The sequence below is a fragment of the Barbus barbus genome, assembly GCF_936440315.1.
Source record: "Barbus barbus genome assembly, chromosome: 13".
Lineage (NCBI taxonomy): Eukaryota > Metazoa > Chordata > Actinopteri > Cypriniformes > Cyprinidae > Barbus > Barbus barbus.
In genome coordinates, this window is record NC_136741.1 from 21,619,384 (window position 1) to 21,749,999 (window position 130,616).

Here is a 130,616-nt window from a genome sequence, read left to right on the forward strand (position 1 = left end):
TGTCCTCAGCTGTATGCTACAGGATATGGTGCCGGTGGTCGACTGGGAATAGGAGGCACAGAGTCCGTCTCCACTCCGACCCTGCTGGAGTCAATCCAGCATGTTTTCATCCGGAAGGTGGCTGTGAACTCTGGCGGCAAGCACTGCTTGGCTCTCTCCTCTGAAGGAGAATTGTACTCCTGGGGAGAGGCTGAAGATGGAAAACTGGGACATGGAAACAGAAGGTCTGCCCCATACTGTGGTTACTACTGTTGTCCTTTCACATTTGGTTCATCTCATGTAGTGACCTGCTAGATACTTAACTTTCAATATTTAACAGTTTCCCATTTTCACAGTGAAGACAAATGCTTACAGAAAAGTACATTTTGGACGTGTTACCATCATATTCTTTAGTGTCTTTGAGTACCATGGAAATTCTGAATACTGTACTATGGGATATGTCAGAATACCATCATATTACTGCATGATACCATGACTGGATCATACCCCACTGTACTTCATGTAGTTACTTAAAGAAGCAAAAGTCATTACCCACTCCAATGTGTGCTAGACTATCACTGATTCGGTTTAGCAGCTTATACTAAGAGGTACAGTATGTGTGACTGGTAGTGCTGTCTTTTTCCCAGCCCATGTGACCGTCCACGCGTGATTGAGTCTCTCAGAGGGGTGGAAGTGGTGGACATTGCGGCCGGTGGGGCCCATAGCGCCTGCATTACAGCCAGTGGAGAGCTGTACACGTGGGGCAAAGGTCGTTATGGTCGCCTGGGTCATGGAGACAGTGAGGACCAGCTTAAACCAAAACTGGTGCGTTCGTTACGTGTTATGCATATTTATCTGGCACGAAAACAAAAAGACTGCAAATAGAAAATAACACATTTACGTTATAGTTTTAGAAAAATAACTATTTTTCTAAAACAAAACCATTATACATGACATTGTTTTAATGAAATGTGCATTACTAAATATTGGGGGTGTCTCCTCAAACCACCACCAGTGCAGCCACAGTACAAAGGTACCAGTATAAATCAGCCCGTGTAACATACTAATACTTTAATAATTGACTAAAGAAATAGTTCTTTATTTATAAAAAAAATAAACAAATCTTTCCTGTGAAATTCAGTAATTTTGTAAAAGTAGTAATACCATTATAATCTTCCCTGCAGAAAAAACTAAACAAACAAAAAAAACAGGAGAACCCCTCCCAAAACACAATAGAAAATGTAATGGATTTAAGGGTTATAATGGTAATTGTATTGGTTTTAATGTAAACTATAATGGTGTCTACTGGTATTTGATGCATTCTACTGGTGGGCTGTAATCTAGCAGATGGCAACCAATAGAACAACAGTAATTCCTATTGGAATAATGCCCAAAACAAAAAGGAATTTTGTAATGGTTTTTATGGAAACTGTAAGAATTTCTGTGGTGGTTTCTATTTAGTTTTTAATTTTTTTTCAGCAGGGTAACGATACTCGTACTGTGCTGCACATTATTGACAATACTGAGCTGAAGCTTGACTTTGCAAATTTAAAATCGCAAATGAAATCGCAATATTTGTCAAAAATATCGCACAGCCCTAGTGCGCAGCGCGAGCAGGACAAACAGCAATAATGCTAATGACTGAGACTGTCATATACACAACATTATAATGAGAACACTATTGTAATAATACAATACAATAATAATGTGAATTTTTAGAGTTTAGTTTCCGTATTTCTGCACGTTGTTGCGTGAAGAACGCGTCCAAAAATGGAGTTCGTTCAGAGCCGTGCAGACACGTTCATGTATTCGGGGAATTTTGTGCAGATTGTATAAATAACGAAGCATGTTCTCTATGATATAAATGATAAGTTAAGTCCCATTGCTTATAAACCTATCAAATGCATCATTCTACTGGTCATCTTCAGCGCGCACAGCTCAAAACAGAAATGCAGAACATTACTATGTCATTTACATAACGTTATAATGAGAGCACTTTGTTATAATGTGAATTCTTAGGTTTTCGCTGACGCTTAATGTTAACTATCTTTTAATCAAAACACAAAACATTATTTACCCTGTTTGTATCTGCGAGGCATCCGTTAAACATTTTCCCTGTGTGTTAACGTCAGTAATTATGGAATGTCTGACTTAACTCTTGGTAATGTATTTTGCCCCCGCCCCCAAACATATGATTCGACTATCAGTCGACAATCGACAAGATTCGAAAATTCCAATTCGACTATGAATATCCTTAGTCGAGGACAACCCTAACATAAAGACATCATTATCACATGGCACAGCTGATTGGTTCTCTCAACATTCAAATATTTTGCAGTGTTTGCTGTAGCAGTAGCAACGCACTTCAGAAACCCTCCACCTTCCCCAGCTCCACCTGTATAGATCTGCTACAGGGTGATCATCTATGCTATGGGGGTTATTCATGTTATATGTGGAGCAGTAATATTCCTTACATGCTCACAGCAGCATGTTGTTGGATATATTGGCAGTAGCAAGTCTCGGTACTTGCTCTGCCGCAGCAGCGTAGCAGATCTATTCCGCCAAGACCAAATACATTAACATTGTCATGTATATTACCATTCAAATCACTCCAGAGAGCTGTCATGACAGAAATATTTTTATTAAGCAATTCATTGAATATGGTGTGCGAACAACAACAATAATAATAATAATAATAATAATAACTTAATTATATTGTAATTATTTTAATATGATAAATAGTCTTTTACTAGTATTATAGACCAGAAAATCAAAGTGGGCACACCATAGCTCCAGAAATAGAAAAATATTTATGTTCTCACCACAGGTGATTTTTCGAGCTTAGGCGCTCTTCATAAGACTCTTCATTTTCTGGTTCATATTCTTGTGTGGTGGAGCACCCACATTGAACTTTTTGCCTATTGGATGTGCGCTCTTAGACTGTTTCTTTTATTAATATTATAATAAATAACTGTAAACTAACCAAACAAACTCATTTTCTGAAATTAGTGATAGTTGATTTTTTTTTTTCTTACTGCTGGTAAGTTTGGTTTAGTTTGTAGCATCTCTACTCTCTAACACTGTATATTCTGTGAATTTCCTGTGCTTGTTTATAGGTGGAGGCACTGCAGGGTCACCGGGTGATAGACGTTGCATGTGGCAGTGGGGATGCCCAGACCCTGTGTCTGACTGATGATGACATGGTGTGGTCATGGGGGGATGGAGACTATGGCAAACTGGGCCGAGGAGGAAGTGATGGATGTAAAGTGCCAATGAAGGTAGGACTGCTGGTGTAGTTACTTAAGTATCAAAGGCTTTCTGGTTAGTGATTCCTGAATGAATCTTCATTTCTTATTCTTATTCTCTCTTTCTCTGCTTAGATTGACTCATTAACTGGATTGGGTGTTGTGAAAGTGGAATGTGGCTCTCAGTTCTCTGTGGCTCTCACCAAGTCTGGAGCAGTTTACACATGGTAATCAATCCCACAATTCTGTGGTATGTAAACCGATGTTTTATTTAGTGAGAACACACAGAGATTTTACTTTTGTGTTTATTTTAGGGGGAAAGGCGACTACCACAGACTGGGACATGGCTCGGATGATCATGTTCGCAGACCCCGGCAGGTCCAGGGTTTGCAAGGCAAGAAGGTCATAGCCATAGCAACTGGTTCTCTTCACTGTGTATGCTGCACAGAGGATGGTAGGCCATCATGTAGCATATTTATATAAAATAGATTTCAGGTTTTCTCTTGTCTGGCATAGTCTGTATACCTGTTTGTATTTGCTAAAGACATTAATTTAAACACACAGGTGAAGTGTACACATGGGGTGACAATGATGAGGGTCAGCTTGGTGACGGGACCACCAATGCTATTCAGCGGCCCAGGCTGGTGGCGGCACTGCAGGGCAAGAAGATCAACCGTGTGGCTTGTGGCTCAGCACACACACTTGCCTGGTCCACTAGTAAACCTACCAATGCTGGAAAACTGCCTGCTCAGGTACTGTACCTCCAAATATAGATAAATCACATAGGACTACAAAAAAAAGTATAAAAAAAATAAATATTTAAGTTAATCTTTTTAAGTGTATTAAATATAGCATGTCTGTAGGTTCCTATGGAGTACAACCACCTGCAGGAGATCGCCATCATAGGCCTGAGGAACCGATTACTGCTCCTGCACCACATCTCTGAGCTCTTCTGCCCCTGTATCCCAATGTTTGACCTAGAAGGACGACTGGGTGAAACTGGACATGGCGTCGCCGTTGGCTTTGACACGCTGCGTGGAATCCTTATTTCGCAGGGCAAGGTAAGAACATTTTTGTGGATGGTACTTGAATGATTTTTTTTTTTTTTTACAAATTACAAGTCCTATTTGTATTTATTTAATATTTGTTTTCAATATCTCTAGGAGGCAGCATTCCGTAAAGTGGTTCAAGCCACTATGGTTAGAGACAGGCAGCATGGGCCGGTGGTGGAGTTAAACAGGATACAGGTACACTTGTTTAAACTGCACATGTAGTTTGAAATTTGCTACCAACTCTATCCTAATTTGGCCTCAAATAGAACTCGCAGTCAGGGTCCAAATGTAGTATTTTCCATAAACAAATGTATTTATTTTTTGCATGTTTGAAATATGTTGGCAAACTGATTTTTATTTCAGTATATTGAATAGTAACCCGTTGTTGTTGTTGTTGTTGTTATTATTATTATTATTATTATTATTATGTTTTATGTTTTGAAAAAAATACAAGAGTCAGACAGTTATTCTTTGTTGCAATTTTAAACCATGTATTTATGCTTCAGTTTTGAAAAACTATGACCAAAATGTATGTTATTTATCCACCAAAGTAAGTTTTTGCTTGCATTTCCCATTTGGTTTGAGAGTTCATTAGGGTGGTAAACCGAATCCAAAATGAACAATTACTATTAATGGACAAAAATAGCTAGCGGATCCTCTGTAAAACTTTCTCCCTTTCCCTAATCACCGTAATTATTGTTGCATTTCCTGCTCCTTCCTGTCAGCACGGACACGCAAGTACTATGTACACCATATGATTATTATCATCCGTTTAATTATTGTTCGAATTTTGAGGGCGTTAGCAGCGCTAAATCTTAATATTTTAAGAGATTTGGTCATTAAACATCATATAAATTTGTGATTTGTTTTTGGATCTGCTCATCATGAGGTTCTTCATGAGATTTACACCCAAATATGTTTATTCATGGACCAGTGGCCCTCTAATAGGGCCTCTAGAGCCTGGCACTGATCTGGCAAGTCTCACAGCCAGAAAGCATAACAATGGATTTTATACATCAGAGCAGAAATGCTGTATATGGAGAAGCCTGTAATAACTTATCCTCATTCTCTCGACCAGGTCAAGCGTTCCCGCAGTAAAGGAGGACTGGCAGGGCCGGATGGCACCAAGTCAGTATTTGGGCAGATGTGTGCTAAGATGAGCTCTTTCAGCCCTGACAGTCTGCTGCTGCCACACCGGGTCTGGAAGGTCAAGTTTGTGGGTGAGTTTATATATAGAGAGGGATGAAAGATGGGAAAAGGCCCTTGGATCGTATCTTTAACATGTTTCTTACCCTTTGTGTGTGTTTTTAGGTGAGTCAGTTGATGACTGTGGTGGTGGATACAGTGAATCTATCGCAGAAATGTGTGAGGAACTACAGAACGGTCTCACTCCTCTCCTCATCGTCACTCCTAACGGCCGAGACGAGTCTGGAGCAAATAGGGATTGCTTCCTGCTCAACCCAGCTGCCAAGTCCCCTCTGCACATCAGCATGTTCCGCTTCCTAGGTACCTTCTGCTTGTGTTTCCCACACTGAAAATGCTTTCAAGGCTTGATGAAACAGTCTAAAATTTTACAGCTGTAGTACTTCCCTCTATTAGATCTGTTGATCTGCCATGCTCTCTTCTTTTATTTGTGTATAGGAGTACTCCTGGGCATAGCAATCCGTACAGGAAGTCCTCTAAGTCTCTACCTGGCTGAACCTGTGTGGAAACAGCTGGCAGGCATGAACCTGACCATTGCAGATCTCAGTGAGGTAGTACCGTGTGTGTGTGTGTGAAACCAAGGTTTTTATCGCAAACTAAAACTTTCACAAAACTAAAACTTAAATGTTAAAGAAAAATGTTCAAAAATAAAAACATGTTTTTTTTGCTGCTGTTTAGGTTTTGTTTTCAATTAACACTTCAGGGGGTATTTCAGAAAGCATTATTCATGATGACACATGGTACTACGTACCTGGGCTTAACTTTCATTGCAAAAATGTACATTGTTACAGTAAATAGTTATATAATAATTACAATACAAATGTGACATCATTTTTTTATTATTATTATTTCAATCAGTCTTTATTTAATTTTCTGTGTTTAGAATTATTTGTTTTGATTTGATTTATTTATTTTGTCTTAGTGTGTGTGTGTGTGTGTGTGTCTCTCTAGGTTATTTGATTTGGCTGATTTGATTTGATTGATTCACAAAACCAAAATGATTGATTAAAAAAAAACACAAAAAATCAAACCAAAACAACAAATCTATGACAAACCAAAAATCAAAACAAACAAAAATTCTAAAACCAAAACGAAACACAAAAAATAGCGAAAAAACAAACAAAACCATTTAAAAAAAAAAAATAGATTGATTGAACTAAAAGACAGACTGATTTATATATTTAGTGACAGAACGAACTTCCAGCCACATTTTACAACTGATAACCATGAGTAATAAGGTTTAGATTAATCAACCAAGAGTTATCCCTGCTTTCTGGAATACCCCCCAGCATTACATTGATTACATGACATGGTAAGTCTGTCTGTAGTTGGAGCTTATGGTAAGCCCTTTTGAATTTATGTAAAAGAAAGAAATGAGAGTACATGCATTCTATACATTTGTCTTTAATGTCGGTCAGCTGACATGGATGACAGCCATAAACCTACCGCCTCTAATGCATATGTACAGTAAGCAGCTTTCTCTAAATCTATGTGGTATGTTTGTGCTACAGTAAGTTGTTCAGATATCATTTTCAATTTTTTAAAAAAAATTTTCTTCTTTGAGATGTGCTGTTTAAGATGCACAGTAAAGTGTGTTGGTGAGTGTGTGCACATGCACGTGTGATGTGTAAAAATGAATGTGAGTGTATGCGTCTCCTGCATTCACGCTGAGATCATGTGTTGCTGAGACGTCTGCAGTGATGGCGTTTCTCAGCGCAGGACGTCCCTTGCTCACAGAGCAGCTGTTGTTTGTTGCTTTTGCCTGGAGATATTAGAAAGGTTAAAGAGAAAGATTACACGGACCTTGATGCACTCAAAAACACCCACACATTCTTTTCATTCCTTTTCTATAGTCATTTGCGCAGGTTTAGACTATCTTCAGTCATTTTTGTTGAATGAATCTAGGTCATGGAGAAAGTCTCCTCCACAGAATATACTCCTGCTTGATCACTCAGATCATCCAACTGCAATTTGAAGATTTACTGGTACCTGATTCTGGAAGTGGCAACCTTTTATTTAAATATGCTCAAGTCATTCAAAATACTAGTGATACTTACTTATTTATATTTTGTGTTTGATTTATTTATGTTTTTGAATGAAGCCTTGTATGATCACCAATGCTGTTTATTTTATAAAAAAAATTTTTTTAAAAAAATTGTGAAATGCTACTACAATTTAAAATAATATTTTAAAATGTAATTTTATTCCTGTGATGGCAAAGCTGAATTTTTTTTTTTTTAGCAGCCACTGCTCTAGTCTTCAGTGTCACATGATAATTCAGAAATCATTCTAAAATGATGTGGTGCTCATGAAACATTTATTGTCTGAGCCAATAGCCTCGTTGCAGCGTGTCAACATACAGCGCCGTTGTGCTTCGGGTGTCACGAGTTCGAGTCCCAGCTCGCAGACCTTTCTCGATCCCGTCAATCCTCTCTCTCTCTCTCTCTCTCTCTCTCCCACTTTGCTTCATGTCAACTTTGATATGTCCTATCAAAATGAAAGGCAAAAAAATAAATCTTTAAAAAATGTTGGCGTTATCAATACTGAAAGTTGTGGTGCTTAATATTTTGTGGAGTTTTGCACTTTAGGATTTTTTTGGTTAAAGATGAAAAGAACAGCATTTATTTGAAATATAAATATTTTGAAACATCATGAATTTCTTTAATGTTGCTGTTGATCAATTCAGTGCTTACTAGTTGAGAAAAAGAAAAAATCTCATTCCAAACTTTTGAACAATGGTGCATATATAGTATATTTATTTCAAGTTTTACTTGCTTGCTTTTCACAGTATTTTACATCTGACCTCACAATTTTTCTTTTGTGTGTGTGTTAGGTGGACAAGGACTTTATTCCCAGTCTGATGTATATCAGAGATAATGAGGCGTCTGCAGAGGAGTTTGAAGCTATGCCTCTGCCCTTCACTGTGGCCAGTGCCTGTGGACAGGAAGTCCAGCTCAGCTCCAAACATTCCCATATCAGCCTAGAGAACCGCAGCGAATATGTGCGGCTAGCAATAAATTACAGGTGTGAATAATATGCTGAAAAAATGTTACAAACCAATTTTCTGGAATTAGAAGTGTTGATGAATAAAATGGATATGTTGTTGTTTTGTTTCTCCAGGCTGCATGAGTTCGATGAGCAGGTGTCTGCAGTAAGGGAAGGTATGGCACGTGTGGTACCGGTGCCTCTGCTCTCTCTCTTTACTGGCTATGAGCTGGAGACCATGGTCAGTGCATCTTCAACATACAAACATAGACTGAGCAAATTTCATCATGAATTCTTATTTGACTACATATCACTTGTTTGTGTTTAGGTGTGTGGCAGTCCGGACATCCCCCTGCACCTGCTCAAATCAGTGGCCACATATAAGGGGGTGGAACCAACTGCTCCTCTTATCCAGTGGTTCTGGGATGTGATGGAGTCTTTCTCCAACACGGAACGCTCGCTCTTCCTCAGGTTCGTCTGGGGTCGCACACGCCTCCCCAGGACCATCGCAGACTTCCGTGGACGAGACTTTGTGGTGCAGGTAACTAGTAGCTCTCAAAAGTGTGTGCAAAAGCTATTCAAAAATGAATATCTACTTAAACGCATGTATACGTGTATATACAGGTCCTTTTCAAAAAATTAGCATATTGTGATAAAGTTCATTATTTTCTGTAATGTACTGATAAACTTTAGACTTTCATATATTTTAGATTCATTACAACACAACTGAAGTAGTTCAAGCCTTTTATTGTTTTAATATTGATGATTTTGGCATACAGCTCATGAAAACCCAAAATTCCTATCTCAAAAAATTAGCATATTTCATCCGACCAATAAAAGAAAAGTGTTTTTAATACAAAAAAAGTCAACCTTCAAATAATTATGTTCAGTTATGCACTCAATACTTGGTCGGGAATCCTTTTGCAGAAATGACTGCTTCAATGCGGCGTGGCATGGAGGCAATCAGCCTGTGGCACTGCTGAGGTGTTATGGAGGCCCAGGATGCTTCGATAGCGGCCTTAAGCTCATCCAGAGTGTTGGGTCTTGCGTCTCTCAACTTTCTCTTCACAATATCCCACAGATTCTCTATGGGGTTCAGGTCAGGAGAGTTGGCAGGCCAATTGAGCACAGTAATACCATGGTCAGTAAACCATTTACCAGTGGTTTTAGCACTGTGAGCAGGTGCCAGGTCGTGCTGAAAAATGAAATCTTCATCTCCATAAAGCTTTTCAGCAGATGGAAGCATGAAGTGCTCCAAAATCTCCTGATAGCTAGCTGCATTGACCCTGCCCTTGATAAAACACAGTGGACCAACACCAGCATCACTGACTGTGGGTACTTGACACTGGACTTCAGGCATTTTGGCATTTCCCTCTCCCCAGTCTTCCTCCAGACTCTGGCACCTTGATTTCCGAATGACATGCAAAATTTGCTTTCATCCGAAAAAAGTACTTTGGACCACTGAGCAACAGTCCAGTGCTGCTTCTCTGTAGCCCAGGTCAGGCGCTTCTGCCGCTGTTTCTGGTTCAAAAGTGGCTTGACCTGGGGAATGCGGCACCTGTAGCCCATTTCCTGCACACGCCTGTACACGGTGGCTCTGGATGTTTCTACTCCAGACTCAGTCCACTGCTTCCGCAGGTCCCCCAAGGTCTGGAATCGGTCCTTCTCCACAATCTTCCTCAGGGTCCGTTCACCTCTTCTCGTTGTGCTGCGTTTTCTGCCACACTTTTTCCTTCCCACAGACTTCCCACTGAGGTGCCTTGATACAGCACTCTGGGAACAGCCTATTCGTTCAGAAATTTCTTTCTGTGTCTTACCCTCTTGCTTGAGGGTGTCAATGATGGCCTTCTGGACAGCAGTCAGGTCGGCAGTCTTACCCATGATTGCGGTTTTGAGTAATGAACCAGGCTGGGAGTTTTTAAAAGCCTCAGGAATCTTTTGCAGGTGTTTAGAGTTAATTAGTTGATTCAGATGATTAGGTTAATAGCTCGTTTAGAGAACCTTTTCATGATATGCACATTTTTTGAGATAGGAATTTTGGGTTTTCATGAGCTGTATGCCAAAATCATCAATATTAAAACAATAAAAGGCTTGAACTACTTCAGTTGTGTTGTAATGAATCTAAAATATATGAAAGTCTAATGTTTATCAGTACATTACAGAAAATAATGAACTTTATCACAATATGCTAATTTTTTGAAAAGGACCTGTATACTACCATTCTCACCAAGGCTGCATTTATTTTTATCAAATAATGATAATGTTGCAAATTATTATACGAATTTAAAAATAACTTCTATTTTAAAAGTTTAAAATATAATTTGTGTGATGGCAAAGCTGAATTTTCAGTAGTTATTACTCCAGTCTTCAGTGTGACATGATCCTTCAAAAATCATTCTAATATGCTGATTTGTAGATCAAGAAACATTTCATGTTATTATCAGAAATGATAATGATAACAGTTTCTGCAAAAAGTATTGAGTGAAAATTTTAAAAGAACAGCATTTTTTGTTTATTTTTATTTTCTAAATTGCATAATTGCTTTGAGCAATTCTACTTTATCATAATTCTGACTTTCTCATAATTGTCTGAATTACACAATATAAAATCAGAATAGCAATATATAAAGTCTTGAGAAAAAAAGATCAGAATTGTGAGATGTCACTTACCTTTAAAAAAAAAACTGAATTGCAAAATGTAAACTCAGAATTCAGAGGAAAAATGTCAGAATTATGAGATGTAAACTCAAAATTCTAAGAAAAAAGTCAATTTCGAGTTTGCAAAAATATAAACTCTCAAATCTGAGAAAAAAAAAAGAATTTACAATTTCATATTTATATCTTACAATTTTGAGAAACAGGCCGAAATGTGAGATAAAAAGGTGCAATTATCTTTTTTTTATTCCATGGCTTCAAGCTTCTCTCTCTGTGTGTGTGAATATTAGATAAATGATTTATACAAATAAATATTAGTTCTCATTTTTAGAGTATTTGTCCTATTTGACTAGGTGCTGGACAAATACAACCCCCCGGACCACTTCCTCCCAGAGTCCTACACCTGCTTCTTCCTGCTCAAGCTGCCTCGCTACTCCTGCAAACTAGTCTTGGAGGAGAAACTAAAATACGCCATTCACTTCTGCAAGTCCATTGACACAGATGACTATGCACGAATTGCTTTGAGTGGTGAGCCGGCAGCAGATGACAGCAGCGATGACTCTGACAATGAGGATGCGGACTCCTTTGCTTCCGACTCCACGCAGGATTACCTGACAGGCCACTGAACTCTTAACCCCTGGTTAAACTCCATCTCACAAACACACACACACACACAGACATAGTGTAGGAAGCCTTGAAAATAAGCTGACAAAAAGAAGTTTAAATAAAAACTGAACCGAAGGTGTCTGTTTAAACCTCACTTATTAATATGTGCATAGACACAAATACAACTAAATGAAGAGAAAAAAAAGTGTATATCATTGTGCAATTAGCTTTAAAGCACTATTAAGCTGGTGAAAAGCAAGATAGATTTTTTTTTTTTTTTTTTTTTTTTACTTTGTTGTGAAGAGAACCAGGAAGACGGGAGAAACTACACAACTTTGTTAAACATTGTGTTCACGTTTTATTACAGAGGCAGACCGCTTAGCCTAGCACTGTGGTAGACGACTCCTGACAGACTTGTGATCGATTTTGTGTTAAATGGGTAGTATTATGAACTGTAGCTTTGCCTCTTTGTTTGAAAACAGCAGTGTTTCTTTAAGAACCTTTTTAACTTTGAGCAGCACATTTTGTTTTCTCATGTAGTCAGTGGAAGCCTGGTCAGGGGTTGTTTTTAGGTCGTCGGTCACTGTATTCTCTCCTCCTACTATATGTGTCTGCACTGTTCTTCTAATGGAATGTATATAAATTGTGCCATGTGTTTGAGAGGTCTCATTCCCATGTTATAAATAAATGTTAATTTCTGTTAATAAATTTAAACCAAATTTCTCTTGTAAGTTTTATTTTCTTGTTTTGAAACCTGTTTTCCTAAATTTCTTTTGAATTTATATAATTATACATTTTTGCGTCTTTATAGAGTATATATTACTTGTTTGAATTGGGGATAAATTCAATATAAATTTATAAAAAGGAAATACTAGCAGGTAACCGTATAGTTGCCAATATATCGGTCAAAATATTGATTGATATATCTTAAATGCATAGATGGATAGATATTTTTATTTCTATTTATTTTATTTTTTATAAATTACATCATTATAATTGATAATCTTTTTTTTTTTTTTTTTTTTTTTGCAAACTGTATGTTAGCTTTTGGTGTTTTATTCCCAATGGCAAACTGTAAATATCACATTTTAAGCAATAACATGTAGTTTTGATTATGCCTGATATTTAATATGATAGCCTATATTATATAAAAATCCATATTCACTATCTGGTAGAAAAGTGGTAACAGTTTATTCTAAAATTCATATTTGTTTGAAAATGTAAGCTCTGAAATTACTTCTAGTATCAATACTGAAAATAATGGTTCTACTAATAATATTGAAATCAAATGCATTCTAAAAGTGCATATATATAATTTGAAATACCCAAATATGTAGTCGGTTTGGCATTGTTTCAGGTTAAAATGGTTTAGGTTCATCTACTTTGGTTTTAGTCTTGTGTGGAATTTCCAGACCCTTTAAGACACATTCCTCTCAAACCTAAACGGTTTAATAAAATCCTCATAATGATCTGCACGACTCGCGTTGGCTTATGTGGTAGAGAGTGAGCACTTCCACTCCCTTACAGCTCTCACATGCAGCCAGACGATAGTCAAGTGATATTTCTATGTGAACCGGCTGAGCCATAGAGCCCTGGGTGTATTGCTTTTGCTTCACAGGCTTTGTTGTTAATGGGCTACACTAGTAAACTCAAGGGTCAAGGGTCCCATCATAACCAGTCTCCTCTGTCTACTTAAAAGTGTGACGTAGGCTGTGGAGATAAAAGGTATTAGGGGTGCATGAGAGGAAAGAGGAGGGGAAAGTTTTTTTTATGATGGCTTAGAAAGCAGGAGCATTCTTCACCGTCTTAATGCTTTTTTTCTTTCTTTCATAAGCAGAAATCACAGAGCGCATTATGCTGGAATGGGTCAGGTGCTCTACTCATGTCGGGTTGGCTCCAGGCAGGCAGAAGAAATGAACCAGCTGTAAAACTGTACTTCTTTAAGAATGCAACAGCAAGGTCTGACTTTACTGTACATTCATAAATGGTTCAAACAGCCTGAGAAGGCTTCATTAAACTTAAACTTTTGTGCTTGTGATGAAAAATACTACCCGAATGCTCAGGTTGTCCACTCCTCTGCAATGGCTGTGCAAAGTTGCTGGATATTGGCAAGAACTGGAACACGCTGTCGTATACGCCGATCCAGAGCATCCCAAACATGCTCAATGGGTGACATATCCGGTGAGTATGCTGGCCATGCAAGAACTGGGATGTTTTCAGCTTCCAGGAATTGTGTACAGATTCTTGCAACATGGGGCCGTGCATTATCATGCTGCAACATGAGGTGATGGTCGTGAATGAATGGAACAACAATGGGCCTGAGGATCTCGTCACAGTATCTCTGTGCATTCAAAATGCCATCAGTGAAATGCACCTGTGTTCGTTGTCCATAACATATGCCTGCTCATACCATAACCCCACCGCCACCATGGGCCACTCGATCCACAACGTTGACATCAGCGTTCACCCACACGACGCCATACATGCTGTCTGCTGTCTGCCATCTGCCCTGTACAGTGAAAACCGGGATTCATCCGTGAAGAGAACATCTCTCCAAAGTGCCAGACGCCATCGAATGTGAGCATTTGCCCACTTAAGTCGGATACGATGACGACTGCAGGCAGGTCGAGACCCCGATGAGGATGACGAGCATGCAGATGAGCTTCCCTGAGACTGTTTCTGACAGTTTGTGCAGAAATTCTTTGGTTATGCAAACCGATTGTTGCAGCAGCTGGCCGGGTGGCTGGTCTCAGACGATCTTGGAGGTGAAGATGCTGGATGTGGAGGTCCTGGGCTGGTGTGGTTACATGTGGTCTGCGGTTGTGAGGCCAGCTGGATGTACTGCCAAATTCTCTGAAACGCCTTTAGAGACGGCTTATGGTAGAGAAAGGAACATTCAATTCACGGGCAACAGCTCTGGTGGACATTCCTGCAGTCAGCTTGCCAATTGCACGCTCCCTCAAAACTTGCGACATCTGTGGCATTGTGCTGTGTGATAAAACTGCACATTTTAAAGTGGCCTTTTATTGTGGCCAGCCTAAGGTACACCTGTGCAATAATCATGCTGTCTAATCAGCATCTTGATATGCCACACCTGTGAGGTGGATGGATTATCGCGACAAAGAAGTGCTCACTAACACAGTTTTAGACAGATTTGTGAACAATATTTGAGAGAAATAGGCCTTTTGTACATAGAAGAAGTCTTAGATCTTTGAGTTCAGTTCATGAAATATGGGGGCAAAAACAAAAGTGTTGCGTTTATAATTTTGTTCAGTGTGTATATATATATACACACACACACACACACACACACACACACACACACACATACAATACAATACACACGAGACAATATTTTTCAGTAGTGGACCCCACTGTATATTTGGTTATGAAATACGGCTTTAATCTTAAAAATTTAGGAGTTCCTGTACCCTTCTTGCTTTTCCTGTCGATTGAGGAAATGAAATGTTATGTAAGAAGAGTTGAATTCATTCAGTTGGGTTGTATAAGCAGGCATCACTGTAGTAGGATATGTGTGTGGTCAGTGTGGACTTTTTTGCGATTAGGAGATCTCAGACAACCGGTATCCTTTGATGGCTGGATCCATTGGATGTTTTATAGGATCTCAATAGCCACATACTGGATAACACACACTTATCTTTACCTCTTTTTGTCTCTTTCCTCGTTATTATCTGAAGACTCTGTTTGACCTTGCAAGGTCCAATTATGCACTTCAGTGGGTTTCACGGTCTCTCCCATTTCTGATGTACACCAGTATAAATGGGTTCCCACAGGATCACTCTGAGCCGATACTACATCACATCAAGGCTTTTTTCTTTGAGGAATGTGCAGGAAATGCTTAGGAAATATAAATTAATCCAAACAGCTGTCTGATTGAAGGAGTTGTCTGTCTTGATTATTCTCAAATCAATTCCTTCTTATCAGTATCGTTCCATCATCAGTGCATGTTAAAATGAGTAAGAAGTTCCCCATTTGCCATAATGACAGCAGCACTTGAGCATGATCTCTACATGTTTAAAACTTTTATCCAGCATGATCCAGCTTGTGTATAAATTCTGTGTTGTTATATTGTCCATAACCCTCAGATACGAGTATAGAGGAGTGAAGACATCAGACTGTGTGGACTGGACCAAAATCCAGAATCTACTAGAAGTCACATGAAAGTCTCTCTCACTCATTCCTCTTCCCCACAGCGATCAAAAGTGCTTTTTCCAACCCATGTGATACACCACATCACTTCCATGATCACTCAGCTCTCTCCTGCTTTCCATCTGGCTGCTTAATGACACTTTCACATGCATTCTATTCTGAAATGTGATTCACAATGAAAAGAAAGTGGGTAAGTTTAGGTCCAATGCAGATCTATGCGTGTTAAAAGTTGCCCACCCAGAATCAGCTTGAATAATTCATGTCTTTATTAGTTCCTTTTAAAAAAAAATAGGATGATGTTATATGATCTCTGACATTGAATTTCGTGGTTAATTTGACACCTGACCTCTGACTTCGACCCCTGCCAATAATCTGCTTGCTATGTCTCCTCATTAGTGCTGACACCTGTTTTTTTTAATGATGCTTGTGAAGACTTCAAATTCTGTCGTCGCAGATTGTAGAAAATGTGGAAATACTAGTTGGTAATGCTGGTAAATAATAATAAAAAAAAACGATTGCTCATTAAAGCTCATTTTGTATTTCAAGGGACTGATTCTTTTGTGTGTCAACTTTGCCTCAGATGTTTCTCTTAAATTGTGTTTGGCAAAATAACAGCAGGGGCAAATAAGTCAACTGATAAAACACAGTGAATTAATGGAGCTAAAATATTAATGTTAAGAGCACTGCATTCCAGAGCAAAGTTTGTGATTATTGATAAAGATTTTCAAATCAACTCTTCAAAGCAATTTCTTCGAGAATTTTAGAGAAGATATACAAAAGAGTCTCTTTAATTGCTCCAATCGTTTTGTTTTGTTTGACTGCTCTTTGTAAAAGCAGGCCTTGGTCAGTAAGACGGATGCAAAGTAGGGCAGTGAGATTCCTTCAGCTCTTGTAAGAAGGAGAAGCTTTGTAATAACGTCATACATAGTAATTTGCTAGTGAGTAATACTTGAGTGTGTGTGCAAGAAATAATAATTTCTTCATTGTGTGTATTGTTTTGGTCTGAAAAGGGGTGGGTGTCTTTAGGCATTTGGGGGAAGTTGGGCATGCCTTAAACATTACCAGTGTTATTGAATGTCCACTTCCACAAGGTAGGCCTATCAGAGGGTCTGAGAGAAGAGGAAAGAGGGAGGGCTGTTAATTCACTCTCTTCTGTCTGTGTGCAGAGTTTGCTGTGGGTCACTCCCTCCATCTCCTAGAAGTCGTCTACAACTTCCATTTAAGACTAAGCATCTTCCTCCTCCTCCTCCTGAGCTCATGACAACCTGCAGCCTGCGTGCAGCACTCGTGAGCCAGACAAACCCGTTCGGACCCAGTGGATTTTTTTTTTGACTTTGTTTTAATGTTATAATATCATTATCATCATCATCATCGTCATCATCATCTTGCCCACTTCACCGTTTCATTCTCTAAATTGGCAGGTAAGGAGTTTAGTTTTTTTTTTAAAAAAGGTAGAAGTAAAATTTAAATATTCCCCTAAATTTTTTAATACAATTTTTTAAAATTCAGACAGAGGAAAAAAGGGACGAAAAAGGGATCTTCTTGGTTACTTACTAAACTGCAACAGTGACGTGAAGTCAATTATAATTTGCATATACAGTACATTTGAACTAGTTGACTTTGAATGCAATTTGAATATTGAATATAATTTCGGACCATGTCTATTCAATATTATCTTTTATGTAAATGTTGGATGCATTTTGCCTGTTATATTCACAAAAACAAAAAAATCTCAGAAATGTTTTATTTGAGATGGTCTCATTTTCACATACAGTATTTGTACTAAATGCATTTTTCAATGGATTAATTTTTCTTCCCACACTGGGAGAGAGGAAAGGGGGGGGGCAAAGAGGAATGTACAGTAATGTCTGGAGAATGTGTGACAGGTTTGTGTGTTAAGATTCTTTATGGAATAATATTTCTCTGATTCAGTTTTATGTACACACACACACACGTATATGTGTGTTATGGCCTCTCTCTCTCTCTCTCTCTCTCTCTCTCTCTCTCTCTCTCTGTTTTTTGTTGTTTTTTTCCTCACTCCTGTGGTTTTTAAGGGCTACAAACAATAGGTGGTGGTCTCAAGGACATAAGGGCTCTCTTTTTTTTTTAAAATATATAATCAATTCAAAAGAAAGAATATATGCAGAAATAGCCCTAAAATCTCATAGGCTGTCAGTGGAGTGATGTCATACTCTGTTATGTGAAAATAAGTTTCTTTCTATTATGAGGCAGTCTGCTAGTAAAATGGGATGTTTTTTTTTTGTCCTGCCCTGATTTTTTTTTTTCTTAATTTCCACTAGGAGGAGCTGTTTAATAAAACCTCAATAGAATGAGTAAATCTATTACTATTGCTCAGTCTTAGGGTTAGGGATTTCAATTATGAATAGAAAATTTAATTCATTGAATTAGTAAGCTTATTTTATTGTTTTTAATTCTGTATGTTTAATGGCATAATATTTAGCACCTTTAACTATTTTTAGTTTATAATGGCTTAACATATCTATGTAACACCACTGATCTCTCTATATTCCTGTATTTTAGATTTAGGGTAGGGCAGTGCTGTTTTAGTATTAGTTATGAAGTATTAAATTTAATTATAGCTTTAATTTTATTTTTTCACTTTTCATTTAGTAATTTCATGTGTTTTTATCTTTTATTAGTTTCTGTTTATTTATTTATTTAGACCTTATTTATTTTAATTTAAGTACTTAGAGTACTTCTACTTAAAGGTATTGTATTTCTTTTGTCAATGCAACATTTCTAATTTTTAGAATGTTTTAAGTCTAATATTTATATTTTATTTTAACTCGATTTCACTTAATGATTTCTTAAATAATAAATTAGATTTATTAAACAATAACAACATTGGAGTAGAGGTGCAGTAAAGCAGTTCATATGTAAATAAATGCAACTCTAAAAATTGTGGTCGTTAACCAATTTCCACAGTGTATACACACACACACACACACACACACACACATGCAAACACTCTTGTATTACGATTAAAGTTAGACTCTTTCTACAGCTGTGAGTTCATAGAGGTCTATGTGTGAAGATGTAGGTCTCTGTTTGAAGGAGGGTGTGTAGAAAAGTAATGCCAGGGTCAAAAGAGTGAAGTAAGTTCTTAATTAGGATGCTTCTGTGTGACTCTGACTGGAACCTTACAGTCTAGCTGTCAATCACTGATTGAGAGGTTAACTCTTTAAGTGCCTGTTTTTCCTTAAGTGCCTAAGACTTTGAAATAGCAAAAGGATTGTGGCTATAATATGTGACCATATACTTTAAGAAGGCTTACAGTAGTGTTTGTGGCATTAATACTTATTATTCCATATATCTAAAGTGTCTTGGTAATTATAATGAGTCTTGATGGGAAAAATACGAGGAAATAAAATACGATGGAAATAAATATTCCCCTGCATATGATGCTATATGCATGGAAGCACTAGAGGGGGCAGGTGCATCCTTATGGAATAAAATCATACGCAATGCAGTTCTGTATGTGTAATTATTTCTGTCTATACATCATTGTTCTGTACATGGCTTACAGAAGTCATTTTAAACTGGAAATGTAAGTCTCGAAAGAACTCATCTGATGCTAGTTACCATAAATATGAAACCTATGCTGCATTAAAAGATCATTTGACCTCAGTGTTCCCCTTCTCCTCCAGTTGCAGTCCAGTGTGCCTGAGTGAAGATGTACCTGGAGAATAAGAGCAATATTGAGGTGGAGATGTCTCAAACCGGAGGCCAGGGTCACTCCAGCAGGGTAGGCTGCAGAAAGTCTGACACTGTGGCTGGGAACTTTGATGAGCTTCATCTGCTGGAGGGATTCTCTGGGAAGAGAGAGACACAGAAATTGCTACAGGCTGCAGCCATGCCCTCGGGACACTGCATAATCTACACTGACGTTCATCAAAATGATAGGTAGGACAGTCAAATAGTTAATCAAGAATCAATTCTGTTAAAGGGGTGGTTGATTGCGATTTGACTTTTTTAACATTAGTGTAATGTTGCTGTTTGAGCATAAACAATATCTGCAAAGTTGCAGCGCTGAAATTTCAATGCAAACGGAGATATCGTCTTTTAAAATTCTGTCTGTTTAATGCCTACAAAAATGACTCGTAGGGACTACAACAAGCTACTTCCCGGGTTCGTTACGTCACGAACCCAGATAAACCCCGCCCCTGGGAACATGCAGCAAAGGGGGCGAGGCCATGTTGTGCTGCTTTAGAGAAGAGGAAGAGAAGACTACGGGTGCAAGTAAAAATCTATTCGAATCGCAATTCTGTCTTCTAACGATTCTAATGGATTCACAAGTTTCAAAACCAATGTTCTAAACTAAAGCAGCGGTTCTTAATCCTGTTTCTCTTGTTGCCCTGCTCTGCCCACTCTCTGCATCTCTCTCTCTCTCTCTCTCATTCAGATCATCAGATCAGCTCAAACAATGAACTGTTCCATTTGTACACTTATTTTCACATAGCTATGAGAAGCGTTATACTGTAGATGGACGCGCGTGCGGTTGCCGTACTGTATTAAAGCTTTAATCAAGATAAAACCGTATATTAAAAGCTAACAGAGGCAGTAGCATTTACAAATAACAGTGCAGCTAAAAGTATGAGACAACAACAAACAAAAAACATACCATTAAGAGCCGTGCTTGCACTGGTTCTGCACGATCCTCTTCACTAATATTCTCTGGGTCTCAATCGGGCTCAAATTGATAAGCAATATAGACAACGCCATTATTTACAATACAACCAGAGCACATGCCCCTGAGGTGAGGGGCGGGACGTTTAGACGCGCACTAGAGGCGGTTTAGCCTATTTTTTTTTTAAACGAAGCATTAACACGTGTTAGACTGCACCCCATAAACACAATCAAGTCTAGGAAGAAAAAAAAATGAATGCACCATATGTCAAAAAATTTGGACAAACAGGTTGTCCTGCCCCAAACACATTCAACCAGACTTTTGAGCACAAACAAACAGAACAATAGTTTTGATAGTGCCACAGTGTTTACATTCTTCTGGGAGATCAGACTATGAATGACTTGCTTATATTTGTCTCTGCACATTAAACTGTGGTAAGAGAAAGTATTTTAACAAAGTAACACGCATCACCTTTGATATGTTCAGAAGAAACACATGCTAGGAAAGGAATCTTAATACAAAATGTGCTTCCATTGTACTTCCACTATTATTGCTGACATTCAGCAGAACACATTTGGCAGATCAGGTCTCAAGAACCCCTAGTGAGAGCTTTTCTGTGTGAAACAGCTGCTAATCGACTCTAAAGAGGATTGGTGCTCACGTGTGGAGTCACATTACTGTAGTAATATGTCAAATATGTGTCTTTGTGATAGAAAAAATGTGTGTGTGAGATGGTATGACGATGGGGGTCTTAATCTCAAGCTTGTGGTTGTGACACTTTTCGGATTAGACAGTACAGTTTCAGATCAGCCATCACATGATTAATTGTTAGTCATGCATGAGATGTGGTCTGCTTCTGCTCTCATGACTGCTCTTCCCTGCAGGAATTCTTTAATGATAACCACTCTCAATGAAACCAGCTGATCACATCACATGTATTATTTTACAAAATATGCATTTCAATAGTTGTTTGTTTATCTTTCTGTCATATGGGAAATATGCCATAAATTATTTCACACATTATTATTATTTAAAAGGTTGGTCTCAGTAAAATTGTCAGTCTCTTATGCTCACCAAGACTGCACTTATTTGATCAAAAGTACTTTAAAAACACATATAGATATATAATGTGTGTGTGTGTATACGCACACACACATACATATATATATATATATATATATATATATATATATATATATATATAGACACACATATTTGTAAAACTAAATGTTTTTACTGTCACTTTTGTGCCATTTAATGCATCCTTGCTTAATAAAAGTATAATTTTTTTTTTTGAAATTTCTGTTTGACTTCACAGTATGAGATTATTAAAAATGGAGCAATTTTCTTTACATTGTCCATGAAATTAAATTGAGTATGTCAGGTAGCGTTCAATTAGACTGGTATACTAGGCCGGATCTAAGAGGATGGTAGGTGTCCCACTGGGTTATGTACTCCCCCCTCTTTGGTTTCATTCTCATCTGGACCTCACACACTTTGATTCAGGCACAATAAGAGAAGGCTTTGCTTCATTTATAAATCCTACATTCGGTGAGCCAACATTTCAAATCTCCTCTCTGTTGTGTAACTGCAGGGAGAGGGATTAAAGGCCTTGAAATATCCTGTCTAATCTCCCTTTTGCCCAAATTTAACACAGGATATATCCTGGAGACCATGGCTATTATGTCTTGTCTGGAGCCCACAGACACGCACACACGCACACACACACCCACCCCATCCCAGCTGTTTGCACTGAGCAGAGGTATCGGTAGGGGTGGGTGAGTTGTTTGAGTCCTCTGTAATGCTAAGCAGCTGAGGTTTGGAATTTGCCCAATGATGTGTTAGAATTGGACTAGGGTTGACTCTATAGTCTGGCCTGTGCTGAGAAGTATTGATCTATTCTGGCATTCTACAAAAGGCTCTCCATAACTCATACACAAACTCCGAGCCAATTGAAGGGATAAGAGGGACTTTACCCATTTAAACTGTCATTAATTATGACAAAAAGAGAATTTTTCACAATTATTAGATTACTGAAGAGGCTCCAGTAATTAGCCCACAGAGTTCTCAGGATTTCCATCTGTTCTATTCACACAGGCCGAAAAATATCAACACTGCTGGTGTCTCTGTCTGAGCAAGAACCCATCCTTTCTCTTCCCCCTCTTCTTCTGGAGACTTCTGTTGACTTTCATTGTTGTTGTTGTTGTTGTTATTGAGTATATGAGATGTGAAATGTTTGCTTTATGACTACAGTAAATAAAGTTGTCCTTGTCTGGGGAAGTTTAGAGGATAAAGTGTGATTACTCAATGCAGTGGCCCTTTTCAATTATATTTAAATATATTGATGAGGTACTACAGTATGCATTTAGTACCATATTAATATATTTACATACCTTTTAGGATGCTTACATTGCAAAGCCATTGAAATAATTATTATTGATGCATACCAGGGTTTCCCAAATGGGGCTTCACAAGGAAACTGCAGCTAATATTGAAATAAATGAAATGTAATATTAAAGTAACCCAATTGGCTGCAGAGTTAATTGAAATAAAACTGAAATCACAATATATTTTATAAATATATATTTAAGATCATGTAAGATTTAGTTTTCATATGAGATGAAATGTCATCAGTTCAAATCTCATTCACAATATATTACAAAATTATTTCAATATAATGTTTTGACCATCATGCAGGCCTACCTACTAAAAAAGATTTGATATTTTATATCTTTATTTGCATGCCATGTGACAATTAACCAGCATCAGAGGACAGGCAAATGTGTTCTTAAATTATTGAAATAATATCTTAAATTCTCAGGCGGTATTTCAAATAAATATTTTTCATCTGAGGGGTTCGGCTGACAAAATAGTTTGGGAACCCTTGTTTTATAGAATACATTTTATTATGGAAGGAACAATAAAAGATGTAAATTAACTTCTTTAGTTTTAGTTGACATTTTGTTTTGGTCATTTTTTAACGGAGAAAATCCACAAAAAAAGTTTGACCCCCTGCTGTACTGCCATGGAGCCCCTGTTGAAAACCCCTGATCCAGGCCCAAGAGAAATGCAACTTCTAAATGAAGACACTATGGACACATACACTCACTGGCAACTTACGCACTGGTACACCTGTTCAATTGCTTGGTAACACAAATTGCTAATCAGCCAATCACATGGCAGCAACTCAATGCATTTAGGCATTTAGATGTGGTGAAGACGACTTGCTGAAGTTCAAACCGAGCATCAGAATGGGGAAGAAAGGGGATTTAAGTGACTTTGAACGTGGAATGGTTGTTGGTGCCAGATGGGCTGGTCTGAGTGTTTCAAAAACTGCTGATCTACTGTGACATTCAGATGGTAGAGTCAGAATTTGGCGTAAAGAACATGAAAGTATGGATCCATCCTGCCTTGTCTGAACGGTTCAGGCTGGTGGTGGTGGTGTAATGGTGTGGGGGATATTTTCTTGGCACACTTTGGGCCCTTTAGTACCAACTGAGCATCGTTTAAACGCCACAGCCTACCTGAATATTGTTGCTGACCATGTCCATCCCTTTATGACTACAGTGTACCCATCTTCTGATGGCTACTTCCTGCAGGATAATGCACCATGTCACAAAGCTCAAATCATCTCAGACTGGTTTCTTGTACATGACAATGAGTTCACTTTACTCAGATGGCCTCCACAGTCACCAGTTCTCAATCCAATAGAGCACCTTTGGGATGTTGTGGAACGGGAGATTTGCATCATGGATGTGCAGCCAACAAATCTGCAGCAACTGTGTGATGCTATCATGTCAATATGGACCAAAATCTCAGAGGAATGTTTCCAACACCTTGTTGAATCTATGCCACGAAGAATTAAGGCAGTTCTGAAGGCAAAAGGAGGTCCAACCCGGTACTAGCAAGGTGTACCTATAAAGTGGCCAGTGAGTGTAAATGTGGCACATGCCACTAAAAACAACTGATTTCCCGTGTCAGGATTTCAGTTTTATATGTACATCATAGTCCTGATTTCTTTGAATGATATTCTAAACTTGGATATCTGTTATATGACATGTTGAAAGATAAATATTTTAAGATCACGAGATTGCGGCATTGACTTTTGTTGGGGATTCATGCATTACATGAGCCTTTCACTGGCACAAAATAAAGTCACAAAGCAATTGTTTTATTTTTTTAATTGTGTCACTGTGTTTTATAGCATCGAAACCAAGGCCAGAAAATTATTCTAGTATTCAAGGCCTGAATAAGTCAAGTCAAGTCAAGTTGAGCTTTATTGTCATTCCGCTACATGTGGGGACATACAGTGGAACGAAATGTCGTGTCTCGCAGGACCACGGTGCTACATAAATACAGACATACAACAATGAAGTAAAAAACACTATAAACCTATACACAACTAACCTACTGACAGATTTAACTATAAGTATACTATATATAAGTATTTACCCTATACAAACTAAAAGAATAAAGGATAAAAAAATACAACTATACGAATGCTTCACATAAATATTACCCTATACAAACGAAAAAATAGAAGATAAAAAATACAAACTATACGAATGCTTCACAAATACTGTACATGTGCAAAGAGAGACATTTGAGTCAGCAGCTGGTTGGGGAACAGTGCAGGATGATTTGTAGTGCATGAGCATGTAAACATACATATATTGCGGAGTCTTTTGTGAGATTGTGCACACGCAGCAGTGTGTGTAAGTGTCCATAGTGCACATAGTGTAAAGTGTAAGTGTCCATAGTGTAAAGTGTCCATAGTGCACATACTGTAAAGTGTCCATAGTGTAAAGTGTCCATAGTGCACATAGAGGAGAGTGTGTTACTACAGGTGGTTTGTACAGGCCCACTCACCTGTGTGTAGCACACTTTGAATTGCACAAAAAATAAAAATAAAATAAATAAAAAAAATTAAAGTTCCATACAGTTTTTCTTTGGTGTGGTAAGGTTTGGGGTGGGGGGTGGTCCATGTTTCAGGAGGTAGGGGTTTGCATGGGGTTTCAGAGGGGGGCGGGTGTTTTGAGTTCAGGGCTCTCACAGCCTGGGGGAAAAAGCTGTTGAGCAGTCTGGCGGAAGCAGGATGCTGTTGTCCTTAAACCTGTCATAACCATATAACTTTCATGCCTCTGTAAATCTGCAAACCACCTGATGCCCATCCACCCTGACAAGTTACGAGGTGTCAGTTAAATCATCAAGACAACTGCAGGAGGACACAATGGACCAGAAGGATGACTTATGTAATTGTCGTTAAACTTTTGGACGTGTAACTTGCTGTTTGAAAATCTACATTTATTTTATGATCATGTAGCTTAGACCGTGTTAGACACACTAGACCAGGATGTTTCATAGTGGTGTAAAAGTCATGACGTATTGTCAAGTATGGTGACCCATACTCGAAATTGGTGCTCTGCCTTTAACCCATCCAAGTGCACACACACAGCAGTGAGTAGTGAACAAATCCACACACACACACACACACACACCGTGAACACACACCCGGAGCAGTGGGCAGCCATGCTGCGGCGCCCGGGGAGCAGTTGGGGGTTCGGTAGTTTGTCCAAGGGCACCTCAGTCGTGGTATTGAGGGTGGAGAGAGCGCTGGACGTTCACTCCCCCCACCTACAATTCCTGCCGGCCGGGGGCTCGAACTCGCAACCTTTCGATTACGAGTCCGACTCTCTAACCATTAGGCCACGACTTCCCCACAATATAACTAACAAGTAAATATAACTAAACCGAGACCAAAAGGAAGAATGACTTTCAATTCTGCTCAAAGACTTTTAGTTCCATTTTATTTCAGCTGGCAGTTTTTATAGAAGAGTCATTAAAAATGGATGCCAAGAATTGATTTCTAAATGTGGCTGAGATGTTATTTTTGCTCGGATTTAATAAGTTTTCTTCTTGTTCCCAGGCACAACTTCAGCATGGTAAACCTCCTCAAAGGTAAATCCGGCCAAGCCAACCACACAGAACGGTCACCCCTTCTTAAGTTCCCCCAAAATGACAGGTGAGCCTATTGGTTTCACAATGTTTCATATTTGATGTTCTGTTGTTCAATTGTTCAAAGGTCTGTTTTTCTTGATTTTGTTTTATTTGACATCAAAATGGATTTATTTATTCGTTCTGTATGTATTATGTATTTAGATATATTTATTTACCAATAACGATAAAATCCAACGTTACTCCTGCTTTATAATAACCCTTTTCAAAAATCATCTGCGAGTAAATCAGAGCTTGATATACAAATCAAAGTTTAATGGCATTACTGGCAATTTAATTAATCGTCTGTTAAGCATAATAGAATATCATTTTCGTTTGCAAGTTGTTGCTAGTGTTAACCACTCGTTTCTTTCAAAGTTGCAGGACCTGTTGACTTGGCTTTAGTCAAGAAAGCTTCTGCAGAACAGCTGTAGGAATATTACCTGGGGTCTGTAATTACCGACCTCATTCTCATTCAGTAATGAGAAAAAGTGGCTTTGTGACCTTCATTTCCAGCAATTACATTATATATTACCGGGTTGAAGGCAAACAGAGTTCCTCACATAATGCATGGCATTTTGATATCTTGAAGTGGTCTTGACCTCTATGTACTTCTTAATTAAACCAAACACTGCCTGCAGTACAGTATCTGAACTTTCAGTTGTCAGACTCTATAATAATCGGGAATGATTCCAACACATTGAATATAATACTAAACTGGAGCACATTCAAGTTCGCTCAACCAGTGAGGAATATGTTCTGACTAGGCATGTTATTTGCACAAGAATCCCAAATTTTCCATACAAAATGTTTGCATTTTTGTATAAAAATCAATCATTTTATGTGGGGAACCAACTATAATACTATAGTTCTTAGTTTGTCAATGTTTTTGAGGAATGAGTTATTTTCTTTAATGCATTTCCTGATTTCCCCAGAATGAGTCCTTGATTCACCCTTGTATTCCTACCAGAACTCTAAAGCCAGTGATTTCATGTAACAAGAAGAGTTATAGTCATAAGGATTACACCTGTATTAATTTTGTTTGGAGGATATTATGTCCTCTTCAATGCTGAAAATTCCTATTTTCATGAAGCTTTATTTTATCAGGTACATCAAGAAAAATGTGTATGTAGTGCTCAAGAATGCTTAAAATTACTAAAAATAAGACAAAACATATTAAAATATAAAACAAAAATTTAAAATAACAAAAAATTAAGATATTTATTATTTTGATTCAACTCACTCAGTATCTGAAGAAGCCTCATTTTAAAAGTCTAATATCATATCTGGAAAAGTCTAAAAATCCATAAGCATTTTTATAATGAATATACATTTTGGAAGTTATGCCCGATTCTAAAATATTTTATTTTATAATTTTTAGCAAAAATAATTAAATTGAATTCTATAACATAAATTTTTATTAAGGTACCATATTGATGTATTTACATACTTTGTCATGATTGCAGATGTACAGTATACAGTATGACATAGTCATATATGTGACATTACATTTTAATAATAAAAAAACAGTTAAATTTTAGCTTCATGTATTTGAAGTCAAATTTAAATTGTGTTTTGTTTATCAGTTTTTCACAAATTAGTTTTATATCAAACAATTGCTGGGCTTCCTGCAGTACCACTGCAGACACTATTGAAGACCCCCAGTTATCATGACAGCCCTCTGAGATCAAGGGTCCTACATGGAGTAAACTGTTGTCATAGTGCTAATATGGCTGGTTGCTATCTGCTGCCCTCAGTAATACATTTTTCATTCTCTCTGTAAGGCAGTGAGCTGAATGCTAATGCTGCTAGCGATTATATTGTGCTCTCAGTCAAAATAATGTATCTTGCTGCCTGTAATCAACACAAAAGCCTCTAGTTATGTCTAGGCACTTAGGTGTATCCTCTCTTAGCATGAATTTGTCAAAGAACTGTGTAGCATAACAGGCTTTTAACACCTTTCGTTGGTTTTAATCTCTGTTGTGTGGCTGCAATTAGCATTTAGATGACTGATCGCTTCGTAGCTGCAGAAGTGATGTTTTACTTTGGATGATAGTAAAAGTTAGCCCAGAGGGATTGTATTTTCATAACTAAATTTAAAGGTGAAGTGTTTTGGTTCCATGAGTCTAGTGGCAACAAATGGGACTGCAAAAATAATGATTATTGTAAACAGGTTTCCCAGGTCAAGCTAATAATTTTTTTACCACTAAACAGATAGTCCCGCCCCACACTCACGCCATTGGTTAAGTCAGAAGTCAATCTCTTGGACTGCTTTTGTAAGCACCACAGTGTCTAACCCACTGTTTTTACACTGTTTTGTGCAGTATAACATACATGACACTGCATGAGCCCAGCCTGGGGTCTGGAGAGGAATCATGGGAGGCCAGCTCTGCTGAATTGGAGAGGAGGTGCAGGCTGGGCAGTGAGGTGACCAGTCTCTCCCACATCACATCCATGGAGAAATGTGAACATTACTTCAAACTGTCATCCCCCATCAGGTACGGCATACATACACTACCGTTCAAACTTTGTGGTAAGCAAGATGTTTTATTTTTTTTTGGAGAAAAAAACTAAACAAAACCTTTATTCAGCAAGGATGCATTAAATTGATTAAAATTAACATAAAAATACATTTCTGATGTTAAAAAATACTTCTACTTCAAATAAACACTGTTCTACTGAACATATTATTTTTAAAAATTCCCTGAAAATTCACCCACCCAAAAAAATTAAGCAGCAACGTTTTCAACATTGAGCAGCAATAGAGTAGAGTAGTGGCTGATGAAAATTTTGCTTCACTATCACATATATGTAAAAAACATTTTTTTTAAATATATTAAAATAAAAACTTTTTGACTGTATTTTTGATCAAACAATTGCAGATTTGGTTAACACAGATCACTTCTATATATAAATACATACATACATAATACTCTTACCGACCCCAAACCCTTAAATTTAGAAATTTGAAATGGTGAAAATTGTGGAAAGCTCAAAATTCTGGGACAATAATTGTATTTCTGACATAACAAGTGCCTACATTTGTTTTTATAGGTATTGCTTAAGGACAGCAAAACTCATCACCATCTTCATCATTGTTGTTCTGTGTTCAGTAAGTTTTCTAGTCATATAGAATAATATCCATATGTGATTGTTTTACTTACAAAAGCTCAATTAATTTATTTGTCTTTATTTGAATCATCAGCTGTTTTTCAGCATGTATCCTGACAGGGAAAGCCCCTGGAGGATGCTGGCAGTCTCATCCACCGAGAGCTTCTGTATCCTCCCCATTTGTGTACTTTAGAGAATCTGCATTGTTTGGGTTTGCATTGACTAGATAAATAAGAATCATTAATGCACAAGTCAAATATTGTGATAATGCATGCCACTGCGCTAACTCCTCAGACCCTGCAGGGATTTTATGTTTGGTTCGGAGACTGCACTGAAGGGCTGCGCTAATTCATTTCCGTTTCTGTGACAATCTCACCATCTGCTATTTACAGCGGCCTGTGTCATGGTAACAGTCTTGCCTATGACTTCGTGCATAACAACAGATTTGCCTGATACTTGCAGCAATCTGCGGGTCCTTCTGAGCTGGAGAGATGAATGTGAAGAGTGAACAATGCACTGAAGTGCTTCAAAGTACCTTCTGCTGGTGGGAGGGGATTGCCTGTCCAAAATGAAACTATGGCCAGCTGACATCTGTTTGCAAAACTTTTCCAAAATGCTCAGGTTAAAGCTTGATGGATATTTTGTGTTGTGTTTTCATTTGTAATGTGTTTCCTAGTTCGTGGACATTTTTCTTAACCTAACTGACCGCTGTAGCTATGAATCTTACTGATTTTCGTGACAACTCCCTGCTGAAGCTGCAGGTTGGGGGGCCGTTTTTGGGAGGGATGGAGGCAGTACAAGAGGCCCAGGAGTATATTCTGATCCAGGTGGAGCAGACTGAAGAGGCGGGGTCTCGCCGGAGAAGAACCCAGCAGGTTAGAGTTGTTTCAACCAGAGCTGATCCTCCCTATACGCAGAATACGCAAGCTGTGTAGGGCCCCCGAAACACCAGGGAGGCCCCCTTACTCTCAAAGATGTTTTAATTTTTAGTTTCGTTGTTGAATTTGGCCAGCGGTTATGAAAACATGAATCATTTCTTTTAAAGTGGTGCGCTGTCACCCTCTCTACGTAAAACTCAGTCAAATCATGTAACGTGGAAGAGATGCTGTTTATAGAGCACTTTCCGTGAGTGCGATTCGAGACAGAGTGAAAAATGGACAAATGCGTTTCATGCACTCTTTCAACAGCCATTAGGCCTACTCTGGTCTTCAGCATCACACAGTCCTTCAGAAATTATTTTAATATGCTGATTTGGTGCTCAAGAAACATTTCTTATTATTGTAATTTCTTATCATATCAGAAAATTCTCTCGTTTCTTGTTGATAACAGGTGTGCTACTTAATATTTTTTGATGAGTAGAAAGTACATAAGCTCTTAAAAAAAAAACTTACTGACCACAAACTTTTGATGGTACGATATTATTTACAATATAATATAATATAAAGATAAAATAAGTCTTTAAATGCCTTATAGTTTGATATTTTGTATATGATATAAAGGAATTTATTTTAAGGAGTCCATAAGAAAGAGACTGGGCAAAAATGGCCTGCATGGCAGAGTTCCAGAGTTCAGTTTTGCCAGAAAACATCTTGATGATTGTAGTAGTGAGTGGGCGGGGCCGAGAGCCGTGGGAGCGGAACGAGGCCGGTGGAGTGAATGATAATGAGTGGTCCACTCACCGGTCTCGAGTCCCACGGAGGAGCTCCGGAAGGATAAAAGGAGGAGGGACGACAGTGGAAGAGGAGAGAGGACCAGGCCTGGACTTTATTTTGTGTTTTGTGTGCGGCAGTCGTCCGTGAGGGGCTGCCGCTTTACTTTTGTGTTTGGTTATTTTTGTTATTAAATCTTTAAATGTTTGCCGGTTCCCGCCTCCTTCTTCCCGACCTACGAACTTTGTTACAATGATCCCCAAGACTTTTGGGAAAATACTCTGTGGACTGACGAGACAAAAGCTGAACTTTTTGGAAGGTGTGTGTCCCATTACATCTGCCGTAAAAGTAACAGCATTTCAGAAAAAGAACATCATACCAACAGTAAAATATGGTGGTGGTAGTGTGATGGTCTGGGGCTGTTTTGCTGCTTCAGGACCTGGAAGACTTGCTGTGATAAATGGAACCATGAATTCAGCTGTCTACCAAAAAATCCTGAAGGACAATGTCCGGTCATCTGTTCGTGACCTCAAGCTGAAGCGAACTTGGGTTCTGCAGCAGGACAATGATCCAAAACACACCAACAAATCCACCTCTGAATGGCTGAAGAAAAACAAAATTAAGACTTTGGAGTGGCCTAGTCAAAGTCCTGACCTGAATCCTATTGAGATGCTGTGGCATGACCTTAAAAAGACGGTTCATGCTCGAAAACCCTCCAATGTGGCTGAAATACAACAATTCTGCCAAGATGAGTGGGCTAAAATTCCTCCACAGCGCTGTAACAGACTCATTGCATGTTATCGCAAACGCTTGATTGCAGTTGTTGCTGCTAAGGGTGGCCCAACCAGTTATTAGGTTTAGGGGGCAAGCACTTTTACACACAGGGCATGTTGTGTTTACTTGTGTTATCTTTGATTAATATTTAAATTTGTTTGATGATCTGAAACATTAAAGTGTGACAAACATGCAAAAAAACAAAAAATCAGGAAGGGGGCCAACACTTTTTCACACCACTGTGTATATATATATATATATATATATATATATATATACATGTAAAATTAAAATGAGAAGCTTAAAAGAGATTATTCTATACATTCCGAATATAAATTCTAGTATTTTTCTAACAGGTGCTTTATAACTGGACTATACCATTGCATTCCCAACGAAGTGACCAAATTCTGAGAACAAGGACATTTGAAATGGTTAGCAGGTATGATCAAACAATGGCATTTCATGTTATTTAATGTGCATTATTGCATTATCTGTTGTTCCACATTTTAAATAGTAGAATAATATTGTCATACTACTGTCATCAGATTCTTAAATTGTGTTAATAGTTCAGTAAATGTGATCATGTGATAATGTGGGTTTTTCAGTAGTTCCTGTCACAGTGTTTGCTTTATGTCTCCAGTCCATCTCTCTAATCTGTCTGTTTTTCTTGCCCTCCAGCGCTCCAATTCTGATCAGTGTGCAGGCCTTTCTGTTAGACAATCAGGTGGTTCCTCTGTCCATGACTCACCAGTCACTCTATGTAACTGTGGAAACACAGGTGCTTATCGCCGGATTGATCCTGGCAGGAGTCTATGTGCTCATCATCTTTGAGGTAAAATATGAGGTGTCGGTGTGAAGACATTATTTTCACACCACACGGTAATCCATTCAGTCTTTCATGACTCATCCCATATTTCATCCCCATAAACAAGATCATCTCAGCTGTTTTGCCACATTGACACTGTAGCTTCGTCTGAGATTTGCATGCACACATCTGTAGTCTTTTGGAACTCCTTTTGGAAGAGTAGATGCCGTGCTGGTTATGTTATTCATAAACTATCTAAAGTTGTGCTTGTAGATCCAGCACTACACTGAGATGTCCTTGAGAGTAGCTATTCATAAACTCGTGTTTTTTATTTATTTATTTGTACCTGTACCGCTGTTGAGCACTAGAGGTCACTAGGCTCTACTAATGCTAACAGGAAGAGCTTTCTGCTGGCCCACACTGACTGCGATTCCACACCAGTATGTCCGATTTTTTGAATACCTGAAGCCAATTTATGAATCAAAATGATTTAGAGTGCTTGAATTTTATTGCAAGGCTAAATTGTATTAGTGCAAATGTGCAAATGAAAACACACAATGCTTTAAGCCTCTGAAACATTGTAAAATAAATATTTTGAGGTAAATTCAAGAAGAATATTGTGACCATATGAACTCCTGTACAAAATGTTGGATGTCCCTTGCTTCCACTGAAACTCAAAAAATGCCTACTTCAAATCCTGCTGAATAAAATGGATCGGTCAGAGTTCATGCAGCTTGAGTGCTGCTGTCATTCAAATCAATGAGGGAAATACTAAGACATTCTGAAATTCATGTGAATTTTTCAATTAAACTGTTCACTCAAACGTGATCACATCATTTGATATAAAAATGTAGATGATAAAAGAATGCAAAATAAGTGCATTTTCACTAGTGGTCTCTTTTGGACTATAAAATCATACTTTTGGTCTTGTTTGCTTATGACACCAATTCACCTTAAAAATTATTAATTTCTGATTGTGTATATATACACACACACACACACACACACACACACACACACACACACACACACACACACATATATATATATATATATATATATATATATATATATATATATATACACTGTATTTAATTATTTTTTTTGTGCACTGTCATACTCTGTTAGTCTGAACAACTCTTAGAGCCTTACAGCAAAACACTCCTCCACATTTTAACTTCCTCTTCTCCCTGTAGTGCACTCTTTTTAGAGCGGCGCTTTAGTGTGGCTCCAGGGGGACATGAGGGCAGAGGGGACCTTCCTTCCTAATTACATTTATTTCTTCAGGAGGGACAGCATGCTGCGTGTTGAAAAGTTTAATTAGACCTTTGTGAGAATGCTAATGGAGACTTTGGGGGCCCATGTTTCCACTTTTACCGTTAATACTAATGCTTCATAACTATAGCTACACTGTCATCAAGGAGCTGAGAAAATAAAAAATTATGTTTTTAAAAGTGAACTAATGAACTAATTTTATGTTGATTGGGTGAGTCATCGTAATTTTATTTATTGTGCTTTTAAAATCGGTTTACCTCTGTGATCATCTTCTTATGAGAAATTTCCCCACACCCCTTACCAGTTAGAACACATCCAGTATTTGAGAAATGCTTACAGGTGAAGTTCATCAGACATTGTTGAAGACTGCATTATATAATATATAATTTTTTTCTGGCCATTTGAACTCGACTTTAATTAAGAGAAAATAGTACAACTTCAGTCAAATAGGCCTATGTATGTGAACTAGTTCCCAGGCTTTTTAGAAATCATCAAAAAAGTGCTAGAAAAACACAGTAGCTTTGCTGTCCAGCTGAGTGCAGTCTGTTTATTTTTAATGATGAATATCTCACATATAACACAGCATGTAATTTTAGTAGAAGTAACATAATACCTAAACAACACTTGCTCATACAGTCAATCTTAGTCTAAATGTGTCTCCAACTTTTTGATCTTGATTTTTAATGCTGGGAAATACAGCCACCATTACTCAGTCCAATAATAATTAAAATATTGCTGCTTCTCATGAATTGATCTAAACGGCAAATAATGTAGCCAAGTATATGTGTGTGCGTGGCCAGACTGTGCCTTCATAATCAGCTTTTAATAGACTGCTGAATCAGATGATATACTACAGCACTAGACATTAAAGTTCAAAAGTCCTAAACCACTAGTCAAAAAATAAAAATTTCAAAATTGATTTTACAAATTACATTATCAGCATAGCAATTTTAGTGGGGAAAAAAGTTATGTCTTATGTCTTGACAGCAGCACCAGAGATTTTGTATAAAACCTAATGATCATATTATTGAGCATAATGTGCGATCTTCAAAAGAGTCTTGTCATTCAGTGGAAGCAAGAATACCTGTCATCATAATACATTTTTTACACAGTAGTTCACACAGCTGGTTTAGTTAGTGACCAAAGTGCAGAATCGTAAACATTTCTTCATTTTATGTTGTTTTAAAATCCAAATTCTAAAACTTTATTTCCAAGTTAAAATAGACTTGATTAGCATTACAGATTCCACAGAAGTTTGTTTTTCTCAGACATTTGGACTCCATTGTAAGCATTTGTTGTATTGACCTGGGCCTGATCTTCCTATCTGCATTACACAGCAGCTTCGTGATAATCCTGCGAACTGATCTAGAATCAGCACTCTGAAAACTACTTTGATTAAAAGGGCTCAGATGGTGAGTTTCATCAGCAGCTCTGATCGCTAAAACGCATATGCCCCGAGAGAGGGCAAAACCTAAAATCTGAGATATATAACAGTATGATGTGCTTATAAATATTAATATGCCTTAAAAGATTCATGAATAATATATTTTCACAATCTAATTGCAGATATCTTGTAAACATTTTAATAATGGCTGATAGATTATTCTTAAATTAGACTAGAGTTGCAGTTTCTCATTTACTGGGGGGCTTTGAGTATAAAACTAACATTACATCTCACACAGGCACATTCTGACATTTCATTTAGCCATCAACTGTTTTTTACCCTATAATTGAGAGTAATTGGTTTAAACCACAAAACAGAGACACATTAGTCTCAGAGGATACTTTCTTATGCAAAGCAGCACAATGTATATCCATGTTGCTGATTAATTCTGCTCAGAAAGCAGTGTTCAACAATTTATCTTAATGACCTGTTTTAGACTTACAATCACAACATTGCACCAAGTGTTCCTCCCCCTCAGGGAAGTTGTTGGACTGACACAGATTACTTGCTCCTTCGAGACTTGGATTCATTAGCTGTTAGCCTGCATGTTATGTACTCATTGCCCTTCTTTGGCTCTTCTATCTGATTACACGCTGTTGTAATGACTGCTCCATCTTGGCACATGACACAGAAAGAGGTGCATCAGACAACGTTTGATTCAGGTGTTCCAGTCAAGTGCTCTCACCAGGAAAACAGATGCTGAAGATGTTGATTTCCGACAGTGCACTTTAAGGCTGCGCTTTTAGTCCAGAGGCTGATTGAAGAGCAGAAAACCAAAGATGTTGTCGACTGACGCATATATCCTTGTGAATCTGTATTTGTCATTTGATTATAAGAGTGCATAAAAGGGTCAGAATGAATTTAATGTAAGAAATTAGGTGAAACAAACATAAATGAAGTGTGGGGAAGAGGGTTAATTGGCATTTTGAATGAGCAGATTTGTTTAGTTTTCCAAAGTCTGTTACACAACCTTATATTTGACATATTTAATAGTGTATGCTAAGGAAAGCATCGCTATTACTTTTGCTGATGCAAAGGGTTTGGGATTTGAACACACCCCTAATCCCAAGTATTACAATTTTGTGCTATTGGTGAGAATGATGCCTCGTATCAGAATCAGAAACAGAATTAGCTTTATTGCCAGGTATGTTTGCACATACGAGGAATTTTGTTTTAGTGACAGTAGCTCCACAGTACGACAGAATGACAGCAACAGGACAGGACACAGATATGGACAGAAATGGACAATGTGCCAAATAGCACAAACACAATATACAAAATAGAAAATTTATCATGCAGCTTGTTGAGATGAGTTGTGATATTACTTTTCTAAGCAATCAGACTTATGATTTTTTGCTTGGCAGGTGACAAAATGGTGAGAAAACCACACTAGCTTTCAATGTAAGAAGGACCATAACATAATAAAGACATGCGGGCAATAAGCATCAACTTATAAATCCTGGCAACAGCATAGCAACATGCCAAAAACACTCAGAACATCTTAGTGACCCCATAGCACAAATCTAGTTTGCGTTACATTGTGCCCATTAATATATGACCAGGTTTAAAATAAAATTTCCAAAATATATAGTATTCCAATTATGAGTAAAAATGTTGCATCTGTGTTTGCAGATTGTTCATCGCACTCTGGCTGCAATGTTAGGATCCCTGGCTGCTCTGGCAGCACTGGCTTTCATTGGAGATGTAAGTTTTAGAGAATGTTATTTATTCTATTCTGATGAAGATAGCTTACATTGTGTCAAGAGTTGGACTCTGGGACTTTATTAATGTTGAGAACTGCAGTGATGGTCTTTAGATTTATTAGCTTAAGAGCAAAGCAACATTCTGTCATGTGCCAAAGTCTGTATAAATAATAAATCAGAATATTGCTTCAGAATACTGAGTTCACGAGCTTCAGAATATTATATATCTATGATAAAAGACACAGACATTTACACAATTAACTAACCGGGCTATTTCACATAAATGGGATATCAGTGGTAATTGCACTGATTTACCCTAATGAGCTAAAATCTTGCTTTCTCATTGTGGCTCTATGTATTAGTTATTGTATTCCAGAAATTGGAGATAAGTACGTTATTTGAGCGTGAGTACAATTACTCAGTGCACTTCTGTCTGTTTGATAGATGGAGTGTCCTTTAAAAAAACCCCATAGCTCTGTAGTCTCAAATGTCTTTTTTTTTTAACTAAAAACTTTCAACTTGGTTGGTTGGTAAATACCCCAGTAAACAGAATACAGTATGTAGGCCTAAATGGTATAGTAATTTATGCAATTATTTCAACAATTCAGAAATCCCAGTTAAGACTAGGATGTGAAAATGTTCTTTTGTATCTGAGGAAGCAGATGATGACTATTTCATCCCACTGTCTTTTTACTGTAGAGGCCGAGTCTGAAGACTGTTGTAGAATGGATTGACTATGAAACACTTGCATTGCTGTTTGGAATGGTAAGCATAATTCTAACAGGTCTAGAAGCTCTCCAGCAGATGTTTTTACTCAGTCAACGTGAGTAGCAGGGTTCCAGAGAAATATATTAAATATAAACTCACAGCAGGGCTTTTTCAAATGAAAAAAGTAAAAAAGGTAAAGCTCATTTATTAGTGGTGCTTGCTATTTTTGCATTATTACTGTTATTCATAAAAAACAGTGCTCTGTTTGTGCCATGAACATATATCTCAGATCGTGTGATTTGTTAAAAAGATGTGTGCAGTTACATTTAGATGAAACTGGACTTGTAACTTTGTGATAAAATGGGCAAAAACTACCACACATGGAATTACCCAAGCCAAATCTAGCATCCGCCATTGTTTTCTTCAGATAAAATCTAGTTATTTAACTCTTTCAGACAGCATTAAACCTTGTGTAATGAGATGCTTTAACCTGCCTGTTGGAGAAAGTTGCCCTGCTAAGTGCTTGGCAGTCTGACAAAGCCCCTAATCCAACCCTTAACCCCAACCCATATCAGTCTCTCAGGCTGGTCAGCCTGCCAGGCACTTAGTGGGGCACCTTTCTTTAATGTGCTGTTAACCTAGTGCTTCTTTTAGAAATAATTCTTCAGGGAATTATTTGCGTTGCACTTACTCTGCAGCAGCACACTCGGTTGAAATGCTTGTTAGGTGTGGTTGATGGTCTGCATATGTCATTAGTCCATATTTTACATGTTAATGCAACACAGTGTGTCCAAAAAATATGAATACACATTAAAAACACACAGCCTCTCTAATATTACTGCTGAAGTGCCACCCTTTTCAAGATCTCTGTTTGTTCAGTGTCTGTCTCCATGGAAACAAATACATTCAATCAGCCCTCATCCAGAAGACTACATGTAGGAGTATTTGAGGAAAAGCATAAAAGAAAATCAGAGACTGATGATAGAAATGAATCACAGCATCTGTCAATTTTAAAGACTGACTATGAAAGAGACTGAGAGCCATTTTACATTAGAAATATTTGCTTTAATAAACTCAGAAATATTGATGTTTCACTTTATTGATTTTCTATATTTCGAAGATGTCAGTTTCTGTATCTCAGGGCAAAAAAATAAATAAAAAATCAGCGAAGCATATATGTGGCATGAAATTGAGTTAGAGACCGTGTGGTATTTGAGACATAATGTGATTTTATAACGACACGTGGCAGTAAGCACTAAAAATAGAAACCATGAAATGTTCAAGTCTTATAACCCTTCCTGTTTACTTTCAGATGATACTGGTTGCAATATTCTCTGAGACCGGTTTCTTTGATTACTGTGCAGTGAAGGTGAGTTTTCTCAATCATTATATTGCATATGCTTGTTTGTGATTTGTTTAGCAGAGGTCTGCTTAAGTCTTGGTTTCTGAGAGAGTTATTTCGTTATATTCTCTCTAAAATTAGTCCACTCAATCTATCCCACCCACCTTAACATATAATATTATATCCATTTATACCTTACATACTATACAAATAACTACTAATAATTAGTCAGCAACAACAAGGTAGCGTGTGAACGGCTGCTATTGATTCAGTCTGATATGCTTTCATTTTATATTATTGATGTCCTTATTTTTGATTCAGTCAATGTAATCCCCTCATGCTACTTTTCCCAGTAAGCTTTTGGGCAAAGGAACAGAGCTATTATGATAGCTGCCCTGAAAATCCCTATCATTCACTCTCACGCAAAATGATGAGAACCCCACAAATGTTTTATATATGATGCTTATGGGGAAATATCAAGCCCCAATAGAGATGTGAAAAGGAATCAGATGGAACAAATCTTTGTGAAATGATGCAAATGTTTATAAATCGTGAAGAAAATGGGTTAGATTTAATGAAAGCCTAAAAATAAATCTTAGGATGAGCTTAATTGGATAAATATCCCATTCCTTATTTTCAGGGATTCTGTGGACTGTTGTAAAAGACCTGTTGGAATATTATAGATGTGCTCTGGACATTATGAGGGCACGTGCTTATGTCCTCTCATCCCATTCATGAATATTAAGAGAGCTCTGGATGAGGACATGTTCCACAAATTAAAATATTGCCATAGAAACAACCCTTTGGATTGAACACCATCTCAAGACAGCATAAAGCATTTTCCCTTGAAATAAAAAATCAAGCTTACTCTATCCGTGTGAGTAGTCTTGTGTGGTTAAGGCCCGTTCATATGAAGAACAATAACTATAACGATAACAATATTTTGTGTCCCCACCAATGCACAGTAATGTTCTGTTTATTATAAATGTGCTCTGCAGTTGTGTCGTCTGTCACTTTAAAGGTGACATATCACGATAATCTGACCTTTTCTGTGTTTAAGTGCTATAATCGGGTCCCCGGTGCATCTACCAACCTAGAAAATTTGAAAAAGCACGAGCCCTTTATTAATAATATTACCGCCCCTTAATTTGCACGTTTCCACCCACAGCTAACGCCATGTCGAAAGTTCGAGCAAAGCATGCTAATTGTTCTGTCTTTGGCTGCAATGACGAGCACAAAACACTATTTAGAGTGCCAGCCTCAAAGGAGACAAGAGAGCAGTGGATTTATGGATTTATTTACTGTACTGTACTGTTACTATTACGCTGCTGCCACACAGATCTAATATAAACATGCAATTTATTTCCGGCTGTTTGCCTTCACAGACATAACCAACAGTTTTTGTAACTCGTGTGTTCTGAATGTAAACGTTTGTGTATTTGACAGTTTAAGTGCAATAAGACATGAAAGAGAACTTAGTTTAGTACTCACGTGCTGTGTGACAGATGCGTTCTGTGCATGTGCCTCGGATGTGTGTGCTCAGAAAACCATTTATCAGAAGTTTAAACTAATATGGTTTAAAATGCACGATTCCAGCGCGATAGACATAATCAAAACCAAACATATGATTTTTGCAGAGTATCAGAGGAACAAGCTGTAAAGGCACAGCCCTATTCTGGAAAAGGGCGTGGGGAGCAGAAGCTCATTTGCATTAAAAGAGACATGCACGAAAACAGCGTGTTTCTGCTTCCACTCAAAAAGGCATTTTCAAAATTATATAATAAATGATCTGTGGGGTATTTTGAGCTGAAACTTCACAGACACATTCTGGGCAAACATGAGAACCGGTTGTACTTCACCTCGTTCTGAGCGGGATTCGAACCATGGTCTCCGGCACGGGAGGCGGGCGCTCTAACAAGGAGGCTCAAGGCCACGCCCCCTAGCGTCAGTTGTTAGAGTGCCTCTTTTTGAGATCAGGGGAGTGAGGTTTACACGCACCAGCACTTATTGGCCTATGTCTGTTACACTCACCCCCCCTAAGCCTCACTCCTGTCTGGGTCATGGCACCAAATGTAACCGGATCTACTTCGCCTCGCGACGAGCGGGATTTGAACCGCGGTCTCCGGCGTGGGAGGCGGGCGCTCTAACAAGGAGGCTCAAGGCTACGCCCCCTAGCGTCAGTCGCTAGAACACCTCTTTTTTTAGATCAGGGGAGTGAGGTTTACACGCACCAGCACTTATTGGCCTACGTCTGTTACACATATTGTAAAAAAGGGCATAATAGGTCATAATAGGTTATATGTTCAAGAGGATGAATTCTGATCAGCTGTCAAGTGTCAATGTTTTCAACATTCATCGGCTTGAAGAAAAAATGCTATCGTTCCTTTGTGCCATTCACAGTTATGATATAGAATCCCGTATTGTTTTTTTTTATCATTAGCATTATAGTTATCATGATTGGTGTTTACTCTTTGTTTATTTGTCAGTTAGCATCTTTTTTAGTCAGGAAGCAGTGACATAATGGGTGGGTTACAACACCCATGCATTACCACTTGATTAGAATGATTCCAGACAGCCTGATAATGTCTCCATAGCGACAGGCTCTTAAAGTGGAGGTCTTTTTTTTATTATTCTTTTCTTTTCAGGCATGAACATTCTTTTAGTGCTAAACCCTGAATGAGTAAAAACACTATATATCCGTGTCAGTTTTTAGACTGAATTCCTCATTAAAGTTCACTTTTGAACATTGTGTTCTGAGACCCTCTCAGAGGACTGCTCTTGATTCTCTGTCTTTGAGGCACTGTTAAATCTCTCCCTCCATTCCACTGGAGAATGTTTTGAACACATGATTTTGTTCATAAACAAAGGCAAGCGATTTTTGGGTTTAATTTATTTTTGACCCAGTTAGTTTTCATTAATGTGAAGTTACGAGAAAAATCTAACTTTGTAAACCAATAATGAAGTATTCCCAACAGTGTTCTGTATGTCTTCACACAGGCGTATCAGTTATCGCGAGGAAGAGTGTGGCCCATGATTATCATTCTGTGCCTAATTGCAGCCGTTCTGTCAGCCTTTCTTGATAATGTAACAACCATGATGCTCTTCACCCCTGTTACAATCAGGTAATCTCTTTTGACTACTTTTTTTAACCCTGTTTAGTAATACAAGTTTATGTGACAAGTAATCACACTGGAATAAACATTAAAATACTATGTTCTGAGGTTGAAGCCACAATATTTATACAATCTACATGTGAGACTCCTCAGAAAACCTCCAGAATGCCTTTCCCCATAGATATTCATGGTAAGTGCTTTGCAGTAAAACTTGACTTTCTTTTATTTTTATGAACTGACGGACAAATCTATTTCTTTGGTAAGTGACAGCATGCCACAGATGCTATCAATAGAGCTTAACTTGCATTGAACTTCATGAACATTTCTTTAATAGGTCTTTGTAAAGAAGTTTGTTCAGCTGAACAACTACAACAACAACAAAAAAATTATTAAAGAAATTAAAAAAAATTTTTTTCAAAAAGCCTCTGGACTCTGGACAAGAATTTCTCTGTCAGTCTGTGCTTAGATTTATATGAGGATCCATGAACGTCCCACCTCATTGCTCTTTTCAGCTCCATTTGAGCTCATTTTCTTCCATCTTTTCACCGTTGCACGTTGTCTCTCAGTGTGATTCATTGGTGCCTGTGCGCACATTATATTTGTGTTCTCAAGTCTTTTATATGTTTTGTATCCTGATGTACAGAATCATTTATATATAATTTATTTAGCAATATTTAGGACACCCTGTTCTTTCAAAGGACATGTGCTATGAAGCAATTAGGCAACATGTAATATACTGTTTCATGTCTCATCCCTGCAAAAAAAAAAAAAAAAAACCCTTAAGGCCAGCAAAGCATATATCTTTTTTTTTTTTTTTCGCAAGGATACTTTTATTTGTATTTTCATTCTTCTGCAAAATTCATCTGTCAAATTCTTATCATCTTAAGTAGACATTAAAAAAATCTCTTGTGTAGTAGGATAAAATAAATCTATATTTCACACAGCCATTAAAATATTAGGCGCTGCCTCAGCGTTTTCATGACACTGCTGGTGAGAAATGACTCCTTTTTTTGATTATGCATCACCAATTGCATCTTCAAACACCTTCGGGGCTTCCAGGTTCAGAGACACAGTACACACACACACACACACACACACACACACACACACACACACACTCGTTAAAGAACAAATTTGAGAATTTAGAGAGTTCAGCTTTTCATTAACAGGCAATGTGCTTGTACAAGAGTTTTTTTAATGTCAATTTAGCAGGAAAACTGATTTGCTTGAAATTCAGTGTTAATAACTAAAGTTGAGCACAAACCTGGATTTTTTTTGCATCTTTGCTTAAAGTTTTGCTGCTGAAGAATCATGTCCTCCCCTCACCATATTTTATGGTAAAACATATGAGTCTGTCTAAAACTTCAGGATATTGTGGTGGTTGCCATGTTGTTGTAATGTGGTTGTTAGCCCTAGTGAAAAACAAGTAAACTAAAATGTATCTGAAATGCATTTATTTCATGCTAAGTATACTACAAATGCATTTACATATTTATGTACTTAATAAAATTACACCGCAACTGTTCTTTTAGTTTGCTAAACTGATATACTTAAAGTCTGCAAAATTGGAACAATTAATTTTGAACTTAATGCACTTTTTATTGTGCGGAAGTAGTTCTGAAGTCCAACTAAAGATACACTGATGTATATTTGATTGTGCTAAAGTGGAACTATTGCAAGAATACTTCAGGTACACTTTAAATATCTTGCATTTAAAGACCAATACATTATATATTATTCAATATACTGTATATTAATATATTATTCAAAGATCATGCAATCCACATCAATAGTGACATTAAAACACATTTTAGGCTTAATATTAAAAATAAATGTGCATTGTGCTCAAGTAGTACTCCAAATAAAGTTGATTATAACTTTTATAGTCTATCAGTAAGTCTCGAGTGATATGTAATTAAATATGTTAATAGATTTTAACTATACTTAGTTTGAAATAAATGTATTTTTACTAGAGGGAAGGTGTTCTGTGTGTATTTTTTGCATGTTTTCTGTTCTACCAGACAAAAAATCATGAAAGTATGATGGATTAGAACGATAATAGCACACCTTTTCTCAAAAAATGACTAGTGAGCATTTAACTTTCTTGGAGACCACTCAATGTAACATGTTTGCATTGCATTGATGTTCCAGGAGCATTAGTCCTAATCAGGTTTTGTGATGTCTTCTGTACATTAGGTTATGTGAAGTGCTCAATCTGGACCCCAGGCATGTCCTGATTGCCGAAGTCATCTTCACCAACATCGGAGGAGCTGCTACTGCTGTTGGAGATCCACCCAATGTCATCATCGTATCCAACCAGGATCTGCGTAAAAAAGTATGTAATTAATTCCCACTGTTCTTATTTGATGCTGGGTTATTCACGGGTGAAAGGATATTGTGCTGCTGTCATGTGCCTGTTGAAAATGTCTTGGGGAACTTGTTGGACAAATTATACATGACTGCACAAGTAAACAAAACCACACAGACACAAGCATGTGGCCGAGCATTTTTCTGGCATAGAATGATAGCCTTGTGCCAAAACACGCTGTCACTATCAACTCAAGGCTAAAACACCATGGCATCCTGTCTTACACCTCAGACTATTAATTATGCAGGAATACTTCTTGCCAGCTTTAGTTACACTCTGCCAAATTCTCTCTCTTTGTCTCTCTCTCGCTCTCTTTCTCTTAGCAGAGTTGAAATCTTTTAACTTCAGGAAAAAAAATAAACTGCAAACCTGTTACAGTCATTGTGTACAAACCCTGAGACCAACAATTTTCAACTAATTGTATGTAAGATGTTTGGCTGCAATAGACTTGTTACTCACAGTGTCTCCCCTGTTTCACATACTTTGTGAAAACGGCATGCAAGGTATTCACACATTGCACATAAATTAAATCGGACTAATTCAACATCATTTAGGCAGTTTTCTTTATCATATAACCATTTGAGTGTAAATATCTAACTATTTTTAGTAAATTAGATATTTAAAAAATTCTATAGGTTACACTTTATTTTAAGGTGTCCTTGTTCCATTGTAATTATACATTTAAGTACTGAGTAATATTAATTAACTACATGTACTTAATATATGGTTAGGATTAGGGTTTGGCTTAAGGTTACTGGCATGTAATTATGAATAATTTATTGTTAGGGTTATTGTAATAGTAAGTACATGCAATATGTGTAACAAGGACACCTTAAAATAAAGTTTTACCATTCAATATATTTAATATATAATGCAAATTCATCTTTACCTTTGTTTATTTTGGGCTTTCTCTTGTTTGGCAAATTAATCACACTTAAAATGCAAGTGTAGGAAGGCAGAGAGAGAGAGATAGTTTGTAACCATAAAAGCGAACAAAAATCTGCATTTCTTACAGACTGGGGTGTCGTTTTTCTGGAATCCAAAAAACTCCCACACTGGCGAGCTAACTTTTTTCAGATGCAAGTAGAATGTCTTTCTTTCATCTGTTTTCTCAGACATGTTTGTAGTAGTAGTAACTACACACGGTGTTGTTGTCTTTTTTCCCCACTCTGTGATGAGTGGCTACTAGTGTTGGGTTACAATACTGCCACCTACTATGTTGGAGTGTCAACCAGTTACTGACGCTGGATTATTTATTAGATTATGTATGTGCACTATTAACATGTCATCAGTATTTCATTTTTAAATGGTTATCATCGATATCAATATACTGTGACACCCCTACTTAAGTATGCACTGTGAAACAGGTCTTATTGTGTGTTACTTTATGCTGTTGAAGGTACAACGAAGCAATGCCTGTGGATGCAAGTGATTACAAAATATAAGGTCTGCAACATTGGCATGTACTTTCCTAACATAATCACAGAACAGTATAACAAAGACGTTCTTTTTTCGTGTGTACAACATCAGAGTCTATGAGCAAATTCTTTCTAACTCGCAGGAAAACACAATTTAATGTTTCACCCTGCCAATTGGACAAGGTCATGGGCAGGCTGAATAATCTCCAGGTTTATGATGTGACCTCAAAGCAAAGTCTTGTGTGGTTCTGTCTTCATTGAGGCTTGTGTAATATTGGTTTGATTGAAAAGGTGAGGGAACATTTTGTGATTTATTATTTACTTTAATGGAGGAGACGGAACAGTGTGATCCAGGTTTGTACTTGTGATTACAATGTTCATGTTCACATTCAGACAGAGATCAATGCATGACCAGTGTTTGGGAAGGTTACATTGGAAATGTAATAGGTCACAGATTACAAGTTACCCCACTTAAAATGTAATAAGTATTGTAACTTTTCAGTTACTTTATTAAAGTAATGTAACTGATTACATTTGATTACTCTTTGATTACTTTTCTAAATTTCTAATGTTTTCAACTGTTAATCATTTTCAAGCATGTTAACCAGGCAGGGTTAACCTTACAGTAGTGCTCAACACTGATTACTGTCAGACTTTTAAAATCTTTCATCACTGAAATTACGATTATAATATTTTAATTTTAAAGGAGACATTGGATGAAAAATATCTTCATTTGCATATAAATGTGTCTTAGCAGTTTGTGGGCACAACCACCATACAATGATAGAAATTCACTCCTTTTTTAATCCCCCAAAAACCTAAACAGTCTCAATTATCAAGCCATTTTGATTTTGGAGTGAATAACCAGCGCTCGCTCCACCCTCAATACCACGACTGAGGTGAGACCCTTGAGCAAGGCACCAAACCCCCAACTGCTCCCCGGGCGCCGCAGCAATATGGTTGCCCATGGTGTTCACGGTGTGTGTGTTCACTACTGTGTGTGTGTGCACTTGGATGGGTTAAGTGCAGAGCACAAATTCCGAGTATAGGTCTCCATACTTGGCCACACGTCATTTCACTTCACTTTCACTAAATTTGTTTATGCCCTGCTGTGCAAATCATTTTACTCCAGACTGTTTCTGAATGAGGGACAATTCAAGGCAGGTTTTAAAAAAAAGTTAAAACTCAATGATGTATCACTTCCACAGAAGAGAGGGGCGGGGTGAGCAGTGCTCATTAGCATGTAAAGAGATATGCACCGAAACAAGTCACTGTGAACAGAGCTGTTTTTGACAAGGTAAAAAGGGTGTTGTTTTACACGACCACTGAGACCATTTCAAGAAGACCCTAATGAATCATACCACCTTGTGGAAAATGGGCATCCGATGTCCCCTTTGAAGCACAGCCACCACAAAATCAGACTTACTTTAAAATCATGCTGAGGTTTAATACAGATTTGAAATCATAACAAGAAATAATTTATAGCTATGATACTGTTTTTGAAATCAAATCTTTGCATAGCTATGACAGGAAACACTGGATCTAACAATGCCTTAGAAAAAAAGAGTTAATCTTAAAAAATAAAGCATATACATAAACCCATATAGGAAATATAAGAGTTATTGGATAAGCATGTTATAAACTTCTGAAACATTTGTGTTTCATACTTTAGAGCAGTCACTGCAATTTATGAAAGAAATCAATTAAGTCTATGTGGGAGTGTGTGTGAAAATCAGATGTAACCCCCTTTGTAATCCTTAACATTTTCATAAGTAACTGTAATTTAATTACACATTTTTTCTCAGTATCTGTAACTGATTACAGTTACTTTTATTTTATAATTAAATTACGTAATTCCATTACATGTAACTAGTTACTCCCCAATACTGTGCATGACCTCATCGGTGGTATGGCTAAATTCACGGTATATGTCTTTGGAGTTTATTCTCTCTGTTTGTTTGACAGTATTTGAGTGTCCGCCAGTTTGTCTTTTTGTAGTCGTGTTTGTTATTTTATAGCTCTTATTTAGGGTTATGGATATGAATGCAGTTTGAACGGCTAACCCTTTGAGTGCACTTTTTAACCCAACTCAAGTATACGTTGCGTTCTCAACATTGCCGCAAGCTGGCATTAGCATAATCTGTCTGCCTCTACAGCTAGTTTTCTTTCTTAAATCAGAGGAGGGGCAGTTTGAAGAGAATGTTGCTGAGCAAGTTAGATCTCATAAGTATGTTTACCTGAATAATAACTAATCAGATTCAATAGCAAAGACATTTGAAGCTAGCTCTATCATCCCATGAGATTTGTTATTGTCTCCATAGCGTAAGAACACACATTTAATATGTTCAACAGGACTGCTTGCAATGCTTTAGCTGAGCATTTGCATAAAGAATACTTCTGGCCTAAATCGTGCAGCTTGTTGAGGTGTGCTAATACCTAATGATTTACAATACAACAGACAATGAAAAATCCCTTAGATGTGCATTGAAATTGCATTGGCACTAGACTGAGAAAATGGAACATTATACAGACTTGCTCTACATCTGAATATGCGTACTTCCATACTATATAGGCAGTGATGGGTAGATTACTTTCAAATTGTAGTCCATTACTGATTACAGATTACATGATGAAAACTGTAGTTAGTAATGCTATCTACTGTAGGTTACTCATTTTAGATAATATAATGTGACTACTTTTTAGATTACATTTGATCTAACTTGTTTTAAACTTACCATTAAACATACCATATTGGTATAAAAAGAGAAGAGAAAGAAAATAATATTTTGTATTTAAACACCGTAAAATGCATTAAACATTACGTTACACCATGGTTTCCCAAACTGGGCTTAATGCAATAACTGCAGTGGGTTTGTGAGTTGATAAAAAAGCTAAAATAAAAATAATTTAAACACTTGGACACTAAAAGTAGAAATATTCTATTTGTTTACCTGCATGTCATTGTGTACATTAACCAATATCAGAGAACTGTTTGGGAATCCCTGCATTTCATGAACGAACATTAATAAAAATGAAAACAACAAAGACATTACACAAATATTTTTGTCCAGACTTTCAGAATCAACAGTTACTGAAGGCCATTGGATATGATGATGACATAACATCACCAGTGTTTAGTAGCTTGCATAATTATTTGTTTCATGTATGGTCTAATTGCTTAAGAGGTGCAGTTTTTCCCTCAAATTCAGAAGCATAGTGTGCACATTTATATACATGCCATTTCTGAATATAGTCAGAGCTAAATGGTATGAAACACAGTAGAATTTTTAGAAAGGAAAAATTAAGAGAGAAAAAAGAAGAATTAGGGAGAACCAGTAAATTATGAATAATTTATGATGGCAAGTTCTTCTTCCATAAAAGCATGTATGCTAGTGTACGTGTTGGTGTATATGGTCAAAGTGTGTGTCAGTAAGTATGCGTAAGTGTCCAGCTAAAGCCCTGAATGAGACACAGAGGACGAGATAGAGCTCTTTCATCTCCAGCTCCGGATGCTGATTAAAGATGCTCTCTTTGGAGCCACTCTACCCTGCAGCTCTTCTGTCACACACTACCACAGACACAATGACTAAGACAAAAAACCCTATGTGTGTGTGTGTGAGTATCAGTGCAAAAAAGAAAGGGAGCGGAAAAAGGTTGGCTATAGAAGTATAAGAGATCCATCTTTTTCTGACAGTCTATTTAACAGGCTACACGCCAAAAGAACAACTATGTGCCTAAAAACCTCAATCTATAAGAGCCATAAATTTTGATGTCATATAAACATCTTGTCAGCGATTTCCAACAAATCACACTTTCTGACAGAGATGGATGAATTAGTGTGTGAAGCACATTAAATAAGCTGTTTTAATCAAGTGCCGCTTTACGTTTTAAGTGTGTTTTAAAGAGAGAATTTCAAGGGTGACTTGAAGGGTCATGCAGAGGTAAAGAGAGGAGTTTTGTAATACGCATTATTTTTTATGCTTTTATTAGGTGGGAATATAGGTCCTTTGGGTGGCCTGAACACTGTTTAGATCAGAAGTCATCATAGCAAAAGATTAACAGTTAGTTAGGGCTCATTTTCACCTGAATCAAACATTTCACAAGGGTCGACACAATATTTTACTTTTAAATTAGCACATAAATTCTGTCAATGAAATGTTGTCAAAATTATTTTTGTCAGAATTATTGTGAAAAACTAGTTAGAAAACACATTTTGGAGACTCCGATTTCTGAGGTCTAACTCCATTGAAAAGTTTTCCGCTGTCTGGGGATAATTTCTTGGATATTTAGACAAACTAGCTGCCCAACCAACGTCTTAATGTTTCCTGTGTGGGTTGAGTTGTACATTACCCCCGTGCATTCCTGATGATTGACTGTTTTGCAGCTCTTTAGTTACTGAACCTGTATTTATTTAGGTCTGAGGTATTGCACATAGGTGTATTTTTATTCCTTATTTTTATTTAAATTTTTTTGTTTTTATTTATGTATTTTATATATTTATTTATTTATTTTTGATTTTTTTTCTTTGTGAGTGCATGTGAAGTTTGAGACAGTGTTGTTTGTTTGTTCTGTGTTGTACTCTGGAAAATCCTTTTTAAAAAAAAAGAAAACGCATTTTGGAAAGGAGACCTTAGAACTTTCAAACTGTAATTAAAAAAATTATAATTCAATCTTTTCATATTTTATGGCTTTTTAGCCATGTCAAACTGCAGCTGCCTTGGCATTTCAGTGTTGTCTTCTGATATTTCATAGTTTAATAATATTAAATTATTTGGGGAATTAGTAAGCAGTAAGCTGGCCATTTTCAATTGTCTTGCACTCTTTACATTTCACAAAGATTTGTAGAAATCTGGTAAATGAAAGATACAAAATTCATGATACACCAAAATTACATTCATTTAATTAGTAAAAGGTATGAAAGGGAAAGGGATTTTATTAGTAAAAAAAATTATGAAAACCACCTGATATTTCACAAACTTGAAAAAAAAGTTTCACTTTGTCATTAACAGATCTAGTGCAAAAAAATTGATGGAAAGTGGACTTAGAACATTTATTATTGTATGTAATAGTTAAAGAACAGTGTATTCACTGTCAATTCATGTTTGTTAATAAACTAATGTTATTTGGTAACACTTTAGTATAGGGACCAATTCTCACTATTAACAAGTTGCTTATTAGCATGCCTATTATAACATATAACATAATGCCTATTATAACATAATTAACATATTGGCTGTTTATTAGTACTTACAGAGCATGACCATAATCCCACCCAGTACCTAAATTTAACAAATACCTAACTATTAATAAGCAGAAAATTAGGAGTTTGAGGCAAAAGTTTTAGTTATGTTAATTTACACTTTATTAAATTTCTGTAGCCTATTTTGAAAATGTAGTTAATATTTGTACCGTTAATGATTTATCTTATCCACCCGTGACCCAAATAATCAGAATCCATTTATTTATTACCCGACCCACCCAACCCGCAGATATAACTGCCATCCGCGCATCACTACTGTACACAAAGCAGAACGCTGCTTTATCAGACATTACATGCAAGATTAAATGAAAATGACATCCAAAATTTTCTGAAGACAGTCTGTTTCTTTCAGAAATACAGTGATATGAAAACACTGGAGTGTCTATTTACACTTAGTGCAAATAGCCCGCCTTGTTGGCAGAGGCTATTTACACTAACTCCGCCCAGCAACATGTGATTGGGATAGTCAAGATTATAAAAAACTGCTATGAATCATCAGCTCCAATGGTGCAGATGGTAAAATGCATGTTGTGGTCTTTTTGACGCGATCGACCCGGGTTCGAATCCGCCTTTTGCCGAACTTTTTTTTTTCTCCCTTTTCAAATCTCGTATCACAGCGTAAAGACATTTATTTTCAATAAAAATTAAGGAAATAACCAAAATGTTGAAAATAAAGTATCTGGTAGGGTTAGGGTAGGTGTAGGGTATAATTTACACTCAATACGTTAGTATTGCATGCTGTTTTATTATGCAATACAATACTGAAGTGCAGATAATTGCCACTACTGAAACAAGTAGTATCAATAGGAAATCCTGCTATTTTAACATAGTGTAAATAGAATCTATAGCTATTTGCACTTAGTGTGAATAGCATATCGTTAAAAAATACTGCTATTTTCACTTAGTGCAAATAGCCGCTGCCTAAAAACACCAGCACCGGGTTTCGGTTTTGAAACGTGCAGTGCTCAACCAAGCGTTCTCCCCACCCGCCAACCATTCGAATTTCCGTAGGCGGGATTTATTTTATTTTAATGATATTCTAATGGACCGCTTTGTGATATCACAAATACAGGAAAACAACGCTGTAGTCCAAACGAGCCATTCGTTGTAGTTCTTGAAAAGGGAATTTTTTTATAAACTAAATATCCTTTGGAGTGGACTTTGTAACTTTGTAGATCTTTTTATGCCCAAACATACACACTTCACACTGACTAAAGTTCAAAAAGTGAAAAAGCATAATAGGATCCCTTTAACTAATGTTAACTAACTGAACCTTATAGTAAAGTCTAACTGTATTCTTTGTAAAAAAAAAAAAAAAAGGGTCATTAAACCCATTAAAACGCATCGACGAGCGCGACTTAAATATTTAATGAGAAGTTCGATATAGTTGACATCACAGTTTTTAATTTAGTTATTCCTCACACTCTTCCATCTGCGACAGAAAGGTGCCTGGTATAAATTGTTGTTTCTTCAGCTGGCTTTCAGAGCTGAAATTGCTGTGGGGTTTGAGTTAATTTGTGGCTCAGTAGAAACATCGGCCTTGCCTGTCAAACCGGCTGTTGCACAGGATAATGCAGCAGTAATCATGCTCAAGTTATATTTTCCACATCAAGATCACTTCCTGCTGGGCTACAATTGACAGTGGGAAGTTTCTGAAAAACCCAATATCCATAAACTTGCATTTCTGACAGGCCTAAATCTCTGGAGGGTGGAACCCATCAAACGTACTGAAGCCCCCCTGCTCTAAATTTACTTCTTTATAAACAATTTTTGCTCAGTGTTAAAATGCTGTTCAGTGATAAATATGCTCCTGTAGCAGATACACAGAGGAGTGTGTGAAGTGCTGGACAGATTCATCCATTCTGTTCCGCAGGGAGAGATTGCATCTGCTGTAATTATTGACATGGATGCAGTGGTTTGTGTTATCTCTGTGTTACACGGGCCAGATTTGTTTATATTTGAGAGGGCTTCTGTTTGTGTTGACAACATGCAGATGATGAATGGAGATACAACTTCATGTGCAAAAAATGACACACACTCACATATGCAGTTCAATACTTGCTCATTTGTTGATCGCTGTGTGCATTGATTTGGTACCTATTTAGCTGGGTCTTAAAGTTAGTCACATAAAATACCACTTTTATAGCATTACTATGAGATTCCCTGTATTATGAAACACTTTTCTGCTTTACGTATGTCTATGCGTGTGTCTGAGGACTCGGGTTCCTGATGCAATAGAGGTAGGAGTCGATGAAACTCTGGGCTCTCTGTGAATGACTGATCCATAACTATTTTTAAACTGGCTCAAACAGAGAAATTTAAATATTTCCATTTTAGACAGAAATGGTGATAACTTTGACAGAATTGCCTGTACATCCCTTTATGAAAAGTAATTCTCCCTGATCCTAACTGATAATTCTGTTCTTTCTGCTTCAGTTGTTTGCTCTTTTCTCCTCGTACAATCATGCAGTCTATTTTTTTGTATTCATGTATGTAATTTTTTGTTTCTTTTATTGTACAGTTTGCCTTTTAAATAAAATAATAATAATAAAAAAACATTGTTCACAAAAAAACAAAAAAAGCTGGTTCAAACAGATGCTTTTACGGTGTGTGTGCGCATATAAGGTGGTGTAATAGTTTACTGATCATTTGTATAAGCCTAAAAGTTCTTTAGGCGATTTTTCTAAAAATATAAATGTATTTCTGTACCTGACATTGATATTAGAGTATTGAGGTATCACATCCATTTTATTGTATTTTATTTTATTTTTAAATTTTAACACCAAAAATATTGCTTGCAGACTTTAAACTAGCTTGAAACATTCTGGGTATACTGTTGCTTTCTGCTCTATATGTAAATGAGTATTTGCATTTTTGTGTGACTCATGTCTGTTTGCTTGTTTAAAGCCGAGGATTTAATTTGAGTCTAGTGAAGCCACCACCTTCTCCTGCAGTCACTTAATCCGTTTATTAAGCTCCAATCATCCTCAAGATCTTTAGAGCCTCTGGATTCTGAATGGAAACTCTGACATACAAATAGATGGATGACATGGCGCCATACAGCTTAATAATAAGCACTGTGTTTTACTAATCCACAACTTCAAAAGATTTTATACACTACTTTGATTTACAAAAAGCAAATAATGTAATCTCTAAATTGGTTTTGAAAGAAGTCTTTTATGCTCACCAAGGCTGCATTTATTTAAAGAAATATATTGTAAAATATTATTGCAATTTAAAATAATTGTTTTCTATTTTAGTATATTTTAAAATAAAATGTATTCCTGTCATGGCAAAGCAGAATATTCAAGCAATTTTACTCCAGTATTCAATATCAAAATGTGTGCTATCACCTTTTTTTCATAAACAAAAGTCACAATTTGAATGACCAAATTCTCACTTTTTTATTAGGTTTTTCATAGTTTTATCAAATGATTGTTAGAGAGAGAATAAGTGGTAGATGGTAGAAAATTGTCAGAATAATTTATGATTTTATTAATTTCCCTGACTTATACAGGCCTAGAAATCACAATTTTTAAAACCTTCAAAGTTACCAGGTTTTCCATGATCGTGCGAACCCTGTCCATCCCAGATTTCTCCGGCAGCAGTCAGTCATGACGGAACATCTTGTACTTGTGGCCTCTTTGTTTATTTGTTTGTGTTTCTCTGTTTGTTTGGGGTGTGTGAGTCGAAATGGGCCCCCCTTCGGTCTCGACAGGATCACTACAGCAGGGATGTTGCCATTTGGTCAGTCAAGCATCCATCTGTGGAGCTCTCTGTAGATCAGACATTTGAGCCTGGGTGGAAGAAGTGTTTCAGGGTCGCTGAGGAGACATCTCATGTACCCTGTGCTCTCTTTGGCATCTGCTGGGCCGTCAGTCACACTCCCAGAAATCTCAGCTGCCAATCAATGCTTCTCCAGGCCCCAGGCAGGCTTTGGCGGACTCTGGTTTGACAGTGGCCCCTGACTGCTCACTAATCAGCTAGCGCCAACAGTGAAGGTCTTTTTGCATAGCGATTTCTCATTCCCTCTTCTCATTGCTTTTTGAAGTTACTTTCTTGGCTGATAAAAGTGGGACAGTGGCAACAGAAATGGAGTAAGGGGAGATCTTATTTACACCCTATGTCTAAGTCATTATCACAACATGCCTGCCTTCAGGACAAAACAAGAGAATCTACAAAGGAAAATCCCCAAACACTGCCTATTGTATGCAGCTGCATTACTGACAAAGTAATGAGGACTTATGCATCTACTCTGTATGATAGGGCATACAGCTCAACAGCGCAGGAAATCTGTGAGGAATAAAGCAGAGGACCGCTTTAATGAAATGTTATCGACAGATCCCCACTGACCCAGCTTGCCCCAATGAGTCCGTATAAGGCTATCTCTTATTTTCAGTAGGTTCAGATATTCAACTGAAGCTCTTGGCTTTTAGATGCACTGCACTATTCCTAAATTATTTTTAAATCAAATGATCCCAAAAAGCTTGTGATAGAATATGTTCAGTTAAGAAAGGCTGGTTCATTTTAAAGTAATATTAATATTTTATTTTCCTGAATCTTTCAATATATCAGTCTTTACTTGAACCTTAAAGTGATAGTTCACCCAAAAATGAAATGATTTTTTTCCCCTTGTCTTGCAGTGGTCCTTTCATTTGTCTTTTCAGTGTATTTCTCTCTTTCTAATGAGGTTAAATAATAATAACGATAAATGTTATTTCCGTTAAAACCCCATTACAATACTTACTTATAAATGGATGTGTGTTCTTCTGAATGACTCTCTCTCTCTCTCTCTCTCTCTCTCTCTCTCTCTCTCTCTCTCTCTCTCCCTCTCTCTCTCTCTCTCTCTTTTTCCTGATCTCCTGTAGAGGTCACTGTGTACCCGTCTTCACATCTCTTTGTCTCCATTCACATTTGTCTCATGTTGGCATCTGAGATTGGACATGTTGTTTGTTTTTGTTGTTGTTAGCTTACTCACATCTTAATGTTTTATTTTTCCAAATAATACAAGACTATGTTTATCCTTTCAATCGTGGTTTTGATTTATGGGTGGAGGATTTAGTACCTTGAGCTGCTTTAGGCAGGTTATACTGCCAAAAACCAGCATCATTTTGTTCTCCCCATTTTTACCAGTCCTTTGTTTCGTTTCTAAGAAGTACCTCTAAGTCCTGGATTTTTGCCAAGCCTGAGCAATGCGGGGAGCTGAACTACAACAGGGATGCAATTATCTTGTATCTTGCCGGTTCCTTTACAAAATAGATGTACACATTGTCACATTTTTATACTCCTTTTTCATTCTCAGGGTCCATTTCTGTATAGGTACAAAAATAAAGTCTTGGCTACAATAAAATATTTTTGCCATTATTATTGCCAAAGAAAAAAAGCACAGTTTATTTAACACCTCTTGACCTTTTGTTAAAATAATATTGGTGCTAAGTTGTCACAATGGTAGCCTGCCATAAAATAGCATGTTATAGACTTCACACTAAGCACAATTTAAACATTAAAGCAATTTGTGAAATGTAGAATTCTTTGTAGAATGTCTTTGTACTACTTATGTAAACATATGTCACCATGTAAACAAGCAAAGATACCTCATGGGTTATACACCAGCGAGATATTGGAAGATAAATTGTTGGATTAGATTTCAGGCCACACAGATCTATTTTACACATCTTTATCAGTGGTGCCATTTGAAAATGTGATGCCATCTGGTTCTGATGAGAGATGGGGTGGGCTGCACAGGCAAGAAAATATCATCTAAAGCTAGATGTTCAGCCGAGGGGGCTGTGTGCTCTTGATATGAATGAAAATTAATAAATAGTCAAGAGCATTTTAAGAGGATTTGTGCCACATGCAGGTGCTCATTTAAATCTTATATAAGTGTTTAAATACATCAAGATGCAAGCATTAAAATGCTGAATATGATTCTGTTGATGAAATGTAATCAAGGCCTCCATCCACATTACATAGAGAGCCAGTAAAGTGGATGTGATCTGTACTTAGTGCTTAGAATAGATTTCATGAAATACCGCAGCAAATTAATTGCACAATTTTTAAAAGAGTGAAAATTAACCCGCCCTCTTCTTCCTCTAGGGGATTGACTTTGCGGCCTTTACGGGTTACATGTTCCTGGGAATCTGTCTGGTGCTGCTGACCTCATTTCCTTTTTTGAGAATGCTGTACTGGAATAAGAAACTTTACAACAAGGAATCCAGCGAAATCGTGGGTGAGTATTCATTTATTCTGCTCTGTTCCTAGGCACCAGGTTTCCCAAAATCACACGGAACTACCCTCAAGTGTATGCAGAGCCACTCTGCTTTCCTTACTTTTTGATTCAAGCTCTTTTGTTCTGACATGTGCAATGAAAAATTAATTCATAATCGAATTGACCTAGATCTTAAAGAATGAGCATTCATTTCTAAAAACCATAAAGTGGTTGAGGGCACGCTTGACCTTCCCTTGTTGACAGCAGTTCTTCCTATATGAGTATGTGAATGAGTGTCATCCACCGTTCTATGCTATTTACACCAAATCTCATATCCTACCCAAAGCTCCTTACATTTAGCCTTTGAGCCCCAGTGACTGGGATAGGCACATCCTACCCTTTCATGAATGATTAGAACTTCAGCAATACATACATTTTTCATCCGCCCCTGCTAAATATGATTGATATTCAAACTATATTCATTAAGATGGGAATTAATTTTTGAAGCTATATAGTTTAGCTACTCTTTTTAAGGCATCATTTTGGTTCTGTTTACTTTCTGCATCGATCTCTTAGGATCTCCTCCCTTCTGCATGGATCCCTGTTCATTTTCTCTATATATTTCCGTGTCCTCTCTCTTCCACTAATTTCTCCCTCAATTCTTTCTGTCTCAAAAACATAGTATCACATTTTATACTTATTTTCATGACACTTTATAACAGTACACGTTTTCTGTAAAAACATCAGAAAATAGTTTAATGTAATTATTGCATTTAAGAACACTGAAAATTATATATATAAAAAGAATAAAAAGGAGTTAAATAAATCTTTTCTAATTATTTAAAATGCTTCTTAAAGAGAATTAATTAAAAATGTATGTTAAACAACATAATCATGGAAAAATGATGCAGATGTGTCCGCTAATGACAGGTTAGCTTGGAATAGCAAGGTTATTAATTGACAGAAAAAGGCTGAAACCGTCCTCTGGTGTGACATCTTTGTCCTGTGGTGTGACAGTACAGGTGTCACACCGGAGGACATTTTCTGTCACATCATAGGACGGTTTCAGCCTTTTTCTGTCAATTAATAACCTTATTATACCAAGCTAACCTGTCATTAGCGGTTTGCAAGACACATCTGCATAATTTTCCATGATTATGTTGTTTAACATACATTTTTAATTAAAAAACATAATTTAGAGGTGTCACACCAAAGGACAACAAAACGTAACACTTTTGTAGTAGTTCCCATGTGCACATGTCATGGGTTTGACAGGGGGCTTCAGTAGCACGATCATGAATGGGGTCTTTCAACTAATTAAAGTTTTCTCTGGAATTGACCGATTTAAAATCAGGATATGGTGCCACAACAGAGGACATGGTTTTCAGAGACAAAATGTATTAAGTTCCTACATTTTCAGAAATATATAGATGGAAAAAAATTATTGCCATTTACTAAACTAGACACTTGTACAATTATGCCGGGTGTATTTATTAACATTTTTATGCTTTTTCTTTTTAATTTATAAAAGTTGTAATTTACCGAACCATGCTTGGGACAGTCACACCATAGGACAATTTTGACATTTGACTCAAAAATAAAATAAAAATCGAATAACACTGCAGATTTTTAAACAACAGTTCCATGTAGGACGAAGAAATGTTTAACGATTTACATCATTTTAAATAACAACAATATTAATTATATTCATTTTTATCCTGTGGGACAGTGAAAATGCCATGTCACGTCAATAACCCATATATATATATATATATATATATATATATATATATATATATATATATATACATACATACAAACATAGTCATGGCCAAAAATATTGGCACCCTTGGTAAATATGATCAAACAAGGCTGTGAAAATTAATCTGCATTGTTAATCTTAATAAAATGTTATGAAACTGCCTGGAATAACGTGTGTCTATATATAATCCTAATGCACGGTGAGAAGGAGAAGGAGAGTTTGAGCGGCCAAAGACTCTCCAAGGACCACAGCTGGAGAATTGCAGAAAATAGTTGAGTTGATCTCGGGATCAGAAAACCTTAAAAAGAAATGGTCAAACAGCACCTACATCACCACATGTTGTTTGGCAGGGTTTCAAGAAAAATTATCTTAGCTCATCCAAAAACAAACTCCAGCATATTCAGTTGTCAAACACGACTGGAACTTCAAATGGGACTGGCTTCTATGGTCAGATGAAACAAAAAAAATAGCTTTTTAGTAGGAAACACTCAAGATGGGTTTGGTGAACACAGGATAAAAAGTACCCCATGTGTACAATGAAATACACTGCTGGATTTTTGATGTTGTGTGCCTATATTTCTGCTGGAGGTCCTGGACATCTTGTTTAGACGCATGGCATCATGGATTCTATCAAATACCAACAGATAAAAAAATCAACAAGTGACTGGCTCTGTTAGAAATCTTATAATGGGCCATGTTTGGATCTTCCAACCGGACAAAAATCCAAACACAAACCTCAAAAACAACACAAAATGGGTCACTGAGCACAAACCAAGCTTCTGCTATGGCCATTCCAGTCCTCTGACATGAACCCTGTAGAAAATGAATGAGGTGAACTGAAGAGGAGAAGCACCAACATGGAGCTGTGAATCTAAAGGGTCTGGAATGATTCTGGATGAAGGAATGGTCTCTGATCTCTTATCAGGTGTTCTCTAACCTCATCAGGCATTATAGGAGAAAATTTAGAGCTGTTAATCTGGAAAATGGAGGTTTCAAAAAGTATTGAATAAAAGGGTGCCGTTAATTGTGGCCAATGTGTATTTGAGAAAAACATTTATTTCAAAATGATATTTCACCCCATTTTAAATTATTGTTATCCAATGAAAGGTTATTTTTAAAATAAAAGATCAAAAGGATTAACAATGCAGATTAATTTTCACAGCCTTCTTTGATCATAATTACCAAGGGTGCCGATATTTTTGGCCATGACTGTATATTCTGTCTCAAAAACCTTGTATGTTTTTATTTGTATACACACACACATATACAGTGCCCTCCATAAGTATTGGAACAGTAAAGACAAAATTGCTCTGTTTGCTGTGGAGTCAAGACATTTGCAAATATGATTAAAAGTTGAATATGAGACAAAACTACAGAATGTCACATTCTATTATTAGCCATTTCAACACATATGTTTTACCAAATAAAAGAACAGCACTTTTAGAGTTCATCCCACTCATTGATGTGAGCATAAGTATTGGGACAGCTGAACATAAGGCAGATATAAAAGATTAAAAGCTATTATTTAGTTGCAGATCCCTTGCACACAATCACAGCAGTGAGTCTGTGACCCATAGACATCACCAGACTCTTGGTCTCATCCTTTGAAATGCTTTTCCCAGCCTTTAATGCAGCCAATTCCAATTGTTGTTTGATTTGGGAAGTTTCTGCCTTTACTCTCCTCTCCAGCTGGTGAAATTCATGTTCGGTTGGATTTTAATCTGGAGATTGACTTGGGAAATCTAAGACTTTCCATTTCTTTGCCCTTATAAGTTCCTTGACTGAATTGGCAGGGTGTTTTGGGTCATTGTCCTGATGCAATATGAAGTGCTTCCCAATGAATCTGGTGGCATTTTCTTGAATATTTTCTTGGCAAGATGGTTTTGTACCCTTCCAAATTCATTCTGCTACTGTCATCATACATTAAGTCATCAGTAAAGTTGAGAGGGCCTGTTGAAAGTTGAAATGGGTGATGTGTCAAAGAGTTGCATATTTATGACATTTTGAAGGAACATTTAGCCCAAGTGTGAAGCTAATACAGCTAGAAAGGCAGTTAAAGCCATCATAGACAGACAGATCAATACCACTCTCACCTAGGGAGTCATCGCTTCATCACCGCCTCCACTGAGAGCTCCTCCACATGCTCTGTTCTTTCCCTATTCTTTCACTCCACTGAGAGCTCAGGCATGCTCTGTTCTTTCCCTCTTCTTTCGCAGGCAGGATTTATATACTTTCTCATCATTTCTCCCATTATTGCTAGCCACTAAAATTAATGGACAAACAAATTTCCTCATCTTCACAGACTTCACACTGACAAAATTCTGTCTCACTCCCAATTCTGTCTCAAGTCATTCCAAAACCTGTATGAGTTTCTCTCTTTCTTTCTTTCTTTCTTTCTTAGTAAGTAAATTAATATTTAAATGTAGTGATAGCCTTTTTTTTCCTGAATTACACTCCCTTTTTGAGTGAATTATTCATTTATTACAATCACATTTTAATATATACATTTCAATTGCTTGGTTTGATCATTTTTAACCTCAATCAAATGTTTTTTTACGGTGGCCGAGAGAGCTCAACGCGCTGCAAATAGTAAAACACCTGCAAATTAACATAACTTCATCAATTTGACAACATACGCGCTGCACACGCACACAACACAAACAAATAAAGAAACAAGCTGCAAATACTCACAACTCAACCAAACAAAGAAACGCGCTGCAAATACAGTTCTTTATTTGTTTGTGTTGTGAGCATTTGCACCACCTGCTGTCAAATTGATGATGTTTTCTTGATTTGCTGGTGGTTTTTCTATTTGCATGTGTTTTCTGAAGTTGCAGCGCGTTGAGCTCTCTCGGCCACCGTAGTGTTTGGTCTTTTTATTCCATTATTTTTGTGTAAATAAATAGGCAAAATAATCAGACGAGTCTTCTTCCTCCAGTTGTCAACTTCTCTCTACAGATGGCCATTAGCCTCTTGAGCAGCTGCTCCCTCTGCTCCACAGAGACCAACTCCTCACATCTCCTGTACACCTCCACACCTGAGCTCTCCTTCACACACCTGACAGTATGACAATAGCTCCTTTATAATAAACCACTCATTTTAGTCATTCACAGGCTGAAATCAGGCTCTGGGGTTCCCAGAGAGGTTTTCACCATACCCATAAATAAGAATAAGAGGAAAACACAAAGCCTTTTTCTAACACCAAGTTGTGTTCTTTTTTGAAAGTTCTAAGAGTCACACAGTGGTTGATCATCCGGTTGACTTGTTAATATGTCAAATAGATAAACTAGTGGTTTTTCTCCCCATTCTTGTTTTTGATTGACTGTAAAAATGTAAATGTAAATTTGTAAATAAAACAAAGATTATTGGAGTTCATTTTCCAAAAATAAATACAAAATTAATTAAATGAATAATAAATTAATTATTAAATACAATTCCAGACTTACTACTTCAAAATGTCATTTTTTTATTCAGTGTGTTACTTGCCATTTCTTTGTAATTATTTGTGAAATTTACAAGGAATTTCTGAGTGAAAATTATTTTTCTTTATTTTTCTTTTGGCAAAGTACTACTGCTCTAGGTTGCGTGAATGGATGCTGCACAACTTAATTACATATATGAATGATTTTTTTTGTGCCTGTCATTTTAAAGATACAACAAGATGAGAGACAAACAAGAAGACATGAGGGCACACTTTATATGTTCTCACACACCATTGGCCTTTGCCCACTGTGAGGATTGTTTTCCCTTTGAGATATCATCCGCATGGGGACTAGCACCATCCAGAATGCCAATCTTCCCCTCCGTTTGGTGTTTATTGGGCTTTCGGGTGGCTAACACAATGAGAGAGTGCTAGTCAGTGTTGAGCTGATGCAAAGTCTTAGAACTCTGCTCTGTAAGGAACAGGAACTTAAATGATCGGCGCATGCTGCGTCTGGAACGAAAGACCTCCACAAGGCCTGATGGTGACCACTCAATGCCAGTCCAATTTCTAATTCTGTAAAGCCTTAAGTCCCCACAGAGCCTCACTTTTTCAAAAAATCAAACCTGCTGTGCGGCTGATACAGTTTTCCAGGCCCTCGGCATGATGCATTACTGTGTCGATTGGGATCAGCATGTTTTTTCTATGTCAATTAGCTTCTGGGAAGCTTTCCTAGAAGCCTCCCCATCATGCTGAAGGACTAGTGCAAAACCTTGCCTCTCCTATCTCTTGCTTTCTTCCCTTCTCAATATTTTTTATTTCCTTACCTTTTCCATTTATTTAGTAATTACCTAGCTTGTGCTTCATCTATCCATCCATCCATCTGTTATTTTTTATTTATCTGTCTATTTTATTTATTTCTTTTTTTGCCTACTTTATATGACTGCTAATTTATTGCACATTTTGAAACAATTGTTTGGAAATCTGTCACTAAATTTACACTTGGTATGAGTCTGTGTTACTACATAATTACATAATTACAATCATGGTGTGATAGCACTGTTTTATATACTTAATTTACAGTTAATTAAGGGTCAGCTATGAGACATATAAAGGTATTGAAGTCAAACTTAAGTCTTACATATTTGGGGCTTTTTTGATCAAATCAAACCTTTATTTTAACTGTTATCACTCCATTGAAAATTGTATTTGTTATTGTTTTTTGGTCTGATTTGGTCACAGAATTAAAAAAAAACTATTGAGATTGGCCTGTCTGCGTTCTATGTCTACTAAATTAAGTTATACAATTAATGGGCATTCGTAGTGACTACAGACATTTCAAAGATGTTTGAGGTCAAATTTCAAAGATTTAGACTAAAAATATTCTGAATAAATGAACGAACAAAAGTGTTACAATTACTTTATTATTATTTTTTCTGCATTGACTCTGTTTGACCATAAATCTCTATCTTTGATAGTTCTTGTTATCTGTTTCTTCCTGGTTTTTTGGAATAGATTTGAAAATGTTATCTTAACTCGTATTTGTCTGTTCTACAGCTGAACCCTTTATCTTGTCCCGATTTGTGTCGCCCTGCAGAACTGAAGCATGAGATTCTGGTGTGGAGGCAGACAGCCCATCGCATTAACCCTGCCAGCCGAGAGGAGACTGCTGTCAAATGTCTTCTTATGCAGAAGGTGCTCAATCTGGAAAGCCTCCTGCGCAAGAAGCTCAAGACCTTCCAGAGGTGCCACACTCATGCTCAATCCGTTCTTTTCCTTGTCTGCCTGGTTAAAATACAAGCAGTTTGTCTACACCGTGCATGGTGTTTAAAACCATGGATGTATGTTGAATATAAGTGGGTTTTTGTTGCACTTTTTTTCTCAAATTTGTTGTCTAAATGTCATGAGGATAAAAGTGGAAACAAATTAGGCTACACTTACAAGATGCAATCTCAAGCCTTAAAATCTTTAATCTTTTTCATATTGCGTTAAGTGTTAAGATGAGTGTCTTTCTTGGTATGAGGTCACTTGAAAACACCCTATTAGGTCCAAAATATATCCATTCCCACTGCATGACACCTGTTGTGTCTGACGGCAGCACATACCCAGAAACCCAGGATGATAAATGAGAAATAATTAACCTGTAGAAAAGTAGGTAATTGTTCTCAATTGTGTCGGCTCTCTAAAGCTCTCGTAGAGAGCTGAAATTTTAATCATGCAGAATAATTTTGTTCTCAACAGTAGCCTGTTGTTATTTTTTTATTATTATTATAAATGCTTCTTTTAACTAAAGAAATTCGATTAGTTCTGCTTGTGGTTTTGTGGAGCTTGTGGTTTGCTTTGATGACAGATAAAATAATTACAGAAGCCATTTACAGCCTCACATGCTGAGTAGAAAAGGTTCGGGGTGACCACATGAAATCACCACTCCTACTCATTTGCAGGTGTCCATGCTGATTGAAAGGATGTATTAACACACTCTATTTTATTCCTTTATTTTCGTAGGCAAATATCACAGGAAGACAAAAACTGGGAGCACAATATTCAAGAGCTGCAGAAAAAGGTAAAACAAAGCTGCATTAACATGGCTTTGGTTCATTAAGTATTGTGCCTCACTGCTAACCCTGCCTTATGTTTCTGATGTTATTTTATTATATGATAAGGAACTTGACCAATTTCTTTGATTCCAGTGGAGTCATTTACAGTACAATACAGTACAGTACATTAGAACACCCAGGACCCTAATAATAATAACAATAATTTATTTATGTATGACAGCTGACACTGAATAGAACAATTGACAATTTTGAGATTGTATAAAAATCAGAAGTATTTAAATTTATATTTATTCATTAAGCAGATGCTTTTATCCAAAGTGACTTACAATTGAAAGTGTTTATAGTTTGTTTTCTAAATATCAATTGAAATTTGATGGTTTTATTCACTTGGCAGACAATAATTCACTACAAAAACACTTTGTGGTTGACACACACCATCTTTAGCATGTAATGTACTCTGGGTTATGTTTTTGATAAAATACTATTTATTGGAGTTTAATTGAATGCATGACCTTTGACGTCAATAACGAAAGATATGTTTCTAATTCCTGGTAAATGTTAACCTGTTAAGCTAACCGTACTGTATATGATTAGCATTGTAATATTTGCAATTTTGCTTTTTTTCACGGATATAAATGAATCGGAATAGGCCTGTGGATTGCAACTCAACAGCTGAGAAACATATGTATTTGGCGTGTTTCTTTCTCTCCTGTATCTAAGCATGTCTTTCTTGGTCCTTTACAGCACAGAATAACTGACAAAATCCTCCTGGTCAAGTGTCTGACTGTCCTTGGGGTGGTCATCTTTATGTTCTTCCTGAACTCTTTTGTCCCTGCCATACATCTGGATCTGGGTAAGTGGGAGACAAACAAGGACACAAATAATCAGGATTCATCCGTTTCTATTGCTGAACTGGCCCTGCTGTTTACATGCCTCACTGTATAATTATGAGGGCTTGTTTCCTCTGTTTGAGCAGAGGAAATGGAATCACAAGAATATCTCGCTATTTTTGAAATGATCAAAAATGTGCCAATTCCTCTACCATGGAGCAAATATTTCATTTTCTATGCATTATATTAGGGTTCATAGAATAAAATTAGAGAAACAAATGTTATTAGGCTAACCACTTTCTTCCATGATCTAATTGGTGTTTGTATGAATCTGTCAATGTGTAGATGTCGTAATTGTTTGCAGCTGGGCTTTAAATGCAGAAAGAGACACAAACGCAAAACCATAACAATGAAGTAACGTGAGATTAAACAAGGCGGCTAGTATTACTCGACCTAAAATTAGTCTGTTTTATTTTTTTTCTGTATTTTGTCTTTCTGCCACACAGGCTTTCATTTTGCTCTATCTTGGTCGAACTGGTTTATGGATGTGTTTATTATGCAGTGAATGAGATGTCAATTACAGATGTAAATGAGATCGAGAACTTCACCAAACGCTATTAGTGAGTTGGTCAATCAGAGAAAGCCAGCATTGCAGCTCGCTGAGGTTGTATTGTTTGGGTCTGATTGTGTATTGATAATCAATTCTCATTTGTGGACAGTTTGATCTTGTGGAAAGATGACACATGAATATTATTTTCTAAGTAATCATGTCTCATCTATTCGTACATACAAAATCTTTTTTTATTTGTTGTCTTCCACAGCTGTGTACTTAATTAATTGGCAATGATTGCAAAAAAATTATCACTGTACATTACCATATGCAAAAAACGGTGTGGTTCTGCTTTCAAATTCTCCTCAGTGCCTCGTTCTGAACAAAACCAGGGTCGGCCAGTATGGGCTGCAAATGACTGTCATTAGACTTTTATTAGGTTGACACACCACCACTCCATTTGACCTTTGATATTGATTATTTAATCATGGATGAGGATACAGTGCGCCTGCTGGAGGGCAATGAAGCACACAGGATGCGCTGCACTCCACGTGTCTTTCCAACAAAAAGCACATTCCTGACAATTAAGTGATTCTTAAGCCCCGAGACCATCCATTTCCCAGAAAAATTATGTAATTACAGTTTGATTCTGCTATAACTGACTGGTGAACATTTAGCACATTTCTGTGAACAATACAAGCAGTAACAGTGCATCCGGGAGTTTTCTTGATTTTTTTTAGGTCACTGAAAAGCTGTTAAGAGATAAAAAAATAAAATAAAAAAAAGGCTCTGAAAGGTAATTTCTTTAGGTCCATAAAACATTTCACGTGTAGGTCGTAACAGATTTCCAAGGAAATATCAATAATTTTCTCAGTGTGAGACTTTAATCTGAAAGTAAAGATATTTTCCTGCCCAAAAAATCCAGAGGTTGATAGAAAACAAGCAACATTTAACATTTGACTTAAAAAAACTTACTTGTTTGCTTATGTAGTTAAAATTCAGCAGTTCTGCTTCAAGTTGCTGATTGATTTGGTAGTGGTCCCAAAATATACAGACACCTAGTGGCATGGATACAGATAGAATAAAGCATGAACAAAAATGTTGACAACTCTGTTCATATAGTAAGCCATGATTAATTTATTCCACAAGTGAAATGTTCGATAACAGGAATTTTCTGAGAAAATGAGAACACTTTAACCCCCATGAGGCGATGCTCCATGTGAATTAAGCAGCTTTATTATCTTTATTATTATGAATATGTCTTTATGAGTCACAAGTCTTTATCTCATGTGAATGTGTTTTAAACCATTTTGTTTTTGAAGATGCTATGAAATTTTGGCGTCTTCTCTGTTTGAAACATAAAATAGCAAAATTATTTCTTTGCATGGGTTATGCTTTGGCACTGCTCCTCTGCAGAACGGTTTGAGGTATGCATGTTGATTTGTTCATTTTTAACCAAAATCTCTTCTGTAGTGCACTTCAAAACAATATTCATTTATTTAGGGGTAAAACGTTTTAAACGAGGAAACGATTACATTTAAGATCTGGACCACATGCATATTAAATATTGCTAATGTAACTCATCTCTTGATATGGTCATTTATTTATGAATAAATAAGTTAAAATCCATACATAATTTATCTCCTGGGCAGCACAAAAGCTGTACCACCAAATAATGAATGAGGAAACAGAGGAAGATTAATCAAAGTAGAACACACAAAACAGCTAGTTTAAAACGGGAAGCAAATCAAAAGTTCCTATTTTGGACTTAGTGTTAATTTGTGACAAAAAAGGACTTCATACAGAGTTTGTATGTGTGTGTGTTTGTGCCATCCAAATTTTTGAGAAAAGATGCACAGTGTCCATAAATATTGGGACATCGACACAATTCTAACATTTTTGGCTCTATACACCACCACAATGGATTTCAAATGAAATGAACCAGTTCCACTGGCAGCCATACATGCCCACGCCATGACACTACCACCACCATGCTTCACTGATGAGGTGGTATGCTTAGGATCATGAGCAGTTCCTTTCCTTCTCCATACTCTTCTCTTCCCATCACTCTGGTACAAGTTGATCTTGGTCTCATCTGTCCATAGGATGTTGTTCCAGAACTGTGAAGGCTTTTTTAGATGTCGTTTGGCAAACTCTAATCTGGCCTTCCTGTTTTTGAGGCTCACCAATGGTTTACATCGTGTGGTGAACCCTCTGTATTCACTCTGGTGAAGTCTTCTCTTGATTGTTGACTTTGACACACATACACCTACCTCCTGGAGAGTGTTCTTGATCTGGCCAACTGTTGTGAAGGGTGTTTTCTTCACCAGGGAAAGAATTCTTCGGTCTTCCGGGTCTTTTGGTGTTGCTGAGCTCACTGGTGCGTTCTTTCTTTTTAAGAATGTTCCAAATTTGGCCACGCCTAATGTTTTTGCTATCTCTCTGATGGGTTTGTTTTGTTTTTTCAGCCTAATGATGGCTTGCTTCACTGATAGTGACAGCTCTTTGGATCTCATCTTGACAGTTGACAGCAACAGATTCCAAATGCAAATAGCACACTTGAAATTAACTCTGGACCTTTTATCTGCTCATTGTAATTGGGATAATGAGGGAATAACACACACCTGGCCATGGAACAGCTGAGAAGCCAATTGTCCCATTCCTTTTGGTCCCTTAACAAGTGGGAGGCACATATGCAAACTGTTGTAATTCCTACACCGTTCACCTGATTTGGATGTAAATACAAATCAAAGTAAAGCTGACAGTCTGCAGTTAAAGCACATCTTGTTCGTTTCATTTGAAATCCATTGTGGTGGTGTATAGAGCCAAAAATGTTAGAATTGTGTCGATGTCCCAATATTTATGGACCTGACTGTATGTGTATATATATATATATATATATATATATATATATATATATATATGTATATGTATATGTAATATTTTGTTGTATATGTAATGTTTTGTTGCACCCTAAAGCCCCTTTAATATCTCAAAAAAACATGCTTATAATTTAAGTATCAGACTAATACTTCTTGACTTCTAATCTTATGAGAGGCAAAACAAACTTTATAATCACAGTTTTAAAGAGATTAAAGCTTCATTATTTCCTTTCTCCTGGGTTTTCATTAGATCTGAGGATATTCAAAGACTCTGAAGGGAAAACAGGAGCTTAATTTTGGTATTACTTTATAATTTTTGTAATTATGTTTACATATACATATTTAGGGTATCAACCAAACAAGAGGGGCATAACAGATATTTGAATTACATCACTTATATTAGTGAGTCGCACTTTCATTTTTACAATTCAATTTAAACTTCCATCAATACATTTCCACCAACTCCATCCTGATTTGCGAAAATCCACTTTTTAAATTAATTTTGTCTTCCATCATTCAGCTAACACTTGACAATAGTTATGGTACACACATATTTATACACTTATTTATCTAACACACACATACTTAGTCTACATTTCAATTGCACATAATATACCTGTACATACAAAACTGCCTACTGTTATATACCTGTACATACAATTGTCAATTTGTATATTGTTATTCCTCATTTACTTGTTCTTTTTAATTCTTTTTATTATCTGTGTTTTTTGTTCTATCGCTGTCATTCTGTTGCATTAGCTTCTGTCATGAAAACAAATTCCTCGAATGCGTAAACATACCTGGCAATAAAGCTCATTCTGATTCTGATATTCTGAACACCATTGCTTTTAAGATCTTTACCTCGTTTAAACCATCTTTACATTAATATATTCTCTTCCACAATTACAGTACATCTATGTCCTCTGTGTGACTGAAGCTGATTCTTTCTCTGTCTACTTCTGTTCTTTCGCTTCCTGTCTTTGGCTCTTCTTCTGTTCGTCCTTCTCATTCCTTGTTAAATGATTTCCCACGGGCAATCTTCAGCACTCACCTGTTTAATCAAATTTTGCTAGTATTGGAAGCACACTGTCACCCTCTCTACTATGATTTATAGTGTATCCATTTGTTGCAGCGTTGGTTATACAGTAATCCCTAAAGTATGTGTGCATGCATATGTTGTGTTTTGTGCTAAATTTGGGAAGCTTGAATAGTAACTATTTGACCATTGTCCATCTTATTTTAATGGAGGCACTTCACTCACTGGCATCGCTGGCTGAAGTCCAAAGCCCCTGATGGCTAAAAGGAAACCTGGTGGAAATGGGGTCTTTAGATAATTGCTCAGTAATTTGTTATCCTGCTTTGAGTGGGTTGGATTTGTCTGCTGTTAAAATAATAGTGAGAAGGTTCATCCTTTCATGATTGTGAAGTTTATGCAGGCTAATAATGAAATAAAAATAAACAAGAAAAGTCTCTTCCCAACTATTCCTTTGTTTTTGGAGGAAAGTTGTCACTCACAATTGTCCTTTCTGGCTTAAATTCACAGAGCCCTGGGACAAAATGTTTATGGAAGGCCCCACTTTTCTGGGCCCAAGCACTGGTTTTGGCAAATGATTTTACATCAAGCTGACGCTCCAAAACAGTTGTTTATCTTTATATATATATATATAAAAAAAAATTTTGTTGGTATTTTCATGTTGCCACATACTTTTTGCTAACTTTTGCTACAGTAAACACGTCACTTCAGAAAACTTGTGCACATCCCTATTAATAGTCCTAGTATTATATGTAGCTAGTGTTGTTGTAATGCTTAAATACAACAATTAATTTTAAATGACCCAATAAATTAGCTAAATCATTCTTACTATTTGGGATTTAAGAGAAGTCTGGTGCTATCGTAACTTTACAATGATTTATAAGAAGAAAAAAAATAATAATAATTTTGGGGAATACAACATATTCTTAACTTTTTTTTTTCTTAAGTTAAAAAATAAGAAGAAAATGTCAGTTAAGAAAACTTTTTTTCTTAAGAATGTTTCATGAACCTGGCCCCTGGTTCCTGATTGTGCACTCCAGATGAAAGCACGTGTGTTATTATATGAAAAATAAATATAATTTCGACCCCAAAGCTTTGATAGTGTGGGGTGTACAGTACGTGAGGTAGTCTGCTCAACACATGCTGCTTCAAAGACTGAACTCACTAAGTCCTCACTATGTGTAGTCCTCACATATTATCTGGATGCTACGATGAATGTCCAGTAAAATGGTGCTCCAGTAAAACACAACCTAGTGAAGATAATCCACTACCTGCACTTATGTACATTTCTAACTCTGATTTTACTGCTTGTAAATGTTTCTCCCAGTGTGTAAGTATACATTAAGTGGGCTAATGGCTTCTGTTTGTTTGTTGTAACATTTGCAGGCGGTCATTTATGTTTTTTGTTCTTTTTTGAAATCGTCAATGTCAGTTGCATGTAATACGCAGGTCCAGAATAAAGCCTGTTTTTCTGTGGCTATTATAGTAAAGGTCAGAGGCTGAGATGTGATGCATTAGTTGTGCACGGTCTTGATGTCTAAATGGCACACTCATTATGATGGACTTCTACCACCACATCTGATGGAGCAGTATAACGCTGGTCCGCTTCCTGCTGTATTATCCGCCTCACTTTAGTGACTCGTACATTTTGTTCCTGACATGCTGCGTATGTTTTTAATCCCAGAGGCTTCTGGGAAACAGTACATAACCTAATCAGCAGTAAAATGTCTGGCAATATTTCTTGACAGCATGCACAATGTTCACAGCAGCTAATGCCCTTTTATATTTCACCTCTAGTTTTCAGAGATATTTTAGATTGATATCACAATAACATCTGAGTGGATTAAAATAAACTTTGGTACGGGTTGATTTTTATTTTGCTAATATTTATTGAACAGAGAACAGGGAATGTTCACATAAAATTGAAGATTTAGGCATCATTTACTTAGCAAGCCTCCATTCAGTTGAACAAAAATTGACGTTAAAGACTTTAATTAATTTCTATTTCAAATAAATGCTGTTCTTTTGAATTTTCTGTTCATCAAATAATCCTGAAAAATGTATTGTCCCTTTTCCACAAAAATATTAAGCAGCACAATTATTTTCAACAGTAATAATAATTACAAATGTTTCTGAAGACTGGAGTAATGGCTGCTGAAAATTCAGCTTTTCCATCACAAGAATAAATACCATTAAAAATATATATTTGACAAGTTATTTAAAATCATTATTAATATTTCACAATACTACTGATTTTACTCTGTTTTTGATCAAATAAATGCAGCCTTGGTGAGCATAAGAGACTTCTCAAACATAAAAAAGCATACAGAATTAATTATAAAAGCATACAGAATTTATTACTATGATCTCCTCTCTCAGGGAAACTGGCACTTTTATGTTCTGTTATCTCTGTTGTAGTTGCGATTCCCATCATTTATTTAGACTGAGGTTCTTAGATCAGTGTCGGACACATCACAGAAGCCTTTAATGAAGACTATCCAGTAACTGGCTTATTATTCTTATGCCCTGACAGCCCATAGTCCATTGTGGCATTGCAGACTACCTGTGGTGTCAGTGTATCGATGTGCAGAGCGATTATGAGTCTGTTTGTGGGGTGGCTGGACTGTGTTTCTAATTGAATGCCGCTGTTTGTTCTCTCTCCCGCTGAATGGTTTTTTGTGTGAGTGGAATGCCAGATTTAGGACCGCTGTGGTCGGCTGATGAGAAAGTGTTTGTGGTCATGGGAAGGCAAGATAAATAGAGACATAACATATGATTGATGCATTGCATTAACCACCGGTTGGCTGTTTTCCAGGATTCCATTATCTTAACACCTTTACGTGCAACAACAGGAAATCAAATGTTCGTGTGAACAGTGTTCTTGGTTGTTTTCCAGTGATGTACTGTTTTGTCCCTCAGGTTGGATCGCTATCTTGGGGGCTCTGTGGTTACTGGTGTTGGCTGACATTCAGGACTTCGAGATCATACTTCACAGAGTGGAATGGGCCACCCTGTTGTTCTTCGCTGCTCTGTTTGTGCTTATGGAGGTATGCTAATGCTCAACAAACACCCACATATCCCAATGTTCTGCCATCTATTACATCACAGTCATGGCTAGTCATTGTTTACCAAGATCAGTTTAACTGGTCACCGGCCCATGTTGTGTTTTGGATGCTGGTTCGGAGCCTGTCACGCCTCAAACGTGCCCCCTCAAATGTATTTTTTTAATGCAACCAAAAAATGCAATGCAATAAAATAAAATAAAAAATTGAATTCCCCTAAAATATGATTTAAAAAGTAGTGCTGTCAAATGATTAATCGCGATTAATCACATCCAAAATAAAAGTTTTTATTTACATAATATATCTGTGTGTACTGTGTATATTTATTATGTATACAGTATATCAATACACACACATACAGTATATATTTTGGAAATATTTACATGTAAATATTTATATTCATATCATTTATATTATATATAAATATATTTAATGTATAAACGTAAGATATTTTTCTTAAATATATACATGCATGGGTGTGTATTTATATACATTATAAATATACACAGTACACACAGATATATTATGTGAACAAAAACTATTATTTTGGATGCGATTAATCACAATTAATTGTTTGACAGCACTATTAAAAAGATTTATATTAGACTTGTATTAACTCTAAATTAATTTGCACAATTATTGTAAAAACATGTTCTACTTCTTTTTTTATTAAATCTATTTCAAATTTTATTCACACATACATTTACATGTGTCTGTTTTTTATATTTACACACACTTTTTTAAGTGTGAAAAAATAAAAAATGTATTGTTATAGAAGACAAAATATTTAAAGTGCATTGTCATGAAAGATATATATAATAGTGTATTATTATGCATCTGCTTAATACATTTTTTTATTATATATCTGTATCTATTTTTGTTATTTTCCCCCTGAATTTAATGTGTTTTTTTGGAAAAATTGCATCGTTATAGAGAACCAAATATTTAAAGTGCATTTTCATGAAAGATAAAATATTAATAGTGTATTTAACAGCGCATTGTTATGTTTATTTTTATTTATCACATTAATAAATAAAGAAGGAGAAAGAGGGCGACTTAGAGACTGGGAGTCTAAGTTAGGAGAAAGTGAGCATGTCAGCAGCAGAAATGCTAGGTTTGCTGTTTGTGTTGGTTTAATCCTTTGTTTTGTTAGCAGGACAGTATTCACACAGGGAAGCCCACCCCTTGGGCCCAGTGGGAAGCTTAATTCTGCTCCAAGATAAACTGTTTGCCCTCTATAGCAGAGCCAACATTCACAATCACTCATACCAGTGTGCACCGCAAGCAGCGAGACAAAAATTTATGAATACTGATATCCCACTTCCATTGTTTAAAAGATGGAAAATCAGAGCTATCAGGTTAAATGTCTGTTGTTTTGGTTTCTGGTCTATGGCTTGATTTTCTCTTTGGTGTGTTTTTAAGGCCCTAGCCCATCTGCAGCTCATCGACTACATTGGGGAACAGACAGCAGTGTTGATAAAAGTGAGTATTTGCTCCAGAAGTATTTGATATTTGATATTTGGGGTGATTTCACTTGGAATTTATATTAGTATGGGCTGTCTGTGTTGCTCTGGTGCACGACTCACTAAAGGTGTTATGCAATCAGCATAAAATCTATCCCAAAAAGTGGTGTTAAATCTTGGGTGATACGATCACAAGTGGGAAGGCGACACATGCTGTTTACACCTTGATGTAACATTTCTCAGATGTATCTCCTGTGACCACTTGTGATCAGATTTTGAGGGGAAGGTCTGTTTCTGCCTTAGAGTAAAAGCATATTGTAAAAATAAAAATAAGAAGATAGTCATTGTAAGTCACATGGTAAGATATGATGTTTAAACAGCTAAATATAGTTTGAAATTTGTGAAATATAAGGTCATTGTGAGATAAAAAGTTACTTTTTATGATATAAAATCACATTTTAAAATAAAAAGTTGCAATTACCTTTTTATTTACATAGTCCTTCACTGTTGTCCGAGGTCTGCATTTTATGTAAAAATCCCATTCATTTTAGGGTTGATTTTTTATGCTAACTTATTCAGTGAGCTGCAGTACAAGGCTGTTAACTGATAACTGAATCGCAATAAGCAAATTGTGAGAAAACAATTCTTTATTGCCTGCCCACTGCCCATGAACCACTGCAAATGACACAGAATTTGTATCCCTACTCTTTAACTACTGTGCACTCATAAAAATAAGTTCCAAAAGGGGGGTTGGATGCAATAGAAGAGCAATAGATATTTTGGGTCCCAAAGAACCTTTTTGTGAACTGTTCCTAAAATAACCATTTTTTTTTTAGTGTGAAGAATATTTGAATAATGAGAAGAAACATTTTCCACTAAAAAGAACATTTGTGCAATGGAAGGGTTCCATGGGACCATCAATGCAAAGGAAGATCTTTTATTTTTAAGAGTGTGTTTGTCTATTTTTCCTATTATCATTATCTTTAAGTTATTTTATATTTCTTCATTGTTTTTCAAATATATCTTGGCTTCATGGAGATGTAGTTAGAGCAGTTAGGTACACTCTTGTACCTTTGTCTTTTTGACAAATTTTCCAATACACTTTTCCTTTAAATTAAAGTGTGTAATGTTGTGATTGACCTCGCTGGTGGTTGATTTGGTTCATGGTTTATAACTCTTGAACAAAGACTTCAAAAAATCTCTGTTTTGCTCTATACATTGTTTCACACATGGACTGTAATTCTAAGAGTATGCATTTCCACACTTAAAATAAACAATGTAAACCAGCCAAATGAACCTCATTAATTAAATATTGTGGCTGGCTGAAATTATTATTGTCTTTGATCCAATAGTAGGTCTCTGTGGGCCATAAATACAGAGATTTCCACAGGCCTGGAAGTGTCCAGCTCTGCCTGGCTGGCGATCACACTCTGATAGACCCGTCAGCTTGTATTTGGTGTGTGGGCCTTTTACAATCACAGTAATTATTCATGACAGGTGCTGCTGTGGAGCTCAGATGCATTCAATCCAATCAGCAGCACCAGGACCCCCAAAATCTGACCATTAGATGAACAACCAAAGAGAGAAATAGTGTGGAAATGACTGAAATAAAAAGATGTTCTAATAAACAGCATTCCTGCATGCTAATAAAAAGGCTATCGTGCATTTTCACATACGTTATAGCTGGATTGAAAACAGTCATATGGTGAGAGTGTGTGTTTATTTCTGTTGTGTTGTGTTTCGGTTTATGAAAGCAACAGAGCGTGAAATAATGAATCCAATGTGACTGTGTCATGAACACATTGTCTGCGAAGCCTCCCCCCTTTGTGTTGGCATCTACGTGCCTTTATGAGACTGACAGAGAGAGGGTTTATGAGCATGTGTGTGTGTGTGTGTGTGTTTGGTTGTGACATTTTATTGTTATCTTCTCTCCCAGGCAGTGCCAGAGGAAGAGCGGTTGGCCATCGCCATCATTTTGGTCATGTGGGTCTCAGCACTGGCCTCCTCTCTTATAGACAACATTCCCTTCACTGCCACTATGGTAAGGAACTCGCTTACTCCTTCAAGCATTTTCACTCAAACAAAAAGATACGGTTAAAAAAAAAAGAGATAAAAATAACTCTATATCACACTCTAGTTTGTCTGACATCTTTCGTACACAGACCTTTTATTAGTACTTGACCTTTTAAAAAAAAATAATTTAAAGTTTGCATAAAGATATTGATTGAAACTAAATATAGGCTAATCAATGTTAAGAGTTTCATATTTTAAACATCATTTTTACTACCATTCAGAAGTCTAAAGTTTAATTTATTAAACTTCTTTTATAACAACTATTTTCTATACTAATATATATATAACTTAAATCATTATAATGAACCTTTAATTGCCTACATAGGTTAATAAGCGCTCGAGTCCAGGCATAAAGCTTGCCAAAGCGCATCGGCAGAAGTAATGATTATGAATGTGTCAGGGAAAAACAGTAATGAGGCTGTGTTAACATTTTAATAATTCATTGATAAACTAGTGCTTTCTTTGTTTTCAGATTATTAGAATATATAGATATATTTTTAATGTCTGTAAGGCAAAGTTTCACGCTCAAGTTCACAGAGACCGAGACGGCAGAAAGCGCATCATATTTGCTTTCATTATTTTACAAAAGCGCGGTATTGTGAGTGCACACAAATAGACGTATAGAGTCTTTACAGATTTGAAAGATGTATTACTCTTATCTAATCTGTATGACCAAAAATGACGGAGTATTTTAAGAGCAAGTGAGCGCACCAGCGCCTTCATCTATCCTGCAGTGAGCACTACTGTTCAGCTTCCACACTCCGCAAAGACACTTGAATTGCGCACATTTTTCTTGGTTAACTTTGAGCGGCCATATAAAGTTGCTAATACTTATATATTTCAGATGATAAGCTATATTTGAGGTCGATAAATGAAAGGCAAGCATTTGGATGCTGTAGCAAATCAGCTTAAAAGTGAGATGAACATAATTAATCATAATGGGTTGGTATCAATATATATTCATCTTCAGGAATTAACTGTAGCATTAATAGTACAATAAAATGATTTGTTCGGCCGCAGTACGGACAGTTTTAATCGTTTATTGACTCTAAAGAAAATTATTTCTCTGGCCACGAAAAATAATTTCCTCACTAATACATTGCTCATAGAGCATGTAACAAAACCAGAATGTTAAAGTGACCTTCTGTGAGCAGCAGACACAGACAACCAAGCGTGAATACATATGGATGTTTATTAAACTACACTACAGGGGAGCATGTAACATTGAACTAAACACAAACATACACACATTAAACATAGATGCCAACGCAACGAAGGCACGGAGAGAGAGAGAGAGAGAGAGAGAGAGAGAGAGAGAGAGAGAGAGAGAGCATAATGGCAGGATTTACACATCAGCTAAACACAACCTGTTAGAACCATCAAAGAATTACATCACCTTAATTAAAAAGGGGTCGAAGCCTAGAAGCGCATCTAAATAGTTAACAAGCAGTTACTTGCATATTGGTTTTGTTGGTGCTGAGTAAAGTGTCCTGGTGCATGTATAATGCGTAGATTCCTGATGAATTCCTTTAGGAGTGAAAGCTTTGTCATTCCAGCCACAGGTTGATTGGTCCGAAGTGAATCGCCAAAGTTACTGGACTTAAAACTGCTAGAAGCTCAGACTCCCCCAAAAGGGGAGTCGCAAGATTTTTAAGGTGATATGTGTGTCTCCAGGGCACCGAAAGTAAAGAGAAGACCTCGCCTTTTGGGTGTGGGAGACATTTTATCTGGTTTCCCTGTAACACCCATTTTGGTTAGTTTGACCAATAACAAGGCACATAGTTTCAGCAAGAAAGTGTTTCTTTGTCTCACTTGATACCTCATTTGCATGTTTTATGACTGTTCTGCTCACTCTGTGTAATTCTTTCCACAATACAGTAATAGTATGATGCATTTCACGATCTCACAGTGTATATCGTTGTTTGAGAAATAGTTTTTTCTGCGACTAATAAAATTTTGGTCGCCCAAGCCTCTTCTGGTTGACTAATGATTAGTCGACTATCAGGGGGCAGCCCTAATATACACTCACTGGCCACTTTATTAGGTACACCTTGCTAGTACCGGGTTGGACCCCCTTTTGCCTTCAGAACTGCCTTAATTTTTCGTGGCATTGATTCAACAAGGTTTTGGAAACATTTCTCAGAGATTTTGGTCCATATTGACATGATAGCATCACACAGTTGCTGCAGATTTGTCGGCTGCACATCCATGATGCAAATCTTCCGTGCCACCACATCCCAAAGGTGCTCTATTGGATTGAGATCGGGTGACTGTGGAGGCCATTTGAGTAAAGTGAACTCATTGTCATGTTCAAGAAACCAGTCTGAGATGATTTGAGCTTTGTGACATGGTGCATTATCCTGCTGGAAGTAGCCATCAGAAGATGGGTACACTGTAGTCATAAAGGGATGGACATGGTCAACAACAATACTCAGGTAGGCTGTGATGTTTAAACAATGCTCAATTGGTACTAAGGGGCCCAATGTGTGCCAAAGAAAATATCCCCCACACCATTACACCACCACCACCAGCCTGAACCGTTGAGGATCCATGCTTTCATGTTCTTTACGCCAAATTCTGACCCTACCATCTGAATGTCCACACAGCTGCCGCTCACTGGATATTTTCTCTTTTTCTGACCATTCTCTGTAAACCCTAGAGATGGTTGTGCGTGAAAATCCCAGTAGATCAGCAGTTTTTGAAATACTCAGACCAGCCCGTCTGGCACCCACAAACAATCCACGTTAAAAGTCACTTAAATCCCCTTTCTTCCCCATTCTGATGCTCGGTCTGAACTTCAGCAAGTCGTCTTCACCACATCTAGATGCCTAAATGCATTGAATTGCTGCCATGTGATTGGCTGATTAGCAATTTGTGTTACCAAGCATTTGAACTGGTGTACCTAATAAAGTGGCCGGTGAGTATATATGTATATATACAGGGTTTGAAATTAACACCCGCCAACCCGCCAAATGTGGGTAAAAATCAGCTGTGGCGGGTAACGTTGTCAAATCACTAGTCAATTTGGCGGGTTACTTTTCGGAAGTTATGCTCACTCATTAATGTCTTGGGGATGTTCATGCAAGCAAAATCTGCACAGGTTTAGCGCAAATACTGAACTCGTTAAATCACTGTTAATATATATATATACTGTATATATATATATATATATATATATATATATATACTGTATATATATATATATATATATATATATATACTGTATATATATATATATATATATATATATATATATATATATATATATATATATATATATGTCTCTATCTCCACTTAATCTTTAATATTTCTCCATTTCTTTAGGACAGAAATACCATAGCCACTGTAATTAAATGAATATGTGGACATCAAAACGTGTAAACTAGAGTGAGGGTTTGAGCTTTTATTCTAAAACCTTGATGTATTTTCCTGTGTTTGTGTAGATTTATAAATGATTTACCTTGCAAATCTAATGAAATGGCGCACGTTGTGTTCCCAGATGAACGTTATAATAAACCAAACTCACAACAACATGCAGAGATGGAGTTTATGACGCTCCACATGTGTATGAGAACAGTTTCTGTGGAGCTACTGTGAACGGAGCCGCTGTGAGACGCACGTACTTAACCTACACACATGTAAATAATTAAAGCGCATATACTGTGTGAACTGCATCGCATATAATTATTTAATTAAATCATAGCATTTGTGAATTCACAATTATGCTTAATTATGATTTTTAAATGGGTTTAATATATCATGCAGCCTTGGAAAATAGTCTAATAATGTGTTTTATGGATTTTTGTCCTGAAATGCGCCACTTCCGGTATTTTGCTGGTTAGTCGACACTTGCAAAATGAAGTCGACGATTTAAAAAAAATCGACTAGTCGACTAAAATCGACCAATCGCGACAGCCCTACTTTCAGTATGGCATGTCACATTGCAGGACACTGCCGTCACTGCTTGCCATATCCTGTCAACTGTCAGCGTTTTATTGACAAATAGGTCAAAACAGTGCATCTCATCCTCTATAGTCAGCTGAACAGTGTGAGAAACAGTAGTGAGTGATGATGTGCTATCAGAGTAGCGAATGAATCATGTGCATCATGAAGGAACAAGTGCTGTGAGTTGATATGATGAACATGGCACCAAACAGACAGAGCTGTGCTGCCGATCACTCACTGCCAAATGAGCAGAAGGGAAGAATGCAGGGCAGATGAAGAGACAAGTCACTCCAGAAATCACTTAGCATTTCAAAAGCCTTTTCATTTCCTCCTCCTCCTTCATTTTCCACACGTTTCATTTGATCTGTCTATTTTGACCGCTTTTCTTATTCACTTATGCTTCCTTTCTCGCCTTGTGTGTTGTAGGGATGGACAGAACTACTTTAGTTGTTAGGTTAGGCAACTAGCTATGTGAACATCTAGCTGAATACTAGTCCAGTATAATTGGCCAGTCAAACTGACCACAATTATAAATATTATTTAGGACGCATTTACATAAAATCGATTGTTGGATGACTAGTTAGCCACTGGGACCTGCAACTCTGTCCTATTTGTGACCCTGGGGCACAAAACCAGTTATAAGTCACACAGGTATTTGAAGCAATAGCCAAAAATACATTATATGTGTCAAAATTATCTATTTTTCTTTTATGCCAAAAATTATTAGGATATTAAGTAAAGATCATGTTCCATGACGATATTTAGTAAATTTTCTACTGTAAATATATCCAAATTAAATTTTTGATTAGTAATATGAATTGCTAAGAACTTCATTTGGACAAATTTAAAGGCGATTTTCTCAATATTTAGATTTCTTTGCACCCTCAGATTCCAGATTTTCAAATAGTTGTGTCTCAGCCAAATATTGTTATATCCTAACAAATCATACATCGATGGCAAGCCTATTTATTCAGCTTTCAGATGCTGTATGAATCTTAATTTCGAAAAATTGACGCTTATGACTGGTTTTGTGGTCCAGGGTTACATATAGTCTTATTCTTGCTCACTGTCTGTCTCTTTTACTCGCTCTGTCAAAAACTGAGAGATAAACAGAGTGAAATGTACTTGAGCTCAGCGTACACCTGTGGTGGTAATAGATAGCATTGATTTTGCAAGCCCCATCACTGTATAAATACAGAAAGACTTCTCAGCAGTGCCCTCTCACAATCTGAAGCTAGACTAGAAAGACCATGCAGTTAAACACACACTTTATTTCTGTAGAGCACAGAATGTGCCTGTTTTTGAGTCCACTAACAACAAAAATCAGCATGTGTTCAGTTGTTTTTAATCGCCTCCTTGAAAAGTGAATTGAATTCTGGTGTGCTGGTGTCCTCATCGGACCTCATAACTAACTTAACCCTCAAGCCTCATTTGGTTAACAAGCTTAATTAGAAAAACCATTTAACTAACCAAAATATTCTGCCATGGAAATTCATAATGGTCTAAGCAGCAAGTTTCTGTGGTTAGACATTTGAATTGCTTTAAGTATTGACTCCATATCACATCATGCATGAAGCAATTTTAAATTGTGCTGACCATGTTTAGGTTCATGTATCAGGCTCAGCGTGTTCAATTTGAGATTCTATACTTTTTCAAACATGACACAATCACTGACATCCACATGGAGCATTAAACATTTGATCTGAAGATCAATACAGAAGCTGTTTACTTCTGTCCCTGGTCTCATCTGTAAGGGATTGTATATGACATATACATGGCTGCAGACATGTCCCTGCTCTCCCTCAACATGTTTGTAGATCTCCTTTGTGTCCCTGGCCATTTGATGGGTGACTTGCCAAGGATTGTTCTGTAATTGCAGTAAGTAAACATGATCAAAGTGCTTGTGGGATTTAATGAAAGTGATCATTTAACATGAACATTATTGACCATTCTTAACCTGTTTAATCTAAGGTTCTGTCTTTGTGGTAAACCTTTAAGCCACAATTTATATTATATTTTCAGGAACCCCAAGTAGTTGTCCTGAAATAGATCAGCAGCCATTCCCCAGTATTCAGTGTCACATGATCCTTCAAAAAAGAATTTTAATATGCTTATTTGTTTATCCGCATTAATTATCAAACAGCCACTTTATTTGTAATAAATATACTAATATTTAGGAATGTAGAGTTATGATTACAGTGTGATAGCTGTAAAAATGTTTCCATGCCACCTGTGTCAAGTTAGGATCTTCCACAGAGATTAAAAATGTGCTATTTACGCTCCACTGCAAACATAAAACTGCTATTTTCTTGTCAGCACAAGTGTATGGTTGCTTTGGCTCCTGGTGCCCTTCCATCCACGCTGGCGATGCCACAGCTGAATGAACCGGATGGAAAATGTAGTAGAAAATGTAATCACAGTTGTGCTGTGTAATTTATTCAAGTCGATTGCAGCTGAAGCCGATGTTAGCTGGGAGGCCAGCATGTAGCGGACAAGTGGCTACACACAAAAATCTTCGAGGCAGAAGACATTTTCTGCAAATATGCAATCTTTAAATTACACTACACTGGTGGGAAGATCGAATGCTTATGTGCCTTGAGAAACGGATGCATGCATATTTGTTATTGTCGCCACAGGGATGCATTCTCTGCTTCTCACCATTATATGCTCATGCTAACTATTGATGGCTATAGCCACTGTGGAGTGTTTTTGTCTCGTTTATATCCATGTAGATTTCATGCCTCGGTCAAAGCAGTGATGCTTGGATCATACATACTGTTTCATGAGATTTTAATTTGCTGTTCATTCAAGCTCAGTGTCTGTGCAAAAAGAGATAAATATGATGGATAAAGAAATCTAATGTCATTAACTATTGATTTTCTTGTTCTTGACTGGTGGAGCAGAAGAATATGACTCAATCTGCTAATAGGTTGGACGGCTGACAGAATTATTGAATATAGCACTCTTTGTGACCCTGACATCCACAATATTTAGTTCTTGACAGATGGTTGTTTGTAATAGGCATTTCTTAATTAATCTATCTATCTATCTATCTATCTATCTATCTATCTATCTATCTATCTATCTATCTATCTATCTATCTATCTATCTATCTATCTATCTATCTATCTATCTATCTATCTATCTATCTATCTATCTATCTATCTATCTATCTATCTTACACACTATATATAATATACTGGAAACATTCAATTAGTCTATAATGCATTATAAAAGTAGTTTTAATGCATTATGCATTGTAATACACCTTATAATGCATTGTACAATCTCATGAACAATTGTAACCACAATTAATACATTATAACTCTTATGAATCCATTGTTACACATCATAGCATTTAATAACCCTTTATAATGCATTTATAAACACAGCTTTAAGTAAAGTGTTACCAATATATGATGCGTTTCTTTCACAGATTCCTGTGCTTATAAACCTCAGTCAAGATGCCGATGTCAACCTACCAATCAAACCTCTCATTTTTGCATTGGCTATGGGAGCTTGCCTTGGAGGTCAGTTGCATTATTATCTCTCTTATATATCTTTTTTTTTTTTTAAACAAACATGCCATTATAGCAACCTTGGTTCAAGTGGATTGATGAACGGCAATGAATACTATGCTTTTAAAATACATAATTTGTTGCGTTTCCTTTGAATTGCAAAACACCTCCTTGTAATGAAGTGAACAAGACGTGAGACAAGCGGATCCAAGTGCAAGCTTTTATTAATAAACATAGTCAAATCACAGGCAGGGTCAAACAACAGCAAATGGATATGGCACAGGCAAGACACAAGAGTAATCCTAGGGCAAGTGTGGGTCTTGATTGGCAAACAATATCCAACAGGGCAAGGCAGAGAGATAATCCAAGTACACGAGCAATAGTTCAAGGGAGGTGCAAACAGAGTCCGAACGGCAAGGCAAAGGGTTAATCCAGGAAACACGAGCAAGAATCAAAACACGAGAAAACACGCAAGGCAAAACTATGACAACTACGTGGGCTCCATAGAGTAGCTATCGCTAGGAGAGTGATAAACGCTATACAATACTCGGCAATGAGAGAGAGGAAGTCCAAGGCGTATAAAGTGTGTGTGATTGTGTGATCAGCTGTGTAATCAGAGCAATGTGAGATTGGTGACAGCTGTGTGTCGTCAGTGCAATGGATGATGGGAATTGTAGTCCAATGGTGATGTGCAACAGTGGTGTAGTGCCATGCGGTGAGCGGGTGACCTCTGGTGGTGAGTGAACGGAAGTTCATGGACCAGATTCGTGACACTCCTATAGAAGCGAGAAGTAATTACTTTGCCTAAATGTATCTGATATATAACTAGCAATTCATAATAGTAATTCAAAAAAGGGTCTCTTTTTAGGAATTTATTGTGCTAACAAGCTCATCTGAAAATGCTTCATTGACTATTTGGCTCTAAGAACACGGAGAGATATGTGACAGTACTATGGCCTAATCAAAGGGATGTGTTAGCTGTAGAATCAATCCATGAAATGCTAAGGCAGACTTCTGGTTTTGTTGTCACGCTGACATCTTTCAAGATGTGAACCTTTCATGTGAAGACCATTCTTCTAACATGGATCTTTGGTATAGTAATTTTTGTAAATTGTTACATGTTGAGATGGAAAAATATTGTCCTGTTAAAAAGCAAGGAAATTTAAGAAACCATCCTAGAATTAAACAGCCATTTTGGAACAATGAATTAAAGGAGTTATGGTTAAAGTTACGCTCAGCAGAGAGGAGATTTCTGAAGTGTGGTCCTATGGACCCCATGAGGAAAAAATATTTGTACACCCAATTTAAGTTGTGTTAGGTTAATTTTGATAGAAAATTAAGATTTTTTAAGAGAAGGTTTAAGAGAGGACAAGCTATTAAAATAGAGCGATTGCAAATTGGTAATCCTCAACAAATCTGGAGGGAAATACATAAATTAGGCCCAAAGAAGAAATCGCTCATACCAATGGAGGTGTTATTAGAAAATGGGGAGTCTTCCTTTGAATCTGGGGTAATAATAAAAAAATGGGAACAAGATTATAGAACTTTGTATGCTGAAAGTAGTTCTGTTATTTGATGACTCATTTTTGGAAGAAATTCGAGTAAGGATATTGGAGATGGAGGTGGGGAGGAATATTATACCTGTGCAAAATGATATGTTAAACAGGGATATTGCGTTAAATGAGGTACTTCAGGTGTTGGATAAAGCTAAAGAAAGCAAGGCTGTGGGCATTGAGGATCTCCCTAATGAAGTACTCAAAAACTCTAATTTGACAAATGTTCTTTATTGCTTATGTTATGTATGCTTTGAGAATAGTATTAGTCCATCTGTATGGAGCAAATCTGTAATCAAACCTATCCCAAAGTCTGCTAATGATGATCCAAGAGTTCCGTTGAATTACCGGGGAATTAGTCTAATTAGTACAGTTTATAAAATTTATTCAGGAATCCTCAATAATAGATTGAACTTTTTTTTGGAGTCTTGTGGGGGCTTGATGGATGAGCAAAACGGATTTAGGAAAAATCGATCCTGTATTGATCATATTTATGTGCTATCTTCGGTGGTGAGAGCTCGGTTGGACAAGAGCTTGAGCACTTTTGCCTGCTTTGTGGATTTAAAAAAAGCTTTTGATTGCATTAATCGAGAATTATTGTTATTTAAACCGTTGTCTTTTGGTATTGATGGAAAATTCTATAATGCTATAAAAGCACTATATAGAAATTCAACTGCTTGCATACAAATTAATAATTTAAGAACGGAGTGGTTTTCGACACCCTTCGGTGTGAAAAAGGGGGACTTGCTTTCTCCTTCTTTATTTGCGCTTTATATAAATGATCTGGCCCAAGAAATTAAGCAGTCTAAAATGGGTATCTGGGTAGATAACTTTAATTTAAGTATTCTATTGTATGCAGATGATATTGTGTTAATTGCTGAAAATCATGATAATTTGCAGAATATGTTAGATATCATGTACTCTTGGTGTAAAAGGTGGCGCCTTGCTATTAATAATAATAAAAAAACCCAGGTTATTCACTTTAGGAGGAAGAGGGTTCCTCAGAGTAGTTTCACTTTTCATTTTGGTAGCGATTCCTTAAAGTTTACTTCATCCTATAAATACTTAGGTTTTGTTCTGGATGAGAATATGAGGTTTCAGGAAGGAAGGAAATTATTAGCAGATTCTGCCGGAAGAGCATTAGGTGGTTTGTTAAGTAAAATGAAATAATGTCCAGATCTTAGTTTTTCCATATTTACACAACTTTATGAATCGTTAGTTGACCCAGTTTTGTTTTATGCTGCAGGAGTTTGGGGTTCCGGAGAAGTGTCTGAATGTAACTCAGTTCAATACCGAGCACTAAGATGCTTCCTTGGTGTGCATAAATTTGCTACAAAGTTAGCTGTGGAGGGGGACGCAGGATGGGTTCCGTGCATTGTTAAACAAACCTGTGAAATGGTGCGATTATGGAACCGTCTTGTTAGTCTGCCTGAGGAAAGGTTAACAAAGAAAATTTTTAACTGGGATAAAACTAATTTTCATCCATGGTTTAGAGATATTTCCGTTATTTTAGCAAATTCAGATATGAATATAATGTTACAAAATAACCTAAACTGTAATATTAATCATGTCAGACAGCAGTTGGGTGTAAAATACAAGGAACAATGGAAGAAGGATATTTGGAATAAGCCAAAACTTAGAAATTATGTACAATTTAAAATGGATTATAAAACAGAATTATATCTCCTGTGTAATTTAACGAGAAGACAAAGATCTCTCTGTGCCCAACTAAGAACTGGCACCCTGCCTTTGGCAGTGGAAGTGGGGCGATTTAAAGGAATACCTCAGTATTCACGTTTATGTGAATTTTGTGACACTAATGTGGTTGAGGATGATTTCCATTTTATTTTTCATTGCTCCTTGTATTGTGATTTGAGAGAATCATTATTTGAATTAATCCAGTTGGAAAATTCTGATTTATTTTGGAAGCAGGAAGATGAAATTATGTATTGGTTATTTGAAAACAAGGTTTTTGCTTTAGTTAAATTTGTGGAAAAGGCCTGGCATAGACGTCAAAGTATTCTATACCCCGTATGAGGAGTATATAGATATATTTGTGTTTGTCTGGTAATGTTGTCTTTTACTTTGTATTATGTCACGTGGCTATGATTTGTTATATGTTGCAGTGTCTAATAAGCCCTTGTGGGCTGGGCATCCATTATGATGTATGACACTTAAATAAATCAAATCAATCAATCAATCAATCAATCTAACAACATACTTTATGAAATATGTCTTTTAGGAAATGACAAATTGATGGGTGTAAACTGCCTTTAGAGTTTTAAATGGTTCAAAATCAGAACATTAATCCCCTATAAGGCATTTAGTCATTAAACTGAAAATGTGGTGTTTACAATATTTTTGTGATATGTATGTTTTTATAAAAAAAATAAAAATAAACACATTGATATGGAATATCATTGTGTATGGTATGGTGTGGTAAACAGTCTAAAATGCTAAAGACACATTACACTGGATTCATGCCGGTTTTGGAAGTCTTATGAGATTGAGGTGTGGAGTGAGATTAAATTCTACAATTGATGAAGTCACTTGGATCAGAGGTGGGACAATAAATTGAAGAACACATCTAGATGCTCCAGAGTAAATTTTTCTAGACATGCTATTGATGAAGTTATGACCTCTGTCCTTCCTCAGAAAGCTATCATGCCTGTGATTTGAGTTGGGACAGAAGTCCCTCTTCGTGCCATGCATTACCAAAAAAAAAAGGTGATACAAAAAAAAAAAAAAAAAACCTTGCTAAAGTCAAGTCAAGTCAAGTCACCTTTATTTATATAGCGCTTTTTACAATGCAAATTGTGTCAAAGCACTGCACAATATCACAAAAGGAAAATAATGTGTCAATAAGTTTAAATAGTGTCTTTACAATAAGGTCGGCGATATCGCTGGAAATGAAGCGTCCCCAACTAAGCAAGCCAGAGGCGACAGCGGCAAGGAACCAAAACTCCATCGGTGATAGAATGGAGAAAAAAACCTTGGGAGAAACCAGGCTCAGTCGGGGGGCCAATTCTCCTCTGGCCAACAAACCAGTAGTTCAGTTCCAAACCGCAGCAAGTCAGATTGAATGGGCTCAGCTGGTTCCAGTGGTCTTTTCCGATGGCTGTCTAAGTGGTGGGGTCCTCAATGGGGATCTGTCTCTGGCGTTCATCCAGGTGTTGGCCTCTGCCTACGATTAGGGACACATACGTCATCTCCCGGCGCTGATCCTCCATCTCAGGTGTTCGGTCATCTTAGATCATGTAGTGGTTGGATCCAGACTGAAGTTCTGTAATTCCTGGCTACCACGGGATGTTAATCCCGTGGCAGAAACGGGAGCACCTCTGCAATTTAGCACTCAAGTTAATTTCATTGCTGGTGCTCTAACAGAAGTGATTGCACAGTGTAGAACCTTAAATTGCAATCAGCATAACAAAATCTACTGTGCACATTGGCACCAACTCAATTCTAATATTCATTTATAAAGATCCGTGTTTGTACAGTGCTGTATTTGTAGAGGACATATAGCTCTATTTAAACATTTACAGATTCTCAGATCCTCTCTCTCAAGGCAGACTCGAGTGATTGGTTAGTGTATATATGGAAGAATTCACTAGGCAAACATTTTTTTTCATTAAAAATAAATTAATGTGTATGTTTATTCAGGCTATCAGAGTTATCCAAGATAATTATTCATTTTTTTCTTCTTCTTGTCTTTCTATTCCCAAAGGAAATGGAACACTGATTGGAGCATCTGCAAATGTGGTGTGTGCTGGGATTGCTGAACAGCATGGCTATGGATTTTCCTTCATGGAGTTCTTCAGGTATTTGTGTTGGGCACAAATTTATTTATTTTGGTTAGGTGGTCTCTTCTTAAGTGGGTTGTTCTGAACCACAATAAGCTGCAATGAGCACCAGGCTCATTCAGGGGGAAAATAAATTCCTCTATGTCAAAGCTAATGCTAACAGCAAAATTACCCAAGAGTGCCCTGGTGCAAGAGTCAATCCCCATAGCTTTATGTCCAGATGCTTATGTCCAGAAAGCTGTGATCGTTCCAGCCAGATCTGTTGTCCAAAAGTAGCTTAAATGGGGTCTGTTTCAGGGCACAGTTTTCACCAGCAGCTCCTGCAATCTGCTGCTTCCGGTCATGTTCTCTCTTCTCTTCACATTATAAAATGCACCATTTAAAGCTGGAGCAATATTGCAATCAAAAAGGGAACAGCATAACAAACAGTTACAATCAAAATGCCACTCAACTTGAGCTTGTTTAATATTGGTATCCGTTATGTCTTTTAATGTCCTGTATGTATGTCCTCTGTATTTATACAAGATGTTTTTTTGTACACATATTTGTCTTGCATGCTCCGTGTAAAATCAATGTTAACTGATCATGTTCATCATGGTCCAAAAATATCCCTTAGTGTGTCTCTCTCTTTATAAGAAGTGACAGACCTAGTTTTAGAGAGACTCTTAAGACAGCTTGATTTCAAGCACTCTCTAGCGTATCAACAAATACATCTGAATGTGGGAAAGGAGCTGCTTGCTGATTACCTCTTGGTGAGAGGCTTGCGGAGATATTCACCGTCTCTTTTGATTCGGTTCTCCCTGCTTGTTACCACCTGCTCGATGGAAGTGCTTTCCATGCAAATACAGATGCATGCAGATATCTGGCTTTCTCCCAGTTGGTGGGGTGTTGGTGGTCAATGGTGAAAAAGAGGAAGTTGAATGCACATCTGATTGGACTATGAAATGATCCTGGTGGGAGGCTGTAGGGTCTTTCAATCCCAGTATATAGAATCCGAAAAGGAAGTGCAGACATGCCTAGCACAGAGCCAGACATGAAGGCACTTCACACTTTCATTTTTACCTTAGGGATTTGTGTCTATGGATTTACTTTGGCTCATTCTCCATTCATTTCCTATTTCCAATATATATATATATATATATTAGTGCTGGGCAATGATTCAAATTTTTAATCGCAATTAATCGCATGATTGTCTGTTATGCACAAAATTCAATAATGAATTCAAAAGTAGTGTATCGCGCACTTTTTTCATTTAAAAGTACTGCAATATGAAAAAAAGTGCAATGACATTTTGTTTGCAAACACTTTAAACAAATAAGGTGCTTTTTTACTACAGTATTCCTTTTACATAGCTTAGTAGCAGCTAAAATATTTCTTGTAAATGTCAAATAAACATTAATGTAATCAAATTAAATATAAATCCAAGGCTATTTGCCACTGCCAGGGCATTAACGTCTTTATGAAAATAAATTTTCACAAAATAAATTTTCATTTTCATTTATCCTGAAAATAATTGCACACCTTAGAACGTTCGTCAGCCAATCAGATTCAAGCATTCAGCGGCCTCGTGGTATAACATGAATTAATATATTATATAAAATAATTGTATTGTTAGTTCATGATACCTAAATGATATCTAATGTATCAACTAATAAATGCAACTTTATCATAAAGTATTACAATAAATATTAATATAAATATAAATAACAATAATATATATATATATATATATATATATATATATATATATATATATATATATATATATATATATATATATATATATATAATACATATATATAAAATAAAAACTAATAAATATAATTAAATAAAATAAAAAATGTCAAATATATTTATATAATACTGTATATAAAATTTACGGTTTTATTTATAAATATAATTAACATTTTAATATTTTTTCCATGACCTAACAATCTATCTTCATTGACAAGCAATCACTTACCATTTTGTAGTTCCTTTGCTTGTCTGTCTAAGTGGCCATTGCACTTTTAAACCCTGAAACAGGAGAAATCAATGGCATTAGACAGAGCCCAAGGCCCTCGGCTAAACACAGGGAAGGAACGGAAGCTCAGTCTAAACGGCACATCAGACAGGGAGATAAGGCAGATCAATTCAGGCTAATCTTAGGAGTGAATCCAATCCGTCCTAGCGTTAGCAAGAACCCCAGATTCTCCCTCACTCTTCACTTTTAGTTGAACGGCTGCCACTCGCTTCCGATTCTGTTTCAGTAATGAAGTACCTATGCTAAGCCAAAGACCTGCTCGCTGTGTGCACTCATGAGACGTATTCTTGGATTCCCTCCTTCCTCGTTCTGGTGCCCATAGGACTGTCCAGAGGCAGGTAGAGCAGCTGGGCGACTCTGGGCTGAGCCAAATGGGAATGGGCTGGTGGCAGGGGGGTGGGTGAGGGAGGAGGCAATCGCTTGTGGGATCTTATTTTTTTGGCAGTGCTAGGAAAACAAACAGGGTGGCAGCAGATGTTTGAGTAATTGCTCATTCATCATTGACCTCCCTCCTGCCTGATACTCACAGAGAATTCAAGTCATCCTTATCAACCTCTGCATGTCATCTGAACCGCTTCTATACCTCTTCAGGTAGAGTATCAGAAGTAGATAAATTGCGATGTAATCCTGAACTTCTGCGTATTTGCTTTTTGTATTTTGGTGCCTCATTTGTATGCCCTGTGATGCTTAGAACTTTGTGATGAATGGGTAAGTCCTCAGCTCAGCCTGTAATTGGCTGATTGGTCGGTTGCTATGGGGATGAAGGGGGGACTGAGACTTTCTCTGGTGCTTTGGTTAGAAACTGGTGATGGAGTACCACTGAGCTTCACCATGAGGCCTTCACAAAGCAGCCGACGTTGTACAACACAGTTCCTCTCCTGGTTTTTAATATAACAAGATCACCTGAGCAGCAGGCTTTATTTTATTCACAATCTAAGCCATACTTTTTTGTAGTATTGTTGGGGTCAGATGACGCAGAGATTGCAGTCTTTGTGATCATGTTACATTTTTCGCCAACTCAACAATCAACTACTGATGTGCACAGCTAAGCTAGTAATTCGGTCACACTTTAATTTAATTCTCAGTATAAATGAGCAATTAAGTATGACTTTTGCCTCAATAAACTCATAATATCTTAGCAAGGTATTTGTTAAGTTTAGGCTTGAGTAGAATTAAGCGATCTAAAATATGGTCATGCAGAATAAGACATTAATATGTGCTTTATAAGTGCTGGTAGTCCAATATGATAGTAATATGCATGCAAATAAGTAACTAGTTAAAATAGGTGGGTCCCCAAACTAAAGTTTTACCAGAAATTCTTACTATTTAGTTATTCCGAATCCATTTATGTTGGTTTATCTTGATTAATGACAGGTCAGGATACTCATCTAGTCTTCCATCTAAATGAATACTTGTTTAGTGAGGTCAAATAGTTTAATTTTTGGGTCACACTTTGTTTTAAGGTCCAATTCGTGCTATTAACAAATCATTTTATTTGCTGCATATTAATAGTTTGTAAGGTAGTTGTTACGTTTAGGTATTTGATTAATGATGTGTTTTATAAGTACTTATAAACAGCTAAGAAGTTATCAGTAGGCATGCTAATAAGCAACTAATTAATAGTGAGAATTGGTCTCTACTCTAAAGTGTTACCAATTTTTGTTTTAACTTTAGTTTTTAGCCAGTTTAGTTTAAAAGTTTTCAACAGGGCTGTCACTGTGGTAAACTCCCTCCAAGAAGTTGCCCTCAAAATATTCACAAAATTTTGGTTACTTTTAAAAGCAAAAACAGTTGAAAATATATTAGGCAACAGAAAATTAGCATGCATATTTGTTGAACATTTTTAAGTTACCTTATTAAAAGGCTGCGCTATTTTTGTCTTGCACTTTTTTTGGTCTGCTGCATACATGCCAATTGGTGTATTTTTATAGTTCAGTTTTTAAAAACACTAATACATAGTTCAGACATCTCACTGACTGGCTGATAAAAATATCTAGAATATTTACAATGATCGCATGTCATTACAGTACTTTTCAGTGACAGTTTGAAAAGTATCCTCACCGCATTCTGTGTTGTTCTCTGACAATTAATTTAATCTAAACTTTCTGCTTGCTCCAAAATTCTTGGGCTGGCCTGTCCAATTGTAAGTGACAGGAAGTCTTCCATTGGTGTTCAGATGAGTCCAGATTTGATTAAACCGTGCATCACTCTCTTTTCCTGTCAATCTCCTGCCCTTTTCCACTCACCCTAGCCTATCCCAATAGTGGCGATATTGGCTTGTGACGACTCGCTTGGCTTTGCAGCGTTGCCCCTCTGACCTCCATTTATACTTTTTCTTAGAAAACCATCGCTGACCGTCTTTGGCATAAGGAGGTTAGTCTGAATGACCAAGGCTTTGGGGACCTGCTCTTAAACGGAGCATATTTACCACACCAGGGCAAGTTGCCTATATTGAGCACTTGGTTTTTTTTCTCTCTCCAACATCCATCTTCTGCTGGCATTTTTCATCTACGGCCAAGCACTCTGAGTGAACTGCAGAATTAATGAAGTGACATACGGAGACGTAGCCTGACCAGCTGTAAAACTTTAATGATGCAGAGCTTGTGAATCCATGGTATACGCAGTTACCTCACATTATGAGTAGGCTATATGTCTGACATCTTTACACATACTGTAAGTGTGACCTGAGCAGCCCTGAAGGGAACAACCTAAATAGAGAAATTAAATATAAAAGTTTGATTGTATATTATATATTTCGCACATTTGTTTGGCTTTTTGATAATATGAGTGATATGTGAGTGTGAGTAGTTAAAGACTCTCAGATAGCCAAAATGATTAGTGCACTAGTAACTAGTTATTTTGTAAAAACTGTAATATTATTTAATTTCATATTACAATACTTTGATAACCTAAGTATGAATATAATATAATATAATATGATAATGTTTGGTGGTTCTACCACTGTAAAATTACATACTTCAGCTTTATTATTATTATTATTATTATTATATTCTCTTCTTAGGAACTATTATCAGTGTTGGGAATGTTACTTTGGAAATATAATAGGTAACAGATTACAAGTTACCCTATTTAAAATTTAATAAGTCGTGTTGCTATTTCAATTTCCTTATTATGTAACTGATTACACTTGATTACATTTTGATTACTTTTCAAAAATTCTAACAAATGTTTTCAACTGTTAACCAGTTAATCAACTTTTAGACAGGTTGTAGCCTAAAGCTTCTGCAATGTGGATTTGCAAATTTAAAGAACCAATCAAAAGCGTCAGAATAGCATTGCTTTACTAAATGGCCTTGAAATGTAAGGGGACATTGTGCATATCAAAAACAGAAAATGCAACAAATTATTATTATTCATCATATCCTAGGTTTTTACAGAAAATATGTGACCTTGGATCACAAAACCAGTCATAAGTAGCATAGTATTATTTGTAGCAATAGCCAACAATACATTGTATGGGTCAAAAGTATAGATTTTTCTTTTATGCCAAAAATCATTAGTATATTAAGTAAAGCTCATGTTCCATGAAGATATTTTGGAAATTTCCTACCGTAAATATATCAAAAGGTAATTTTTAGATTAGTAATATGAATTGCTAAGAACTTAATTTGGACAACTTTAAAGGCGATTTTCTCACTATTTAGATTTTTTTTGAACCCTCAGATTCCAGATTTTCCAAATCCTAACAAACCAGACATCAATGGAAAGCTTAGTTATTAAGCTTTCAGGTGATGTATAAATAAAAATATTGACCCTTATGACTGGTTTTGTGGTCCAGGGTCACATATTTAGATGTAACCCCTTTTGTAATCGTTAACATTTTCATAAGTAACTTTAATGGAATTAGACATTTTTTCTCAATAAATGTTTCAGATTACAGTTTCGGTTTGTAATTAAATTATGTTCTGTAACACCGTTACATGTTACTAGTTACTCCCCAACACTGCCAATTATGTAGTGTTTAATTTAACCACAGTACTGAAATGGTACTTTTGATGAAAGGAAAACTGAGTGCCAGTAATGCAAGTATTTTATATAAGATATTTGCATCTGAATGTATGTGTGTGTGTGGTTTAGATTAAGGTACGTATAAATTTAGATGTATGCATTTGCATACAAATGCATCAGCATTTTCAATAATGCTGAATTAATTAAACTAAGTGTATTGCAAAACACTTCCAGCAAAGAATCCATGAATACCATCGACTTGCTTCAGGGCAGATAAACTGTCGATGTAACTAAAAACAACAGAGACCATACTGGCTGATTTACGCGGAAAGGGCCTCATTCTGTTGTTTCCAATAGACGAAGCCCTGCTTTCCTCTTCTGCGGATCTCCCACGTCATGTGATGTAATTAGCATTCCTATTTACAGCTGCTGTTTCTCGATACCCCTGTAGCACAGACAATACCAAACCTGTGCTTGGAGACTGCAGGTGTGTAATCTGCATTTGGCACTGAATCAATTACTTACCCTGTATGGTAAATCAAGAACAATGAGTCCCATTCTGCATAGACCACCACCGACATCCTCCTCTCAAGATGTAATAGCTGTTCACAACTGAACACCTAAAAAGAAAATAATAGAGCAGATCTCTTTCACTGCCTCAGTCAACCAACTTCTGATATCTTCTGGCTTTAAAACAATATTGAGTGTATTTTACAACAATACAACAGTTTATTTCATTGTCGTATAGCGTGTAATGTAAGGACAGCTTTCCAGCTCTAGTGTAGGGCAAGCTGGGACATGGAAAGAAAGGGCTTATAACAGAGAGAGCAGACACATTCAAACATGGACGTGACTTCTACTCTAAACAGATTGAATGAAGAGATGTAGTGCTCACAGATGTCAAACAAGGAAGATTGCAACCAAGTATGTAATTATAAATGTGTTTTTTATATATTTTTTGTCTGGAAGTGTGAATTTTTTTTAGTAGGGTTTGTGTCTTGCTTAATTTATCAATCCAAAGAACAAGTGGTAAATGAAAGTGAAGAGATAACAAAAAGCAGTAGATATGTGTAAGGGAAACAGGTCAATTTAGCTCAAAGGGAATTATTTTTTATTTTAAAGGAAATTTGGACAGAATCACTGTTTTTACGGCTCATCAACCGAATCGGCTAACGAGAACTCCGCACTGGATATTAAAATCCAAAATATAGTGAAAACACTATTAATTAGCACAGTAACAAGATCGGCAGTTTAAGACATTAACTTGTAAGCACAAAACACAAGATGCTTCTCTTTTCAATATAAATAAGACTTTATTGGATAAATCTAAGACAATATAAACTAATCTAACACATAAACACACACACTCACACATCCACACAAGTTGCAGGAAGAGAGAAAGTGAGGAAAGAATTAGTTTAAGAGAATGAAAATGTGAAGTCCCAAGTTTACAGTAATATGTGCAATTGCATAGATCTGAACAACCATCAATCACTTAATTAACCCTCAAATTGAGTTCATCAATTAGGTAAAAATTTATATTAAAAGCACCTGCTCAACTATAATCTGGAGGTACTTGCATTGCTTGTTTAGGGGGTTCCCTTGTTGTTGTCATTGCAGAAAGGGGTTTCCCAAGTTTGTTGATTGGCTGGAAGTTCAGTAGTCGTTGAAGTGACGTCTTGGGAAGCCAATGGTTGGGTGTTGGCTGAAGATGCGGAGTTGTGGGCTGGTTGAAGTTTTGAGGTGGTCACAGACTCGAGGTGAACTCGGAGACACGGCGTTGCGGCAAAACTTAACTCAGAACACAAAACTCTCAACGGAAAAGAAAAGAAACCAATGTAAAAGAAAGAAAAGAGTAAAGTTTGATGAGGCTAGATGGCGTTTCTCCTCATGGTTTTAGAGGAGCTGCTGGCATGCAAGCCAGAGCATGCTGGAACAGCGCTCGAAGAATTCACGGGCAAAAAGCGATGACTAAAAGCTGAATTTGATGGTGTCCTGAGTTTATAAATTGGGCTGTTGGACACATCCCAAATGGTGTCTTGACCAATTAGATATTGTCTTAGCTTGGGGTGTTGTTATGTTTCTCCCCCCAATACATAAATCAACACGTTATCTTATCAGTCACATGGTCTGAATTTTCCCGCTCTTGCAGAGTATAATTTGGACATGATTTCTATAACAAGAATATAATACATTTTACAAAGTATTGATTGAAAGAAACATTTAAAGCATGAATTTTCAAACCCATACATACCCAACATGAATATAAATCTATAAACTATTTAATAGCTATTCAAAATACATAAACAACGAGTGATTAGGACATGATAGTCAAATGTGTGGCTTACATACTGTACATACATGGAGTTATGCATAGAAATTATTAGTTACTCATAAGTCCTTTTAGCATCATTTAGGTGCATATATACATGTAAAGGCAGTTTCTGTACCATTCTGTGAACGTGACGACATGTTCTGTGAAAGGAACAAAAGGTCAATGTCTAGAAGGAGTCCGGTCTTTGTCCTGGGTGGGGGAAACCACCCACCAATGTCTCTACTAATGATTTCCCTCATGTGATGGTCATGATGTTGTCTCTTCAATCATTAATCTTGGGGTTCTTGGCCCAAAATTGACAATCTCCTTCCTGATTTGGGATTATCAATTTTTAATTTAGCAAGCTGTTCTGTGAAAGAGTAGGTTGGTTCGGCTTTCTTCAGACTGGTGGTGCCAGGGTATCGTGGACAGATTTATGACGTTGTCTTGTTATCCTGGGCCTCTTTGTGGAATTTGACTCTTTGGGTTGTTCATCAATCTGATTGAATCTTAAATTGTCTGATTCACTCTGATACCCTACATATGCAAGAAAAACACAAAAAAGTTAAAATAGCACTTTGAAAGTTTCTTTATTTTTCAACCCATTAAAGTGTTCTTTGAAACTTAGGAGATTTTGATTTTATTGGAAGCACAAATACAAAATGAAAGCATGGTTTATGCATGCAGAACTTTTTAGAAGATATGTAGAAATATGCTTGTGCTTGCCTAAACACTGACAAAAATCACTTTTAGCAGATACACACCTTTAAAATGTATAGTCTTTCTCTTCCAGGAAAATGGTTTAAATATTTATGGTTCATGTTGTGCTACACAGATTTTACCCCACTCAAATGCTCTCTAGTATGAGACAGTGACTCCTCTTGTGACCGACCACCATATGAAAATCATAGTTCATGAATGTGAGTTAGCTTAATTTGTCTTTCTTTTTCAGTTGAATATGAAAACTGAGCATATCATGTGATTGCATTGTGTCCTTAAGTCTTAAAATCACAATTCACAATAGTAGATTTGTAGTCAGTTCTCTTTGTTTGTTTGTTTCTTTTGTTCTTTCTTTTTACCTGTGTGGTCAAATGGACAATGCAAGATAAGTAGTGCATTGCATATGATCATATGTCAAAAGATACTGTCTATGATCATATCTCAAGAGATGTTCTTCATACTTTATACTAAAAGAATGCAATAGGCCACTTATTCTGACTGTGGCTATATGACTGCTTTCATTTTATTGAAAGATTCAATTTCACTAAGATAGTAAAGAGATTATCAAAGTCGTTCAACTGTTTTAAGACCCATTTCTAATGCTGTGCTTAGAGATTATTATTGTACAATTGTTCTGTAATTGTTGAGAACTGAGCCACTTAAATTATTCTTTTTCAGAGTAACTCACACTATAACCACTTTTTTAACCTTTATGCAATAGCTTTTATACGTAGTCATGATTGTTGGCCATTCAGACCTTTTATGATCAAAGTTTCATGCTATTACCAAGCTGCAATAAGACTCCCTTTCCATGTCAAATTATATCTCTCTCCCATTTGTTTGAAGCGCTGCGAGAGTCTTGGCCACAAAGGAATGCTTGTTAGGGATCGGACTACATGCTAATGGATTTCCTCTTTAACATTCATTTAGGAACAAAGAGAAAAGGCTTTTAAAAGTTTATCCTGATTCTGATGTTTCAGTCACTGGTCTATTAAGGTGCTGCACTTCTAAAGGCTGTCAACCTGAAGTCTCATGTGATTTTGTGTGTGTGTGTGTGTTTTATGGTGAGCCTCGGCAAATGATTACGTGGCCGATTATTGTAGATAGGGAGGACCTAGATTGGTGCTTTTTATAGCTGCTGCTGTAGCGTCACATTGGGAGCGTGATTGATGCTGTCAGGTTTCTGTAATTAAGGGAGGGAGTTTAAGTGGCACACCTGGGTATACAGGTTTACAGAAAGAGAAGATCAGTGTTTGAGTCTTTGAGAGAGAGCGAGAGAGAGAGAGACAGAAAGAGATGCATGCTTTCGGGAAGAACGCTCATCCATTTGTGTGCTTTATACATTATATTAGTTTAGAAAGAAAATGTAATGTAGTTTTAAAAGAAAAAACATGGAATTATTATTTAAACACATTTTAGTTTTTGCTCGGCTTCTTCGTCATTTTAACCTGCGACTAGAGGATTTAGTAATATGCTATTGACTACACTATATTTTTTTTTCTTTTTTTTTTTAAGTTAATACAACCCAAATTCTGGAAATGTTTTTAAAAATTTTTTAAATTTGAATAAAATGAAAACTAAAAGACTTTCAAATCACATGAGCAAATATTTTATTCACAATAGAACATAGAGAACATAACAAATGTTTAAACATTTTAAACTTTAAATTTTACACTTTTATACACTAAATGAGTTCTTTCCAATTTGATGCCTGCTACAGGCCTCAAAAAAGTTGGCACGGGGGCAACAAAGGGCTGAAAAAGCAAGAAATTTTGAAAAGATTCAGCTGGGAGAACATCTAGCAACTAATTAAGTTAATTGACATCAGGTCTGTTACATGATTAGCTATAAAAGGGATGTCTTAGAGAGGCAGAGGAATTTGTGGAATACTTTAAAAACAACTTTCCTCAACGTCAAATTTCAAAGGCTTTGCAAATCTCATCATCTACAGTGCATAACATCATCAAAAGATTCAGATAAACTGTAGAAATCTCTGTGCATAAGGGACAAGGCCGAAGACTTTTGTTGGATACCCATGGTCTGAGCCTTCAGGCGACACTGCATCACTCATCGGCATGATTCTGTCATTGACATTACTAAATGGGCCCAGGAATACTTCCAGAAACCACTGTCGGTTAACACAATCCGCCGTGCCATCTGCAGATGCCAACTAAAACTCTTCATGCAAAAAGGAATCCATATGTGAACATGGTCCAGAAGCGCCGTCGTGTCCTGTGGGCCAAGGCTCATTTAACCCTCTGAGCGCGACAAACGCGAATACGCGTTTTGGGGCAGATTTTCCTGATGAGGCAGAAATGAGCTTGAATTACTCTGCCATTTTTGATCGTTCAGATAAGAGCAATACACCATTTGAATCTGTAAGGGGTCTACTTTTATTTGTATACACTCATAATAACAACTAAACGTTGTGCTTTTGAAGAATAAAGAAAACAAACAGGATGCGCTCTCGGTCTTCTCCGTCTCCGCAATCTGTTTATAGTAACGCGTCACTAAAATGAAGTGTAACTCAGCGAATACTTAACAGAGAAACATGGGAGTTATCTCTATAGAAAGCTTGAAGTGTCTTCTCTCAAATGAAGTAAGTCATATCGAAAACAAATATTCTGTGATGAAGTAATCCGTATGAAACCAACACGATGTTCAGTCTGTCCAGTCTAACTCAATATTTTTAATGAGATCCCGCCCCCTCGTGTTCACATGTAAATAACCACGTGATCCGCACGCGCTTGGAGCATAAACAGAGTCAGGAGTGAAGAGTTCATCGCTGCTATACTGTTTGTTTCTGGAAGAAGACGCGCTGAGTAAAGACTGGATTTCCCTCAAAATAAGAGCAAGAGTTCATCAAGTAGAGAAGATCGATCTGATGAGTAAGTAATGTTTATTTTTTGCATTAGTTAACGTGTTATTGTGACATAAACTTGAACACATTACTAGTTGGGTTGTTCCCAAACTACAACACGATGAATGCTACGCATCTAAGAAAGTTTAGACCATGTTTATTATTAATAATCTGTTCACAAATATATTTTAATAACGTGCTAAACGATAACAATTAGTTCTCAGATATAAAATATATTTTTTATAGTTCGAAGTACATCCTTTTATAGTACAACGCATGCGTGAGTCTATGACTGCAGAATCATATCTTCTATAATATCAAATCATACATGATGTTCAGGATGGCTATATGCTACAAAATCATAGTTGGGTTTTTCCCAAGCTATAATTCCTGACTAAAATGTTTGAAATCCAGTAAAACATTTTGAATATGATGGGCAATTCATTGTATTCAAATTTCTTATATCACGATGATGTTTTCATGCTCTATATAAAACAATAAAAGTAATAAGAGAGTACATTGTAACATGGTGAATGCTACGAGTCTAAGTATGTTTAGAACATGTTTATTATTAATAGCCTACTCTGTTCAAAAATAGATTTTAATAACGTGCTAATCAATAATAATTAGTTTCTCAAAAATAAAATGTATTTTTTTTACGATAATACAAAGCATGAATGAGTCTATGACTGCTCCTGATATAAACATGCTCATGTTTGTATTTTATTGAATCAGACACCTGCACCACAGATGATGAATCCTGCTGACTTTCAGTCTCTTCCAACTATTTTCCTCTGAGAGCACTGCACCAACATCAGAAGTTCAACAGTTTCTTCTTGAATCATGGAAAGTAGCAGAAACACTTAAATAACACGTAAATATCAGTTATGATTTATTTGTTTCACTTGTTGAACAGAATCGGTTGCAGGAATGACTCAAAGTCTGTTTACATCTCTGTGGTTAGATCAGTGTGCACAATAATGTGTATTTTGACCTTCATTATGTATGTTTTGATTATACTGTGTTGTAAATAAAATACAAATAATTTTAAAAACCCATCTTTTCAGTCTCCTCACACTCTGTCTTACCTGCCTCAGTCACAGTCACACTGATGGCCCATTAGCAGCCTTTAGGGGAGGGCCCTTTGTCTCTCAGGTGAAAATCACTTAATATATTCAAGCCCATTACCACTCCCTCGCATATTGGCTTTCAATCACAAAACATGTCTTTAAAAATTTAAATCAATGTATTGTTTTCTGTGAGCAAATAAACAAGATGATTTTCACATAATTTTGAAGCAAAAATTCTAGGCTACAAGAGGCAGTTCTCAAAAGTCTTGTGAAGAATTGTTCTGTATGTGTTTCATGGTCTTATTTCAGTGACTTAAAATTTTTAGTTTTTCACTAACCACGCATAAACGTTGATTTCTCAAAAACACAATCATGTACATAAATGCTGCTAACATATTATTGTAGCCCTGTTTGTGCTGTTTACAGTGTTATTAGACTTTAGCCATTTATATTTTTATAAGCAACTGAAAAAAGCACAAATGTCAGGGCATATCGAAAGTTCTCCAGGTCCCCAAAACACCCTCAGGGCCCAGAGGGTTAAAATGGATTGTTTCAAAGTGGAAAAGTGTTCTATGGTCAGACGAGTCCAAATTTGACATTCTCAAAAGAGGAGGGAGACCTTGCAGCGTGTTGTCAGTGTACAGTTCAAAAGCCAGCATCTCTGATGGTATGGGGGTGCATAAGTGCATACGGTATGGACAGCTTGCATGTTTTGGAAGGCACTATGAATGCTGAAAGGTATATAAAGGTTTTAGAGCAACATCTGCTCCCCTCCAGACGTCTATTTCAGCAGGACAATGCAAAACCACATATTACAACAGCATGGCTTCGTAGTAGAAGAGTCCGGTTGTTGAATTAGCCTGCCTGCAGTCCAGATCTTTCACCTATAGAGAACATTTGGCGCATCATTAAACGAAAAATACGTCAAGGACGACCACGAACTCTTCAGCAGCTGGAAACCTATATCAGGCAAGAATGGGACCACATTCCAACACCAAAACTCCAGAAACTCATAACCACGATGTCCAGATGTCTTCAAACTGTTTTGAAAAGAAGAGGAGATGCTACACCATGGTAAACATGCCCCCTTCCCAACTATTTTGAGACCTGTAGCAGGTATCAAATATGAAATGAGCTCATTTTGTTCATACAATTTTAAAATTTCTCAGTTTAAACATTTGTTATGTTCTCTATATTCTGTTGTGAATAAAATGTTAGCTCATGTGATTTGAAATTCTTTTAGTTTTCATTTTATTCAAATTTAAAAAACGTCCCAACATTTGTGGAATTTGGGTTGTATATTAACAAACTTCATTAAAATACAGTATAGGCATATAGTCTTCAAATATTTCAAATATGTTTTAAATATTGGTTCAGATTGTTCTAGAAAGTATTCAAGTAAACAGTCAGTAGTAAAAACAAATAAATTAAAAGCCATCTTATCAGTATGGATTAATATTTTATTAATATTATGGCATAATTCAGTGGCATTTGCAATGCAAGGCCTCATGCCAGATATCAGATATTTTGACAAATCCGACTTTTTGTCCTGCTTGTTTACATTAATATCCCACTAAGATGGGCATTTTGATCAAGAAGTGCATTTGACGATTCACTGCTCAAAACCAGTTGCCTCTCTGTCTGCCTACTTGGTCCCAACAAAAAATAGGTAAAAATAATATTTATTTTGTTATTTTAGTATCAACATGTTTTTCATATCCTGGGTTTGAATTAGCCAATTATTTCAATTAGTTAAAGCACTGTGATGTCTTTATCCTGATACAGAAAGCTTATGGTGTTATCAACTTTGCAATCCCAACCCCCCCCCCCCCCCCTTTTTTTTCTTTTTTCACACAGTTTCACTTACATCCCTAGAGAGACCACGTTGATCTAATGGCCTAATGTGAAACAGTTCTGTTTCTTTTTTGTAGTGAATGGAATTGCCCATTGCTTTTTCACCTCAGTTTTACACTCTCTAGAGCAGACAGCTCAGTCATAGCCCTCAGCTTGTCTACCTCCACAGATTTCTAAAAGTTCTTACATTTTTAAAGATGGCATTTTAGAGCGCTCCATTACATTTTTCTCCTCTCCTATAATTTCTAATGAGTCTCTGTTCAGCTACCACTCTTACAGTGGTGGAAAATACAGGCCTAAATAGCGTACACAAAACCAGCTAAGCTTATCAAATCATTTCCATTTCTGTTTCACATCACTGTGGTCAGTTTTTGGTGCAAATGCAAAAATAGTTTATAAAAAAGACCACACTCCCAGATATAAAGCTACAATGAACTGTGATTACAGGAGCTCCATTTCATTGCCTAGAAAACGCTCATAATGACTTCATGTGATATATTTTTTGTGGAACATAGTCCTTACCTGATAGAGCTTCATTCAGCAGTAAAAGGGTAATAATTTCAATCTTTTTGGATCGTATGATATTATTTTAGGAATTGTCTAGTTTCAATGAAATGCATTTGAGAATGGATATATATTACTTTAATAGTACAAGTCTGCAGTTTGATAGAAAAAGAGGTGCATGTTGGGGCAAGGTCAGTCGCCTAGCGCAGTTCCATGGCATGCAGAGCAGAGGCCGCTTGGCCCGCAGCGCTGTAAGCTTTGGCCGCGAGAGCGGCCATCAGCTTACAGGCTTAGGATGGGTAAGACGAGGACGATTCCTCCAAGTGGCAGCGTTTTGAAGGCACAAGTGAACACACTCTCCACCTGGGGAATGTCAACGTACCCCCTAGCAAACCCTTCCAGCTGGCCCCGATATCGTCCAGGGAGGCAATAAAGCGGCCCTGACATGGGCAACCCGGAGATGTTGGAAGCTGCTCGATCTCAGGAGATGGTGAGGACAGCGAAGGAGGGCAGGGGGAGAATTAGTTCATTCTGTTCCCTGCTGGCTCAAGGGCCAGCGGTAATCACATTGTCAAAGAAAGAGCAATTTTCCTTTCCTGCGGGTTCTCAGGCTCATGGGCTGGCAGTGCGTCGCAACCCAGGGCCTGGGGAGTTCGACGGGGATGTGTAAGAACGCAATGCCTTCTGTACCATCCAGCTCTGCTCCCCTCTGCTGCACCACCGCGGGTATGTTGATAATCCCTTTGGTGCCACTCACACAGATTCTGTTCGCCAGGCGACCTCCCAAATTCAGCGGCGCTCTCCAGACTTCGGTGGCAGTCCGAGACGCACTTGTCTTGTGCGAGGAGATTGCTGTCCTCCTGGCAAAGGATGCAATGAAGTCAGTCCCTCCAGCCGAGATGAGGCAGGGGTTTTACAACCCTTACTTCATCGTACCTAAGAAAGGCGGTGGCCTTCGGCCAATCCTGGATCTGCGAATCTCGAATCGGGCCCTTCTCAAGCTCGAGCGCATCATCAGATGCATCCAACCCCGGGATTGGTTTGCAGCGGTCAACCTGAAGGACGCTTACTTTCATATCTCGATTTGCCCTCGACACATGCCATTTTTACGGGTGGCGTTCGAGGGTTGGGCATGGCAGTACAGGGTCGTCCCCACGTCTTTGCAAAAGTCACGGAGGGTGCCCTTTTCCTGTTACGGGAAGTGGGCATCAGGATCCTCAACTGTCCTGAGCATGGCCCACGCACGAGAACAGTTGTACGATCACAGGGACCTGCTGCCCCTGGCACCTCAGCCAGTTGGGGATTCGGGTCAACTGGGAAAAGAGCAAGCCCTCCCCCATGCAGAGAAACACTTTTCTCAGTATGGATTTAGACTCGGTGAATGTGGTGGCGCATCTCACCACCGAGTGTGCCCAGTCCATGCTGACCTGCCTGAGTTCCTTCAGAGGCAGGATGGTGGTACCACTGAAATGCTTTGGCATCCGCAGCCGCAGTCTCGCTGCTCGGATTGCTTCATATGGGACCACTTCAGCACAGGTTACAGATGGGCATGTCGCCGTGGTACAGTTCGCGTGACCATCACGCCAATGCGTTGCTGCTCATTCAGCCCCTGGATGGACCTTGTCTTTCTACGGATCGAAGTAGAACAAGCGTCTCGGCATGTCATTGTCATGATGGATGCCTCCAGTGTGGGCTGGTGCGATACATGCAACTAGCAGGCAGCCTCAGGGTTCTGGACAGGGCCTCGACTGCTTTGGCACATCAACTGCCTCGAGTTGCTGGTAGTGCTACTAGCCTTGCAGCGGTTCGGCCTCTTGGCTAGCACGTGTGGTCCACACGGACAACACTGCGGCTGTCTCATACATCAACTGGCAGGGTTGTCTACGATCACGTCGCATGTCACAACTCGCCCGCCATCTCCTCTGGAATCAGATGCAGCGCAAGTCGATGCACGCTGTCCACATTCTGGGGGAGCTCAATCGTGCAGCCGATGGGCTCACGACAGCTCACATTCCCCGGAGAATGGCGACTCCATGCCGAGACGATCCAGCTGTTCTATAGTCGATTCGGTGAAGCTCAGGTAAACCTGGTTGCCTCCAACGGCCAGTTGATGACCCCCTTGGCACGGACACACTGGCACACAGCTGGCCTTGGGTTTTACGCAAGTTTGCGCTTCCCCCAGTGAGCCTTCTTGCACAGACACTGTGCAAGGTCAGCGAGGACGAGGAACAGGTCCTGCCGGTTGCGCCGTTGGCCCACCTGGACCTGGTTTTCGGAACTCATGCTCCTCGTAACAGTCCTTCCTGGCGCATCCCTCTGAGGAAGGACCTCCTTTCTCAGGGGCCCGGCACCATGTGGCACCCACGTCCAGATCTTGGAACCTCCATGTGTGGTTCCTGGATAAGACGAGGCAGACTTGAGTGTTTTGTCCACCGGCGGTGGAAGGCACTTTCACTCAGGTCAGAGCCCTCTCTACGAGGTGAGCTGTTGCTTTAGATTTGAGTCTGTTCGCGATCTGGTGTTCTTCTCGCTGAGAAGACCCCTGAAATGGCTGGAGTAGTGCTTTCTTTCCTGCAGGAAAGGTTGTAACGTAGGCTGTCACCCTCCACCAGTGGACGGCCGGTCCCTGGGAAAGCACGATCTCATCGTCAGGTTACTGAGGGGTGCCAGAAGGTTAAATCCTCCTAGGCCACCCCTGGTGCCCTCCTGGGATCGTCCTGGTTGGACTTCAGAGGGGTCCCTTTGAGCTGCTGGTTTGAGTCGAGCTGAAGTTCCTGTCTGCTAGGACAGCGCTCCTGACCGCGCTCACTTCCATCAAGAGGGTCGGGGTGAACCTGCAAGCACTGCCCTCGGAGGAGGCAGGCCCAGCCTTGGCGTTGCTGTGTCCCGTAAGAGCGCTGTGCATATATGTGGACCACACCCAGAGCGTTAGAAGCTCTGAGCAGCTCCTTGTCTGCTACGGAGGTCAGCAGAAAGGGAAGGCTGTCTCCAAGCAGAGGTTGGCCCACTGGAGTTGATGCCATCGCCTTGGCGTACCCATCTCAAGGCGAGCCGTGCCCGCTGGGGGTGAGGGCTCACTCCACACGTAGTGTTGCCTCCTCCTATGCTTGACGCACGGTGCCTCTCTGGCAGACATCTGTAGAGCTGCGGGCTGGGCGACACCGAACACCCGTTCAAGATTTTCAGTCTCAGCGTTGAGCCAGTTTCTTCCCGTGTGTTGGGTAACAGGTAAGTGGCGGGAAGTGCTGGCCGGTGTCACGCTTGCTGCGCCATTCCCCCTCACCCGGGGATGTGAGCGCTTTTTTTCTCCTCCAGTAGAGTTCCCCAGACGACGAACCCTGGTGGAGTTCCTCCAGCACCCTCGGCAGTCAGACTGGGTGGAGCAGTCTCCGGTCAGTCCCTGTACTGGGCTAGGAGTCCATATAGCTTGATTCCCTACGGGCAATCCCATATGTGTATTCTTCCACGGTAAGGTTTCCCCCTCTGTAAACTCGTGTCTTCCCTCTGTCTGGCTCTGTTGGCAGCTCTCCTCCCTACTCCTAGGTAGGATCTGCCTCAGAGTCCCATTTCATATGTAGTACAGTAGTACAGTGTCTCCACATGTTACCTTCCTTCGGGCAGGATGTGGCCTCCGTAGCACCCTTCTCCGGAAGGCTTGCTTCCCCGTCGTTACTGCCAAGCTGTAACAACAAATAGGAAAGACTTGAAGCTATCTTTCGTTGAAGGTTGAAATCCCTTCTAAATTCTGTGGTGAAAGTAACAGCGGCTTGGCTATCTCTAGCATCGATGTACTCACCTGTGGTCCCTGCGGGTACCAAGGTCAGCGAATTTGCGCTGGGGCGATGGAAAGGTTATGACCTTTGCATGGCATTTGTCTGTTACGCGCTTGCTTGTCAGCATTTGCAATGCCATAAGGTTGTGATGGGGTTCAGGTTGTGGCGCTTTCCATGGACCCCTAATGTCGTCACGACATAACTCGTAGTGACCGACAGATAGGAAACGTCTCGGTTACGTATGTAAGCCTCGTTCCCCGATGGAGGGAATGGAGACGTTATGTCCCCATGCCACATTCTTGAACCATCGCTGGGTGCCAGGGACACGTTGTCGGCTCCTTAGCGGAAAACCTGATGAGTGGATGCACCTGTCGCCTATTTATACCCGTATGCACGGGGATTGGCTCAGGTATGCAAAATCCACTATGATGATTGGGGCTCCCAAGTGAATCCCCTAATGTCGTCACGACATAACGTCTCCGTTCCCTCCATCAGGGAACAAGGGTTACATACAGATATGTTTCCTTTTTTTATTGTCTTGAATATCAGAATTTTCATCACGTTTTCTTAATATTAATACGATATATAAACAAATTGTTGTGAAATGTTTATATGTAGTTTTGCACATCCCTTTTTTCCATTCCTAATCGGCCTCTTTCCCCCATCTGTTGGTATGAATATACTTATATTTCTGTGCTTGTACAGAGGAGAGAAGCAGCATGTGTGTGTGTAACCATGGGCAATCATGGCCTATTGTACAAACAAACCCAGAGCTTGGATCGCATTATTATTCCCAGTACCATGCCAAGCCACTTTGGCCTTCAAAATCCATCATGTGCCCCCTAACACTGGCACGCAAGATAATGGTGGATGTCCAAATGACAAACCATCTGGTGTGTCCCTTTTGAAAAGCACAGAATAATGACAATGATGGCATTTATAATAATGTCTGAAATATCAGGCTTAATCAACACTGACCTTAATTTCCACTCACTACCGTATCTTTGTGTGACTTTGAGAAAGTCATTTCCTTTCATAGTTTTAATGGCTTTCCTGTCTTTTTCTCTAGTTATAACTAAAAATTGGCATTCTGATGCTTTCCGAGCCACATGAGATGGGTTTTCACGGTCGTAAGGACATGTGTACATCAGCAATCTTGTAGTGATAGTGAGTGAGATTCTGGCAGATAGCTGTTCTGATCTCATCACATGTTTGAGATGTCAAGGGTTTTTAATACAAAATGTGGCACACAGTCGATAGCCTTGAGCAAGGAAGGGTGGACAACCCAGATAAAAGAATCATATTTTTTCCCTCAACTCAAAACAGATTTTTCCCCAAGGTCATGCATATGCGTGTTATGGTTTAGTGGTAAAGATCTGAGCTTATAATTCAAAGGTTTTTATTTTGAACACCATTAACATGCTGTGGAACCCTAAGACAACTGTATCTTGCTGTTAGATTTTTCAGCGAATGTCCAAGCATACAAAAATGCATGTGTACATATTACTAGAAATTCTTATGAGATCAGACTGACCTTAGAGCATTTGCCTATTGCATCTCACATTGTTTTTTGCATTGCAAAGGTTTTGACTCAAAACTGTTTGGTAACACCTTAGTATAGGGGCCAATAGTTGCGTAATAACATGCATATTCATAACATATTGGCTGTTTATTAGTATTTTTTAAGCACATATTCTGCATGACCATATTTTGCATTCCTAATCCTACCCAATACCTAAACTTAACAACTACCTTACTATTAATTAGCCGCAAATTAGGAGTTTACTGAGGTAAAAGTCATAATTAATGGTTTATTAATAGCGAGAATTTAACCTTAAAATAAAGTGTGGCCAACTGTTTTTATTATGTATAAATGTGTTGTGATGGTAGAAGTGGTAAAATATACGAGCTTGTAATTGAAACATTGTCAAATTAAACCCAAGATGGCACAGTTAATGAGTTGCCATCCTTGTGCCCTTGAGCAAGGTATTTAAACTCAGGTTACTGACTCTGATTGTCCTTGTAGTATAAAAAAAAGATCATTGTGTCACTTTAGAGTGTGAATGTCATACATCGAATAGCTTGAAAGACTGCCTCAGTATGCATGTTGAAGTCATCTTTGTCCTCCAAACAGTCATAATGGACTTGTATCACCTTTGTAAGACTTTTAGTCACATTACTCTTCCTTTCATTAGGCCGTTAGAGAAAAAAAGCATGACTTTCATTTTAGAATGGTTTATGGAGTACTTAGTGCCATTTAATGTGCTATTTATTCAGCCAGTTTAACAAACCACATGTGGAGCCACTTTTCAGGTTTCACTTCACTACTTATGAATCGGGCACCTGGTTGCTTCATTCACATCACTCAAATTGTGCATTAGCCACCTGACCTACCCTCACACCCGTGGCACGTGCACCTACTTTGATGTATGTCACACAAGTCATACAGGTAATACACACCTGTTCCTTCTGCAATCCAGCATTTAGCCTCCCCACCTGCCTTCCGGATATTGAACACCTGGTTTGTTCCCTGGACCAGCTGTGATCTTTGCCATACTTACATAATCGGCCTTAAAATATGTGCTTTTCAATAATCTAATTTTAGAGAATGTTAAAAAGAGATGTAGTAGAAGACAGGAAGTGCTGGAGGACACTGTTCCATGTGGAAGTGTATTACCCTCATGTCTCATTTTCTGTCTTGATTTGTGTGCTTTGGCAGCCCCTTTCTCTTTGATTCTTTCACTGATTCCTTATTTCAAATCCTAGTTTTGCATTTTTTTTGTATTGAAGGGACAAACTAATTGGCTACAGTTCTGGCTGTGGTTAAGTTTTGCTGTACATTTTACATTTATGCATTTGGCAAATATTTTCAATACAACTTGCACTGCACTTAAGGACTACATTTTTATCAGTTCATGAGCAGCATGATCTACTATTGAGCTTAAAGGTATAGTTAACACAAAAATGAACATTACACACTGTTAGGCCATCCAAGGTGCAGTTAAGTTTGTTTGTTCATTAAAATAGATTTGGAGAAATTAACCATTGCATCACTTCACTAGTGATTATTTGGCATGGCACTAAATGGGAGCCATCAGAATGAGAGTCCAAACAGCTGATAAAAACATCACAATAATCCACTGATTAAAACTGTTTTAGACGTTTTTTTCTTGTAAATGGTATTTTATCTGTGCATATTTCTCTTCTGATTCAGACAAGACAACATTTTCCCTGGAGAAAGCAATAATATGGATGGAGGACTTTTTAATAATGAATTTGTTTATTATAAACACCCAGCTTTTTGATTCACAAAACGTTAATGGACTGGAGTCTTGTGGATTACTTGTGGAATTTTGTGTTGTTTTTATCAACTGTTTGGACTCATTCCGACGGCACCCATTCTATGCAGAGGATCCATTGGTGAGCAAATGATGTAATGCTACATTTCTCCAAATCTTTTCTGATGAAGAAACAAACTCATCTGCATCTTGGATGGCCTGAGTAAACTGGCTGAACTATTCACTTAAGCATTTTTTTTTTTAATAGTTGTTTGGTTTAAGACTTTAATTTGTAACATTATCAGGAAACCTTGTGTCTCCCTCTCTTGCTTGTTTACTTGTTTTTTTTCGCTCTTTTTATCATCCATTTGCTTTCCTTCATCCTCTCAATCAGTGGCCACTTGCTCTTCTGAGCTTGTTGATTTCTCTATGCCCCAAATGCTCTGTATTTACCCATGCACTCAGTCAGTATCCACTGGGCTGCTGAAGGTATGCACTCGGCCTAAATGGATGTCCAGAGCGTTCATCCTCACAAGTGCTTTCTCCTCTCAGCTGCTCTTTCACTCATTTATTCATTCCAGAATCCCTTTCTACAGGACTTTCTATTCAGCAACAAGATCGTCTCGGTTACGTACGTAACCCTCGTTCCCTGATGGAGGGAACGGAGACGTTATGTCGTGACGACATAGGGGATTTACTTGGAAGCCCCAATCATCTCTGACTAAAGAGAAAACGCCAATGAAATTGGCTAGTGGATTTTGCATACCTGAGCCACTCCCCGTACATACGGGTATAAAAGGGCGACAGGTGCATCCACTCATCAGGTTTCTACCCGCTGAGGAGCCAAGAACGAGTCCTCGGCAACCAGCGATGGTTCAAGATTGTGGCATGGGGACATAACGTCTCCGTTCCCTCCATCAGGGAACGAGGGTTACGTACGTAACCGAGACGTTCCCTATCTGTCGGTCACTACGAGTTATGTCGTGACGACATAGGGGTCATATGGAAAGCGCCACAACCTGAACCCCGTCACGACCTTGTGCATGCAGATGTTGACAAGCTAGTGCGTGACAGACAAATGCCATGCGAAGGTCGCAACCTTCCCATCGCCCCAGCGCAAATTCGCTAACCTTGGTGCCCGCAGGGACCACTGAGTACATTGCTGCTGGAGATAGCCAAGCCGCTGTTCCTTTCCCCAAGAAATTGGAAGGGATTTCGACCTTCTATGAAAGACTGCTTCAAGTCTTTCCTATTTGTTGTTACAGCCTGGCGGTAACGACGGGGAAGCGAGCCTTCCGGAGAAGGGCGCTACGGAGGCCACATCCTGCCCGAAGGGAGGTAACATGTGGAGACACTGATATGGACTGACCCAGGCCTGGGGCAGTACTACATACGACTGGACCCTGGGGCAGATCCTACCTAGGAGTAGGGAGGAGGGCTGCCAGCAGGGCCTGACAGAACTCTGCCAAAGGGAAGACACGGGTTTACCGTGAGGGAAACCGTACCGTGGACGAATACACGTGTGGGATTACCCGAAGGGAATCAGGCCATACGGACACCTAGCCGAGTACAGGGGCTGACCGGAGACCCGGGCGAGCTAGCACCAGTACTGGGCCTGGCGTCAGACTGCTCCGCCCAGTCTGACTGCCGGGGGTGCTGGAGGTCTCCACCAGGGTTCGCCGTCCGGGGAACTGAACTGGAGGAGGAAACAGGCGCTCGTATCCCCGGGTGAGGGGGAATGGCGCAGCAAGCGTGACACCGGCCAACTCTTCCCGCCACTTACCTGTTACCCAACACACGGGAAGAGACTGGCTCCACGCGGAGACTGTAAAATCTCGCGAAGGTGTTCGGTGTCGCCCAGCCCGCAGCTCTACAGATGTCTGCCAAAGAGGCGCCGTGCGCCAACGCATAGGAGGAGGCAACACTCCGTGTGGAGTGAGCCCTCACCCCAAGGGGGCACGGCTCGCCTTGGGATTGATACGCCGAGGCGATGGCCTCCACTATCCAGTGGGCCAACCTCTGCTTGGAGACAGCCTTCCCTTTCTGCTGACCTCCGTGGCAGACAAAGAGCTGCTCAGAGCTTCTGAAGCTCCGGGTGCGGTCCACGTATATGCGCAATGCTCTTACGGGACACAGCAACGCCAAGGCTGGATCTGCCTCCTCCGAAGGCAGTGCTTGCAGGTTCACCACCTGATCACGGAAGGGCGTGGTGGGAACCTTGGGCACGTATCCAGGCCGGGGTCTCAGGACAACGTGAGAGTAGTCCGGCCCGAACACAAGGCACTCTTCGCTCACCGAAAATGCTTGGAGGTCCCCGACCCTCTTGATGGAAGTGAGCGCGGTCAGGAGCGCTGTCTTAGCCGACAGGAATTTCAGCTCGACTGAGTCCAGCGGCTCAAAGGGACCCCTCTGAAGTCCCGCCAGGACAATAGAGAGGTCCCAGGAGGGCATCAGGGGTGACCTAGGCGGATTCAACCTCCTGGCACCCCTCAGGAACCTCACGATGAGATCATGCTTTCCCACGGACCGGCCGTCCACTGCATCGTGATGGGCCGCGATAGCAGCCACATACACCTTCAAGGTGGAGGGTGACAGCCTACGCTCCAACCTTTCTTGCAGGAAAGAAAGCACTACTCCAATCGTGCATCTTCGGGGGTCTTCCCGGCGAGAAGAACACCAGTTCGCGAACAGACTCCACTTCAGAGCATAGGCTTGCCTTGTTGAAGGAGCTCTAGCCTGAGTGATGGTGTCTACCACGGCCTGTGGTAGACCACTTAAGTCTGCCGCGTCCCGTCCAGGAGCCACACATGGAGGTTCCACAGATCTGGACGCGGGTGCCATATGGTGCCGAGCCCCTGGGAAAGGAGTTCCTTCCTCAGAGGGATACGCCAGGGAGGGGCTGTCGCGAGGAGAATGAGTTCCGGAAACCAGGTCCGGGTGGGCCAATACGGCGCGACCAGCAGGACCTGCTCCTCGTCCTCCCTGACCTTGCACAGTGTCTGTGCGAGTAGGCTCACTGGGGGAAATGCATACTTGCGTAAAGCCCGAGGCCAGCTGTGTGCCAGTGCGTCCGTGCCGAGGGGCCCCTCGGTCAGGGAGAAATATAGCTGGCAGTGGGAGGACTCGCGGGAAGCAAACAGGTCTACCTGAGCTTCCCCGAATCGACTCCAGATCAGCCGGATCGTCTCGGGATGGAGTCGCCACTCTCCGGGAAAAGTGAGCTGTCGTGAGAGCGCGTCGGCCGCACGGTTGAGCTCCCCCGGAATGTGGACAGCGCGCAGCGACCTGAGCTGCGTGTGACTCCAGAGGAGGAGATGGCGGGCGAGCTGTGACATGCGGCGTGATCGTACACCTCCCAGCCGGTTGATGTACGACACAGCCGCAGTGTTGTCCGTACGGACCAACACATGCTTGCCTAGCAGCAGTGGCCGAAACTGCCGCAAGGCCAGATGCACTGCCAACAGCTCCAGGCAATTGATATGCCAAAGCAGTCGAGGCCCTGTCCAGAGCCCCGAGGCTGCCTGCCCGTTGCATGTAGCGCCCCAGCCCGTGCTGGAGGCATCTGTTGTGACAACAACATGCCGGGACACTTGTTCTAAGGGCACCCCGGCCCGTAGAAAGGCAAGGTCCGTCCAGGGGCTGAAGGAGCGGCGACACTCGCGTGTGATACTTACCCGAAGTGAACCGCGGCGCCATGCCCACCTCGGGACTCGGGAGTGCAACCAGTGCTGGAGTGGTCTCATATGAAGCAATCCGAGCGGCGTGACCGCAGCTGCGGATGCCATATGCCCCAGGAGCCTCTGAAACTGTTTCAGTGGCACCACAGTCCTGCCCCTGAAGGAACTCAGGCAGTTCAGCACTGATTGGGCGCGCTCGTCCGTGAGGCGCGCCGTCATACTCACCGAGTCTAACTCCACACCGAGAAAAGAGATTCTCTGCACAGGGGAGAGCTTGCTCTTTTCCCAGTTGACCCGAAGCCCCAACTGGCTGAGGTGCCGTAACACCCGCTCCCTGTGATCGCACAACTGCTCTCGGGACCGGGCCAGAATGAGCCAGTCGTCGAGGTAGTTGAGGATCCTGACGCCCACTTCCCGTAGCGGGGCAAGGGCGCCTTCTACGACCTTCGTGAAGACACGGGGAGACAGGGAGAGCCCGAAGGGGAGGACCTTGTACTGCCATGCCCGACCTTCGAACGCAAACCGTAGGAACGGTCTGTGTCGCGGAAGGATCGAAACATGAAAGTAAGCATCCTTCAGGTCGATCGCTGCGAACCAATCCTGGGGCTGAATGCACCTGATCATACGCCTGTGCGTCAACATCTTGAACGGAAGCCTGTGCAGGCTCCGGTTCAAGACTCGCAAATCCAGGATTGGCCGAAGACCACCGCCTTTCTTGGGTACGATGAAGTAAGGGCTGTAAAACCCCTGCCTCATCTCGGCTGGAGGGACCGGCTCGATTGCATCCTTTGCCAGGAGGACAGCAATCTCCTCGCGCAAGACAGGGGCGTTCCGAGGTACCACTGAGGTCTCGAGAACGCCGCTGAACTTGGGAGGTCGCCTGGCGAACTGAATCGCATAGCCGAGTCGAATTGTACGCGTGAGCCACCGAGACGGGCTGGGCAGCGCAAGCCACGCTTCCAGACGTCGTGCAAGGGGCTCCAACGGCACAATCGACGTACCTGTGGTGGTGCAGCGCAGAGGAGTATGGCTGGATGATACAGAAGGCAGCGCGTTCTGAAGCACCCTTACCGAACTCCCTGGGTCCCAAAGGGGACTGGCTAGAGGTGCGTGGGGAGGCACTGCGTCCCCAACCCGCACTCTCCTGGCCGCTGGCAAGATGGGTCGCGGGCGAGAGTGAGGAGGCAGCGCGTCGCACACTGTCAACCCGCGAACCTGATAACCTGGAGGAAAAGGAAATTGCTCTTTCTGTGACATTGTGGGTACCGCTGGCCCTTGGGCCAACGGCGGAACAGAAACAAAAGGGAACACAAGATTCTCCACCCGGCCCTCCTCCGGGGGAAGGAGCGGCGCTGTCCTCGCCGTCTCCTGAGAAAGAGCAAATTCCAACATCTCCAGGTTGCCCGCGTCAGGGCCGCTTCGTCGCTCTCCTGGACGACTTGGGGCCCGGCTGGGACGCGGGGGGCGCCGCCCTCCTGCGAGAGGCTCGACGCGCCGGCCCAGGTGTTGATTCGGCACGGGGCGGAGCAGCTCTGGAGGACGCAGGGGGGCGCCCACGGCGGCGAGCAGACTGAGGCCTGGGCCCGGGGGCAGCTGTTGCAGGTGCCTCGCGCCGGGGCAGGATGTGCTGGATCGCCTCTGTCTGCCTCTGCACCGCCGAGAACTGCTGAGCAAATCCCTCGACGGTGTCGCCGAACAGCCCAACCGGGGAGACGGGAGCGTCGAGAAAGCGTGCTTTGTCGACATCCTTCATCTCCGCCAGGTTGAGCCAGAGATGGCGCTCTTGGACCACCATGGTAGACATCGCCTTCCCGAGGGACCGCGCCGTGACTTTCGTCGCTCGTAGAGCGAAGTCAGTCGCCGTGCGCAGCTCCTGCATCAACCCCGGGTCGGAACTACCCTCGTGCATTTGTTTGAGTGCCTTGGCTTGGTGAACCTGCAGGATCGCCATGGCATGCAGGGCAGAGGCTGCCTGGCCCGCAGCACTATAAGCCTTGGCCGCAAGAGCAGCCGTCAGCTTACAGGCTTTGGACGGGAGACGCGGGCGATTCCTCCAAGTGGCGGCGTTTCGCGGGCACAAGTGCACCGCGACCGCTCTCTCCACCTGGGGAATGCCCACGTACCCCCTGGCAGCCCCGCCATCGAGGGTAGTGAGGACGGAGGAGGCAGACGAGCGGCTTCTGGCCGTGAAAGGGGCCATCCACGACTTCGTCAGCTCCTCATGCACCTCCGGGAAGAAAGGCACTGGAGTAGATCGCGGTTGTGAGCCGCGCCCCACTCCGAGAAACCAATCATCCAGCCGCGAGGGCTCGGGACTGGGCGGTCTGTTGACCTCCAGCCCGATGCTCGCGGCTGCCCGGGCAAGCATGGCCGTCAACTCTGGGTCCGGTGCAGGGGAGGCGACCACACCCGAAGGGGGCAGCCCCTCTGCACCTTCATCCTCAGAGGACGAAAACCCGTCCCCCGATGCTGCGATCGACATCCTATCCTCGGGTGGCGCACCGAATGAAATGCTGGGCGCCCCGTGGGACGGACCAGCGAAATCACCCGGGAACCGGACGGGACATTCGCTGCGTGAGGAGTAAGAGGTCCGTGGGGACGTACCCGGCGGAGAGGCTCTTACTGTGACCCTCAGATCTCCCAGAGCGCCAACCGGCGGTCCTCTGCTCGAGCCAGAGAGACCGGGGCGGGTGGCGGCAGAGGGTGCCAATCCTTTCAAAAAGGAAAGGCGAGATCGCAGCGACGTCATGCTCATACGCCCACAACAGGCGCATGAGTCATCCACGAACGCAGCTTCAGCGTGCTGGAGACCCAGACACTGAAGACAACGATCGTGTCCGTCATCCGCGGACAGGAAACGACCGCAACCAAGAGGACACGGACGAAACGGCATCTTGAAAAAGACGCGATCGTCCGTGATTTTGCTCTTTCAGAATTTGCTCTTTTAGTTGAAGTGCCCAGGGGAATCGCTGGAGAAGGGACTCCGCTGTTTGCACCGTGACGCCAACAGGAACAAAAACAAAGATGAGGCTTGTGGAGAATGGCACAACCGTCTTCATCCACTTGGCTCCGAAGCAAAAATCTGATGAGTGGATGCACCTGTCGCCCTTTTATACCCGTATGTACGGGGAGTGGCTCAGGTATGCAAAATCCACTAGCCAATTTCATTGGCGTTTTCTCTTTAGTCAGAGATGATTGGGGCTTCCAAGTAAATCCCCTATGTCGTCACGACATAACTCGTAGTGACCGACAGATAGGGAACTGACTCTTTTATAAACTATCAGAGAAGTAAACTGAACAGAAATGATTAAAACTGCATGTGGAATTTTAGTGTTCTGTAAAAAGAAAGAGGGGACTCAGATCAGCAGGCTGTGGGGCAAAAACAAGACAGATTTGCTATGTAAAGGTGCAGTGTTTAAACAAGTTTTCATAAACTCCACTCATATGCCATTAATATATTACAGACCATATTTTATTTTTTGACGAGAATGAAAACAAGGCTGTGAGGGATAGATGTTCAGAGTGACTGTACTTGTTTAACAGCATATTGCTGGTTTAGATGATAAAACTCCATGAAACAATTTTGAAAGTTGAGAGATGTGAAAATTACATGATTTAGGACATTTATATACAGTGTATGTTATTGTAAAGACTGTAAGTCTATCACTCACAGCCTTGTTTTCAACTGTGTTAAGTTCGAAATGGCCTCTAACCTGGTCTATAAAATAATAAAATGACGATTATATAGAATCCTCATATGGCTCTTTAAAACTTAGAAATCTGTTAAATCGACAGTTCTGCAAATGAAGTCCATATGTCTTGTGTTCTATATTTTAAATTAATTTAATACATTATTCGCTGATAATCTTCCCCTCTGGTGAGCTGTTAAATGGAGAACCGTTGAAACCAGATATTTAAATCAATGAGGCAATTCCAGATCATGAACAAATCATTTCTATTCATGAACAAATCATTCTGATTCATACACAAAATGTTGAATCTGATTTGTCAACTCTGAACTGATTGATTGATTGCCTCAATAATCCAGTCACAGCAACATTCAAATTAACAGCTCAACTAAAGGGAACATAGATTTTTTGCCTTTTCCCTACTCAAGGCTATCATATGGCTTCAAAAGTCATGAAATATTGCACAGATGTGGTATGAACTACATTGTATTTTTTTCCCCCAGTCATTTTTGAAGTCCTCCAGCCATGAACATGTCGAACTTTTTTATATGAGACAAGTTATATATAGATGCTTTAAAATTCTCCTTATGTGTTTCACAGAAAAATAATAGCACAGTTTTGAAATGCCATTGGGGTGACTTAATAGTGACAGAATCTCATTTATATTGGTCTCGATTATTTGATAAAGGGAGGGTTGGGCACACGCATTGTTTTGAAAACAGATTATATAGTTCACGGTGTATTTGCTGGGTGCTATTGTCCTGGTTCCCTTGATAATCTGTCCACTTCTCTTTAAAATCTGTTGATTTCTTTTGTACTGATTTACTCAACAGAGTGTCCATGTGCAGTTCTTCTACTGATTATATGTGAGGTTGGATGGCATGTAGTATAATCCTCATGGACAGATGAGACGCAGCATGTTGAACCGAGGGTCAGAAGGGCACTGATGCATGCTGATCGAGTGTGGAGATTAGGCCGGTGTCCAGTAATTACAATGGTAATTCCACTCTCTAGATGGATGCTTTTACAAGCGAACATAGCAAGGATGGTCCACATGTCTCTGAGAGTTGACGGCTTTGAGGAAAGCAGCTTACGTTAAATGGGGGGGGACAAGTATCATCAGTCCTATTGCATCGCCAGCCTTTGACTTCACCGTTAATGCCTGGAGATCATACTTTAATGCTATTTTCCCCTGCGTTTGACTCTGCCGTAATGTTTAAAGACTCACACTTTAATACCACTTCGATGAAGCGGGTAACGTGCCTGCCACGCTCCTCAGCAGGATAGCATCGAGACCCCTGCTGATCAGAATCGAATCTCACACACACACACACAAACAGACATAAACAAATGCACCGCAGACGGGAGAATAATGCAAAACTGCTCAGAAATCGTCATATGAGCAACAAAGGAGGAATGAAACAGAGAGGGATTCTGGGTGATGCTGAGCGATGAACATTCAGTGGAACACGAGAATACAGTCTTTCATTAAGAAAAAGCACCAAGCATTAGACTGTGTCGCTGATTATTTTCTCAAAAGCTTTACGTTGAATTCTCCCTTCTAACAGAGTGGGATTTACAGACTTTCTAAGGTTCAATTTTCATCTTCATAGGAACTTTCATGTAGGGACTCATAACATGAATTCTCGCTGTGCTCTATTTCACAGGTTGGGCTTCCCTATGATGCTGATGACCTGCACAATAGCCATGTGCTACCTGCTCGCAACTCACATCGGACTTCGCTGGAACACATAAACCTTCCCTCTATACGGGGAAGCAAAAAGACTTTGGGTGTGTCTGCAGTTTACGTTTGAGCGTGTGTGTGTGTGTGTTTTGAATGACACATCTGTTCTTCTTGGAAGGATCCATGAAGACTTAAACTTTGTAGACCTGGTTCATCCTGAGGGACTTAGCTTTACATGCATGAGAGGTACAGAGAAGATAAAACATGGGAACATCTGATCATCTGCTGTATTCCTACAGATGTATCACACTGCTATGGTGCTACTGCTGCTTTGTGATAATGCTACAAGAGTTCTTTTTGGGAAACCTTTTTATATTTGCCAAAAATGAAGAAAACCAGATAATGTTTTTATTTTTATTATTTAAATAAAAAATGCAGATCTGCTTATATTATTTATTGATACAGTTTGAATTTTTTTAAATTCCAGTTTGAAATCCCCTTTTTGAGGCATCTTCCAAAAGGGATCCTCTGTGGCCCACAATTGTGTTTAATGGTTTGGAAATCTTAAAATTATACAATTTACATACCATATTCAGAAAATCTAAAATAATGTTATGCATGTAGTTATCCATAGATTTCATGTTGAAAATTGTGACCCACCAATGTTTGCATATAAAATTTAAATGCAAAGTTTTTAATGAGAGAAGTTTTATTTGCACAACATGTACAGTAGTTGGGTAACACTTTCTACTTATGATGACTGTATATAAAATATATTAGAATGGTATTCATGTTTTAATGCACTTTATAATCAAATTATGGTGTAAATAATTGTAACCACATTTGTAATACATTTATAATGCTTGCTTAAACATTGATCACAAATAAATGTGTGTTTAATGCTCTATAAAGGTGAATGGTAAATATTAATTTTGGTTACGATTGTTTACAGTATGAATGTGAATACCTTTATAAAAATGAAGACCTCTTTAGTGCATCATACAGTGCATGCTTGTAGGACACACAGAAAGTGTTACTGTTGTGCATGTTGCCAGGATTTTGGTTTGATCGTTGTGTTCAGTCACTGTTTGTTTGCTTCAACAAGAAATTCTTGCATTTGATCGGAAGGAGAGAGTTTGTAATCAGTAATGCATTATATGTGGTTTAATCAGTTCCCACCATTTTATTTTAATTCGGTCATTTCAGCTCTGACCTAATTAAACATTGCTATCGCAACCCACTACAGAACCACCAGCTATTTTAGAATTAATTGTGTAAGTACTTAAAGCAAGTTATTGACTAAGCAGTTTAAATGTCACCTTGTAAAACAGGACCTTCTTGAAATTGTGTATTTAAGTATTAATTTATGTGTGCATAAATAACAATCTGTAAATTATAACGTCACTTTAATGTATTTGATTTTTAATTGATCATACTATATAGTGCAATGTAGGCTACCTGTAGAGGATATATTTTAGGATAGTTATATATCAATAATATAGTACTTATCACTCATATTGCCCCTAGTGTTTTTTTTGTGTGTGCCCATTATGAACACTTGATGAAGACCTGTAAAGGATGTTCACTTGGTTGCTTGTCTGTACATGTTCTGTGACTGGGACTAACATTAATTGTACAGTAAAAAAAAAATTACCATCAAACTTTCAATGACTTGAAGAACATTTTGCGCACCAGTTACATGTTCAAATATCAGAACATATCAGACAAAACACCTTCGTGTACTAAGATCATGCATGGGAAGAAGAAATTTATCCAATTGATGATCATTTTGGGTTTAAAAGATAAAAAGGCATTTATATCATGCAACAACTTCCGTAGTGCTTTAATTAGCATCAGCTGCTGTTGGTTCACTTTTGCTCCATGTGCAGTAAAAATTGAAACTGTGGGATATGCATATTATGACAAATGGATCAATAATTGTAATTTGCCCATTTCTTTGTTCATCACATGTCTGCTGCATATCTTGAATGCACATTATCAGTGAGTGAAGTTGAGCATGCATATCACCACACAACATGGAATAGCTGAGGTGGAGGAAATTAATTTGGCAAAGAGGTGCTGATTACCTCCAGCAGCCATGAAATGTCACGGGCAACACTGGGCAATGGAGCCAGTCAGTCAGAAATCAGAATGCCTTTGATTATTCCCTTGTAAAAATAATAAAATGCCAAAGATTTTTTCCCCAGGGAATTGCTAGAGACTGTATGTGATTAATTCATAAGAAGCAGGGAAATGTTACAAATTTTGCCTGATTTAATGTCTTTTGGCCATTTGATACTTCAAATACTTTTGATTCATCTAAAAAAAAAAATAACTTGGAGATTTTATATATTCGACGAAAAGCAGAGATCTTTTAGTTTTTAGCAAAATATTTTAAGTCATCACCCTATATAAGATTTTGTTCACAAAGACAAATGCATTTATGCAAAATACAGTAAAAAACCCCAAAAAAACATTAATTGCCCCAAAAAATCTAAAGTTAAGTTAAAATCTAAAGTTTAACATTCAAAATGTACTTAAATCCATTTTTTTATATAATGAAAAACAGAAATGGGCTTCCATAAACAAGAAAACAAACAGGCAGAAGAAACTGTGTGAAGATTGTAAGCATCATCTAACAGCAATTTTATGTGTTCACACTTAACAATGAACCTTTAACCAAACATCTAAAAGCATCATCTTGTGCAATCTGGATGGGTGACAGATACATCTGGGACATTGTTTACCAAAAATAAAATTCCATTTGGAGTAATAATACAAATTGATTTTATTCCTACATTGTGCTATACCACCCACGATGGCTGCTTAGGGATCTACAAATAAAAATTCATTGAATCTTGGGAAGTTACAGCTGTGGTCTTGAGCGCATAGTGCAGCTCTACTGTGTGTAGCTGTTTATATTTATGTATATGACTGTGTAGTGTTTCTTGTGTAGTGTGTGTGTGTGTGTGTTGGCTGCAAAGTGAGGATGTTAAAAGGTAAGTCAGTTCCCCTCTGAGTCAGTCTCAGAATAAAGCACACTGGGCTAGACAGTTGCACATATGGCATGATAACACTTCTGCCGTGGCAACATCTGCTGAGCATTCCTAGAATCCACTGCATGTTTCAGTCTCGTAGAGCATTAGCATACTGAGTTATTTCCTTGTAGTATCACTGTGACACATGAAGCAAAATAAGACTAAAATAGAACTTAGGACCTGTCCATTCAAAACATTTTCCATCAAACCTATAAATAATGTTTTTAAAATGTTAAACCTTTCCTTTTAGACTGCAATGCTGCAATTTTTGCATTTAATTTCTTGATCGTTTGAGTTTTGAATCTCTGTCAGCTGGTTCCATTAGTTTCCAGCTTATTGTTCCCTTGATATTCTATCAAACAAGGCAATGCATAGATTTATAGGGTAATGGTTGCAGAGAATAGCTTTTAACATGAGGCATTACATTTCTGAAATGTCCCCGGGTCTACAGGCTCTGATTAGAAATGCGTATTAAATGGTGTATTACAGAATTTGATGGAAAGACATTTTTCTGACACAACTAGATTTACCTTTTTTGCTGTACATCTGCTGTTTAAATATTTCGGTGCCTTTTTAAAAGTAAAAGGTTTTCCCCCATATTTTATATAAAAAGTTACAAAGCGCGAATAATAAAGAACAATTAGCGTGTCCTTTTCTAATTTAATCTTTGGGAAATGTATTCAAACTGACAGAGTGCAATGTTATCAAAGTATAATTTAGAGAATGCACTTACTTTCAACCAGTTCAACTAGTTCTACTTAGTGATCAAGTCTGTCCTGAAAAGCTCTAGTTTCTTTAGGCTGCCAAAGTATTGAAGGTTCAAGATTATTGGGTGATTGAGGGAACATGTAGTAGATGTTTTACCACTTCCAGCTTTTTGTTTGTTTGTATTGAAGGGCTCTCAAAAGCATGAAATGGACAGGGTTATTTTTCCTGTTTTCCTTTCACGGCACAGCTCAGTATTGTCACTAATAGAGGGCTTGGGACTGTGTGTGGATACCTTCTTGTAGATGTCATGTTCCTCCAATTGCAGTGTGGTATGAGGAAGGATGGCAGATTTCAATCCTGTACCAAGTCCGATTTCAAATCCATTGAATACTGTGCCAGTCAAAGAACTGTCAGTGGCATGAATGACTTGCCAAGGTATCAAAAAACCTCTTTGTTACAAATATGTGTAATATGCAAATTTATATTTGTTAGAAATTGATACTACTTGTTAATACTTATTAATAAAATAATACTTGTTCATGTTATTCTGTAATTTCTTTAATCCCATGCCTTAATTTCTCTTTTCACCCAGACATTTGACAAACAGATGTGTCTCCTTGTCACAAATGTTTTCATCAGTATGAAAAACAAAAATGGAACTTTTGTTTTTGCAGTTCTATGATTCAGAATAAAACCAGTAAAGGCCTGACTTAGACTTGTTTTGTGGTGTTGCCATGTCAGTCCATTGGGAATCTCACAATTGGTGCAGTGTCCTTAAAGTATTGTGTTTTCCGTTTTATCTCACAGAAAAATTACATTGTTTCTGTTTCTTTTTTGTTTCAAGTGAAAATCACATCTCTCTGAGGCGGTGAGGTTGGCAGGAAATTGCATTATCAAAGGCTTAAACGGGCTTTTGGGTGGTGGCAACAAAGCACGTGAAGATACAATTTCATTATAGCTAAACTGATGCAATTTTGTCCTTCATTTCAGTGTGCCCCTCTCAGTTTCTTTCTTCCAGGTTAGCCTTTCAAGGCTTAATAAGCAATGTAAATGCCATTTAAAGAGCTGGATCTGCACCCCAGCTGCCAGCATTGATTAACGTTAGTTAGCACTGAATGAGTCATTATTGTGGTGCTACATCACCCACTATCTAATCTATGTGCTTTACGCTTGTTTGAGGGCTGATCCCTAAGGGAGGGAAGCGTTTGGCTCTTTTCCAATCTCATATTCCTGTAGTTTTAGTTCTAGTCTCTGAATCACTCTAAAGTCTTGTGTGAGAGAATAGAACTGAAAGTCTTGCTTGAGCTTGTCAAATGTCATTCAGTGCTGAAGCTCCTAAATCCGCTGACACCAACTATATAAGTGGAATAGATATTCCACTTATATGAGGGCCAGGTGTTATCTACTGTAGGGTGGTTCATTCCGGCTAGTCCAGGGGTGCCTAAAAGTACACAGTTTGAGATATATGCACTCACCGACCACTTTATTAGGTACCAGGTTGGACTCAATTTTGCCTTCAGAACTGCCTTAATTCATCATGGATTCAACAAGGTGCTGGAAAATACCTCAGAGATGTTGGTCTATAGTGGCATGACAGCATTGTGCAGTTGCTGCAGATTTGTTGGTTGTATATCCAACCACATCTTCCATTCCATATGCCAATCTTCCATTCCAACATATACCAAAAGTGCTCAATTGGATTGAGATCTGGTGACTGGAGGCTAGTGAGCTCATTGTCTTGTTCAAGAAACCAGTTTGAGATTATTTGAATTTTGAGATTATTCCATCCTGTCTTGTATCAGTGGTTCAGGCTGGCATGCTTTCATGTTGTTTACACCAAATTCTGACCCGGCCATCTGAATGCCGCAGCAGAAATTGAGACTCATCAGACCAGGCAACCTTTTTCCAATCTTCTATTATCCAATTTTGGTGGGCCTGTGTGAACTGTAGCCTCGATTTCCTGTTCTTAGCTGACAGGAGTGGCACACGGTGTGGTATTCTGCTGCTATAGGTTCAATGTGATGTGCATTCAGAGGTTCTCTTCTGCATACCTCGGTTGTAATTAGTGGTTATTTGAGTTCTCCTCCTATTCTCCTTTGACCTCTGTACTTTAAAAAAGAAAAAAAAAAAGAAAAGTTGAGCCAATTTAAAATTTTAAGGCAACCAGCTTCAGCAGATTTTTGAGTTTTCTCAACTTGTTGTTTTACGTTTATACAACAAAAAGTAGAGAATCTCCTACAAAAATAGGTTGAGAGAACTCAAAAATCTGCTGAAGCTGGTTGCCTTAAAATTTTAAGGTGCTCAACTTTTTTTTCTTTTTTTTTTTTTTACAGTGTGGTGTTAACAAGACCAGGGGTGGCAAATGCCAGTCCTGCAGAGTTTTGCTCCAACCTTGATAAAATATCACCTGCCCGTAACTTTCTAGTAACCCTTAGACCTTGATTAGCTGGACTGTGGCTCTCCAGTACACCGCTGGTATAATCAAATGATTTCTGAAGGTTAATGTAATGGCTGCTTTTAAAATTTTTAACTACATTTCAGAATCTTACTGCTTTTACTGTATTTTTGACCAAATTAGTGCATCTTTGCTTAGCTTTTTTTTTTCAAAAACATTCAAAAATCTTACAGAATACAATCTTTGAATGGTAGTGTATATATTGTTGCTTGCCAAAACTTTTACTGTCACAAAAAGGTTGCTTATTTTGAATGGAACAGAACCAGAGACTAAAGGCATCAAGTAAACTCTCTGTTGAATCAATCTCGGTCTGTATTTATGCATTGCCAAATCACAGAGGGTAGAGAGAGCGTGCTGGATAATGAACAATGCTCTTTGGAAGCATATAGAAGCATTCATAAACATACAGTATGACCATTTGCATTTGAATCTAGCATTTGACTAATCTGTAATCTCCTTTATTTTGGCACCATTATGCATGATGTTGAATAGGAAAAATACCCGGTAAACTGTGTAGGAGGCTTCACCTGACATGGCGGTTTTACAATGTGAATTAAACTGTTACTCTTTTGTTCTACCAAGACAGATACTGTAATTGTCCTTTCAGCTCTCTGACCGAGTTTGCTCTCTCCCTGATTGTAGTCTGTGTCTAATTTTCATTGCCCTTCTCCCCCAATACTACTGCATGCTGAGTCCCGTATTAATTAGAATGGGATTAAATGGGTTATGTCGACTGTAATTAAGAAGTTGGGTTTAGAGCTTAGGGGAGACTCAGTGGAAGGTTTATGAATAATCGAACCTTGGCCTGTAGAAGCGCAAAGTAATAAGACACAAGATGAGATCAATGTTGGCGCTGTCAGTCAGCAACCTCTGTATGTTTCCAGGGATGACCTTTGAAGTTCATTCCAAAAACAGCATATGTTTCCAGCTCATTCTGAACCAAATAATCGCTAAACAGACCAGGATTACATTTCAACAAGGTGGAGAAGCTAAGAGAGAATCCACAGAGTTTATTATTATATATAATGTGTCAATGCACAAGCCCTTGATTATTAATTATATATCATTATTATTTTATTTTTATTATGTTATTTAAAAAAACAATTCTATGTTCAAGAATCTACATTAAACTTTGCCACCCATAACGAGCTGCGACTTCACAAGTTGCTGATTGACAGTTTTGAAAGAGTTTTCTCCAAATCCCTGTGGCTAATGTTGAGGCTCTTCTTGTATCCATGGCTACAGCAATGGCATGTCATATGTTTTCCTGTTGTTGTGAGAGGTTGTTTTTTGAGGCTTTAGAAAAAGTCAGCTACACAGACACAGGAGCACAAGTCATGTCAGGGGCAGTAAAGCAGTCTAGTCATTGTGACATCCATATCGATGACGCTCTCATTAGTCTTCCCTTCAGCTACATGGGGGTGGTCAGGGTTTGCCAAAAGATTTTCACTGTCAAACAGATACTTTTATTTATTTATTTATTTACTGGCTGGGTTCTCTGCATCTCGTTTTCAAGGTTAGCCCCGCTTTTCATAGTTCATAAACTTTGCTGAGGCCTGCATGATATTGAACTATGCTTATGTTCTTGTGATGTACAAAAATGAGCACACATACTATGTGTTGTATGTTAAAAGGGTATGTTAAAACAGCTATAGCCAGGAATACATACTTGCTAAGCCTGGATTTACATAAATGCCAAGCAGAGTGCGTGACAATTACAAAAGAACATCAAATGTATAAACATCAAAACAAGTTTCTAACTAACTAAATATGCAATCAGGGTCCTATTTTGCATATGCATGTCTAGATAATTCCCAAAATAAAAAAACGAGCATAGTCAAGCCATGAACGATACTGTGCAAGGAGATGATTATCCATTAAGGGTTTGCTGAAGGCTCCAGCCCCCAGAAGATTAACGAATAATACTGTGGTACACGCTTTATCTCTTACGCCACTGAAAATGCGTAGATAGAGCTGTCTTTTGTAATGTTGTGACGTTAGTGGGCAGAAGTAAATAACCCATGCCAACAAGGTGGCCTATTTGCTCTTTGTATAAATAGACACTGCGTTAATTAAAAGGCACCAGACTACAGAAAATATACTCCAGTATTTTTTTTTTTTTTCTGGGGGAGGACCCACCCACATTTATTTTGCTTCCGACGTCCCCTAAAATTACGCATTAAGCCAGGTTAAGCGTATTCCTTATGGGAGGAAAACGCTTTACACTTTACACGCGTTACCCTCTTATTCTGGACTCATCTGCTCATCTATACATTGTATGCTTTATTAATAATGTGTTTATTGAGTTTGGTCTTTTAAAAACACTGTTTTAATGCATTAAGCCACATTAAGCATTTTCAAATGTCCCGCCGGAAGTGCCGCTGCTTCCTTTTACACTGAAATGCCTTCCGTTTACACTGAAAACTTCACGCACATCCACATATGAAATCACTTGCATATACATATATACACGTGTATGCGCGTAGCGAGTTTATATGTATGTGCGAGTGTTTATAGGTGTATATGCGCGCAGCGAGTTTATATGTATTTGCGTGTGTTGTTGTGGGTGTATATGCATGGATCGTTTTATATCTCATTCCGTTCAAGAGTTATACTTCAGTTAAGCATAACGTTAGCATAGACACTAATTGGCACAGTGTTTCACGCGGAAATCGAAATTTAAACTTTTTTTGACATTGATATTCAGTGTCCAAAGAATATTTCTGCAGTGGTTTGGTTCAGATCGGGTGAAAAACCTAGGACTAGTTCGCAAAAGTAGGTTTGGGATGTAGCTCAATTTTGCGGAAAAACGGTGCATCGTAGAGCGAAAAATTGC

At 38.5% G+C, this 130,616-nt stretch overlaps 2 protein-coding genes across 3 annotated transcripts in view; both read left to right on the forward strand.

The window, feature by feature from the left end:
* Positions 1-12,523, forward strand: part of LOC306879542 (E3 ubiquitin-protein ligase HERC2-like) — a 60,008-nt gene extending 47,485 nt beyond the window's left edge. For both annotated transcript variants that reach the window (XM_079432563.1, XM_079432564.1), the window contains exons 79-93: positions 10-224; positions 627-804; positions 3,096-3,257; positions 3,360-3,451; positions 3,539-3,678; positions 3,789-3,976; positions 4,088-4,285; positions 4,388-4,471; positions 5,355-5,496; positions 5,588-5,782; positions 5,918-6,030; positions 8,313-8,503; positions 8,600-8,705; positions 8,793-9,005; positions 11,472-12,523. In XM_079432563.1, coding sequence (XP_079288689.1) covers positions 10-224; positions 627-804; positions 3,096-3,257; positions 3,360-3,451; positions 3,539-3,678; positions 3,789-3,976; positions 4,088-4,285; positions 4,388-4,471; positions 5,355-5,496; positions 5,588-5,782; positions 5,918-6,030; positions 8,313-8,503; positions 8,600-8,705; positions 8,793-9,005; positions 11,472-11,744 — 2,490 coding nt within the window. In that variant the 3' untranslated portion in view covers positions 11,745-12,523. The remainder of the gene's footprint in view (positions 1-9; positions 225-626; positions 805-3,095; positions 3,258-3,359; positions 3,452-3,538; positions 3,679-3,788; positions 3,977-4,087; positions 4,286-4,387; positions 4,472-5,354; positions 5,497-5,587; positions 5,783-5,917; positions 6,031-8,312; positions 8,504-8,599; positions 8,706-8,792; positions 9,006-11,471) is intronic.
* A 7,065-nt stretch (positions 12,524-19,588) lies between these two features.
* On the forward strand, positions 19,589-121,650 carry LOC306879521 (P protein-like; the record flags this gene model as incomplete). Its single annotated transcript, XM_079432526.1, has 23 exons — positions 19,589-19,818; positions 26,469-26,564; positions 28,861-29,034; positions 29,591-29,648; positions 29,742-29,814; positions 30,362-30,522; positions 32,427-32,509; positions 32,749-32,902; positions 37,227-37,298; positions 37,997-38,062; positions 39,318-39,374; positions 42,345-42,469; positions 44,657-44,795; positions 57,603-57,735; positions 64,495-64,642; positions 65,403-65,460; positions 66,200-66,308; positions 73,670-73,797; positions 75,235-75,294; positions 77,212-77,316; positions 84,730-84,823; positions 90,089-90,182; positions 121,563-121,650. 23 exons carry the CDS (start codon positions 19,589-19,591, stop codon positions 121,648-121,650), a joined length of 2,505 nt encoding a protein of 834 aa, XP_079288652.1.
* Between the last annotated feature and the right edge of the window lie 8,966 nt (positions 121,651-130,616).